Source organism: Polypterus senegalus, chromosome 10 (genome assembly GCF_016835505.1).
Source record: "Polypterus senegalus isolate Bchr_013 chromosome 10, ASM1683550v1, whole genome shotgun sequence".
Classification (NCBI taxonomy): Eukaryota; Metazoa; Chordata; class Cladistia; order Polypteriformes; family Polypteridae; genus Polypterus; species Polypterus senegalus.
The window spans coordinates 140,262,557-140,406,735 of NC_053163.1; the positions used below are offsets into that span (position 1 = coordinate 140,262,557).

Below are 144,179 nucleotides of genomic sequence, written 5' to 3' on the forward strand. Positions count from 1 at the left end.
ATTGGCCACAAGGCTCAGTACAATTCATGTGTAAGCAGCAGTGTTCGGAAAAATATCACCCATTAATGACAAAAGTACAATTTTTATGCTTCAAAAATACCTTTCAGACTGTCCTTCTGTGACAGCATCAGACACAGCAGTTGAAATTTATTAGGCAATAACAAAAATAAACATAAACATTCCACCGATGATAATTTCTAGGAAGATAAACAACTAATTTACAATTTATTATTTCGTTTTGTTTTCAATTCGAATGCGTTGCTCCGCGCAGAAAACATTCCCACCTATCACTTGTACGCTGCACTGGTTCTGGTTTTCGCAGCGTATGTTAAACTAATAATTAGAAGACGGCTTATCAGTGCGTCTATGCTATATTCTTGCCTAGTTGATGCTTATAAATAATTATATGTGAAAATTATTACTGTTCCTCTATAAATGAATAAATCTATGCAAATTTTATCTTAATTTTTCACTATACGTCATTTTCATTTTCTATTTGAATATTCAGATATGTTAGAGGGCGGCAAATTGAAGCTCCGCCCTGCACCCAGTGGCATGAACTCGAGCTACGTCACTCTACGTCACTCTACGTTTCACCTTCGTTTGCGATTCGGTTTTCCCAGCGCCATGCCAACTTTTTAATGCCCAATTACTTCTCCTCCTGCCTTCGCCGTTTCCAACCGAAATATAAAAATGCGGTAAAGTTTTGAACTTCCCTCATACTTTTGATTATGACCCACTTTAACAAACCTATTTCAAAAAACATCAATGTACTAACTAACTGATGAAGAAAATACAATTGTGAAATGCTCCAACTTTCATAACAGTTAACTTAGTCGCTGAACGCACCTGAATGTTACGCCAAGCCAACACTGTCTAAATTGTTTCAGTTTTATTAATTTATAAATCACGATACAGTAATAAATACAATTCAGTCAAAAATACAAGCAATACAATACTTAAAATATGAATATTACTTTCTTAATAGCATACAGCACCCGTGTCTTAGCCAGTTCAAAGAGTTACGTCAACAGACAGTCCGGCCTGTCTTCAGCTGTGTTTAAAATGTCAAATCCAAGAGTGTTAAGCACATCAACTTCAAAACAGCAATAATGAATTCACATTCTGAAGAAGCATTGGACTGTATCTTGGAACGAAAGTTTAATTGTTTTGTAGCTTTAGATAATATATCACTATCACATTGACTGGTGGAGGGCGAAATAGGACAATGGCACCCAGTCCCAGTCCTGAGAATGCAGGTTTCTGTCCTCATCAGTCATCTTCTTTTCCTTTCCAGTGTTGGGTTTACATTCACAAGAAATTTACAAACATTTATATTTTTTCCATAGTTTTGTGTTGTTTTCTCATTCATCTTTTGTCTGTGGGCAGCACAGTGGCGCAGTAGGTAGCACTGCTGCATCGCAGTTAGGAGCCCCGGGTTCTCTTCCTCGGTCCTCCCTGCGTGGAGTTTGCATGTTCTCCCCGTGTCTGCCTGGGTTTCCTCCCACAGTCCAAAGACATGCAGGTTAGGTGGATTGGCGATCCTAAATTGTGTTTGGTGTGTGTGCCCTGTGGTGGGCTGGTGCCCTGCCCGAGATTTGTTTTCTGCCTTGCGCCCTGGGATTGGCTCCATCAGATCCCCGTGACCCTGTGGTTAGGATATAGCGGGTTGGATAATGGATGGATTGAGATATCTAAAATACATTTTAAGATATGTAAAACTCATTTCATCATATCTTAAAATGGGTCTCTGCTCCTTTTCAGATATCATAAAATATATTTCAAGATATCTAAAATACAGTTTAAGATATCTTTAGAAAGACATTTACTTATTTCAGAATATCTCAAAAGCATTTTCAGGTATCTACAATACAATTTAAGATATCCGAAATACATTTCCAGATACTGTCTCTCAAAACAGCTTCCTGTCCATTTTCAGATATCTGAAAATGACTTCCTGTGTATTTAAAGATATCTGAAATACATTTTAATAGTTCCATTGAAAGAATAGGCATTTTTACAGGAAATGATTTTGAGATATCTTGAAATGCCTGATAGGTCAATTTAAGATATCTGAAAATTTGAAGCTATCTTGAAATGCAGGCACGGTTATTTTGAGATATTTAAAAATGTATATGAGATGCCTTGAAATCCATGTGAGATATCTCAAAATGTATTTCAGATATCTTAAAATGTAAAGGACATTTTATCTGAAATTCATTTTTAGATATCTCTAAATTCCATATGGTATATATTACAGTATGAACATATGAAACTCCTTTCTAAAGTGAAATTTAAAATTTTTTAAATTAAAAAAAAAAATCACTACCCCACTCTTGATTTCTAAAGAAGCGTATAGTAATAATAATTCCCAACATATCCTTTAACTCCACTCTGATTTCATGCTGTGTGACACTCCAAGAGAGTGAATACGTTTGGTGGCACTTTAAGTTAATTGACAAGCATTGCCTTGTAAAATATCACTATAGACCTTTGTGTTACACCAGTAAAGCATTTGGAGTGATTGTAAATCTGATAGTATCTGAAAGATGAGCTCATTTTTTTCTCCCAAAGATGGTCTGAGTGTGGATATTCCCAGAACATAAGACCTCAGGAAGCTGGGCCTTGATGACATTATCCCTTATGGACTCAGCATACAGTTAGGTCCATAAGTATTTGGACAGTAACATAATTTTCATAATTTTGGCTCTCTATGCCACCACAATGGATTTAAAATGAAGAAATAATGACATGATTTCCGCATTAACTTAAAGGGTTCAACAGAAATCTAGTATGAGCCCTTCAGGAATGACAGCCATTTTTATACAAGGCCCCCCATTTTCAGGTGCTCTGGTTTTTGGACAATTGACTGACAAGCTGTTCCATAGACAGGTGAGAGCAGGGCCTTCATTATTTCATTAACTATTAAGCAGGTGAAAGGTCTGGAGTTGATTCCAAGTGCGGAATTTACATTTGGGAGCCATCACTGTAAACTCTTAATATGAAGTCCAAAGAGCTAAAAACAGACCATCATTAGGCAGAGAAAACAAGACGAACCCTTTAGAGAGAAACATCAGAAACACCAGGAGAGGTCAAATCAACCAATATGGTGCATTCTTAAAGACGAGGAACACACTGATGAACTCAGCAATACTAGAAGGCCTGGACAACCATGGAATTTTGGATGATCACAGAATTCCACCCTTGGTGAAGAAAAAAACAATTCATGATATTCAGACAAACGAAAAACACTCCCTGGGAGATCAACCTATCATTGCCAAAGTCTACTATCAAGTAAAGACAGAGCGTTTACCACAACCTGCAAACCACTGGTAAACTTCTAGCATAGGAAGGACAGATTAAACTTTGCCAGAAAATATTTTTAAAAAGCCTGTGAAGGGTATGACGTTAATCTCCATCAAGCTCTACAAGCAGGTCCTCCAACTTGCAGGGAAAACGTGGGGTTTGGTGGCAGGATTGGCAACTCGGCAACTCTAACTGTTCCAGTGTGGTGCTGAGGTGTCACCCACTGCACTCGGGTCCCAATCCAGGTGGTTCAGTGTGTGGTGGGTGTGAATGCTCCCAATCTATCGAGTTTTGGAACAGTTTTCTTTGGGCAAATGAAATTAAGATCAATATATACCTGAATGATGGAAAGAGAGAAGAGTATGGAGAAGAGAAGGAGCGGCTCATCAGCTGTGAAACGTGGTGGTGGCTGTATTATGGCATGGGCATGCATGACTGCAAACAGAAGTCAATCACTAATAATAATAATACATAATTTATAATTTAAAACAATATAATTTATAATAATAATTTACTGGTGCCCTGGCCAGGGTTTGTTTCCTGCCTTGTGGCCTGTGTTGGCTGGGATTGGCTCCAGCAGACCCCTGTGACCCTGTAGTTGGGATATAGCGGGTTGGATAATGGATGGATGGACGGATAATAATTTATATAGCACCTTTCCCATGTGTTTATTGATGATATGACTGCTGGCAGAAGTAGCAGGATGAATTCTGAAGTGTCCAGGGCTCTACTGTCTGCTCAGACTCAGACAAACGCTGCACACCAGATAGGACGACACTTCACAGTGCAGATGGACAATGAGCCAAAACACACAGTGACAGCAAACCAAGTGCAGTGGAATATTCTTCAATGGCCAAGTCCATCAACTGACCTCAACCCAACTGGCCATGAATTTCACTTACTGAAGTTAAAACTGAAGGCAGGAAGTCCAGCAAACATGCAGCGCCTGAAGACAACTGCAGTAAAGGCCTGGCAAAGCATCACTAGAGTGGAAACCCAGCCTCTGGAGACGACCATACTTCCAGACCTCAGGCACTCATTGACTGGAAAGTATTTCAACGAAATATTGAAAACGATCATTATATTAATGACGATGTTAGTTTGTCCAAATACTTCTGAGCCCCTGAAAATGGGAGGACCATGTATAAAAATGGCTGTTTTTTTCTAAATGGCTTATACACCTTAAATTAAAACTGCAAGTCTACACTTCAATCTCCTCTTGATTGCTTCATTTCGAATCCACTGTGGTGGCACGCAGAGCCAAAATTATGAAAATTGTATCACTGACCAAATACTTGTGGGCCTAACTGTAGATGTATGTGATGCACACGTTTAAGCTGAATTGCAATGTGCTTTGCAGTGTGTGTCTTGTGAATAGTTCAGTTCACAAGCTGAGCAATTACAGCTGGATTGATTGGGTTAAAAAATGCATGCAAATGGATGCGACACTCTTCAAGCCTCAAATGTAACGCCATTACCTCAAGACATTTCAAATCAACACATTAAATTCATGCGGTTGCAGTACACCGTAAAGCCATGCAGAATGTTATGTGATTCATTGTATAACAGTGTATATTCTCCATATAGTGCCTGTCACTTAATGATATCGCTTGCAATCAGAGGATAGCGTCATGGTGGTAAGAGTGGACTTGCTGTACGTAATTTAAAGGGCTGCGCTTTGAATATTCACCACACTACACAACATCCAATGACTAAATCAAGTGATGTTCAAGTCTGCCATCCCAATGCTCTCCCCTGTGTTTGAAGTCAAAGATCTTTAGACATGTGACTGGCGCTATCTAGAGGTCAGTACATAATTAGTCTGCCTGGAGCAGTTGGCAAAGCTGGAAAGTCAGTGAGCTTCATCGGGAATTCATAGGTTTTAGGTACTCAATTGTTTTTTCCAAATTTAGTTAAGATATCTTACATCTGAAGAGTGACGTTTTCCTTGGGGATTCTCTTTATTTTTCTTCAAATACTTAATTGTGAAGGACAGTGCTGTAGGTAGCGTGGTGCTATCCCAGGACTCCGGCATTTTCTGTTCCCAAGCTGGGAAGCAGCGGGACGTGGACTGCTGGATTTGGGCTGCCTGCTAATCCCATGTAGCCATTAGCTATAATGGCAGAGTACTCGACTTGTTCTGTGATAGCTGGCCTTTTGCCCTCGTCACAGTGGTCTCCAAAGATGATGGAGGTGGGACACAAGCCTTGCTCAGAGATGCAGTTGATAGCAGTTGGGTAGACATCACTTTGCATTCTGGAGCCTTCACCACTGAGGCCAGCTTTGAAATGACCTCCCAGAAGGTCCACATTAAATTTGTCACCTGCCAGCAGTTGAATGGTGCCACTGATGTCCTTGTGGTTCACAGAAACATCTGTCTCCGCTTTAAGGCTATACTGCTCTTGAGGCCCACCTAAATCCTGAAATATAGAAACCACAGAATCATAAAGTTGACATGTACCTCTTAGGTCCCAACTTGAGGCAGATAAGGAGGCTAAAGGTGATGTATGCCAAGTGGCTCACTCATGGGGATATAAGCCTCTTACCAAAAAGATCTTGGGCATCCAATGGGCCAAGCTGCTGTGGCCTGGATCTGGCACTGGTGGCCAGAGGAGCTTCTGTAGGCTGGACATGGCAAAAAAAGCAAGAAAAAGTCATACATTTAGACAATGCATCAGGACAATTGAAACACAGCAAAGCTGTGAGAGATGTGGCTGGGCTTTGTGGAAAATGTCTTTAATTTTTACCCTCACATACATGGATTTTGGACAATATCCCCTCTTAGTTTCATTTTTTGATCTGTTATTACATACCCGTAATACACTTTAGATCTTGTATTGTTGTGTTAATTTCTAATGAGGCTCACTGTGAAATGTGCTACATGAAAGAAATAGACTGCAGATGTACAGATGTCCACATTGTCCTCAGTATGTCTTAAGCATTGATAGCTGCAGGTTAACTAATTAACTTTAGAGAACAAACTAGAGCCGAGCAGTGTGCCAGAAGAACGCAAGTGAGGACCTGTAATGCCTTTCGGTTGAACCATCGTCATCTCACCTTCCTCAGGTTCACTTGTGTTTCTGCAGTCTCCAAGCATCTTGGCCTGGTGTGCTGATGTGAGTTAACCTCCAGGACTGCACACTGGTACATGTCTCACATTTTTGTGGCATCAGCCAGCCAGTGTTTACCAAGGTTCAATTGTATGTTTAGTACAGTGCATTATTTTTACGTACGTGAAGTGTAAGTTCAAATGCCTCCAAAGCAGAGTTGCCCAAAGGACTACCACCCTTCTGGCATCTCCAGAGTCCTCACTAGCTGAACAGAGTCCAACAGACTGGGTTATGTAGTCAGCCTCAGTGTAGATGGGAGAGTGACCCACTGATCAACATGGCAGAGAGATCGTCCTACATCGGGCTCAGACTTAAACAGGAAAGGCCCTTTTGAAGTCAGTGTGGAAACAGATTTACTGATGTTGACTTTGCTGACGATCCTGTGATCTTTGCAGAGTCAATGGAGGCTCTGATCAGGGGGTCTCAAAAGACTGAAAAAGTAGTCTGAGTGTCTGGGCTTGCAAGTGTCCTGATAAAAACCAAGATCAGGCCCTTAATTACCCCTTGGGCACAGCCATCAGCAGTGTGCCTGTCTGCAGAGAGAGTGTCAACCTTGTTGAGAGGTTTACTTACCTCAGCAGTGACATTCATGTGTCTGGTGACTTTTCTTATGAAGTCAGTAGACAGATTGGGAGAGAATGGGGGGTCATGAGGTCACTGGAAAGGGGTGTGTGACACTCACAATATCTCTGCAAAAGGACGAAGGTCCAAGTCTTTAGAGTCCTGGTGCTTCATGTCTGGCTATATGGTTGAGACACATGGACACTATCCAGTGACCTGAGATGAAGACTGGACTCCTTTGGTACTGTGTCTCTTCAGAGTACGTCTGATTTGACTTTGTTTCAAATGAACAGTTGCTCACAGAGTCCCAAATGAGGCACATTACCTGCATTGTGAGGATGTGTTAGTTACGGCACTATGGCCATGTGGCATAATTCCCCCAAGGGTGATCCAGCTCACAGGTCCTCATTGTTGAGGATCTGAGCGGCTGGACCAGGCCAATGGGACGCCCACAGAACACCTGGCTGCAGCAGATAGATGATCATTTTTGGATGGTGGAACTGGTTTGCCTTAGGGGGTTGGCAACCAGCATCCCAAGCTGTTGCATTGTGTGTTGGGTGCGGCAATGTGCTGTAGCAGTGCAGGCTCCTCACCCTGACTTGACCTTTGGGAACAAAATGGTCACTAGGTGTCCTGCCAAGAGACAAAAATTAGCAATTCTATGGAATAAGGGATCAAGAGACGAAAAGTAGTAAGAACAACAGACCAGTATTCATTACCAGGATTTGTTCCAAATGAAAATGAATAGCCAAGAATAGCCAAGGGCACAAAATCCCAAAGATCCCACCTGATGTTTTGTATGAACCTGCATTCAAGGCCTAGCATAAGTTTATTTTTGTTTATGTAGTCAAGATTCTATAAAATTGTGTTATTATATTAATTCTGTTTTTAGATTGGCTTTATTATTGATGTGGTGTCTAATTTTATTATACCTTTGTGTTGGTTTCCTCTCACAGTTCAAAGACATGCACGTTAGGTGGACTGATGATTCTAAATTGGCTAATCCTAACTCTAACCCTAACCTCGTGTGTTTGTGTGTGTGTTTGTATGTGTGTTCACCTTGCAATGGGTTGTTCCTGTTCCTGGTTTGTTCTTGTCTTGCCTATGACCCTGCTTGGGTTGAAGCATGTTTGGAAGATGGATGGATGTTTTATGTTAAGGTTACTGTATATTTAATGCTTTGGTTATCTGCCCTGCCTCCTGTACGTGGAGCCTAAAGAGGCAAGGCCTTGTAATTAGGTGCTTTTCAGTACTGGCCCCAGCAGTACTTAAGCCAGAGGTCATTAACTCCTCTTCTGGTGGTCACCTCTTCCATTCAAAACTTACATCTCCATCTTCTGCACACAGGTCAATATTCCAATCATGAGCAGCAGTAGAGTCACAGTCAGCAGAATGGGAAATAGCACTGTCCATTGTTCATCTGCAAGACAAAGCAAGATGTGGTGTAGAAAGGTCACAGGTCTCTTTGGTCATTTGTTGTATCCTTCCTTACCATTAACATCAATCTTAACCAAAAGACTTGGCCCTGAAGTGCTCCCTCCATCTGTAATCGCCTCAGCAAAGAAAGTGTACACCTTATTCGGAAACAGTCCTTTAAGCAGAAGGCTATGAACAGAGCTGTTCACCATAATTGCTACAAATGAAAAAGGAGGAGAAGCTGGTCAGGTGGCCTTTATGCAGTGTGTACTGTCGATGAAACTAATGTCTGTCCCCCAAATTAATAACCACATTTTCTGCTATCCGACATGGGCTCTGGACAGAGTAGAACACAGAGCAGAAGAGATACGTTCAAAGAACCTCTAAGCTCCCACAGACCCACCATGGGAACATTTCCAAAACACTCCACTAACAGAGGGTTATTAGAAGTACTTGCATGAGAGATTGCTGTCCTTGCTGCTGTAGACAATTTTGTAGTTGCGGATAAAACCTCGACGCTCGTCCAGTGGGAGAGGCTTCCATGTCAAGTAAACACCCGATGTCTTAGCAGCTAGTGGTGTTAATGTTGGACCACAAGATGGTGCTGGGCAGAAGGGGAAAAAGAGAAATGCAGAGAGAGAGAGAGAGAAAGATTTTAATTTACAAAAAGTGATGGCAATTAAGTATGAAGACCTAGAAAGTCACTAGCCACCTCATAATGCTCCCCAGTTTGAAACCCTAAAAAAGAAACATGTGGAGGAGAAATGGAGTCAGGGCCCTGACCAGCCTGTAGCATTAGTCGTCTATTGAAATAAAACTCTTTGAATGGTGAAATACTGAGTGGATCTCTCAAGAATGTCACAGTAGGTCAGCGTTTCTCAACCTTTAAGTATTTGTGACCCGAGTTTTCATAACAGTTTTAATCGCGTCCCCCAACGTTCTTTTGAAAGGAGCCCTCTAGATAGATAGATAGATAAATAATACCAATTTGTTCTTTTTTAATTAATGATATATCATAGATGCATATTTTATTGTACCTACTTAACTTTTATCAACGTTTATCTAACTGTATATTTATTTTTCTAGAATCAAAATGTAGCTAAAGTTAATTTGTTTTGGTTTCAGTAGATGTATTTTTCATATTTTTGATGCTGGTTTCCTTTTTTTCACATCATCATGCCCCCCTTTTCGTTACTTCACGCACCCCTAGGGGTCCACCCCACAGGTTGAGAACCACTGCAGTAGGTGATGCCTTGAGCAAATGGTGATGGCGCTATAAAAGAATTGCATGAATCTCATGGCTCTGGAGTCCTGCTTGTGTGCTCATCCAAGAAGCGATCATCGAAGTAGATTGATTATCAGTTTGTGTGTAATGGCAAGAAGAACAGGTAGGGTGGACTTTATTATCCCAGCAGGAAATTTCTTTGCAGCAGAAAAATCTAGCAGTATAAGGCATTATTTTACAGATCCAAAAAAAATAGACAAAGACACAGCAGCTGACATCCGGTGTTGTTGTATACACACACCCTCGAGATTAGTACAAGGAAAAATAATTACCTTCAACAGTTCAGAAAGTAATAAATGAGAATTTAGCATTTAGCAGCAGTCCTACACATAACACGATACAAACTGCTTAAAGCTCTCAAAATAAAGGAGTTCTTGAATCTGTTGCTGTTTACCCTATGAAACTTAAATCTGCAGCCTGCTGGCAACAACTGAAATTTAGGAAAAAGTCGACAGAACAGAGTCAGCCTTCTTTCTGACCTGCTTGTAATGAAGTTCATTGTCATAGGCAAACCCATCATTTCACTGCTGATTTTTACAATGTTGTTAAGATGGTTTACATTCTTAAAGCTGAAGTTGCCAAACCAAAATATTGTAAGTGCCCAGGAGGACGGACGGGCAGCCTGGCTGAGATTGAGGAGGAATTCTTGACCATCCAGGAAGCCTTAATGGAAGGATGGCGAGATTGTAGGCACTAACTCTTATAATTGCTGTCCTTGCTGGGATACCAAGAGGAAGTATGAACTGCTGAGAGCTGGAAACCAGGAGCAGTTCATCGCCCAAATGAATACGTGGCAGTGTTCCTCGCAAGTAGTCCCAGTTTGGACACCCGCAGGGTAGCAAGGGAATTGGACTCGAGAAGAGCAGCTTTATGGGCGTCCTTGGGTGACAATAGAGGGCGCTGCCAAGGTAGGACTTCCCTGGTTTTCGTATGACCTGGAAGTGCTTATAACAAGCCATGATGTGCCACCTGTAATACTTCCTGGCACTGGCATAGCTGGTTGTCCCATGTAGTACTTTTTTAGGGGAGACACTTTTTAATAAACTTTAGTACTATACTTTTTAGGCTTTTTTGACAGTTTTGTTTGATAGGGCTTTGGCAAGCTAATATGTGTTATCTATGTCAAAACGGCACCATTTGTAATGCTGAAAAACTATTCGAAATGCATATGTTGCAAATTTATATTTTACAAATACGAATCTTGTCCAGTTTGCCGATTTACTCCGACCGAAGACTCTCTCCGACGATTTATTCCAATGGAAAGGGATGATCCCTTCAATCTCATTATAAATATTTAACCAAATTAAAATCATTCTGGAAAAAAATCTTTAAATGCCCATCAGACAGCCTCGGTGTCACAGTCTCTCCTAATTGTTTGGTGGGCTTGCAGAGGGGCTTAAAGTAGAGAAGGACAAACAAACTGTAATTGCCTTTACTGAACTATTGGCATGTAGACTTATCTAACTCAACTGGAAGAATCCTAACTCTCCTCTGTTAAGTCAGTGGGTGACTGATGTTATATACTTACTATACTATGTGAATTATGTGAATTTCCCCTTGGGATTAATAAAGTATCTATCTATCTATCTATCTATCTATCTATCTATCTATCTATCTATCTATCTATCTATCTATCTATCTATCTATCTACTATAATTCTCACTTAGAGGATCTGTGCAGAACTCTTTAAAAACACTGGGAGGACCTAATCAATAACATTTTAGAATACGCATTCAAATTGGGGGCAAAAGACTTCTCTCTCTTGACTACTCTCAATTGTTTTACTCGGGCTGTTGGCCTTCCTCTCTTTCTCATGGGTGGGGGTTGATTTGGATTTAGTTTTGGTAAGTTGTGACTGGATTGGATGGAATTTTGTTTGTTTTTAATAAATTCAATAAAAGATCAAAATATATATTTAAATATATTATTCTCTTGTTCTTGGATTTGTTCCTGCCTTGCGCCCTGCGTTGGCTGGGATTGGCTCTAGCAGATCTCCATGGTCCTGTGTTAGGATGTAGCGGATGCCACGTGTGCTATTATTCTGTGGGCAGTTTGCTGCCCCTTTGGGTGCATTGCAGGGAAGAAGGATACTGTAAATACACCTTTAAGGGGGAGGTCATAACTCGGTCAGGGCGGTTGGTGTTGAAAACGTAAAAACCAGAAAAGAAGGGGAGAAAGGGAGACATCTTGTGCTGAAGCAAACAGAAGAGACAAGGTAGCGCCAAGTAAAGTATCTACTGGAACAAGTTCTTTTTTTTTGAAGACTCAGCGACACAAGGGAGACGCGTCTCTGCAGACTTTTTCTTTGATTTTGCTGACGAATATCTTGGACCGGTAGGATCAAACTTTGTTGTTATCGGCTCGACGGCCGGCGTATTCCGGTAGGGTTTCTCTTTGCCCTGAACAATAAGGACAGTAAACCCATTTGGACAAACTGGTTTCTCTTATTTATGAACATCACGCGTTTAAACCAGAAAGGGGGGTTCGATTGCTATGTATTTATTTGTTTGTTTGTTTTTCTTTATATATGTAAAATAATATATGTGTTATTCTTTTGCTTCTTCTTTATTTGGTGACTAGCCATGTGCGCCCTACTACGTTGCGCGTGTTAAAGTTGTCTGTGAAGGGCTACCTGTTTAAACGTGGCTGCCAGTCATGAACTGGGCCCTTCGTCGCACAGCATTATGATTTTTTATAAGGGAAACAAAATTACAAAAAGAAAACCCTTGGACATTGATTCAATAGGAACGGCCCACTCGGAATCACTGTCCGAATAGTAATTATGTGGTGGTGTAGGAGCATTTCTGCTTCTGTCCGTTCACAGTCCGTCTCGTTTTCACGATGCTGTTGTTTCCTCTCACGATCTCTTCTCAACTTTTCTCCAATCTCGCAGGTTGCTTTGTGGCAATCCAAAGAGTAAGGCAATATACACGGAGCAATGGTTATAAAAGGGGGACACATAGGTATCCAGGCTCTTTAAAGCATAAATAGGGATCACTTCACTGACATGTGAGCAAGCCACGGTACAACTGTGAGGCGCGCAGCACTCGCCGGCTACAACGTAACAATAATAATTTCCAGAACATGCTGTTACGTTGCCATTCATTTTACCCACTGTCTTTCTTTCATATGTTACGTAGACACATACCTTTTATCTTCGGCAATCTCATTCTCTAACCAGGCCTCAGGAGCTAACTAGCGTAACACTGTCCACCACCCCTTTCGTTATTCCGACACATTGTTGACATCCATCAGTAATAACGTACTAAACTGGAAGGTGGTCTACGCATTCATGGAATTCACGGACAAACAAAGATCAAGATCTAAATGAAGATCTCTTTAGTTAATTTAAAGCACAACAATTTGTTTAGTTTGAATGTCTGTGTTTTGAGGTGTGACTGGCGTACTACAGTCTTCAGTAGTGTAAGCCTGGAGGAGATTCTTAATGCAACGCCTATGTTTTAGCTGTCTCTCTACTGCCATCTAGTGCTTCTTCTTCAAATTCATTTGCGGACAAACAAAGATCAAGATCTAAATTAAGATCTCTTTAGTTAATTTAAAGCACAACAATTTGTTTAGTTTGAATGTCTGTGTTTTGAGGTGTGACTGGCATACTACAGTCTTCAGTAGTATAAGCCTGGAGGAGATTCTTAATGCAACGCCTATGTTTTAGCTGTCTCTCTACTGCCATCTAGTGCTTCTTCTAATTCATTTGCGGACAAACAAAGATCAAGACCCAAATGAAGATTATATATAGAGATATGGCTTGTTGTTAATGCTAAGCTGGGACTGGTGCTGGGGGCCAATAAAAGGACAAGCGTTGGTCACGTTGCCCGATAGATTTTAGATATTGAACTGCTTTATACTAGCAGTGCTCTAATCGTTCTGTAACTTGGGGTTTAGTGTTCGCCCGGGGTTTGTGGTACAAGGATATAGAGGGTTGGATAATGGATGGATGGATATTATTCTCTCAATCTCAAGATGAAGTGAACAAAAGAGAGCGATGCTGCTTTTAGAAAAAAGAAAAAGGCGAGGGAAGAAGTAATTAGAAAGAATGAAGGGGCATTATTGAAATACCTCAATCGTAATTAATAATTTAAAATGTAGTTAAAATTTTCGTCCTTCTCATTTTTTCTATGATATGTGTTCCATTTTATTTTGTAAGAGGAGTGCGGGTGGCAAATTCAAAGAACGTCCCAGGTGGCATAAACTCTAGCTATGCCACTGTTGCCGGGTCCCGCTTAAAAGGAGCCCACCACCATGCCTCATGGAGTCAGAGTCGGTAGGGCAGCGGGTGACACTTACTGGGGGACAGAAGGAGTGAGAAGAGAGACAGAGAGAGAGATTATTGAAATCTTGGGGCAGACAGCTGGGACCATTGCCCTGCCAGGACGCCTGGCGAACGGAAAGACTGGGAGTGAGGCAATATCTCCCCTGGGACGCAAGAAGGCAGCCCCCCTGAATTACATCAGGGTCACGGGTTTTGATGTTGGAGGCTCAACCCAGAGCACATGCAGGTGCAATATAAAAGAGGTCGCCTCACTCCATTCAGGGAGCCGGAGTCGGGAGGCAGAGGACAGAGCTGGTGAGGACAAGAGTGGGGGCAGAAGAATAAGAAAAAGGAGAAGAAAAGAAAAGGAAAAGTAAAAAAGGACGAACTTATTGGTTGTTGGGGATTGTGCACTGTGTGCTGTATATGAATAAGGAAGAGCAATTAAAGTGTATGCTTTTGGACATTGTGAGTCTGCGTCTCTGTCTGTGGTACAGGCTGGCATCTTTCACAATCTATATATTGGCTGTATTCATTGTTATATTTCAACTGTGTGCATTAAAAAATTGTTATTTACACCCGGAGTGGTGTTGCGTCTCGTGTGTCTTGTGTGTGGCTCCCCCTGCTGCTCACAGAGATTCAATAAAGAACTTAAAAAATGGTGTCATTATGGTTTTCTAAGAAAGAAAAGCCCCTTCCTACAAATGTGTCCTGTGCTAAGATCTAAGCTTTGTCTGTTGTCAGCGGTTGGCCCCTGATATTTGCACTGCTGCACAGTAAAGACAGGAGCACCAGAGATCCCCCACCATATCTTTTGTCTTAGAAATGATCACACCGTTAAACAAACTCATCCGCAGGCCTGTGGCTGTCTTTGTTATCTTGTAAAAGAGGAGCGTAATGCAGAGTTTGTAAAGGAGTCGTTGGACAGGCGAGGGCAGTAACACTGTAATAATACATCAGCCAAAGCCCAAGGGCACAAGAAAAAAAATCTAAAGTCCTAAGCAGGCACAAGATCAGTTAGCAACACGAATGAAAGAAGTTGCCTTCATCAGAGGAAGACACTAAGGTTTTGGAAAGGCAGCTGTGGTGACATCATGCATAAACATAAATCATGTCCCTGAACAGTAAACAGGCCAGGGCCGATCACCTCGGGCAGCACTTTGTCATCTAACTGTTAAGGGGATGGTGCCTTGAAAACATGACTTGTCTTAGGTGGTATTTTTTTAACATTGGTCCTGACATGTGGGATATGAGAGGAAATCTAAGGTACTTGTAAGCATGCAGTTCAAAACTACTCAGTGTTATTGTCCCAAGAGGGCGATTCAGTTTGCAGAGAGACTACAATGTAACATGTAATCCATATTGTGACCTGTAGGGGGAGACAATAAGCCTCCACCTAGCCCCAAATACAATGGCAACAAAACGCACGTTCCAGGTTCAACAAAAACTCTTCAACAAATACCTTCACACAGGGTATTCTCAAGCACAATCACTTCTTCTTTCACTTGCTTTCACTCCTTCCACTCCTCCAGCTAGGCCTCCTCCTGACTCAGACTCCCCGAGTGGAGGTGAGGTGACTCCTTTTCTACAAGACCCAGGAGTAATTGCTAGGGCATAACTTGGGGGATGCACTTCTGGGTCAGGTTGAAGCTCCCCAAATTAGGGAGAGCTTCTTTCACTTGCACCCAGGGACAATGACAGGGTTGTGTTTCGACACTACAAGTCCCCATAATACCCTGCAGGTGTCCATATTGGGAGCTGACTGGAGAAGCACTGCCGCATCCTGTGTTGGAGGATACACTGTCCCAGTCCACTACACTCCAACTGCCCCGACTGGGATAGGAAACATTAGGTAGCTTTTTTCATTACACTGTCTATCCATTATGGCCTCCCGGCCATATAATAATATATAATAATACAACCCAGTCAGGACACCAGTCCTTCGATGTCTCCAATCACAACATCAACAAAGAACACAACCATCAAACCTAAACTTTGTACAAATTAATAAAAAATGGCAGCAAACATAATGCTTGTGGTACAATATCAAATTCTGCATATTACACATAAAAAAATTAAACCTATATGAAGACTTGAGTAATGGTTGATGCAAAAGATGGGTGGTCATCCCATGATTTAAGAGTGTGAATGTTTATTACGATGAATCTTATTAAGAAGATTAACAGCAGCTGGGATGAAGGGGTATTTGAACTGATTGCTTTTCATGTTTGAATCCTATGAGCTGATTGCAACAAATGGAACTGGGAATGTAGGGGGTGACATTCATGTATGTAATTTATTGCTATTTTGGTTGTTTTTGAGTAATTATGTGTTGTATGTCTACATAATTTATATTATGTTTATTATTGTGTACTGTCCCTTATCTATACTAATAAAAGGCAAAGCCCTCACTGACTCATCACTAATTCTCCAACTTCCCGTGTAGGTAGAAGGCTGAAATATGGCAGGCTCATTCCTTACAGCTTACTTACAAAAGTTGGGCAGGTTTCATTTCAAAATTCTACACGTAACGGTCATAACGGTCGACAATGTCCGCCATGTTGAACTTTCTTATTTATGGCCCCATCTTCACGAAATTTGGTAGGCGGCTTCCCTGCGCTAACCAAAACCGATGTACGTACTTATTTTGGTTTTATGACGCCACTGTCGGCCGCCATATTGAACTTTCCAATGTGACTAATTTTTCAACTTCCCATGTAGGTAGAAGGCTGAAATATGGCAGGCTCATTCCTTACAGCTTACTTACAAAAGTTAGGCAGGTTTCATTTCGAAATTCTACACGTAACGGTCATAACGGTCGACAATGTCCGCCATGTTGAACTTTCTTATTTATGGCCCCATCTTCACGAAATTTGGTAGGCGGCTTCCCTGCGCTAACCAAAACCAATGTACGTACGTAATTCGGTGGTATGACGCCACTGTCAGCCGCCATATTGAACTTTCCAACGGTCTTTGTTACTTATGGGCCCATCTTCAAGAAATTTGGTACACGGGTTCCCAACGCTAACTGAATCCTACTTACGTACATATATATGTCCATAGCCTGCAGCTCGGTCACCATGTGAGGCGGCGTTGGGTCCCCCATCCCAATGCCTCCCACGTTGTTGGCTGCCTGCCTATATATGGCTGTCCGTCGCTCCAGTCTCTACATTCCCTTCCTTGCTTCACCACGGGATTCACATCTCCCTGCTGATAACTGCAGCCTTTTTATTTAATCCACGGCTTCTCCGCTGTTTTATTGTTCATTTATTGTGATTATAGTTATTGTGTAGGTATTTTACACTTACTTTACATTGTTCGGGTACCCATTTCCTTTATCGTTCCAACCGTACCCCCATTAACATGTCTATCGAGGTGATCACCATCGATCAAAAAACTGTCACTTACCGAGTGGTTTCCATGCCCGGAGATGGCACCTACCTTTTCCATTCTCTTTGTTACATATTGCACGGCCATATCAGGCTCACTCTTGATATCCGGAGGAACATTGTGTCTTATGTATTGAATGACTGGGACAGGTTCAAGGTGTGGACTGATGACGGTACAGGAGATGATTATACTACACAGGAGCACTAGAAGAGTGAAATGCTTAAGCCCTTCACCTGTGGTTCTACATGCGAGTTGATGGCTGCCGCTGAATTGTTTGGTTGTCGCTTTCAAGTGTACCGAAATGGCCAAATATTTTACACCTTTGGACAACCGCCAATGCCTCTTAAACATCTTAGATTCACAGGTGAAGATTTCAGTAGTGGACACTTTGATGTTTATGAATGTTTAAACTCTCAAAAGCTGGATGTGAAGTTATCGATGAAACCGGTTGTGTGCTTACAACGCTTGACAGATGCCGAATGTCACTTCAACACAAGTCCTACAAATACTGTCGTACTTGAAACAAACCATGAAACTCAAACAGATTATGACAGCAGCAATCCAAGCTGTGAGATTTGAAACAAGATTACTGTTCGCATGGCCAACTGTATGTTGCATGCTCAAGAGTAAGCTCAGCGTACAGCTTGGTCATATTACAACCGGAGGGCCGAACTCAAAATGTGGTATACAAAGAGATCCTTAACAAATAATTATTGGTATATTTTCCCTTAGTTTAAAAAGGCTGAATTTTCTTCTTAATAAAAATTTTAAGACAGTACTTGCCGCTGCGAAGCGCGGGTATTTTGCTAGTGTTCAATAATATTCAGGATTTTGGGATCTATAGAGGGATAAAGCTGACGTCACACACAATGAAAATTTGGGAAAGGGATATAGAGGAAAAGCTTAGGGAAGAGACCACCGTAGGGGAGGAACCGTCTGGTTTAATGCCAAGGAGAGGAACAATTGATGCAGTCTTTGCAATGAGACAACTCTGAGAGAAGCATCGAGAAAAACAGAATGGTTTGCACTGAATGGCCTCCTCTCGTTGGTCAATTTTCGTAAGTCTCTTAAATTTCTTGAGTTCCTCGATAAACTCCAAGTGGTCATGCGACAGATGAAGCAAATCGACAATGGTGTTATCTGTACTTCTATCAGCAAACTGAAATGGGTCTAATAAACCTTGGGTTTTTCTTTGTTAGTCTAATCCTTATAAGTTTATGAAAAGATTTCAAAATCGGTCGTGTGAGCGCTACTAGTCTGAAATCATTTAGGGTTTTTAGGGGTTTTCAGATAAGCAGGTTACAAAAATGAGTGGAAGGTGCTGGAATTTCTGTGGCCTGTTTCCATAGCTTTGGGACCTCAACTGTTCTAATCACAAATTAAAAATCTAATAGAAAAATGGAGCTAAGTTGCTCTGTGCAAGGTTTGCAAGAGCCTTCCACGAAGATGGTCTTGTCCAGGACTTTTATTTAATTTTAATCTTGTAAAAATGTTCTCCACATCCTTTTGAACAAAAAAGAAATCTCTCCCTTATCCTGGAACCATCTGCTTCAAGCTTTGCACTTGTTCAGGTTGCAAAGTTTCCAAAATCTTTTGGGACTCTCACCAAGGGGACGATATCCCAAAGTGGAATTGCCACATCTGTGGAAGACAGCATTTCAGTCACCGGGGCAACCACAGGCTCCCCGTGCTGTGGCAGTTCGCCGCGAAAACAAATCCGAAAAGATCACAGTCGTTCTATGAGCACCTGCCGTCGATGGCTGAAGGTACATTGTAACTGCTGGGAATTGGCCATAACTCACTACTTTAACATGGCTTTCTCATAGCTTCATCTTAGTTTAATCCTAATGCTCTGTATATTCAATTCATTATCATTATTATTCCTGGTGGCTCCACAATCCGTGCTAACCCCTACTCTCTCTTCTGTTCTTTTTCCGGTTTTCTGTGGTGGCGACCTGCGCCACCACCACCTGGTCAAAGCACCGTGATGTCCTTACATTGATGGATTAAAGGCCAGAAGTCCACATGACCGTCATCATCAAGTCCTTCCATGAGAGCCCTGAATACAATGAGGACTGATTGAGGTCATTGATGTCAGGTAGAATGCCTAGAGAGGGCTGGGTGGTCTCATGGCCTCAGAACCCCCTGCAGATTTGATTTTTTTCTCCAGCCGTCTGGAGTTTTTTATTTGTTTTTCTGTCCTTCCTGGCCATCAGACCTCACTTTTATTCTATGGTATTTAGTGTTCTCTAATTCTATTTTCTAATTTTTTCTCTTTCTTCATCATGTAAAGCACTTTGAGCTACATCATTGTATGAAAATGTGCTATAGAAATAAATGTTGTTGTTGTTGTTGGCCACAACCCTGCCTGATTGCTGTGTCTGTGAATAGGAGAGAGGTAGATCCGACTATAATAAATAACCCTGTTGTTCCTGTTTCAAGCAGAATAAAGTTGGCTTTGTTAAAGTACTGAAACTCAGCCTCATATTTTAGGGTTGTGAAAGAATATGTAACTGCTTGAAAGCTACTAAGGGTTAAAAGATGTTTAAAAGGCGCTATATATGCACCCAACACGACACAGACTGACATGGAGGCATGTGTGAAATCAATAAAAAGATTTATTTTTTTCTTCAGCTGAGGTCCACGTCTTCCCAGTGTCCCTCAGCCCTAACACAGTCCCAAGCACACCAAAATAACTAAAGCAAAGCACACACTATAACACTCTCTTCTTCCTCCACCACTCCTCCTAGGAAACCTCGTCCTCCTCCTCCCGACTCTGGCTCCCAAGTGGTGGCCGCTGGCACTTTTTATTAGGCACCCGGAAGTGCTCCAGGTGCTTGATTGCCAAGTCCCAGTTGCACTTCCGGGTGTGGCAAAAACACTGCCTACAAGGGCCCACCAGCTCCTGCTGCAGCACCCCCTGGCAGCACATGGCGGAACCCAACAGGGCTGCACCCAACTCCAATTCCCATGGAGTCCTGCGGGAAATCGAGGCACTGCTCTGACCCAGGGAGGCTGCCATCTAGCGTATTGGGTTTCCCATGCTTGCTCCCCCGGAACATATGCTGAAGGGGCGTCCCAGCCGTCCGCCACAGCTGTTTTGTTATAATGGCAGGTTATTCATACAGGGGTCTGTCATAAGACAGGATGCAGTAAGCTGACCAAGGACAACTTCTTTATTTAGAGTGTGTCCATTAGACACTGGAAAGATGACTTTTCCTTCTTTAGGGCCCCTGTTGCAATGTACACAAAATAGAAACGGTTAGCCGATGCACGCAATGAAAGATGAAATGCTTAGATAAACATATTGTGCTTATTGATAAGTAAGGGGATTGAGGAAAATTATCAAAAGTCGAGTGACACAGAGGAAATCTGCTCTTCTGCCTTGCAACGTGGAATCCACGTACTCATCTGTGATTGAATAAAGACTGATTGATTGAACTATTCCTGTCTTCCTCGGTGGGTTACTTCCACAGAGTGCAAGACGGGGACTCACACGTCACAAGGTAAAATCAAACTGCTCAGGTCTCAAGTATTCACGTATTCAAGAAACCTATTGGCTAAATCATACCTGGAGTTAAAACCAGAAACTCTTATACGGTTTATTATTTTTTGATTGATGCTGGCCAGCTGAAGATTTAATGCCTAACCACACCAAGCTCAAATTTTTCTTGGATAAGTTCTGTACAATTGGGCGAAGGGCCCAACACAGCAGTATTCATTAGGAATAAAAACGCAGGCCAATATATATATATATAACTAGAATCCCCCAAAACTACAATACCACACACCCCAAATTGTCCACCCTGTCACCCCAATATGGCACCAAATGTTCGGCTATGACCGCAAGTCTATATCTCATGGAAATGAGAATGCTGGTTTGATGACTTGGACTAAAGAGAGGGCACTGCATCATGAACATTGATGTGTGCAGCATTATGGGAACAGTACCCTTTGACGATAAAATGCAGGAAGCCTGTTGGCTATGGCATGGCCACGTTATCCAAAATGAGGACCACTCAGTGGCGATGACTGCCTGTTATCTCAGCCCACAAGGCAAACGACCATGCAAATGGCCCAGGTAGTGATGGCATGGTAGACTGAAGGAAAACATGCGCCGTGGTAAAGCCAGCCTGTAAGGGGTACTAGATCAGGAAAAATGAAGAGAGACATGCAAGTTGGCAGACCCTGTGCTAGCACGGGACAAACACGGAGGTAGAAGGATCCTGCCAGTTGGAACTTACCTCCTTGTCTGGAGTATCCTTGCTGAGAAAAGGGTTGTCCAGCCACAGCATTGTAGAGGATATACACAGAGACATTGTACATACGCTCCGGCTCGATATTTTCTGGAATAAAGAGAAACGTGGGATTAGGACTTTAGGGACACCAACTTTGTTCTGTCTTCTCTATCAACTGGCTTTTAAATATGCCACACAGATGGTGCCGATATGTAACCACTGCTACAACCAGCTAGCCTATAAAGAGAAAAAACTATATATAAATATTCCACTGTGTCACCTGGTTTTTGGTGGCAACAGTGAGACAAAAAAATATGAAGATGAAAACATGAGGTGGAAAGGCATGACAGTACTCGCCTGAAGAAACAGGACCCTAAGAGCAGAACTACCTCCTTCACTGACTTGATCTCAGTCAGCCAGAGCGCCTGCTTACTTAACTAGCTCCTTAATGAACACAGAAAAGACAGCACTCCTAAATACATTAAAAAGAGGAGAATGAAACAGCATAACTGAAAGAAAAATACTACGCAACTGGAACTGAAAAGGGATGGAAAAATGCTTCAAAATAATTAAGAAATGAAATGCTAAAATGGCTTCTCCAGACTGCATGAGAGCTGCAATCTCACCAATGCACTGTTAAGACCTTAGCTGGTTGTGATGGACAGTCGGGTCCCATGCCCGGGCCGGGACGCCCCTGCTGCATATGTTCCAGGGGAGCCACCATGGACAGCTCAATACCTCCCCCGGGACGCTTGGTGGCAGCCTCCCTGGCCGATGTTCATTTCCCAGAGGGACATGGAGTCCTCCACAGCCTGGTTGGGAGATGGGGTGGCTGCTAGGGGGTGCTGCCGAGACTCAACAACCTGGCTGGACGAATCATCAGCCCCACCCGGAGGTGCAATTGGGACCAGGTGGCCAAGCACCTGGAACACTTCCGGATGGGCTATAAAACGGGCCAGCCTCCACCTCTAAGGGGCCAGAATCGGGAGGACGAGGACGAGGTTGCCTGAGAGGAGTGGTGGGTGCAAGGTGGAGAGTTGTTGGTGTTGTTTTAGTGCTTTTGGGACTGTGTATTGCCTGTGGGTCACGGGGAAGACGTGCGCCCACGGGTGAAGAAAAATAAAAAGCCTGTGTGACTTTTACACGTGCCTCTGCGTAGTCTGTGCCGGGTCGGGTGCTATATAGCGTCTATCACACTGGTAAACAGCAAAGACCAGAGGAATTAGGTTTCATTTTCCAGCCCTCAAAGGCCAGGTGGTGAGAGTTTTCTTTTAGGACAGGGGTGTCAAACTCCGGTCCTGGTGGGCCACAGTGGCTGCAGGTTTTCATTCTAACCATCTTCTTAATTAGTGAGCCTTTTTTGCTGCTGATTAACTTGTTTTGTCTTTAACTGACGTGATTCAGACCCCTTAGTTGTTTCTTTTTCCATAGTGAGCAGCCAAACAATAAGGAGACACAAAACAAGCTGCCACATGACCAGCTCACCTGAAAATAAAGAAAGGTGAAGGTCTCGGTCGTGTTGGTCTGCTCAGGTCACCAAAACATCTTCACAGTGGTCTTAGAAGAAACAGAAAATCAACAGTCTGCTGTGGCAGAACGAGAGCAGCAACAAGTCCTGATATTCAATAACCGCTTTAATTAACAGCAAGAATCGGCTCCTCATTAAGAAACTGGTTGGAGTGAAATTGGCTGGAGTTTGACGTTCAGATTTAGATGGTCTTCTGTTGGCTCGTTCACATCTCATTTCTGTTTGGCTGCCATTTAATGAAGAAACGAATGAATTCAGAGGACTGACTCCTTAAAAACAGGGCAATTAAAATGAAAGGAAAAGAAGTTAATTAGCAGTGAAAACTGCTTGCTGATTTGGAAAAGGGTGAGAATGAAAACCTACAGCCACTGTGGCCCACCAGAACCGGAGCTGGACACTTCTGTTTTAGGAGGATTAAAAAGTTGAGCCTGCTGTCAGGCAGAGTTCTAAACATGGAGGTTCTTAAATGCCAAAATTTCAATCGGGAGCCAAAATTGTCATCAGCATAACAAAGGTCAATAACTAAAAAAATGTGTTTTGTTGTAAAATCTCAAAAGCTAAGGTGTGTGCCGCCATCAATGATGTCAAAAGCCATACCCCTGTGACCAGCAACAGGTGGCCCTGTCATGAACAATATGGCCAGACTTCATGACTCAAATGCACAAAATGGTGGAGAAAAACATCATTGTCATAACAATAAAATGTCATACAATAAAAAATTGCACATACAACGTTAATTGAAATACCCATATAAATAATTATAAAATTACTAGCTGTGTAAGCCCGTGCTGTAAAAAGCCTGGGGTCCTAGAAACCTTTGTGTTAGAGAGGTATCAATTATAAAGAGCCACGGATCACATTTAAAGGTGCACCTCCCAGCATGCACAAGAGTGTATATTATGGGATGTCAAAAAAAAGCAAAGGAGGTGCACGTGTGCCGCAATAGTCAATTCAGCATAGAGAAGCATTTGTTTGTTATAAGTAAGAATCAGCAGTGTACCGAATTAAGATAAGTGTGCGTTGATGATCAGAGGTGGGTTCGTTTGCATTTTACTTGTATTGTATGTTTTTATATGTTAAGATGTAAAGTCGTTTAAATATACTGATTACGTTATTGATTTGGATTCTATACTGCCGGTAAGCTAGTGCTTAATTACAGTAATACTGCCATCTAGTGGCCTTTGGGTACTTTATGTATTCTTTTTTATTGTAGACCACACATACACAAATACACCTATACCTATTCGAATACAGATGTATATCTTCAAATAAATGAGTTCAATTTCAATCTAAGCTGCTATGTGGAATTCTCTGCATCGTTTACGAGTGTCCTGATCGACACTCCGGAGTGAACACTATAAGTCCTGAACACACTACAGGTAAAGTGGTCCTTTGCTACACTTTGAAATTGTCAGGAAAAAAAATTGAAACGTCGAGATGTCTGGTAATTGAAAGGAACTACTCTGGGCATCTCTCTCCTAGGAGGTTTCGTTTTCCCGATGTACTCACATCGCTTGTGCATTAGCGCCGGAAGGAAAAGTAGAAGGGATACCATTTTGCTGATGTGCTCGTCTCGCTTGGCGTTAAGAGTTTCTCTCTTTTCTCAGTGGTTTACTTTGGCAACAGAGTCACTTTCTTCTTCCAACTCGTTAACTTGGGGCCGCCTTCCAGGCCGGACAGACAGACACACACACTTCCACACGTAGACGTTTATATCGATACTAGCTGTGTAAGCCCATGCTATAAAAAGCCTGGGCTCCTAGAAACTATTGAAATCATCAGAAATAAAATTGAAACGTAGAAATGTCAGGTAATTGAAAGGAACTACTCTGTGCATCTCTCTCACAGGAGGATTCATTTTGCCGATGTGCTCATCTCGCTTAGCATAAGAGGTGAGGTTTCTCTCTTCTCTCAGCGGTTTTACTTTGGCAACAGAGTCACTTTCTTCTTCCGACTTGTTAACTTGGGGCTGCTTTGCCGGCTTTCTGAGCTTCATGCAGTAGTAGCCTCGCACTTCCAGACCGGACAGACAGACGCACACACTTCCACGCATGGACGTTTAGTTTTCAGTTTCCTCAGAGGCAGAGTCCTTACCCCGACTCCACCTCCCATTTCCGGACCAGACAGACGCGTAGACGTTTATATATAAGACAACTGATGATCATAATACATTTCAGGTCAGACTATATAACATCCTGAAATGGCCACACATGTACGACATCACATGTGAACCACATGATCACATCAGTCATAACATGATAACATGTGCCCACATTGCCATGGCTTCCATGTTGGATCCCTGGAAATGATGATAGATCAGCAGCAAACAAAAAGGAAACAAATAAATAACAAAAAAGAACTAAACAGTACATAAAACATCATCAGATGGCTGATGAACTTGACAAGTGATAATGAACACTTGTGTTGATGCAGTTTTTACAGCAAATGTATTGTGTTTGCTGCTGACCTTGTTTGCTGAATATTTTCCTGGAAATTCACTTTTAAGTTGGCTTGGAGGAACATTTTTTCTCCACCATGAAGCTTTGCAAGGCCAGATGACAACATAGAGCTGTAGCAGCCATGTGCACAACTTTAATGTATGCATAGTGTTAAGATCGCTACCTGATCTGCTTTGGGCATGACCTAATCCAGCTGATTTGAACCCCACATGCTTTAAAAAACAAAAAACAAACAAAAAAGCTAGCAGTATTTTCATTTGAGGAGTACATTAGATGACCATAATAAGAATACTATGAGTACTGCCACCAGATATACTGTATAATGCTGATCCCTGGCCTTAGTTTCTCAGCACCACATGCATAATTAGTCATTGTCTAACCTGCTTTGTCCTGAACAGGGTTGCCTGGGGATGCTGGATCCTATCCCAGCTAGCATAGGAAGCAAGGCAGGAACAAACATTGGACGGGGCACCAGTGCATTGCAGGACAAACACACGCACACATACATATCCCACACATATCCCAGGGCAAATTTAGGACCACCAGTTTACCTAACTTGTGTGTTTTGGACTGTGTGAGGAAACTGGAGCACCTGGAGGAAACCCATGCACACATGAAGAGAACATGCATATATTGTGAGGTTTCTAAACTCTTTGGACCCCAACAGGACGACACGCCGAAGCACGTCCCAAAGTGCGATTGCCGCATCTGTGAAAGACTACTTGTCTGTTGCTGGGGCAACTGCAGGCTCATATCGCTGCAGCGGAGCACTTCAGAAGCAACTACAAGCCGATCGCAGTCACGCTATAAGTACCTGTTGTTGATGGGTGATGCAAGGAACATTATAAATGCAGGAAACATGATTACATGGCCACAACCCTGCCTGACTGCTGTGTGTGTATAAGAGAGTGGTAGATCCCGCTACAATAAATAACCGCGCTGTTCCTGTTTCAAGCTGAATAAAGTTTTGCTAAAGTACTTAGACTCACATGTCACTATATATATATATATATATATATATATATATATATAAACTGCTCAAAAAAATTAATGTAACACTTTGAAAACACATCAGATCTCAATGGGAAAAAACAATCCTGCTGGATATCTTTACTGATATGGACTGGTTAACGTGTTAGGAACGAAAAGATGCCACATCTTTTGATGGAAATGAAAATTATCAACTACAGAGGGCTGAATTCAAAGACACCCCAAAAATCAAACTGAAAAAATGATATTGCAGGTGAGTCCATTTTGCCAAAATTTCATTGCGGCAACTCCAAATTATACTCAGTAGTCTGTATTACCCCCGTGTGCTTGTATGCATGCCTGACAACGTTCCCTGGGGGGCGGTTCATGCACCTAATGAGACATGGGATGGTTTTCCGGTGGGATCTCTCCCAGATCTGGATCAGAGCATCACTGAGCTCCTGGACAGTCTGAGGTGCAACCTGGCGGCGTCGGATGGACTGAAACATAATGTCCCAGTGGTGTTCAATTGGATTGAGGTCAGGTGAGTGAGCGTGGGGGCCAGTCAATGGTATCAATGCCTGCATACTGTTGCCACATGAGGCCGGGCATTGTAGTGCACCAGGAGGAACCCAGGACCCACTGCACCAGCACAGGGTCTGACAATGGGCCCAAGGATTTCATCTCGATGCCTAATGGCAGTCAAAGTGCCGTTGTCTAGCCTGTAGAGGTCTGTGCATCCCTCCATGGATATGCCTCCCCAGACCATCACTGACCCACTACCAAACTGGTCATGCTGAACAATTTTACAGGCAGCATAATGTTCTCCATGGCTTCTCTAGACCCTTTAACGTCTGTCACTTGTGCTCAGGGTGAACCTGCTCTCATCTGTGAAAAGCAGAGGGCGCCAGTGGTGGACCTGCCAATTCTGGTATTCTATGGCAAATGCCAATCAAGCTCCATGGTGCCGGGTGGGCAGTGAGCACAGGGCCTACTAGAGGACGTCTGGACCTTAGGCCACCCTCATGAAATCTGTTTCTGATTGTCTGGTCAGAGATATTCACACCAGTGGCCTGCTGGAGGTCATTTTGTAGGCTCTGGCAGTGCTCATCCTGTTCCTCCTTGCCCAAAAAGGCAGATGGTGGGCAGTCGTGCTGATGGGTTAAGGACCTTCTACAGCCCTGTCCAGCTCTCCTAGAGTAACTGCCTCTCTCCTGGAATCTCCTCCATGTCCCTGAGACTGTGCTGGGAGAAACAGCAAACCCTCTGGCAATGGCACATATTGATGTGCCATCCTGGAGAAGTTGGACTACCTGTGCCAGCTCTGTAGGGTCCAGGTATGGCCTCATGCTACCAGAAGTGACACTGACTGCAGCCAAATGCAAAACTAATGAAAAAACAGATGAGGAGGGGAAAATGTCAGTGGCCACCATGTGGTAGACCATTAATTCCTGTTTTATGGGACCCCTCTAATACACCGATTTACAACCCCTCTGCTACTTAACTGACCAGAGCAATAGCCCAGAAGTTTCATTGACCTAATGCTATACTCTCATTAAAAAGTGTTCCTTTAAGTTTTTGAGCAGTAAATATACACTGTATATACTATCACTACTTTGTGGCCATTTATTTAAGTTGGTCTGTGGTCTTCATTTCTTCTGTGTCTTTTGTCATTTACGGCACAGTGGTAATCACATTTTATTGCTCAAAATAATCAGTCCAACATAGTTGACAGACGGTTCCCTAGCCCTCTGGACCACTTAAAAGACCAATGCACCATTATTATCTACTCAAAACCAGTTTATTTCCTCCTTCATCCATTGACTTCAATGCATTTCGCAGAGTTTAGCAAAGTTCCCAAACATTTCCGTGATTTCAATGAACTGACGGCTTAGCAAACTCATCACAAGTCTCAAAAAGCGTAAAGCATGTCCCTTCCTAAAATCTTCATATTTCTGTTAACACCGTACCTGTAATGACTGTTTCTGTTGTCTGCCAACTTAGTCGCTGCCAGCTGGCGCGGCAAGTAATGTTCTGTGACACAACACACCATTCAAGTACATAGCCAGTCACAGAGGGGTCTTTCGAAGGTGCCCACCAGATGAGAAGGCTGTGATCACTTGCAGAGGACACCGTAACAGCCAGGGGTGCAGGGAGATCTGTGGAAAAAGAGAAGAGCTGCTTGGGACTGAAGTTAGATTAGGACACGGCACATAAGGCCGTATGAAATGAAATGGGGAGCAGTTTACAGGAAGGCCACTGCCGCCAAAGTCCTGCTAGGAAAAGTCATTATGTCATTTAACCAGCAGGTGGCAGAAAACAGCAACTGTTACTTCAAGGTTTGAATCTCTGTTAATTGTTAATTTTTCTCCACCAAATTGGCAGAGAATGCTTCCATGAGGGCGATGTAATAATATTATGATAAAAATATGTACTTAGAAGAAAAATAATAAAATAAGAAATATTAATCTGTATTGAAAACTCAGATAACATCTCTACAATATATAAAAACATTTTAAAGTCCATTCCTTTCAAAGATCCTAGGGTACAGTGGCGAAAAGACCTTTCACTTAACATTTCAGGAAAGGAGAGGAAGGCAACCATGTACAGAATACACTCTAGCACCATATGTGCAAAGCACTCAGTCATTCAACTGAAAATCTTTTATTGAGCGTATTTATCTTGTTTAAAATTGTTCAAAATGTATCCACAGCAAGATTTAACCTGTGAACATTGCAATCGAGCTCCAGCCTCACTGGACCACATGTTGTGGGTGTGCACCAAATTAACAACATGATGGACCAAAATCTTTGAAAGTCTCTCAGACAACCTCGACGTCACAATCGCCCCTAATTCATTAACAGCTGTGTTTGGTGGGCTCACAGATGGGCTTAAGTCAGAAAAGGACAAACAAGCTGTAATTGCCTTTATTTCACTATTAGCACGTAGACTTGTCCTGCTCAACTGGAAGAATCCCACCCTTCCACTTTTATGTCACAGAGTAACTGATGTTCTACACTATTTGAAATATGAAAAAATCAAATTCCCACTTAAAGGATCAAAATGTTTTTAAAATATGGCAGAATCTAATCAATAACATTTTAGAATAACCTTCTGTGTATATCAGGGAAAAGGATACTCTTCCTTCCTTGCTGCTTTGAAAGATTTGCTCTGGTTGTTGGCTCTCCTCTCTTTCTCTTGAGTGGGTTTGAATTTTGGTTTGTTAGGTTTTACTTGATTGTATGGAATGTTATTTGCTTCAAATTAAAATCAATTAAAAAAAATAGAATAAAAATAATACATTAGAAGAAGGATCACAAACTCCAATCCTGGGGGGGCTGTAGTGGGCTACAGTTTTTCTTTCTAACCCTTTTCTTAATTAGTGACCCGGTTTTGCTGCCAATTAATTTCTTTTGAGTTAATTTGAATTGTCTTGTTTCCTGTTTTTGTTTTTATTTGTTCCCCTGAATTGCTTCATTTCTTTCTTTAAACAGAAATGAAATGTGAAGCGAGTGAGCCAACAGAAGACCAACTAAGTCAGGGCCTCAAACTCCAACCAATTTCACTCCAACCAGTTGCTTAATTAGGCACCAAGTCTTGTTGCTAATTAAACCCGTTCTTTAATTTCAATACATTTCTGAAATTGTTGATTTTCTGTTTTATAAGATCACCATTAAATTTTTTTTGGGGACCTGAGCAATTCAACGTTACTGAGACCTTCTGTCTTTAGATATGTCAGGACTGGGACTTTGTGAAGTGTGGTCCAGCCTCATGTGGGGAGGCAAAATAGGGAGGCGGGAGGACTAGGGGGGGAAAAAGAGAGTAAGCTATTTCTAATCTATCCTTTTAATACTTATAATTATAAGTGCCAATGTTCATGACAATAACTCCTGGGAAAACTGGAAATTAAAGTCAAAGCTGTCTTACTTTAAGTTAAGACTACAAAATGACAGCAAAAGTTCAGAAGTAATATCTTCATGACCAAACAGTTAACTCTGTGAGCTGGAATGTTAAAGGGCTGAATCATGAATTAAAGAGAAAGAAAGTATTTTCTCACCTAACAGGTCTAAACGCTAAAATAGTATTGTTATGGTGTATAAAATCTACAGATTATTCTCTATATTTTTATTATTATATTTTGCTTAGTCCCAACAAGATGAATTTAGATGTAGGAGACATTATAATAAAAAGGCATATCGTCTTCCCTTACACCTCACTTTTATAACAGTTGTTCACAGCATAGTGCTAAATTGGCATTACAGCCTGGGAAAGGAAGATTTGCCGATACCTCAGGCTATTAATTACTTTATGGATGGACATCTGGGACAACAATTTGGTCTATAGCCTGGGAAAAGAGGACATGAACTAATATCAAAAAACTTTATTATCTGGGAAAAGGGAGATTAAAGAGTTTGAGCAAAATTCATCCATCAAATTGACAGCCAGCCAATCAGGTGCATGCAACTATCACGTGTTGTGAAACCACAGCATGAAACTTTATAATAAATATGCCTCATTGTGAAAGTAACGTGAGAAGAAGAAGAAGAGAAACAGAAGAACGGACAAAGACGTCACCGATCGTCAGAAAAGCATCATGAACATTGATTGTTAAATCAAATGCCTCCCTGCGACATTCATCCTTGTCATCTCTACTTTTTTTTGTAAGCTTTTTCTAAAGACTATATATATTCAGACTTTCCTATCAGTACCTATTTTCTATTATTCTTTGTCCAGTGGTATTATTATTATTCTTGTAATAAATACCATGCTGCTTTTAACTTTCTATCCTTTGTCTTAATGTCTAGAGTGACTAAAGTAATAAGTTGGATTTCTTTGAGCTCCTAGTGCAGCCAGAGATTTGTCATTACCTCTGTGCTGCGAGGTTTATTTTGGCTGCGAGTGAGAACTCCACTCAATTGTAAGAACAGTACGTAAATAAGGTATTCTTGGCCGATAAATGGCCTGTTGCCAAGAGTGCTAAGTCTTTGTATGTTTAAATGTATTGTTGTAGACCAAGAGTAATATTTAGGTCTGAGATATCATTAAAACATTGTATGTTGTTTGTGCCGATCATAAGTCTCTTGAAGTGCTGAGTGACAGGCTATGTTTTTCCTAAAGCACTTGTGTGGTTTAAAATGCTAAAGGTTAATCAGCGTGTGTGTGTCATTCTTGGGGCACTGTTGTGGTTAGAGTCTGTGTGCATGTGTATAGTTATGCATGGGTGTGTTCATCTTAAAATGCAACAGTGGACCAAACCAATAACGAACTTGATGAGTATGCTTACCCTTGAGGGAAAGTAGGTAAAGGGTAGGTAGAGGGAAATGCTACGATAATACAAGTATTTTTACAGGAGACCCACTTATCAAGCAAGGATGTGGTTCAGCTGCACAGAGACTGGACTGGCCAAATATTCCATTCCAGCTTTAGATAGATAGATAGATATATAGATAGATAGATAGATAGATATATTACAAAGAAAACTAGAGGTGTGGGAATTCTTATACATAGAACAACAACATTTGTAATATCAGATGTAGTATCTGATCCTGAAGGGAGATATGTGATTGTCAGGGGTAATTTATTTAACTGTAAAGTGACTTTGATACATATTTATGCACCCAATGTAGAGACCTCCACCCTTTTTATTTTCAGATATTGTATGATGGACACAGTTTGCTGATCATGTTTTGTATCTCATTGTTGTTTGGCTGCTAATTAAGAAAAATAAACAATTATTGGGTCTGAGTCTTCATGAGCAGGTCAATTAAAATCAATTCAAAAGAAGTTAATTAGCAACAAAAACAGGTCACTTATTAAGAAAAGGGTTAGAATGGAAACCTGCAGCCACTGCGGCCCTCCAGGACTGGAGGTTGAGATCCCTGCTTTAGAATGTACTACAAGTTAAAACTGGTAATGGTAAAATCTCAAAAACTGACGGCACAGCTGGACTGGGGGCATACAGGTGGGCCGAGATGAAAGTCCATTAATAGGCCTGGAGTGGAAGGGTCAGATAGGTAAAACTGATGAGGCCCCTTCACATGCCCAAGCCCGGGGAAAGTTAGCTAAATTGGGGGTAGGATTGGACAGAAGCTGTGGCTGAATAGAACTGGCATGAAGAGTGGACTTATCATGTTGGCTTGGGAGGTACATCAAGGGAGATGAAGACATATAAGAAAGAAACTCAGTCACTCTGCCATTTTTCCCATCCATTGAAGAGAATACAAAGTAACTTTCTTCTGCCTGTTCTGCTACCTCTGTCCTGTTGCTTGAGGTCATAGATATAAAATATAATGTGACAAGGGGGTTACAGCAGGGGTTTGGGGGCATTTTGTTAAGGACTACATAATGAGGAGTATAAAAGGGGAATAATATCACCCAAGGACCCTGACCCAACACAACAAATGACATGCCTTGTCCAGGACAGCCATGTTTTATATGGTGTCTACAAGTGAGCAAACCAGTGAAATTTATATCTGTGCTTCCATTACAGGAACATCTACTCTCCACAGCACTTCTCCTTCAGTCTCTGCTCCCCTTTGGAAAATTAAAGTGATTTGTACCTGTTTGGTTGAAGGCAGGAATAGTGATAGTGGCCTCTGGAGACTCCCCCTTATGGTTGTATGCTTTAAGAAAGATTGTGTAGGCCTCAGCAGGCAAATCAACGGTACATGAGGTAGACAGAGAGTCACTGGAGCTGCAACCTGGAAAGAAGGCTCTCTCTGTCCCTCCTTCACGTAAGTAGGAAAGGCGAAAACCCAAGATCCTGCCATTCTCGTGCTGTCTCTGCAGAGGCTGAATGGAGAAGGAGAGAAAGCAGACAGGAAATGTCAGTGACAAGCAGAGGGGGCCACAGTTGACCCCCCAAAAAATCTGAATGTCCTTTCAATACAGGGAGTTCTACCTTCCACAGAAGAAGGACTCTCCTGTTTCCAGATGGATCATGATGAGTTATATGTCTCCATAGCTGAGGGGCTAAAGAAGGTGCTGGAAGGACCAGAAGAGAAAGTCATTAGGATTTATGACTAAAGACTAAATAAAATTCAGGTCAGGCTCGGGCTGTTTAGGGTGAGGCCTATTCAAGGTAGGCTAGGGAGGTTCCTGGCCCGGTCTATGGATCTTTATTGAGGTCATTTCACTGCTTCAAATATGCTCATAACTAATAGCGATACGCTGGAATCCTGACTCATGTTGCTTCCTGCTTTGTACCTAACTTACCTAAGATAAACTGTTTTTGAACTGAATGGGTAGTTGGGTGGATAGTAATTTCACTTTCACTGAGCTCTATCAAATATGTCTGTTTACTGTCTCCATTTTGCCCCCTTAAATTCATGTGAAAAGCCAATCAGGCTGGATTTTACCTGACTCAGGGGTCTCAGCCATCCTCTCTTCACTCCAGTCACTCCAGTGGCTCATGTTGCTCCTGTAGCGGCTTCGCAGCCGGATTGCATACTTTGTGTTAGCGGAGAAGTTGCACTGCTTTACAGGTTTCAGAGTTGTATACCCCACGGCAAAAGGGACCACCGTTTTCTGACAAATAACAACAAAATGTAATTAAGTCTATTTCATTTCTGGACTCTTGTCCAAATAGAGACGGCTTGGAAGCGTGCAGGCTCTCTGTTTGAAACTCTTCAGATTACGCACAGCCCACAGCTCCTTTTTGATGTTAGAAGGTGTTCTTCATTTTCAGATGCCTACCTGCACCCGGCTGTTCTCCTGGTCTACAGCCTGATATTCCATCTCGTAGGTGGCATGAGCCAAATTTGATATTTGAGAGTAGGTCAGTGGATCCCAGTCCACAAGTAGGCAGTTGCTTTGTCCAGAGGCAGAGGAGATGTTCTTTATTCTGGGGGGAGATAACTTCACTGTAAAGGGACAAAGTAAAAAAAAATTAACAAAAGCTTGTTGATAGTGGAGACAGTGAAGAGGGTGTAGACATCAGGGTGCAAGGAATGAGGAGTCCCTTCTCTTAGGTGTTGTAAACTGTATCACAGACTTGGCGGAAGTGTGTTGAGGCCTCCTATAAGACCTATTAAAGCAGGTCAGGACCTTGATTGGCCAGAAGTTCACCACAGATATTAGTCCCTTAATGTCACTAAGACAAAAGAGTTGATTGTGGACTTGAGAACAAAGGCTGAACACCCCCACTGCATATTAGTGGCTTTCCTATGAAGAGGGTCAGCAGTACAAAATTATTGAGCATCTACATCACTGAGAAGATCCACCTGGACTCTCAATGCCACACACCAGATCAATAAAGCTCCGCAGAGGTTGTACTTTCTTAGGAGACTGAAGCGAGTAAGAATCCCTCCTGCTATCCTCACCACCTTCTACTGGGGCGCTACTGAGAGGGTCCTGTCGAGCTGCATCACATCCTGCATTGTGTCTGTCAAGAAGACTCTGCAACGTGTGGTGAGGTTGGCTTAGCGGGTTATCAGGGTCTCTCTCCCATCCATTGAGGACATTTTTAAGGATAGAAAGCCCTCTGCATTGTGAGAGACTCCTCACACCCCTGTCATGGACTGTTCGATCTCTTGCCATCTGGTAAGAGACATCACTCCATGAAATCAAGAACAGCCAAAATGTGCAAGAGCTTCTCTCCACAGACAATAAAACTGGTAAACGCTCTGTAACATTCACATAACAAGCCGGTTTTTAGACACATAATCATTTATTTTTAGCCATTGTATTTAACAGACTATTTTACATAAGTTCTTTGTCCAAGGTATGATGTTAATCTACATCCAGCCCTGCAAGCAGGTCCTCCATCTTATAGGGAAAACTCTGGGGTTGGCACTCCAGCCACCATTAAAACATCCCACTGTTCAATGTGGTGCTGAGGTGTCACGTGTTGCACGGCTGCACTCGGATCTCAATCTGAGTGGTTCACTGTGTGGTGGGTGCGGCAACGCACTGTAATCAGCACTTTACATAAGTATTGGATGGCATTGCCAATTTACCACTGTCTTGGTCTGCCCTTTTGTGGGGTTTTTTTTTCCCTTTTTGCACATTTTCTGGATTTGAGTAATGTAATTGGGCGGCACGGTGGCACAGTGGTAGTGCTGCTGCCTCTCAGTAAGGAGACCTGGGTTCTCTTCCCAGGTCCTCCCTGCGTGGAGCTTGCATGTTCTCCCCGGTTTCCTCCCACAGTCCAAAGACATGCAGGTTAGGTGCACTGGTGATCCTCAATTGTGCTTGGTGTGTGTGTGTGTGTGCCCTGAGGTGAGCTGGTGCCCTGCCCAGGATTTGTCCCTGACTTGCGCCCTGTGCTGGCTGAGATTGGCTCCAGCAGACCCCCGTGACTCTGTAGTTAGGGTATAGCGGGTTGGATGATGGATGCCACTGTATTTTAGATATGGCTGGAATGACAAATAAAACTTGAGCTTGAAATTGAACTTGAAATAGCGAATCGCCATCACCTATCTGCAGGATTCCAGCCTCGATGTTATGATTGGGAATCCTTCGATATTTTTTATGTGTTTTTCTAAATCATTTTAAATGATCTAGCACTTGTTTGTTCTTTTTTTTTATTGAGACCCCGTTTATTTTTCATTTTCAGCATATTTTTCTTTTTCTTTTTTCTTTTATTTTTTCATTTTTCTGAGTACTTTAATAGTTGTTAAATATTTTGTGCCATTTCGGTCACCATTTAACTCCCCGCCATGTTGTACACCCATTGCAATTCTTAGTGTGTCTCCTCAGGGGTCACAGCCTCAAGGTAATCGATACGATGGGTTAAAAGGTCAGTTGAAAACTGTGGACAGAACAGCCCTTTTGTTGAATTCTTATTCTGTTTTCTCACCTTGGTTCTGATCTTTTGCTAACAGATTTTCGACTATGAGTTCTGTGTCTCGTTTTGGTTTGTTGATTTTGTCTTTTTAATATCACAATTTTGCCCCTACTCCTGTCTTTATGCTCTTATACTGGTCTGCTCTCAAAATCTCTTCATCTCAGTGTTGTGCATTGGTTTCTCAAAGCACATAAATCCCAATCACTTTCAAAAATGCCCACCAGAGTCGAAAACTGTAAAACGTGAGCTTATAAAAATGAAAAAGCTTCCTACAAACATGCTCTGTCAAACAGTGAAGCTCTGTACAGCACAAAAGCCATAAAGGTTTACCCAGCCAGTAAGGCAAACCCAAGCAAACTCTGTCTAAATGTCAGGTCAAAAAACAGAGCAAAAAAGTCCAAAAAATCAGAGATCAAAAAAATCACAATAAGCACAACTACACTCACCAGTCGCTGACACGATCAAAATGAACCATCGAGAAGTGCGGGAGGCGGAGGGCAGTACCTGGCAGTGATTGACAGGTGGCCCCGCCTCTTTGGGAACCACCCACAAAACACACCGGACATAACAGACATAACACAGGCAGCTTAAAGGCAAGATCTGAAATAAAGAGCAATGCACCCAATCAGCAAAAGCAACATTAATATAAAGAAATAACACAGAAATTAACAAAAAGGACAAGAAACAAGACTTTAAACCCCTGCTATGGGAGGAACCCTGACTGAAGCATGACAACTAGCAGACCCAAAAAATATCAAAAGAGAAGAAAGAGTCCCAAACATTACTAGAAATACCCAACAAGTTAGAGGAATCGTCAAAACTCCGGCTTGTAACTAAAAAGTTAACAAGAATTTTTATAAATGGAGATTTACTTTTGTAAAGGGGAAAAAATCTAACAACATTATTCAAACAAACTGAGAAGAACTGCGTAAAAAGACATTCCAAGTGTGACAGATGTCCGGGGACATTGCTCCACCGGGACGCCGGGAGAAGGGAAGGACCGGGAGAGGGGCAGTATTTTCCCCGGAACATAAGAAGGCAGCCTTCCTGGGTTGCATGGGGGCCACGGAGCCGGGACGTTCAACCCTATTGGGGGGACGTGGCCACCGCCAGGGGGTGCCTTGACAGCAACAGGAAGTGCTGCCAGAAGAGGAGCTGAATCAGCCTGCAGCACTTCCACCACACCCCGAAGTGCTGCCAGATGCTAATCAAGAAGCACCTGGAGCACATCTGGGTGCAGTATAAAGGAGGCCGTCGCACTCCACTCGAGAGCGGAGTCAGGAGGGAGAAGACGGAGCCATGAGTGAGGAGTAGAGGCGGCCGAAGAGGAAAAGAGAAAGAGAAAGGGGACTGAGAGCTTTAGCACTGCTTCTTTCTTTCTTTCTTTCTTTCTTTCTTTCTTTGTGACTGATAATATATTACCTAAATACTTTTATCTTTCTTGTAATTTAAAGTGAAATAATCAGACAGTTTGCAACCTAATGGTAAAAGAAGATGATTGTAAAGATAAAGTACAAGGACCAAAGCTTTAGGGCAGAGCCATCCATCACCAGTCATGTGTGTGTAACATCATGAGGTCTGCAATTCCACGTGGATTTCTGACATAAATAAAGCCTGTCTGAGAGAACTGCGAGTGATGTCAGAGTGATAGTGATATGTTGGTTAAAGGGATACCACTTTATCTGGCCATCGGAGAACACAACTCAGGCATCAGTGTGCTTACTGAATCTAGAAGATGCTCAGCATACCATTCTCTTTTGGTATGGCAGATAACCTTTCATAAGCTTTCTAAGACCATATATTGTAAGTGCCAGAGTGGATGGACAGGCATCCTGGCTGGGTTGGTTGTTGGTACATTTTATGGTCAGAAAGCCATAACAGAAGGACATAGGAAGGCTGCTTCCCAGTGCCATGTTCACAGGGTGCCAGTATCTCTCTAGTGGAACTCCTATTTGAAATCCAGCAGGGCATATTGGGAGCTCTAGTCCTGAGACCTGTTAGGGTATTTGGGTGCTGCCAGGAGGACCTGCAGGAGAATGCTGGCCCTATTTTGGGGAACTTTTATCTGGCCCGGAAGTGCTTCCAATAATGTGTAGTGCTTTCACCCCAATAGTACTTCCAGGTCAAGCCGAGGTTGGTTCTCTCTCTCTCTCTCTCTCTCATGCTGCAGGATTGTGGGTAATCGTCTCCCATACTCAGTCTCAGCTGGCATGCCTCACTCATATAGTCAACATCCGTACGAGCGTATACTGTGTACTATAGCATTGTGACCACGTGTGTGTTGTAACGTGTGAGTCCCTGTCTTGCACCCCAAAAGAGGAAGCTGTGTCTCAGTACTTTAGCAACACCAGCTTTATTCAGCTTGAAGCAGGAACAGCGCGGTTATTTATTGTAGCGGGGATCTGCCACTCTCCTATACACAGACACAGCAGTCAGGCAGGGTCATGGCCAGGTTAGTGGCCAAGTAATACTGTGCCCCGCATTTATAATGTTCCTTGTATAACCCATCAATGGCAGGCGCTAATAGCATGTCCGCAATCTTTTCGGATTTGCTTTTACGGTGAACTGCTACAGCGCTGGGAGCCTGCAGTTGCTTCGAGACACTCTTCCGCATGTCATCCCGTTGGTTGGAATCCCAAAAGAGTTTAGAAACCTTATAGTGCCTAAAGCATTTTTTTATTTTGTGTCCAAGTGTAGTGACTCTTCATGCAAAAGCAACGGTCATTGAATAGGTTCCTTGTTAAAGTCGCAAAAAAAGAAGATTCCAATGAGCCAACAGATAACAGGGATTCTGTTAGTTAGAGTGAAAGTCGTCCTACACAACAACCCTCCTCTCTTTTGTCTCCCTCACACCAGCCATGATTCTTTTCAAAGGCAAAGTGCAGGTTGATTTGTTTTATGTATTTTTACTTTAGATTTTGTATTAATCATTTTTCTATGAATAGTTTTGGGTTGTGGAATTAATCATCTGAGTTTCCATTATTTCTTATGGGGAACTTCGCTTTGATAAATGAGGGCTTTGGATTTCAAGCACGTATATATATATATATATATATATATATATATATATATATATATATATATATATATATATATACTAGGGGGCTCACGCTACGCACCAGCCACTTTGCGTCTCTGCCACTTGCGTTGTGAAGTGGGGGTCTGAATGCACCCCAAGGAGATGTGGTCACTCCTCTGAGACCCCTGATAGATAGATAGATAGATAGATAGATAGATAGATAGATAGATAGATAGATAGAAAGGCACTATATAATAAATAGATAGATAGATAGATAGATAGATAGATAGATAGAAAGGCACTATGTAATAGATAGATAGATAGATAGATAGATAGATAGATAGATAGATAGATAGATAGATAGAAAGGCACTATATAATAGATAGATAGATAGATAGATAGATAGATAGATAGATAGATAGATAGATAGATAGATAGATAGATAGATAGATTGAAAGGCACTATATAATAGATTAGTACTGTTAAATTCCCATGCATTATCCTCATATTTAGGGTGACTAAAGTTATAAAGTAACTCCTCCTTGTGTATGTAGATTGTCACCATCTTTCTCATAGGGTTTAGCAAGTTTAGAGAAGGTGCTCCCAAAAGAAGTGGACCTCACAGTAGAGTAAAAACAATGTGTCTTAGTAAGAGGCTTTAACCAAAATGTGTCTGCTTCGAAGAGTCCAAAAATAATCACAAAAAAGAGATGGAAAATAAAAACAGCAAGAAAACACAAAATACCCATAAACATTAATTTCTGTCTCAGAAAGGCCACCAGGTTACCAGCTCCTTTACATTACACGTAATAAGACAGAGTAGCTGGCTTCTTATATGTCCATGGAACTACACTTTATTATAACACAATAATTATAAAAGTGTTCAATTCCTTGGAAGTTTTAACATTTTATTATTATACAACATCAAATCACGTGGATTGCTTTTGAATGTTGAATGTTTATTAACACTGATCAACAGAAAAAGACCCTTTAATGTTAAAGTGGTCCAGGTTTATATACTGTATGCAAATATATATAATTATCATCACACATGGGCATCTGAGGATCACCCATCTTATTCTGTTCATGCTTAGCAGTACCACCCCAGGCTGAGAGGGGGTGCTGTCTCTAACTATATCATCTCTTTTTCCCTCTGCAGTGTCGAGAAAACACCCAGTGAGGGCATTTGAGGCCAGCCTACAACACTCCTGGAAACTCCGCCCTTCCAGTCAAGCCCTATAAATACCGACATCCCTGGAAGGAACAGCATCAGTTGAAAAGCAGTCCATCTGCAAGATGGAAGTCCCTGAGACTGATCAGTACAGCAGACCCTTGAAAACAGAGATGCCGAGTAGGCTATTAAGGCGGTGTGGGTGCAGTGTTCTGTTATTGTGCCGCCAAGGGCCTATTTAAGTTGTATTTTTGGACTCTTGCATTAAATGGGATGGTCTCCTATGGACTCCTCTGCTCATTTCCTCCTTGACAATATATATATACTGTATATATATGTGTGTGTGTGTGTGTGTGTGTGTGTGTGTGTGTTGCTCATGCTAAAGTTTGTGAAGCCCTATGTGGAGTAATGAGGAGTGACAGTCTATGCAGGCATCAGTCATAACCGGTGCTTACATAGATAAGGTCTGTGTGGGTGTTCAGCGCAGGGTCTGAGAGTAGACCAACCCATAATGAATTTGGGGAGTTCCACTGAATTCATGATAATACAGAGACCAAGGACAGATCCAGAATTTAATACCTGCTTCGATTCCCAGAAGACAGATGAATGGAGACTCAGTGTGGCCCATCTTGCTCTCGGCGCTCACTGATATCCTGTAATAGGAATGCAGACTGTACACTAATACTGAGCAGGACATGTGAGGAGATGAGGTCCGACAGGTGAGGGCTTCCATATACTTCTCGCCACAGCTCCCTAAAACCCTAGAAAATCAAATGAAGATGTCAAATGAGATGTCTTAAATATCTCCAGCAGATTTACTTTAATATCAGTACAGTAGAAGCTGTCAGTGAAATTATAACGACTTCCTATTTCTAGGATGAATAGATTCCAATACTTGAAGGGTTTCAGGACATAACTGCTGTGAATTAAAATACTAAGTCTGACTTCTGAAGTCTGTATAGATCAGGGTTCAATCCCTTTATTATTAAGCATTATCCTTCCCCAATGTGTGGTATCTTCCCTACTGATTTCAAGAAGTCTCATGTGATTCCTCTTCCCAAGAAACCTTCTCTTAATTCATCTTCCAATCAGAAATACCATCCTGCCCACCTTCTGCCATTTCTGTCTCTGGAACACCTAGTCCACAAAAACACTCTCCTCTTTTCTCACTGACAAGAAACTACTAGACCTTCTTCAATCTTGATTCCATAATGATCACTCTATGGAGACTGCACTGAGTTCAGTCAACCTGCTCGAGCTGCTTCTCTTTCCTCTGTTGTCATGTTTCTTCACCTTTTATTAGCTTACAACATTGTTAATCACTCCTTGCTTATCTCCATCCATCCATCCATCCATCCATTATCCAACCCGCCATATCCAAACCACAGGGTCACGGGGGTTTGCTGGAGCCAATCCCAGCCAACACAGGGCGCAAGGCAGGAAACAAACCTTGGGCAGGGCGCCAGCCCACCGCAGCCTTGCTTATCTCTTCCTTCAATAAACTTATCATCCATGGTTCTGCTTTGGACTGGTTCAAGTCCTACCTTCTTGACAGATCCTTTTGTGTCTCCTGGCCGAACTCCTTGTCTTGTCCACAGAACCTCTCCACCGGTGTGTCTCAAGGTTCGGTGATGAGTCCACATCTCTTTCCTCTCTGCATTCGCTCCTTAGGTAATGCTGTTTCTTCTCATGGTTTTTCCTGCCACCACCACCATCCTGATAATACACAGAACTTCCTCTCATTTTCCAAGCCCAGATCTCCAGCTGTCTCTCTGACATCTCATCATGGATGACTGCTCATCACCTTAAACTTAACCTTTGAAAGTCATTTATCTGCTTCTCCTTCTTCAGATTTGTCTTTAAGAATTACTCCTGAAGATGTCACCCTCTCACCATCACTCAAAGTTGGGGGATCCTGGCGTGAGTCTGGAATCCTCACTTTCATTTATCTTATATATAAATGTCTACACGTGGAAGTGTGGAGTCTGTCTGGACAGGAAGTGGGAAGCTACAGCTTGAAGTTCAAAGAGCCAGCAAGGTGGCCCCAAGTTAACAAGTCAGAAGAAGAAAGAAGTACGAAGGCTACAACATCAAGCTGAAAGAAAGCGACTCCATCGCCAAAGTGAAACATCCGAGGAAAGACAAACGTGAGAGAAACTTGCTTAGCCACTGACAGACAAGGGGGGTCCAGCACGTCTTCAAAACAAAACCGCCGACTAAGCATTTCAATTTTTATTTCTGACGATTTCAATATTTTCTAGGAGATCGGGCTTTTTACAGCACAGGCTTACACAGCTAGTTGAATACATTTCTTCAATGGCTCAATCTTGTTGTTTCATTCTTCATGATATTCAGAGGCTTTGAGCCTTCCTCACTAATTATGGCGCTTCCTTCAACTGCTACCTGACCTCGCCAGCTCCTTTAAAATGTAGGTTCTCGACTGTGTTCTCTGCTCCCCATTTCACTCCTACTTCTCCTCTGCTTCGGTCTCTTCAATGGCGTCCTGTTGCTGCTGTAGACTACAACTCATGTCTTGACCTGTGGTTCTCTGAATGGTTCTACCCCTCAATATCTCTAGTCATCTCTAGTCTCTAGCGCGTGCAGAAGGAAGTCAGAGTCCAGCTCAGGGCGGCGAAGGAGCAGTACAGGAGAAAGCAATAGCAGAAGTTGCAGAATAACAGCATGAAGGAAGTGTGGGATGGGATGAAGTTCATCACTGGCTGCAGCTCGAAGCGGGGTGCCACCATTAAGAGAGACGTGGAGACAGCAAACCAGATGAACAACTTCTTTAACAGGTTTGACCACCCTAATCCACTCTCACCTTGGAGTACTGCATCCTCCAGTCATCCTTCTGCTGATACCAGCATAGGAGAGACATCCCCACCCACAATTAGAGCAGCGCAGGTGAGCAGAGAGCTGAGGAGACTTCGTGTCAGCAAAGCAGCGGGTCCAGATGGAGTATCGCCACGACTGCTGAAGGCCTGTGCGCTGGAGCTGGGGAGTCCTCTACAGCGCATCTTCAACCTGAGCCTGGAACAGGGGAGAGTCCCGAAGCTTTGGAAAACATCTTGTATCACCCCAGTCCTAAAGGTATCACATCCTAGTGAGCTGAATGACTTCCGGCCTGTTGCTCTGATGTCACATGTGATGAAGACCATGGAGCGGCTGCTGCTTCACCACTTGAGGCCACAGATCCGCCATGCCCTCGGCCCTCTGCAGTTCGCATACCAGGAGAAGGTGGGAGCGGAGGATGCCATCATCTATATGCTACACCGACCCCTCTTCCACTTGGACAGAGGCAGTGGTGCTGTAAGAATTATGTTTCTGGACTTCTCTACTGCCTTCAACACCATCCAACCTCTGCTCCTTAAGGACAAGCTGACAGAGATGGGAGTAGATTCACATCTGGTGGCATGAATTGTAGACTATCTTACAGATAGACCTCAGTATGTGCGTCTCAGGAACTGCAGGTCTGACATTGTGGTCAGCAGCACAGGAGCACCGCAGGGGACTGTACTTTCTCTGGTCCTGTTCAGCCAACATACATCAGACTTCCAATACGATTCAGAGTCCTGCCATGTGCAAAAGTTCGCTGCTATTGTGGGCTGCATCAGAAGTGGGCAGGAGGATGAGTATAGGAACCTAACTTTGTTAAATGGTGCGACTCAAACAACTTACACCTGAAGACCAGCAAGACCAAGGAACTGGTGATGGATTTTAGGAGGCCCAGGCCCCTCATGGACCCCGTGATCATCAGAGGTGACTGTGTGCAGAGAGTACAGATCTATAAATACCTGGGAGTGCAGCTGTATGACAAATTGGACTGGACTGCCAATACTGATGCTCTGAGAGTCAGAGCCGACTATACTTCCTTAGAAGGTTGGCTTCCTTCAACATCTGCAATAAGATGCTGCAGATGTTCTACCAGACGGTTGTGGTGAGTGCCCTCTTCTACGTGGTGGTGTGCTGGGGAGGCAGCATAAAGAAGAAGGACGCCTCACGCCTGGACAAACTGGTGAGGAAGGCAGGCTCTATTGTAGGAATGAAGCTGGACAGTTTGACATCTGTGGCAGAGCGACGGGTGCTGAGCTGACACCTGTCAATCATGGAGACCGAACAGAATCATCTCCAGACAGAGGAGCAGGTTCAGCGACAGACTGCTGTCATCGTCCTACTCCACTGACAGACTGAGGAGACCCCACACTATGTGACTCTTCAATTCCACCCGGTGGGGTAAACATTAACATTATTCAAAGTTATTGTCTGTTTTTACCTGCATTTTTATTACTCTTTAATTTAATATTGTTTTTTGTATCAGTATGCTGCTGCTGGATTATGTGAATTTACCCTTGGAATTAATAAAGTATCTATCTATCTATCTATCTATCTATCTATCTATCTATCTATCTATCTATCTATCTATCTATCTATCTATCTATCTATCATGGGTCTCTCCATATGTCCCTTCAAGAAGTCTCCATTCCATCTCTGGCTGACAGCTGACCATCCATCCCTTTTCTTGCCAGACGTACTAAAACTGGACGATGCTTCTCTGTTCTTGATCCAAAGCCATGGAATGATCTCCCTTTGGCTGTTCGCACTGCATCCAGTTTCCTAATGTACTGCAATGACCTAATGGCATCTTTTGAAAACACACTTTTTCATTAACTATATTGGAACTTCTCAGTTTCTCTTATACAGAACAGCCGATGTTATTCTGGCACAGAGTTTAGGACACTGGTGTCCATCTTAGTCAGTCAGTCAGTCATTTCCCAACCCACTATATCCTAACTACAGGGTCACGGGGTCTGCTGGAGCCAATCCCAGCCAGGGCACCAGCCCACCACAGGGCACACACCAGGGACAATTTAGGATCACCAATTCACCTAACCTGCATGTCTTTGGACTGTGGGAGGAAACCCACACAGACACGGGGAGAACATGCAAACTCCACACAAGGACCCCACTGCGCCACCGTGCCACCCTCTAAGTCGAGTGGCATAAGTAATTATACAGCAGTGGGCTGACTATTCCATCATGCTCATTTTCATCTTGTTCAGAGTTTATTTTGATGCTTGCACCTTCTTATCATTATTTTATGTATTTTAACTTGAACGTTGCCTTGGATAAAGATGTCTGCTAAATAAATGAATAATAACAATAATAATGTGCATGTGAGGTTTCTCCTGGTCTTCCAATTTCCCCCAACACCACAAGGATGTGGCTCTTTGGTTAACTGGGACCTCTAAATAGGCCTGGCGTGATTCAGATGTCTGTGTGTGTGTGTGTGTGTGTGGGTGTGTGTAGGGTCGTCTTAACACATGGGCACACTGGGCAGTTGCCTGGGGGCCCCATGAGCATAGGGGCCCATGTTTTTTTCTGATGCCTATGTATGTTTCTGTTGTGGTATCTAAACAGGGGCCCCAGTGCTCTACTTTGCTTGGGAGCATATGATGCTGTTAAGACGGCCCTGGGTGTGTGTACGTGTGTGTGTGTACGCAGTGGTGTCATTCAACAAGCTATTATCCCATCCAAGGTTGGTTCCATCTTTTTTGGTTGATGCAGCAAGAAAGGGCTGTGGCTCCCCGAGGCCCTATCACTAAAAGTATATTTCTAATAACAGAAGGAGACATTCATTTAACAAAACTAATTTTCCAGGTTTTTGATGTCAATCCTCTTGCCACCTTCTCTTTATCACAAGGCATTCTGTGAAACATCATTTTAAAAGTCATCATATGAGGTCGAGAGGAGGGTACTGGGCCAGCCCACCCTGTCCTCAGATCAGCCTCCATGTCCCATTTCCACAAAAAAATGTTCACACCCTTTTCTGAGACCTACATTTCTTCACAAGTCTCAGCCCTTGGGCTTATCTCCAAAACAAATCAGAGTCTGAGCAGGAAACATGTCACGGAAAAAAGTGGCTTTGAAATATATAAACAGGAACCTGGGCACACGTCAGGGTGCCATCACTGCAAAAACAGAAGTGCAAAGTGGGGCACAACTGAATTTCTTAAAAAAGACACTGGCAGAAACGCTGTCTTGTAAAAGGTGCTGTTCAATACCAACAGACAGACAGAAAGACGGATAATTATAAAGGAACTATATAATAGATAGATAGATAGATAGATAGATAGATAGATAGATAGATAGATAGATAGATAGATAGATAGATAGATAGATAGATAGATAGATAGATAGATAGATAGATAGATAGATAATAATAGATAGATAGATAGATAGATAGATAGATAGATAGATAGATAGATAGATAAAGTGACTCACTGTGTAACATTAAGTGTGAAGTTGCTGTCCAAGTGCACTCCTTCTTCTGCATCCCAGGTGCAACTGAAGTTGGTCAAAGGAAAGAAAATACAAGATATGATCCGCAGACCCTGTAGTAAATCTAGAACAAGACAAGAAAAGTGAGAGTGTCATCTTTACATGCTTCCACTGGGATCTGTCATTAGAAAACATTATGTTCATTTTCACTCGTACACAGATGACACCCATCTATAACTTTCTTTTAGAACAAATAAAGTTTCTCCGATGTTAAATAGTCATGTTAGTGAATTAAAGGAGTCAATGGATGAGAACTACTTGTCTTTAAACACAGATAAAACAGTGATGTTAATTATTGGAGGGAATGTTGCTGAATAGAACAATATTTTGTCACCATTTAACTCAGTGTGAATCACCATTAATTTTACTGAATCAGCCCACAGTCTAGAAGTTATCTTTGACTCTAGCATGTCATTTAAAGCACACATTACAAAGTTGTCTAAATTATGTTTCTTCCATCTTAAAAATGTTGGGAGATGAAGTTGCTTTCTAAATAAGCAGGATTCTGAGAAATTAATTCAGGCATTTATTTCTAGTAGGATTGACTACTGTAATGCGGTGTTCACTGGATGTTCAAAATGTTTTTTATTCAGCTTCTAGTTAATTCAAAATGCTGCTACAAGAATTATTACAAGAACAAGAAAATACGAACACAGAACTCCAGTTCCTAAATCCTTACACTGGCTCCCGGTTAAGTTTAGGGCAAATTTCAAAATCCTCATTTTAACATATAAAGCTTTAAATGGCTAAGGTCCGGTTTACTTGTCTGAACTTATCATGACTTACAAACCAAAACACACATTAAGATCTCAAGATGCCGGTCTGCTTATGATTCCAAGGATTAATAAAATAACAATGGGAGGTCAAGCCTTTAGTTACAGGGCCCCTAAACTGTGGAATGGTCTGCCTGCTACTATAAGAGATGCCCCTTCAGTCTCAGGTTTCAAATCCATAGCAAACTGTTTTGCACGCTACATACAGCAATTTGCATCCGCGACAAACATGTGTCTTCTTAGATGCTCCTGCAGGAACACGGAAGACATTTTCCTGCCCACCAACACTCCTTTTTCACCGGCCGGCGTCTACCCTCGCTCTCTAGGCATTCACACTGCCTGCCCATTCGCCCAGATGCAAAAACTCACCGACCACCCAGTTAGTCCCTTTCGTCTGTGGTGTGAGTCCACATGCATTTGTTATGCCACGGGTTCACTATTGTGTTGTATTTTGCTCTCTCCAGAGTTCCATCTTTTCATTCACTTACTGTTGTATTCTCACACCAACCCGTTTTAGACATCCGTGTCTTTCCAGAACTGTTTAGCATTCAATAAATAATTATGGATGACATTGAGCGTGTCTCTACCCGGTGTGGGTAAGCCGTTGAACCCCATTCGGGCAGCAAACCATGGAATTCCCACTAAGTGCGACTCATATGCTCCCACTGGTTGCGTCCCAACCCTTTGTACACACCTCCCTCCCATCTCGCTACTTCCATGGTTGGGTGTCTTGGTGGAATATATATAGAAAAGCAGCCAAAACCACACAGAGCAATGAAAAGTCTGCATCAGTCACAGGTACATGGGCCAAGGGGGTGGGGAGCTGGGCGGGGCCGTCCTCACTCATGTGCCAGCCTCCGTTCGAGTTGCTCTGCCTCTCACCACGTGTTAGAGCGTACTTCAATACCTGTTTTTTCAGCAGACATTATCATCTAGAGATTGTTAAAGAGTAACGTTTAACAATTTTGAGTGAGAGATCAGAGCTACATGTGTTTTAGAGGGTATCTGCTCATTGGCAGAGATATCACAGCCATGTGCTCTTCTTTCCCATTAGAGCTAAATATGATCATTGGCCAGAGGTACCTTGCCAACTTTTCACATTTTTGACAAAGAGTTTATAGCTTCATTCTCACTCCTGATAGTAAAACCAAAAATACTGTATATGAAGAGACCCCTGGGCACACAAGCTAACAATATAAATTTTTCTGAATACAAGTTATTACATTTTTTTATTTAATTATTGATTTTTAAAGTTTGTCCTGTTTCACTACTACGCGGGGGACAGCTAGTATAGTATATATTTATATATACACATATATAGTCACTCATGGGAGACAGCTTAAGGGCTTGAGTGATGGCAATTACCCTCCAAACCAGGGGTTGGCGCTGTTCTGTAATGTCTTTTCTCTTCCTCCCTCTGCAGGATGGAAGATTAACGACAATGTAGATGGATTTTCCAGAACAACAAATGAATAGTTTTGTATCCAGCCAGTGTAAGTTAATGGAAGAACCAGCAGAAGCCGAGAGTTTTGAGTGGTTCCATCTCATATGGGAACCCAGTCGGGACACTCATACTGGTACTTGGGAGATGGAATTTGGAAGGACAGCCCTGTCAGGGTGCCTGGAGATCGGGCGCTGTAAGACGAGGACCTCCATATTTTCCTTATGGCCTGGAAGACATGGCATATAACCAGAAGAGTTCTTGAGTGCAACATAAAAGGGAACCCACTGCCTAGTGTAGCTGAGTCACAGTCAGGAAGGAGCGGGCAACACTCAGCCAAGGAGAGAAGGAGGAAGAATTGTCAAAGTATTGCTCATTTATTGTTTAATTGTGGCACATTAATGGAGTTATATAAAGGTGCTTTGTGAAATAAATATCCTTTATTTTAGTCTATTAATGTGTGGTGTCCTGCTGGATCTGTGGTGTGGGGCTCTCCGATATCCCCTTGTGGTTACAGCAGTGTAACGTGGCATTTAGTCTGATGGCTCAATTTAGGTTACTTTAACATGGCTTTCTCAGACTGTAGCTTCATTTTAGTTTAATCCTGATATTTTGTATATGCATTTAATTATCATTAGTATTCCTGGTGGCTCTGTAATCCATAGTAACCCCTACTTTATCTTCTGTTCTTTTTCCTATTTTCTGTGGTGGCGATCTGCGTCACCACCACCTAATCAAAGCACTGTGATGTCCCTACATTGATGGATTAAAGGCCAGAGTCCACATAACCGTCATCATCAAGTTCTTGGATGAGAACCCTGAATACCATCAGGACTGATTGAGATCATTGGTGTCAGGTAGAATGCCTAGAGGGGGCTGGGTGGTCTCGTGGCCTCTGCAGATTTTTTTTTTCCAGTTGTCTGGAATTTTTCTGTCCTCCCTGGCCATTGGACCATACTTTTATTAAATGTTAATTTAATGTTCTCTAATTCTATTTTCTTATTTATTGTGTCTTTTTTCTCTTTCTTCATCATGTAAAGCACTTTCAGCTACATCATTTGTATGAAAATATGCTATATAAATAAATGTTGTTGGTGTTGTAGGTCTCATCAGAACATACAACCTTCTTCCAGCTAACTCAGACTCTCCAATGTGTCTCCTAGCAAACTAAAGCTGCGATGTCCTGTGCATTTTATATTAATGATTTCTCAATAAAGCTGGAACTGGTGAGGCACCCAAGCAAAACTGCACGGTCTCTCCAGTCTCAGCTACTGTAGATTGTGACTCCTTCAGAGTTCTCAGAGGTCTCTTGGTGGCCACCCACACTTGTCTTCTTCTTACACGATCACTCAGTTTAGGGCAGATTTCCAGCTTGCCATACTCTTTCCATTTCTTCATGATTGGTTCAACTGAACTCTGAGGGATATTCAGTGAATTTGAGGCTTTCTTGTCTCCACCGTCTGCTTTGTGCTTTTCATGGAGTTGCTTGGCTTGCTATGTTCTTTTGTCTCCATTGTGTAGGTTAGGCCACCATAGCTGACCTTGACACATTCAACTGAAACCCCAGACAGGTGACCTCGACTGAACTCCTAAAACTAGTTGGCTACACCAGTGATCATTTGCGGGTGTCATGCTAAAGGGGTTGACTACTTATGTCAGAGGGGGACATTTTTTTGATTTCCTTGGTTATCCCGTCACTGATTTTTGCCATGGCTGTCTGCAGGATGGAGGTATTTGCTGTCTTGCAAAGGAGTCACCACTTTGAAGTTTTGGCAGGTTGAGTATACAAACAATACAAAGTTGTGATAACAGACCTGCTCCTTCCTTGGAGGACGTTTGTATTTACCTGACTTGGAGATTACATGTCTGACAATATTGGTGTCTTATCAGCAGATCTGTACTCATTCATGGTTGGTAGCTGTTGTGATGTAGGATTTTGCATATAACTTGATGAATGTTTTGTATGTCTTTATTTATAATTTAGGCAAACCAAGTGGTGAGAGGTATTCATGTTTGCCTTCCCCCATCCCCCTTTTTACGACTGTCACTTTGTAATTTTATGACAGGATTTGGGGGGATGTGTCTTAAACCAGTTTGATCTCCCACACAAAGCCAGGTTAGCTTAACATATGGTCTTGGGGGGGTTGAGGTGTTAAATGTACTATTTCTCTCATTGGTCTGAGATATGGCTGTTTGGAATTGGCTTGTCTCAGAGGCCTTCAAGTACCATGATGTCCTATTGGTTCTAGGAATTGGAGAGAACATCTATAAATGTACTTGCTCAACCACATTCTCTCTCTCTCTGACTGACCCACATATGATGATGAAGACAACACAATGAAGAGCACAGCTCAGCAGCCATATTGAACAGACATGTGGCTGAAAGCTGAGCACCAACGATGCCTTAACTAGAGACATTTTAAGTAACTGCAAGTCTGTGTGCCACCTGAATTACACATCACCATTTTATCAGGTTGTATGGTTGCCAATATTCAAATGTACTTTGCATTTTGTTATTATTTATGAATATTATCAGTAATACATTATTTTATGTGTAACTTAACTCCTGCTTGTCTTTTTACTACATCTAATTGTCTGAGGTTATAGATATAGAAGCGAAGGTGGGGATAAGTTATATACAGTGGTAAGTCTGTGAGATTAGGCATTCTAAGGCTACATATTTAATAATACAATAGGGGACAGTAGAGCAATATATATATTACTCTACCAAGATAAAACAGTAGCAATACATTGTGTTAACTTGTGCTTTCATGAATTGTTAAACCCAGGACATTTAGACGTGCCATTGTTTAAACCGATTGTCCAGGACTGACAACAGCAGAGACTGAAGGAGATTTAAAACTTCTGGGCAGGAGAAGGCAGAGAGGGACAGTCCACTGAAAACGCTGCCAAGACACTCGGACAGAGCACAGGGGCCCGCAGGCAGACAAGGGTACGTGGCTGGCACGACGTGAGGCACAAAGACAGCAACACTTACTTCCAGGGAGAAAGAGACAGCTCCACAAGGAGACGCCGGTTGTGGGTCCAGCGAGAGAGGGAAGCCGCATGAAAGGACCAAGCAAAGCTGGCAGATGAGAAATGAGGCGCGCCTAGATCACAGCAACACAAGGAGCCCAGAGTGGAAAAAAAACGAACGACGAAGAGACGCGGACAGGGATTCAACGATTTGACAAAACTTCTGTTGGGAAACGAGTGTCCGGTGAACAGAGTGCATCTGTGGTCAGATTAATTGTTGGGGTAACACAGTGCGCAAACTGGACTCTGCACCACTAAAGGTTGTATCCTCCACTTCATGTTTTTACCGGACTTTTAGAGTATGGACTGCGTACTTTCCTTTAAAAAAATAGGAATTTCATTCCTGATATTGTTAGATTTTTTTTTTATGTTCATTTATCTTTTTAATGTACTTTATATTGTCTTGTGTAATAGAAGTTACTGTTGTTTTTCCTGACATTATTGTTGTGTCTTTCATTGTGTGTTTACTTAAAGAACCCTGTGTGGTATTATTGGTAAATTTCAAGAGTTCCCAGTCCCGTAATAAAACAGGGTGGCGTAGTCGGACATTTTAACGGCGTCTAGGTTAGATTACCTGTAAGTGTGATCAGACGCCTCTCACACTTATGTGATTAGTTATTTTGTGTTCAACTTTTGTAAGTAATCTAGACTACCTGGCAGAGATTTGTTTTCACTTTGACATTGGAGCGGTCTGGTGCCGCTAAGATTCACGCTGTCGATTGGACGGTGATTTATTTATTTTTTCGGTGGGGATTCCAATAATACACCCAGCCTTGGGCCCGACCCACACACACTCACAGGCAGAGACACGAAACAAGCAAATGAATAACTAATATGCTAAATGGAAAATCCAATATAAACAACAAAAATCAGACAACTCTCCCCTTCCCCTACGGCGATCCAATTTTAACACAACAATGAACAATGACAATAAACACTCACAACAATCTCCTTATACAGTCCAATGTGGGAAAAGTGGATGAAATGATTTGGTGTGAAGATGACAATCCCAGGAACAGATTCCATAATAAATGAATGAAAGAGTCGTACGGTAGTCCTGAGCGGCGACAAAACACATGACAGGCAGGCACGAGACAGTCCATCCATCCTATCAGAAGACGATCCAGGGCACAACTGACTTTTCAGTAGACACGTCGGACAGGTTACACAAAAACACAAATCTCTCGTTGCTCCGCCAGGCCCCCTTTTTCAACTTTCCTCCTGGCCTTTTACGTACTGTAAGAAAGGCGCTATATTGCGCCCGACCTGACACAGATTGGACACGGGAGGCACGAGTAAAACAAACATTTTTATTTTTCTTCACCTGTGGGGTACGTCTTCCCCATGAACCCCACAGGCAATACGCAGTCCCACAAGCACTTAACTCCACAAATACACCCTTCTGGCAGCACCACTCCTCTCAGGCAACCTCGTCCTCGTCCTCCTGATTCTGGCACCTGAGTAGTGGCTGCAGGCTCTTTTTGTAGCCCTCCCGGAAGTGTTCCAGGTGGCAATTGGCCTAATTAGGCTGCACTTCCGGGTGTGGCTCCATTCCAGCCCACAGAGGCTCATTAAGCCGTGCAGCTCCTCCGGGTGGTGGCCATGGAGCCCAACAGGTCTGAGTCCTGAAATCCCACACCTGTAACCCAGGAGGGCTGCCACCAAGCGTTCCGGGGGACTTACAGTGCATCCTATAGCTGATCCCTCGGATCCAGTGTTGAAGGGGCGTCCTGGCTGGGCATGGGACCCAGCGGCCAGTCACAGTACCCAGAAGCCCCTGCTCCTGCATCAGTGATTCAGTGAGGGGAATCCCTCTTGGGACTGCGGGGAAATGGAATTCTTCCTGCGGTAGCACAGCTACAACATTAAAGAGTCTTTTTCTGTTCATCAGAGTCAAAAAATGTCACCACTTCCAAGAAGTTGAAAAGTTTTTATATGCACTGTTACAAATTTTTTTTACTTTGGTAATTGAGAAAATAACCAAAACTGGTAACCAAATTATCAGCCAACAGGTAGGCTTATGAACACCCAAGGAAACCAAAGTCAGAAGGTCCACTCCTTCAGTTCTCAGACTTTGCTGTGCTTATCCTGCCACACACCTCCAACATGAGGCCTAGCCTTTTAAAATTTAGCTCAAGACCTGCTGAGACCTGAGATGTTCATAATGGGTTTTCCCACAAACTTTAAGTAGGCTGCGGCCCAAAAAGACACAAAAAAGGGAAAGCCCAGCAATCAGACAATCCGTATATTTGGTACACTGTATTAATCCCCAAGGGGAAATTGTCTTTTTGTATGACCTTTGAAGTTCAGACCGTTATAATCTTTAATATCAAAAGTTATTAAAGAGAGAAGGAGAAACCCATGAAAATCTCTGACTCTTTACCTATAACAAAGGATTATTATAACGTATTATAATGGCTTCCTTTTATGTCGGACACAGGAGTACTTCTGGTTCCAGGCCATAGCCGAATGGAAGCACTTCTGGGTCAAGCGGCATTCCTGAAAAACAGTGTGGCACGCGGCTGGGGGTGGCACCCAGCTGGGACGCCCAGGCAGAAAGGAGGAGGCCTCCAGACCACGAGGGGGGCGACCGCCCTGGTTCCTTTGGGGGCCACGGGTACAGAGCTGGGAAGCGCAACCCTGTAGTGGCCCATGGTCACCACTAGGGGGTGCCCCCATGCCTGGAGAACTCTGGACCCTGGTGTAGCGGAAGTGCTGGGGGGAAGACGAGTGGGGACACCTGCAGTGCTTCCGGGTACGCAGCCGGCACTTCCGCCACACTGGGGCGTGTTTCATGGGAGATTGCCGGAACACACATGGAGCACATCCGGGTACAGATAAAAGGGGTCGCCTCCTTTCATTCGGGGCTGGAGTCGGGTGGAAGACGGACGAGGTCGGTGAAGAGAGAGAAGGAGGCGGTCTGTAGAAGAGGCAGTGTGGTTTGGCCTGGACTTTGGGGAAGATTGGCGTTTGTGGTGCACTGAACTTGTAAATATTAGTGTTAATAAATGTGTGGTGGTGACTTTAAACATGTCTGCCTGTCTGTGTCCGGGGCTCGTTCCACAACAGGGATGGTGAATCTCTCCAGCACCCCCTGGTGGGTGACACCCATGGGACCCAGCAGGGCTGACACATGGCATGACAACTCCCATTAGTCCCTGCAGGTGTTCACATGGTTACTAAGGTCCTGGGATGCTGCCATCTAGTGGATGGGGGATTAAAATGTGCCAAAATAAGAGCCATCCCGCACTGCTGCATTGTTTTGTCCTCCTGTCCAGGTAAGGGTCCCATACTCATTACATACAGGATGACAGATAATCCTGCTTGGAAGTTACACCATATTATAGTGAAACCAATAAAAACAGGCAATAATCAGTGCAATTGATCATGCTAATATGTTCATTCATTTGGGCTGAAGGTTAAGATACTTATATTTATTATTCATACTGTAAATGAGACATTCTAAGACAATGTGCAACTTAAAACATCATGCTGTCTGTATGAGCCATAACCATGGTGCCTATTTAAAAGTTTTTCTTTCAGTCTGTCCTACTTTATGTTATCATCTTTCTTGATCTGGAATGTACTAGCAATAGATGTTGCAATATTCTTTTTTCTCTTTGTTCAAGGAAATAGATTTATTTTGATGACAGTACCTAGTATTTCTACCAGAAGAACAAAAATACAAAGGAAAAGCACAGTTTGTAACGCATTATATTAACCACATAACATATTTATTTAGTTTTTTGTAAGTAACTGAGTAATGTTACTTAAAGTCATTTTTAAAGTAACGTTTCCCAACACTGGTGCCACGTGAACATTCATTTTCTCTTGCTGGATATCACCCCTTGAACAACAGCTAGTACAAGAAAACTGGAATGCTTAAGTAACTGGCTGAATACATAGTCAGCAATGTCTTATTTTTCATCTTGATGTCATTTTAAAAGTAGAATTATTGACAGAACCAATCAAAGTGCTCGACTAATTTGCATTGAAATGTCACTTGCATTTAAAAAAAATAAAATAAACGTACTTTGCTCTGTTGACCGATTAGCATTGCACTGTGTATTCAATTGATTCTGTTACGCAAAACAGTTCAACAAATGAACTGAAATAATTTAATATGCATAAGCAAGTGATCATTGAAACTGTTTTGTGTTAAAAATGTATTACTGTATTATTTTCACTTTATAGAAACATATTAGGGCGGCACAGTGGGTAAGGCTGCTGCCTCACAGGCCATTTATCTGTTCTCATCCTCTTAGATCCGAGTGCCGCATTCGACACCATTGATCACAATATTCTTAGAAATCGCCTTAGTCAATGGGTGGGCCTCTCTGGCAGTGTTTTAAATTGGTTTGAATCCTACCTGACAGGGAGAAAATTCTTTGTAAGTTGTGGTAATTACAACTCAAAGACATGATATTCTATATGGTGTTCCACAAGGCTCTATCCTGGGTCCGCTGCTCTTCTCAATCTACATGCTTCCGTTAGGTCAGATTATCTCAGGGCAGAATGTGAGTTACCACAGCTATGCTGATGACACACAGCTGTACTTATCAATAGCACCTGATGACCCCGACTCTCTCGATTCACTAACACAATGTCTTACTGGTATTTCTGAATGGATGAATAGTAATTTTCTCAAACTAAATAAAGAGAAAACTGAAATTTTAGTAATTGGCAATAATGGATTCAATGAGGTTATCAGAAATAAACTTGATGCATTAGGGTTACAAGTTAAGACGGAAGTAAAAAACTTAGGGGTAACCGTTGACTGTAATCTGAATTTTAAATCGCATATTCATCAGACCACTAGGACAGCATTTTTTCACGTAAGAAACATAGCAAAAGTTAGACCTCTTATATCACTGAAAGATGCTGATAAATTAATTCACGTGTTTGTTTTCAGTCGACTAGATTACTGTAACGCACTCCTCTCAGGACTACCCAAAAGAGACATAAATCACTTGCAAGGAGTGCAGAATGCAGCTGCTAGAATCCTAACTAGGAAAAGAAAATCTGAACACATTTCTCCAGTTTTGATGTCACTACACTGGTTACCTGTGTCATTCAGGATTGACTTTAAAATACTGCTTATGGTTTATAAAGCCTTAAATAATCTCGCCCCATCTTATATATCGGAATGCCTGACACGTTATATTCCAAATCGTAACCTCAGATCTTCAAATGAGTGTCTCCTTAGAATTCCAAGAGCAAAACTTAAAAGAAGTGGTGAGGCGGGTGGCCTTCTGCTGCTATGCACCTAAAATCTGGAATAGCCTGCCAGTAGGAATTCACCAGGCTGATACAGTAGAGCACTTTAAAACACTGCTGAAAACACATTACTTTAACATGGCCTTTTTATAACTTCAATCTAACTTAATCCTGATACTCTGTATGTTCAATTCATCATAATAACTATTCACAGTGGCTCCAAAATCCGTACTGATCCCAACTCTCTCTTCTGTTTCTTTTTCCGGTTTCTTTGTGGTGGCGGCCTGCAGCACCTCCACCTACTCAAAGCATCATGATGCTCCAACATTGATGGAATGAAAGCCAGAAGTCTACGTGACCATCATCATCGAGACCTTCCATGAGAACCCTAAACACAAAGAGGACTGTTTGATTTATGTTAGGTAGATTGTCCAGAGGGGACTGGGAAGTCTCTTGGTCTGGAATCCCTACAGATTTTATTTTTTTTTCTCCCGCCGTCTGGAGTGTTTTTTTGTTTTTTCTGTCTACCTTGGCCATCGGACCTTACTTATTCTATGTTAATTAATGTTGACTTATGTTTATTTTTTATTGTGTCTTCTATTTTTCTATTCTTCATTTTGTAAAGCACTTTGAGCTACATTTTTTGTATGAAAATTTGCTATATAAATAAATGTTGTGGTAGTTAGGAGACCCAGGATCGCTTCCCGGGTCCTCCCTGCCTGGAGTTTGCATGTTCTCCTCATGTCTGCGTGAGTTTCCTCCCACAGTCCAAAGACATGCAGGTTAGGTGCATTGCCGATTCTAAAATGTCCCTAGTATGTGCTTGATGTGTGTGTGTGTGCATGCCCTGTTGGTGGGCTGGCGCCCTGCCCGGGGTTTGTTTCCTGCCTTGCACCCTGTGTTGGCTGGGATTGGCTCCAGCAGACTCCCGTGACCTTGTGTTAGATTATAGCGGGTTGGATAATGGATGGATGCCACTGTATTTTAGACATGGATGGATGGATGGATGGAGAAACATATTACTATGCTTGAAGGAAATACAATAATGTGCAATTAATACAAAGTTAATTTCCATTAAAAGTTTTATTCATGCAATTAATCACAATTTTTAATCGAACAGCAGTGCTAAATTAAAATAGTACCAAGAAGAATGTAAAAGAAATAAGCTGGAAAATATATTAAAGGAACAAATTTTGTCCTCAATTAGGACCTCTTTGAGGCAAAAAAACAGACTTTTTCACGCGTCTTTAATTTCTCTTCACAGCAGCCTGTGAAGGAATGGACTCTGAGCAAAGTTACAGGCTCATATTTATTGGCAGTGTTGGATTTGCCATTAACTCTGATTGGTTCATCATCTTACACATCTATCTGATGTTTATTCCGATTGGTTAAAAGACGGGATGTTTTCAACAGAGAGCAAAGCCAGCTTACAGACCCAAAATAAAACTCTCCTTCCACTGGATTCTTGCCCTTCTTCTCAAACAATTCTTACGTTCTGCTTTTACCCTTCTTACATTACACTTTCTGTGTACGTGACAACTATCAAGTTTTCTTGGGTACATGAAAGAACATCAAATTGACTCAATTTCTTGAACCATTCCCTGGAACATTCTGTTTGTGTATGTAGCCATTTCAGTAGTCTCTTCATGCTATTTCTAATGCACAATGCACAACAAGACACTTCATGCACAAACTATGTTACCTCTATAACTAAAATTATTCTATCACAAGAATATGGGACTTCATTTATGAGACCACGGTTAAAACATGACATCGTGTATCAACAGTAACTCCCCATTTTCTGCCTCAGCAAGGCCTTGGGTTCAACTCGCATCACTAACTAGGATGTGTGACACGTATATTTCAGTGGCTAATCAAAAATCATAACGCTGGAGTGCAGTCAGTAATGGTGCTGAGTGTGGGTGCCGCATTGAGTGCAGCCCCACTAAAGGCCAGTAAGATGCACAAAGAGGAAAGTTTGTATTTATAAGCAACGGAATCGACTCATTAAAGAAAAGATTTCACTAGCCAACTCTCAGCAGACGTATTTTACACTAGCAATAAAGGACCACTGCGTGAGACCTCAAAGGCTGTAACAGCACAAGGGGCGGCCAAAGCCAAGATAGAGAAGAGCAATCGGACACAGAAACACAAAGCATGATCACACTTACCCTTTCACGTGCACCAGTGAGAACCTCTCTGTGTAGACTTCAGAAGAAAACACTGCCTCCGTCTCAGAAGCACAGTGGCTCGGCAGGAAACAGAGAACTCATTTTTTGAGTCAAACTGGGAGCAGGCCCACCGCCACGGGGGGGACAAACGGGACTCTGGTCCTGGGCCCTAATGGAAGGGGGCCCCTTCACGCTTGATTTTTTTTTTTATGCTGATGTTGTGCGCATAGATATATATTCGGACAATTATACAAGTTACATGTAATAGAAAAGTTAAATCATTTAGCTGACAACAATACAAGTGAGTGTTTTAATAGCCGCACACTCCACACAAGTAGACATCGTGCTCATGTCGTGTGAAGCACGCTTGTCAAAGGGGGCCGGCAGCGGCTCGCTTCTCAAAGACAAAGGAGAGCCGACGTCCTTGAGCTTGACGTTGAGTAGTCTGTTTGTTGTACAGATGACGTGGATAACGGATTGACTTCGCCGCTGTAATTCAATACTTCCGTTTCACACACACAGGCGCTGTTCTGTCTCAGACAACAGCGATATTGCTGTGCTCTATCGTGGATGTTGACGTGTCTGGTGTAGCAGAAGTCCGTCTCCGTAGTTTGATCATTCATTCGCTTGGGTGTTTGTTGTTGCTTTTAAAGCAGTGATGAGTGTGCGTTGGTTTTGTGTGTATCACTAAAGAGTCTGGATCACCCGGATTTTATGAAAACTTTGATACAGCAAGTTACCATACAGATTGTACACCATGTAGATAACCCTAACTGTTAGTATATATTAAAATGTTCAGATGGTACTCCTGTTCATTGCATTGGTATAATTGTACCGTTACACGTTAGATAATACTTAGGCCTATCTCATTAATGTATTGTTTCAATTCCGCTACGAGCTTCCCTTAGCACGGGCTTTCCTTCTCGCAGTCAGACTTTGATGAGCGAGAAGGCTTAACTCGTCAAGTATGGTATTCATAAATGCAGCATTGTCGCTGTCGGATAAACTACATTTCGATCATTTTGTATACGTATTTGAAGGTTTTGGCATGTGGGGACCCGGGGGAAGGCAGAGGGACCCACACGTACCCAGTTGTCTGGGGCCCAAATATTTCTGCCAACGGGCCTGCTGGGAGATGCATGCAAATGGCAAAATGAAACAAATACAATATAAACGAAGCAACCGAAGCCCAGACGAGAGGGAAGAATCACAGTCAAAATTAAGGCAAGAAGCACCAGGCAAGACACGAAAATGAACAACAAAGAAGGAATTTCTATTACAGTTTAACTGGTGTCACAGGTGGCTGGGGGTGGTTCCCAGCCAGGACGCCCCAGAGGACCGGAGAAGGTTTTACGCCTCCCCCAGACCACGTGGGGGCAACCACCCTGGTGGCTTTGGGGACCACGGGAACTGAGCTTGGAAGCTCAACTCTACAGGGGCCCGTGGTCACCACCAGGGGGCACCCCAATGCCTTTGGACCCCTGGCCCTCAGCCCTTCCGCCACACCCAGAAGGGCTGGGGGGAAGAAGACCAGGGACGCCCGGAATGCTTCCGGGTATGCAGCCAGTACTTCCGCCTCACTGGGGAGTGCCGACGGAAGATAGTCAGGAGACACCTGGAGCACATCCGGGTGTGTATAAAAGGGTCCGCCTTCCTCCATTTCGAGGGCTGGAGTCGGGTGGAAGAGGACAGAGCTCGGAGAACAGGAGTGGAGGTGGACCAGAAGAGAAAGGCATTATATTGCGGGCCTGGACTTTGGGGTGATTGGTGGTGCAGCACTAGGTTGTGTCTGTGTAAACAGTGTAAATAAATGTGTGGTGGTGCAAACAATGATGTCTACCTGTCTGTGTCTGGGCCGCTTACCATACTGGATACAGCTTGGTGCAACCATTGACTTTTTATCCTGTCATGCTAATGAACTTGAGGTCATGACCCTGGAGACCACACCCCTAGAAACACGGGATGCAATCTTAACGATGATTACAACAAACGACGTCCGCAATAGAAAAAGGCTATAAGACCCTAAAATTCATCCCTGATCATGAAAGGAACCATGCAAATGAAGGCACTATTACTTTGCTTCTGGAATAACACTGTTTAAACCTTAAAGTTGTAGGAAGCCAGTAAATGTGCTATCATTTGGATTTCGTTTTGTTTGTGTTAGTTGAATTCCTACTACTAACTTTTGTGACAAGCAAATCTTTATTATCTTATATAAGCATCTCCTCCTAAATATAAAAGAAAAACTAAACTCAAAGGAAAACACTCAATTCATTCTAAGTAGCTTCAAACAGTGTGTGACACAGACATAGATACACAGAGGAGCCGTGAAGACAAACAATGGCGCTGTATCAAAGTATGCAGGAGTTAAAGAAATGTTAAACTAGAAACGGTTTATCCAGCTAAAATGACAGCCATCTTACAGAATCATTTCAAAGCTTGTCCAAAATGGAGGATGCTTCCACTTTAGGTGAAAATAAAGAAGGAGAAATGTAATTCATAGAGTGGAATCAAAAAGTATTGGGACGCCTTCACCTTTCTGCACACTGTTTTTAGTTGGAGGTTCAACTTTAAATTGATAAAGTTACCCTCAATACACTCAATAACCGATAATGACAAAGTGAGAACATGTTTTCACAAATTTTTTTAAATATATTAAAAATCAAGAACTAAAACCTCTCTTTCCTGTAAGTTTTCAGAACCTTTCCTGTGGAACTCCAAGTTCTGCTCAGGTGCATCCTGTTTGCTTTAATACCCCTGTCACACACATGCGTATGGGAGGCAGCTAAATGGACCAAAAGAAGGTAATTCCATGCCAGGCCAGGGGGTGGCAGGGGTGCACTAAACCTACCTCTTTTATCTCCGCAGACCGGACATGGGAAATTCTGCCTGATTCTTGCCTGAAAACACTACTTCCTGTTTTCCGACCCCAAGGATGCCACTTCTGGTTCTGGGCCCAAAGATATCACTTCTGGTTCCAACCCAATGACATCACTTCCACCTACCTGCCTTAAACTCAAGATATCTTCCTCTTTAACTTCAGTTCTGTTTTGGACTCAACTCTGTACACATCTGTGCAACCTATTTTGCCTTTTGCAGCCAGGCTTCAAGTATATGGGTGGCTGCCCCAAACCTGTCTTTGTGTGTCAAGACCGTTCTTTTTCACACCCCTTAAGATGTGCCAAAAACTTGACTGAAGTCCACCAGTGGCAAATTGAACTGATTGGACATCAGTTGAGAAGGTACACACCTGTCTCTATTAAGGTCCACAATTCACAGTGCATGTCAGGATAAAACCAAGTCATGGAATCCAAGAAACTCTCTGTGATCAAACTGTGGTGTGGCAAACATCAGGGTAAGGGAATAAAACCAGTTCTAAAGCTTTGAGCATTCCCAGGAGAGCAGTGGCCTTGATAATTATGAAACAGAGGAAGTCTGGAATTTTCTTTGAGTTGGCCATCTGGGCAAACTGGGTAATGAGTCCAGAATGAGTTTGGTGAGGGGATTAACCAAGAACCCAATGGTCACTCTAACCAAGCTTATGAGAGATGGGACAACCTATCAGAAGAGTAATCATATCAGGGGCACTCCAGCAATCATACATATATGACAGCCCACTTTGAGTTGGCCAAGCAACATTTAGGGAATTCGGAGAGTACAAGGAAAATGAAGCAAAAATGCAATTATTTTGGGCAAAACACAAAGCAACATGGTGAAGACCACAAACTGCTCACCGCCTGCCTAATACCATACCTATGGTGAACAATGGTGGTGGTGGGGGCAGTATTTTGCTACAGGGGTGCTTCTCAGTGGCAGGAACAGGGAGACTGGTCAGAACTGAGGGAAGGATGAATGCAGCCAAAAACAGAGAAGTGCTTGAGGAAAACAACAACAACAACATTTACTTATGTAGCACATTTTCATACAAATGATGTAGCTCAAAGTGTTTTACAAGATGAAGAAAGAAAAAAGAAAAATATAAAAATTAGATTAGGTAATACTAAGTAACAATAGTTAAAGTAAGGTGAGATGGCCAGGAGGACAGAAAAAAACAAACAAACAAAAAAAAAACTCCAGAGGGCTGGAGAAAAAAACAAAATCTGCAGGGGTTCCAAGGCCACGAGACCCCCCAGCCCCCAATGGGCATTCTACCTAACATAAATGATCGAAATCAGTCCTCATGTAGAAGAATTAGATGATGCTCCACAGTGCACACCATCTCAGATTGGGGTGTTGATTTGCCTTCCTGCATTAAGTATATAGCCAATACAATGAATGAGTGGCTTTATGACATCTCTGAGCATCCTTGAGTGACCCAACCAAAGTCCTGACTTAAACCTCATAGAATAAGAGTGAAGAGACCTGAAGATGGCATTTGTGACGGATGGCGGGGGCTCTTACTAGGCCGGGATGCCTCCGAACTGGGATGAATGGGGGGGAGAACATGCAAAGGGCACTACCTCCCCCAGAGAGCTAGATGGACAGGCCCCCTGGGTTGCAGTGGTGCATTGGATTCCCACAGGGCTTCACAGGAACTGGAGTTCGGTGCAGTCCTGTTGGGTTCCATGGGTGCTGCCAGGGGATGCTGATGGGGCTGCAAAGCCCTACCTCATTGGGATTCTCCCTCACCCAGAAGTGCTTCTAGATCAGAATAGAATTAGTACAGTGGATCGAGACTTGTATTTTAAAATGAGTTCATCAAGAACATGGGGACACAGTTGGAAACTTGTTATGGGTAAATTTCGCACAAACATTAGGAAGTTTTTCTTTGCACAAAGAACGATAGACACTTGGAATAAGTTACCAAGTAGTGTGGTAGACAGTAAGACGTTAGGGACTTTCAAAACTCGACTTGATGTTTTCTTGGAGGAAACAAGTGGATAGGACTAGTGAGCTTTGTTGGGCTGAGTAGTTCGTTCTCATCTAGAGTGTTCTAATTTAATTTCTAATTCTAATTCTAATCACGCTAACGGGCCACTGGAAATGCTCCAGAGTGGGGCATAAAACGAGCCAGCTGCCACTGCTTCAGGAGACCACATTTGAGAGGGAGCAGACAAAGCTTGCTGGGAAGAGTAGAGGTGTAGGAGGCAGAGAGAGGAAGAGTAAGAGAAAAGAAGAAGACAAGTGCTGTGCACTTATTGTGCTTTCGTGCTGTGCTGTGCAGGAGGGAAATGGTTGGGAAGCGTTTCCCACTGAATAAAGCTGTGTTGTACTTGGCACCTTGTGTCTGTGCCTGTCTATGTCGGGTGCTGGGAGCTGCACGCCCCCTGCAGGTCACACATTTTACAAACACTTCCCACCCAATCTAGCAGATCTTGAGAGGATCTACCAGAAGGATGGGATCAACTGCCCAAATCCAACAGTACAGAGACTTACTGTACCATAGAAGAACTCAAGTTAGAACTGCTGCCAAAGGGGCTTCTACAAAGTACCGAATTAAGGGCTTGAATACCTTTAGGAATGAGAGATTTCAGCTTTTAGTTTTTACAAAATTTGCAAACTTTTCTGAAAATATGTTTTCACTTTGTTTTATGGCTTATTCAGTGTAGATGGATGGGGAAAGTAGCAAAAGCATCCTTTCAAAATTAAATCCACAGCACGATAAAGTGTGCAGAAAGTAAAGGGGTCCGAATACTTTCTGATTCCACTGTACATCTTTGTAGGAAAAAAAGGGAAAGAAAAACAAGTTAATGTTGATTTACTGTATGTTTTGTGCTCTTCGGCTTATGCAGTGCCAAGAGGGAAGCAGGCAGACGTATTTAACCAGGAAGACAGAGAAATGAAGAAAATCATCAACTACGTTATGAGGTTTATCCACAAACTCAGATGGGCAGGAAATTCTTAACGCTGATCTGCAATGTTGGACCAGCAGGGATGACGGTGTGCGCCATGCATTTTCTGTCAAGGAAAAGATGAGGTTGTCTAAATAAGACATAAATTATTCTTTAACAACTTAAACCCATGCAGGTTCTCAAGATTAAACATCAAAATTGGATTCCTTTTATTCAAAACCCAAAAGAGAAAGTAAAACTCTTACAACTAACAAGAAATAAAGTGAATAAAAATGAATAAACAGACTGAATCACAGCAGTCATGTCTTTTGTCTGCATGTATCTGCAGATATCCATCTTCTATCTCCTTATGTTATTAATAAACCACATTATTTTGTTTATTGCAGCAAGTAAGTTTGAGTTACTAATTGGAAAATCGTCTATCATCACATCCAAACCACAAACAGAGAAAGTAAAGGTTGATGCACGTGCATCTTTGTCAATTTATACCTTTTTATCTCTTCATAGCTCTGGTGTCCCACATGAACAGTAAACAGAGACATCCCACATCGGTAAACACAGGCCATTATGCCCCTGGCCATTCACACCGCATAAAACTCTACTGATTGACATGTAGACACATTGGTGTTTGCCATTCTCACATCTCCAAGCCGCATAATCCTGTAACTTGGACCGATAAATTTGAGTGGCAGGGCTATTATGATAAAACAGAGGCGAATAACCAGGTCTCCAGTAAATGGGGCCTTTTTCCATTAAATGTAATTCCAAGGTAGTGTAACTAATGGTGCAGGTGAGGTGCAGTCGAAGCTGGCCATGGTCATGGTGATGATGGTTGGGTTGAAAAGGATATAGAAAAACAAGTCAGTCAACACCTCCACAAAGCTGTGGTTGATGAAAGCCTTGTTCTGGCCAGTAGTGACATTTGGATGCGAGGCATGGACGCTGTAAAGAGAAGAAGAGATGTGCATCCTGGCTTTCAAGGACAAGCTGAACGAAGCTGATGACCATTGAGCAAGTCTTAAGATGGCTGCTGCAGAGTCACATTAAAACTAACAACGTAAAGTACTCTGGGCATGTGATGAGACAACCACATTATAAAACTAAAGGCAGTGTGATGGCAGGTCTTATAGTAGTAGGGGTCAGACCAAGAATATACTACTGTTATACTGTTATGACTACAGGTGTGGAGTGGCTGGTCTGCTAGGTGCTACAGATGGCATTGGTGGGCATTGACTCATCTGTGCAGCCAAACATTGTGAAGCAACAATGGCACAGCAACATGACATATCATGTCTCCAGGGCCCATTACAACACACACATTCAGTATTTTTACAGTGTGGATTAAGAGACTTAATTGCTTGCTCACAACATGAGTTAATGGTGGAGATTGAACCAACCACATTGGCCTCCGAGGACTTCTCTCACAAAGACAAACTTGGCATTGTTATAAATGTAATAATTTTGTACAAGTAGAAGTGTACGATTATAATCATCCATCCCTCCATTTTTAAACCTCCTTGTACCAGCTCAGTAGGGCAGGGCAGATAGATCTCAGCACCATCTGGTGCAACCAGCCCTGAACAGATGCCAGTCCATGACAGAAACCCACACTCGCTCATACAGGGCTGGCTGACTGAGTGACGTTAAAGTCCCTTGTGATGAAATACACATTAAATGGTGCAATTCGAGTGAAGTCGGATGGAGTGATTGATTGCTGAATGTCCTTGCTGTTAAACACTCTGCACAGAAGATGGACTTTTGATGGCTCTGAATGTTAAAGATGGTTTGATTGACATGTAAAGCACTTACAGTAGCATTGGCGCACTGTAGTATTAAAGGTTCTAGAGTCTCCAGATAGACATGGTAAACTGTGGCTGATTGATTTGCTAAAAATCCCTTTGATGGGTCAAGCTGCTATTGATGCAATATGAAATAAAACAGTTATTGATTTCAATGTGCAAATGAAGAAAGTTATACAGTGGGGGAAATAAGTATTGAACACATCAACATTTTTCTCATTAAACATATTTCCAAAGCAGCTATGCTAATGAAACTTAGACCAGATATTGGAATTAACTCAAAAATATCGACCCAGTTAAAGAAATAATAACAAAGTTATGTGCAATAAAGTGGAATAACATGGAAAAAAGTACCGAACACATCAAGAAGAAGCAGCCCTTAAAGCAGCTGATTCTACTAATGAGCTCCCCTGCCTGTGCCGGGTAGGTCCATTCTTTGCTAAAAGGCTACCCACCTCTGAACGCAAGTTCTCAAATCATTTGTTACCATGCAAGAAACATTTCAGGATGGGTAGAGCCAAAGAGTTCCCTCAAGACCTTTGAGACAATATTGTCAAGCAATATATCCATGGCACTGGTTACCAATGGATTTCTAAACTCCTAGATGTTACTATAAACACCATTGGGTCCAACTGGAAGGAACATCATTTTACCATCAACCAACCACACACAAGAGCTCCTCACAACATTTCCAGAAAGGGATATATGAGCCAAGGGCCACTTGAAAAGAACTCCAGAAAGACCTGAAAGTAGCAGGTACATTCATCAAAGAGAAAACAATAGGCAATGCTCTCCACCACCCTGATCTCTATGCACGATCTCCCTGGAAGACTATGATGAACTTCATTTGAAGAATGCTACACAACATTTGGAGAAGCCTGCAGATTACTGGGAGAACATAGTGTGGTCAGAAGAGACAAAAATCACACTTTTTGGCAACAGTCCAATGCACCATGTCTGGAGGAGAAATGACCCTGTATATAACCATAAAACTACCTAGAGTAAAGCTCAGAAGTGGCAATATCATGGAATGAGGCTGTTTCTCTTCTCATGGTACTGGTGGATTCCTGTTTGTTGAGGGAAGGAGGTATGGAGTCACATACTGTGAAATTCTTGAGAAGAATCTGTTATCATCCAAGAGTATGATGAGAATTAGACACAGGTCGACTTTACAGCAGAACTACGATCCTAAACATTTTACCAAGGAGATTCTCAAGTGATTCCAGAAAATAACGAAAATAAGGGTGTCAATGAAACGAAATAGAATATTTGTGAAAGAAACTGAAGATCAGGATTTATCAGCAGAAATCCATCCATTATCCAACCTGCTATATCCTAACTACAGGGTCACGGGGATCTGCTGGAGCCAATCCCAGCCAACACAGGGCGCAAGGCAGGAAATAAACCCCGGGCAGGGCACCAGCCCACTGCAGACCAGCTGAAATCTTCAATATATTTAAAGATTGTCTGTGTGGAAGAATGGACCCAAATCCCCTGAGCACCCTAAGAAACTTGTTGTTTCAGACAGGAAGATGTCAAAGCAAACAAAGGCCTCTCCACCAAATACTAGATAAATCTCACTTATTGAGGTAATACTGATGTCTTATGAAAACTGTGACTTATGAGAAAACAAATGGAATCCAGTGGATGTTATGAAGCCAGCTCAATGATCTGGATTTTGCAGATGATCTCTCTCTCCTTTCCCACAGCCATCAACAGATACAAGCAAAAGCCTTTGATCTGCAAAAAGTCTCAGCACAACTGGAGCTTAATATCAACAAGGGGAAGACCAAGCTATTGAAGGTCAATACTGTGATGTGAATTTCCCCTTGGGATTAATAAAGTATCTATCTATCTATCTATCTATCTATCTATCTATCTATCTATCTATCTATCTATCTATCTATCTATCTATCTATCTATCTATCTACATACTAAATGTGAAAAGCTTGGATGGTGAACTATTGGAAGAAATAAAATCCTTCAACTGCCTAGATAGTGTTGTGGATAAGACGGATGTAACAGAAGATGACATTAAGGCACAGACCAATAAGGCAAGAACAGGGTTCATCCAACCAGCCCAGCCACAGGTGATGCACAAACCAGTGGGTTTCTTCATGCCGGTCCCAAGCCCAGATAAATGGGGAGGGTTACGTCAGGAATGGCATCCGGTGTAAAATTTTGCCAAATCAATATGCGGAAATTTCCATACCGGATTGGTCGAGCCCCGTGTTAACAACGACCGCCACCAGTACTGTTACCCACCAGGATGCTGGGGGAAATTGGGCTACTGTTGGCCGAAGAAGAAGAAAGGGTGAGACATGTCCAGAGGCAGAAGGAGAGGAGAAAGGTAAAGAGAGTGGAACTAAGAGTAGGAACTTTGAATACTGGCAGTATGACTGGTAAAAGGAGAGAGTTAGCAGATATGATGGAGAGAAGGAAGGTTAATATATTGTGCGTGCAAGAGACTAAATGGAAAGGGAGTAAGGCCAGGTGGATTGGAGGTGGATTCAAATTGTTCTATCATGGTGTGGATGGGAGGAGAAATGGAGTAGGGTTATTCTGAAGGAACAGTATGTCAAGAGTGTTTTGGAGGTGAAAAGAGTGTCAGACAGAGTAATGATTATGAAGCTGGAAATTGGAGGTGTGATTATGAATGTTGTTAGTGCATATGCACCGCAAGCTGGGTGTGCAATGGATGAGAAAGATTTCTGGAGTGAGTTGGATGAAGTGATGAACAGTGTACCCGAGTGACAGAAAGTGGTAATTAGAGCAGATTTCAATGGACATGTTGGTGAAAGGAAAAGAGGAGATGAGGAGGTGATGGGTAGGTATGGTGTCATGGAGGGGAATGAAGAAGGTCAGAGGATAATGGATTTTGCCAAAAGGATGGACATGGCTGTGGTGAATATGTATTTTAAAAAGAGGGAGGAACACAAGGTGATGTACAAGAGTGGAGGAAGATGCACACAGGTAGATTACGTCCAATGCAGAAGAGTCAATCTGAACGAGATTGAAGACTACAAAGTAGTGGCAGGGGAAAGTGCAGTTAAGCAGCATAGGATGGTGGTCTGTAGGATGACGTTGGAGATCAAGAAGAGGAAGATAGTGAGTGCAGAGCCAAGGTTCAAACGGTGGAATTTAAAAAAGGAAGACTGCAAGGTTGAGTTTAGGGAGAAGATGAGACAGGCACTGAGTGGTAGTGAAGAGTTACTAGACAGCTGGACAACTACAGCAGAAGTAGTAAGGGTGAGAGCAAGAAGGGTGCTTGGCGTGACATCTGGACAGAGGAAGGAGGAAAAGGAAACCTGGTGGTGGAATGAGGAAATACAGGAGAGTATACAGAGGAAGAGGATGGCAAAGAAGAAGTGGGATAGTCAGAGAGATGCAGAAGGTAGACAAGAGTACAAGGAGATAAGGCGCAAGGTGAAGAGAGAGGTGGCGAAGGATAAACATGGAAACATATGCATAAGCGAGGAGAGAGTGTTGAGCAGATGGAAAGAATACTTTGAAAGGCTTATGAATGAAGAGAACGAGAGAGAGAAGAGGTTGGGTGATGTGGAGATAGTGGATCAGGAAGTGCAATGGATTACCAAGGAGGAAGTAAGGAAAGCTATGGAGAGGATAAAGAATGGAAAAGCTGTTGGTCCAGATGACATACCTGTGGAAGCATGAAGGTGTTTAGGAGAGATGGCAGTGGAGTTTTTAACCAGATTGTTTAATGGAATCTTAGAAAGTGAAAGGATTCCTGAGGAGTGGAGAAGAAGTGTATTGGTGCCAATATTTAAGAATAAGGGGGATGTGCAGGACTGCAGTAACTACAGGGGAATAAAATTGATGAGCCACAAAATGAAGTTATGGGAAAGAGTAGTGGAAGCTCGGTTAAGAAGTGAGGAGATGATTAGTGAGCAGCAGTATGGTTTCATGCCAAGAAAGAGCACCACAGATGTGATGTTTGCTCTGAGGGTGTTGATGGAGAAATACAGAGAAGGCCAGAAGGAGTTGCATTGCGTCTTTGTGGACCTGGAGAAAGCATAAGACAGGGTGCCTCAAGAGAGAAGCTGTGGTATTGTATGAAGTCGGGAGTGGCAGAGAAGTGCATAAGAGTTGTACAGGATATGTACGAGGGAAGTGTGACCGTGGTGAGGTTTGCGGTAGGAGCAACGGATGCATTCAAGGTGGAGGTGGGATTACATCAGGGATCGGCTCTGAGCCCTTTCTTATTTGCAATGGTGATGGACAGGTTGAAAGACAAGATTAGACAGGAGTCCCTATGGAGTATGATGTTTGCTGATGACATTATGATCTGTAGTGATAGTAGGGAGCAGGTTGAGGAGACCCTGGAGAGGTGGAGATATGCTCTAGAGAGAAGAGGAATAAAGGTCAGTAGGAACAAGACAGAATACAAGTGTGTAAATGAGGGGGAGGTCAGTGGAATGGTGAGGATGCAGGCAGTAGAGCTGGTGAAGGTGGATGAGTTTAAATACTTGGGATCAACAGTACAGAACAATGGGGATTGTGGAAGAGAGGTGAACAAGAGAGTACAGGCAGGGTAGAATGGATGGAGAAGAGTGTCAGGAGTGATTTGTGACAGACGGGTATCAGCAAGCGTGAAAGGGAAGGTCTACAGGATGGTCATGAGACCAGCTATGTTATATGGGCTGGACACGGTGGCACTGACCAGAAAGCAGGAGACAGAGCTGGAGGTGGCAGAGTTAAAGATGCTAAGATTTGCACTGGGTGTGACGAGGATGGACAGGATTAGAAATGAGGACATCAGAGGGTCAGCTCAGGTTGGATGGTTGGGAGACAAAGTCAGAGAGGCAAGATTGCGTTGGTTTGGACATGTGCAGAGGAGAGATGCTGGGTATATTGGGAGAAGGATGTTAAGGATAGAGCTGCCAGGCAAGAGGAAAAGAGGAAGGTCTAAGAGAAGGTTTATGGATGTGGCGAGAGAGGACATGCAGGTGATGGGTGTAACAGAACAAGATACAAAAAGATATAGAAGAAGATGATCCGCTGTGGCAACCCTTAACGGAAGCAGCCAAAAGAAGAAGATGAAGAAGAAGAAGAAGAAGGAGGGTTCATCCAACCGAGAAATATCTGGAACTCAAAAACAATTGGCCAAGCCACCAAGCTGCAACTGTTCAAGGCAAACATCAAATCAGTATTGCTATATGGAGCTGAGATATGGAAGACAACAAAGGCCACTCTAAAGAGGATTCAGGCCTTCATCGATGACTGCCTGCACCACATCCTAAGAATCCACCGACCAGAGACAATCAGCAGTAAAGAGCCATGGCAGAACAAACGTTGAAAAGGAGGTGGAGATGGCAAGGTCACATTCTGAGAAAAAAAGAGGCAGACATCACAAAGCAGGATGAGACCTGACACACTCTGGATAAACACAAGAGGAGGAGACCAAGAAAAATGTGGCGCAGAGACCTGGAAAACATCATAGAGAGAGTTGAAATTAGGGTGGAGAGAGCTGGTGGCAACAGCACAGGACAGGAACCGTTGGTGGGCAGTTGTTGATGGCCTATAGCTCCAGGAAGGGCGAAGGGATACGATGATGGTGACTGGACTAAATCTCGAGATCACAGCTACATTGGAAATATTTTTAATGAGAAAAATGTTGACGTGTTTAATACTTAATTTCCCCCTTTGTCCAAGATGGATGGATGGATGGATAAATTTTAAAGCACTTAGTAATGGTAGATGCTACCAAAGATTCTGAATAAATAAGGCTGCCATGTGCTTTTGATTGCCTGACTGATTAATTGATGGATAAAGAGCTATATGATTATTCGTGTATTAAATGTTATAAGATTAAATAAAGATTGATTGATTGATTGATTGATTGACTGATTGATTGATTGATTGATTGATTGATTGGTTTATAAAACTCACTGTGATGGTGCATGTTGTTAAAGACACTATAAGATAGAGATTCATTTTTAAAACATTTAAAATGTGGGCAGAGTGGTGGCTCTGAGGCTAGGGATCCGCCCTGGCAATTGGAAGGTTGGCGTTTCGAATCCCATAAATGCCAAAAGGGACTCTGCTCTGTTGGGCCCTTGAGCAAGGCCCTTAACCTGCAATTGCTGAGTGCTTTGAGTAGTGAGAAAAGCACTATATAAATGCAAAGAATTATTATTATTAATAATCGAGGATGTTACTAAAGGTTCTGTATAAAAAAAGGCTATCTTGTTGGTCAGATTTAGGCCTAAGTTTTGAGGAGCTTAGGACTGAAGACACCTTGTGATGGCACATGTGACCCCTGGTACAATATAAAATAAAAAAATAATAATTTCACATGTAAATCATCTAAATATAGATTGAGTAATTAGATTATAAACCTTCTTGTAGGAATAAAAGATGTTAAAGGATCAATGTGCTGTGAAGATTGACTGATTTGTAAAGCACCTTGTGATGATCCCTGTGCCTGATGGCGCTCTCATACAAGACAGTGCGGTGAGTGGGCTGTGGTTGTGGGCAGCATGGGTGGAGCAAGAAAAAGGGACAAAACAGGAAACTTAATCGGAACGTCCTAATCTGTGAAGAGTGGGCACACAGATGGAAGAGATTAGCATGTCTAAGTAAAATGTGAGCACAAACAGATTAAGCAGATCCTTCTATAACAGTTCCGGGTAAGCAGTTGAGTCAAATAACAAGAAAACAGTGCTTACCTTCATCACACAGGCAAATATCTTTATCAACACTTTCTTGTTTTGCCAGCAATGGAGCTTTAAGCCATTATAATGAGGCTTCATTTATGTTGTTTTTTTTAGTATAGAATAAGGCAGCTCTTCACTAAAGTACTTTACAACCCCTCCCCATTTTCATGTAGCACCAAAGCGCTAGAAGCTCTTGAAACATTTGTAGTGCCATTCTCCCTTTTTCTAATGGCCCCTCAATAAACTGTGTCCACTAAAAACAAGATGTCCATTTAATAATGTCATACAGTCCTTACCAGTCTCCATAGAGATCCAAAGCAATAAGTAGAGGAAGGCAGAACTTGGGCACCATGATGAAACAGCCATCACCCACACTGCAGCGTCCACCAGATCCTGTCTGCAATGAGTTGTTAACAATCAGCTCTCACTGTCATAATGCAGGGAAACGGGCACTCCAGGCTGTTTGGGGTGACTGAAAGAGAAAAAACATAACAGTTTTCAATTTTATATATATATATATATATATATATATATATATATATATATATATATATATATATATATATACTGTACACTGATATGGACTGGGTAATGTGTTAGGAATGAAAGGATGCCACATCGTTTGATGGAAATGAAAATGACCAACCTACAGAGGGCTCAATTCAAAGAAGCCCCGAAAATCAAACTGAAAAAATGATGTGGCAGGTGAGTCCATTTTGCTGAAATTTCATTGCAGCAACTCCAAATCGTACTCAGTAGTTTGTATGGCCCCCACGTGGCTTGTATGCATGTCTGATAACATCGGTGGGGGGGCATGCTACTAATGAGGTGACGGATGGAGTCCTGGGGGATCTCCTATCAGATCTGGACCAGGGCATCACTGAGCTCCTGGACAGTCTGAGGTAACCTGCCGACGTCGGATGGACCAGATCATAATGTCCCACCCAGAGGTGTTCTATTGGATTGAGGTCAGGAGAGTGAGTGTTGGGGCCAGTCAATGGTATCAATTCCTTCATCCTCCAGGAACTGCCTGTATACTCTCGCCACATGAGACTGGGCATTGACATGCACCAGGAGGAACCCAGGACCCACTGCACCAGCTAAGGGTCTGACAATGGGTCCAAGGATTTCATCTCGATACCTAATGGCAGTCAAAGTGCCGTTGTCTAGCCTGTAGAGGTCTGTGCGTTCCTCCATGGATATGCCTCCCCAGACCATCACTGAACCACCACCAAACTGGTCATGCTGAACGATGTTACAGGCAGCATAATATTCTCCACGGCTTCTCCGGACCCTTTCACGTCTGTCACATGTGCTCAGGGTGAACCTGCTCTCATCTGTGAAAAGCACAGGGTGCCAGTGGTGGACCTGCCAATTCTGGTATTCCATGGCAAATGCCAATCGAGCTCCACTGTGCTGGGCAGTGAGGACAGGGCCCACTACAGGACATCGGGCCCTCAGGCCACCTTCATGAAGTCTGTTTCTGATTGTTTGATCAGAGACATTCACACCAGTGGCCTGCCTTCTGGAAATCATTTTATATGGCTCTGGCAGTGCTCATCCTGTTCCTCCTTGCCCAAAGGAACAGATACCAGTCAGTCCTGCTGATGGGTTAAGGACCTTCTAGGGGCCTGTCCAGCTCTCCTAGAGTAACTGCCTGTCTCCTGGAATGTCCTCCATGCCCTTGAGAGACACAGTAAACCTTCTGGCAATGGCACATATTGATGTGCCGTCCAGAAGAAGTTGGACTACCTGTGCAACCAAACTCTGTAGGGTCCAGGTATCGTCTCATGCTACCAGTAGTGACAATGACTGTAGCCAAATGCTAAATGAGTGAAAAAACAGTCAAAAAAGATGAGGAGGGAAAAAATGTCAGTGGCCTCCACCTGTTAAACCATTCTTGTTTTGGGGGTCGTCTCATTGTTGCCCCTTTGTTGTTAATTTCATTAACACCAAAGCAGCTGAAACTGAATAACAACCCCATTTGCTACTTAACTGACCAGATCAATAGCCCAGAAGTTTTATTGACTTCATGCTATACTCGGATTAAAAAGTGTTCCATTAATTTATATATATTGTGAAACACGCATGCCTGGAGACAACTTCCTTTCCTTTCCTTTTCTTTGCAGATCCAGAAACCAACATCTTGTGCAGGGCCATCTTAACGCATGGGCATCCTGGGTAGTTTTCCGGGGGTCCCACGAGCATAGGGGTCCATGTTTTTTTTGATGCCTATGTATGTTTCTGTTTTGCTATCAAAACAGGGGTCCCAGTGGTCTACTTTGCCCGAGAGCCTATGATGCTGTTAAGACAGCCCTGATCTTGAGGGCACATGACATCAATTCTGGTTCTGGGGCTCCCAGGCCTGTCACTTCCATCTCATTGATGCCATCACAGACACCACCGTCATCTTTCTCCAGTATTGTTTTTAGACTCGTGTTAAATTTGAATTCACTTTTGTTATTTTGTCACCAGTTATACAGGCATCACCACTGGTGTCCCAAGTCTTTTTATTATAGTATATTTGCAATATATACACAATAAATATGTACATATACTGTACATGGCATCTATACAGTGCAATCATAAAGTATTCAGACTGCCTCGCTTTTTAGACATTTTGTTATGTTGCAGCCTTGCACTAAAATCATTTAAATTATTCTTTTCCTCTCATCAAGCAACACTCAGTATTACAGAATGACATGATTATAATCATTTTTGCAGATTTTTAAGAAAAACTGAAATATCACACTGACACAAGTGTTAAGGCTCTTTACTAGGACATTTGGCCTTAGGCTCAGGTGCCTCCCCTTCTTGATGTAACTGACATTTTTTTCTCCATTTTTCCTGGGTCTTTCTTTAGCACAAAAAATCATTTAGACTTCTTTTCCGGAAGACTAATTTTTTGAAGATCTTTTTTTGTTTGGAGGCTCTGTTTAAAAGTTGATTTTTTTTTTACATTTTAACTCCATTTTGCTCTAATAGTTTGGAATTACCTTTTTGAGGGTTTTGTGTCCCCCGTCACCATGGTAATGCATCCCATGATGCACTAGGAATGTTTGATGGTGATGTCATCAGCACAACCATATAAACATCACCTTGCACAGTTCTGACTCATGGGAGATTAGATAAATTTAAAGAAATCACAGTTAAACTATTTTTACTTTCTCATATACGAACTATAATTGTCCAAAGATTTGATGTTGATATTTTGATGAATTTCGACGTTTTAGATCTCCCTGAGTCCGAAAATACCAATTTTGAACTTATGTCTGTGTGTGTGTCTGTTTGTGTGTGTAAACACGATAACTTGAGTACGCTTTCACTTGGGTCAACCAAATTTTGCATACAAGTATTAGGTACAAAACGTAGATTTCTATTAACCTCTGGGCTATTTCCTGTAACTGGAAGTCAAACTTTACCTTTTATTCATGCAGCTGATTCATTAAACTTTAATTTTATAGTAATATTAATTTGATTTCATTTGTTGTTGATGGTTCTTTAATGTATGTCTCTCTATTATAAAAAAAATATCTTGTAAGGAGACAAGACGTGACTTTTTCAGAGAGATACTTTCATGTCCCGCAAGACGAGACTTTGTGCCAAGAGATTTAACCACACCCAGGGCTGGAAATAAAAGACAAAGAGTAGATGACAAAGTAGAACGTCGTAAAGAATTTGAAAGCGTTGGTGTGGTACACATGCAGAGCAGGTCAGAAATAATGGAAGTTTGAAAACTCGAAAGTCTCAAAAAAAAAAAAAGAATAGTAAAGATCACATTAGCGCAAACAAACGAAAATTACTCGGTGAAATAACGGAACAGCGAAAAGAGATCGAATAAATTGTTCAGATTTAAACTTTAAGTCGGAGATTTGTAGATCATCTAATTCGTGTTGCCATCAGGGGAAAAAAAAAGTAGTGTTGTCTTCCCAATGAAGAGGCGTATCCGTGAGAATGAAAAGATTTGTTGTTTGGTGAAAGTGAAATCCCATGAGAGAAAATTTCAAGTCCTGTTTTCCGGTCCTGTTCAGCTCATATACATTGGACTTCCAATATTACTTGGAGTCCTGCCACATGCAAAAGTTTGCTGACAACACTGCTATTGTAGTCTGCATCAGGAGTGGGCAGGAGGAGGAGTATAGGAACCTAATCAAGGACTTTGTTAAATGGTGCGACTCAAACCACCTACAACTCAACACCAGCAAGACCAAGGAGCTGGTGGTGGATTTTAGGAGGCCCAGGCCCCTCATGGATCCCGTGATCATCAGAGGTGACTGTGTAGAGGGTACAGACCTATAAATATCTGGGAGTGCAGCTGGATGATAAATTGGACTGGACTGCCAATACTGATGCTCTATGCAAGAGAGGACAGAGCCGACTATACTTCCTTAGAAGACTGGCGTCCTTTAACATCTGTAATAAGATGCTGCAGATGTTCTACCAGACAGCTGTGGTGAGTGCCCTCTTCTACACGGTGGTGTGCTGGGGAGGCAGCATAAAGAAGAAGGACGCCTCACGCCTGGACAAACTGGTGAGGAAGGAAGGCTCTATTGTAGGCACGGAGCTGGACGGTTTGACATCCGTGGCAGAGCGACGGGCGCTGAGCAGGGGGGTAAACATTAACATTATACAAAGTTATTGTCTGTTATTCCTGCATTTTTATCACTCTTTAATTTAATATTGTTCTTTATCAGTATGCTGCTGCTAGAGTATGTGAATTTCCCCTTGGGATTAATAAAGTATCACCCTAAACAAGACTGTTAAATATCATACCCTTGGTTTATTGTTATTGCTATTACTGCATTAAGACATGTTATGCTTATTCTGGACACATTTTTAACACCATCCCCCGGGTTTATTATCTGGGTGTATTATCTTAATGCACTAAAATTGCTGAAGACTATATATATATTTTAAGTACAAAATTCTTTTTTTTTTTTCTCTTTTAAAGACTATATTGGTAACAGATATCTCTATCTTTTAACCCTAAAGCGCCGCTGCATTGGGGCTTGTTTTGCTTTGGACGTACTCTGTCTCTGGGTATGTCAGAGGACTGGGACTGCGTGAAGTGGGTTTTAGCCTCACTTGGGGAGGCAAAGAGGGAGGGTGGGGGGTTAAGGGGGGGAAGAAAGAGAGCAGGCCTGATCTATACCTAATCTATCCTCAACATTCTTTATAATTATTACTACCAACATAATAATAAGCTATATGGCAACAACTCTAGGGGAAATAGGAAATTAAGACCAAAAGATGTCTCACTCCCAGTTAAGACTATAAAATGACATCAAAAACTCAGAATCAGTGTCTCTATGATGGGACAGTTAACTTCGTAAGCTGGAATGTTAAAGGCCTGAATCACGAATTAAAGGGATTAATAAAGTATCTATCTATCTATCTATCTATCTATCTATCTATCTATCTATCTATCTATCTATCTATCATTTCTCAGTTGTGTGAATGCTCTTGTCAGACACATTTCTTGTAGAGAGACAGAAACGATATTCACTCACGGGCAGTTATATGTTGCGTTGTCATGATGCAATTCCAAACACGGAATCAAAATTCAATGCGATGTTGATGAAAAGGTACAAGCAAAAAGAGATCGAGTATATGGATATAGACTAGGTGATATGACAGAAGTATGTATTGTTCGGATTTAAACTTTAAGTCAGAGTGTTGCAGATGGTCTTATTTGTGTTGCCATCAGGAAAAAGTAGTGTTTCTTCGCAATGAAGATGCGTATCCACGAGAATTCAAAGTTTTGTTGTTCAGTGAAAGTGAAATCCACATACATGAGCAACAGAGACGTGAAGTTGCTGGCACATAGCGCAGGAGAGGGGATTGACAAGCAAAGCCCCCTAGTGATATAAAAATATAATCCTTGTCTTGTGGTTTACTCCTCAAATATCCATCCCCATATCTGATTATACAATTAAGTCTAGGGGAGACCACTCTCGATTTTTTAAGTCACAAAACAAATAAGCTTTATGAATGAAGAATTATTTAAATAATCAGAGAAAGTAAAACAAGAAGAAGAAGACAAATCATCAATCACGAAAACAGAAGCAATAAATCAAAAACCAGAAAATTCAAATATTCACAAAAATATACACAGTCTAAACGTCAATGAATCACTGAAGGACCAACTACCCCACCCCACATATTAAGGCTGAGGGCCATTTAATATCTGGAAAAAATTTGGGATTAACTTGCTTAGAGATCTTTATATAGACAACGTCTTTGCACTCAATGAACAATTACATTCCAAATGTAACATTCCAGCTACACATTTCTTTCACTATCTTCAAATTAGGAACTTTGTTAAACAGAACCTGCCCGATTTTCCTCATCTTGCACCCTCATCCATGCTGGAAAAAATCTTGCTCAATTTCAAGAACTCAGACACCATCTCTGCAATATATAAAATCATTTTACAGTCCCTCCCTTTCAAGGATCCAAGAGGACACTGGGAAAAAGATCTCTCAATTAATATATCAGAAAAGAAGTGGAAAGTAGCAACGCAGAGAATTCACTCGAGCTCCATAAGCGCAAAGCATACAATTTTACAACTTAAAATTATATATCGAGAACATCTGTCTCGACTAAAACTCTCCAAAATGTTTCCAGGGCGGGATCCAACCTGCGAACGCTGCAATCAAGTCCCAGCCTCACTGGGTCACATGTTCTGGGCATGCACCAATTTAACATTATTCTGGACCAAATTTTTTAATTACCTTTCAGACAGCCTTGGACTCACAATCCCTCCTAACCCATTAACAGCTGTGTTTGAGGTTCTTCCAGAGGGTCTTAAAGTGGAGAAAGACAAACAAATTGTGATTACATTCACTACACTTTTGGCACACAAACTTATTCTGATACACTGGAAGAACCCAAACTCTCCTCTTTTAAGTGTGAAGGATGGCCGGCCATTTATCCCGGCCAATACCCCCAAGCCGCCAGGTGGAGCCCTCCTTGCAGCATGGAGGTCCCCAGAAGACCAGCAGGGCATCATGGACAATGGAGTTTTTTATGCAAAGCCCTGCTGGATGCCGTGGGGGCCACAGGAGGGAGCTGCAAGGAAGACCGAGGGCTTCTTCGTGCCCTGTGACCTGGAGGTTCGTCATAGGAAGAGCGACGGACTTTCGGGTTGAAGAAAAGAACTTTTACCTGACTCGGAAGTGATTGAGGATCACATGGACTGGGGATTGAGAACACTTCCGGGTCAGGGATTATAAAAGGACTGTGGGAGCTCCCAGACGGCGAGCTGAGCTGGGTGGAAGGGTGGCAACACGTCTGGGTGCTGGAGGATTGGTTTATTGATAATTATTGTGATTTATATGAGTATTGTGGTGGAGAGTGTGTTTTGTACACTGTGGCGACAAAATAAAGTCAACTTGAGGACTTTTACCTGGTGTCTGGAGTCGTGGACAGGGGTTCAAGGGAGCGAGAGCGCCCCCTATCGTTCACATAAGTCAGAGGGAAACAGATGTGTTATACTATTTCAAATTAGAAAAAATCAAATACTCAGAGGGTCTGTACAGATTTTTTTCAAAACATGGCAGGATCTAATCAGTAATATTTCAGAATAACTTCTTAAAGCACAGAGGAAGCAATTCTTTCTGTATTTCTTTTTCTTCTCCATTCATCTCTATTGGCTTATCAAACTTATTAATTCAGGTATGTTTACAAGCCTTAAATTTTACTCCGTTGGCCAGGCTCTCTCTCTCGGGGTGGGGGTCGACTTGTTCTCAATTCTACTTTTTGTAAAAATTGATTGATTTGTATGGAATGATTGCAATAAAATTAATAAAATTTTTAAAATGTAAAAAAAAAGGCTGAGGGTGGACCCTCAGCAGTGACATCAAGGTGGCCCCACACTAAACCACCTGGATTGGGTCCCGAGTGCAGCGGGTGACACCTCAGCACCACGCCGGAATAGTGTGAGGTGTTTTTTTTTTTCGGTGGGTGGAGTGCCAATCCTGCCATCAACCCCCAAGATTTCCTGAATGGAGATTAACGTCTAACCCTGCATGAAGCGATTGCAGGGTTCCACCCATAAAACACAACAAATATATACACATTGAAATCCATCATACAGGACTATTCAGTAAGAAATAGTGACATAAGTACATGGGTGCATAAGGATCCCCTACTGGACTTTATTGAAGCTGGCAATACCACTCCATGACAAGAGGGGGCGCCGACGCTAACTGTATTATCTCCTTCTTCCTCTGCAGCACTGAGGAGTCATCCAGTGAGGCAACTAAGCCATTGCAGTCCCCAGAAGGAATGGCACCCGACCAGGAGCAGTGTCCCTGCATGTCAGACATCGCCGAATCTGATCTGTTCAATCAAGCAGGGTCATTAGAAAAGCTGAATAGGCTAGTAAGGCAATGAGTGCGTTTATTTTCTGTTGTCACACCAATGAGTGCTATTTTATTTTTTGGACCCTAACATTAAACGGGGTGGTCCAGTTGGTCCACCAACTTTTCCTGAGGACTCCTCTGCTCTTTTGTCTCTTCACAATGGGTATAACAATACCAGCGTAAACTCCATAGAAACATGAAAAAAAATGTTCAAAAACAATAACAAGGAGATGCTTCTCAAAGCTGGCTGTAATATAATAGCTAAACGTCCCTGATTGAGTCACTGACTGACAATAAATAGAGAAAGAAATTCTTGGCAGTTTGCAGATAACAAATAGAAAAAATACTTCTCATGACTCTGAGACCCACAAAATTCAACATCACCAAAAGTTAACTAAACCAAAGAAAAACAATCACAGAAAACCGTGAAGATGCTTCTCATTTAATAGTTGGAAAGGGTGACCATGCAGAAGAAAGCAGATTGCAGCAGATGGCAGCAGATGGCAGCAGCCAACAGCATCCACATTCAACTCCCACCTTTAGTGTTTTTTTGGTATAATTGTATTTTAATTTATTTATATTTTACATGTAATACATAAGCTGCGGTAGGTTGGCACCCTGCCCGGGATTGGTTCCTGCCTTGTGTCCTGTGTTGGCTGGGATTGGCTCCAGCAGAACCCCGTGACCCTGTGTTCAGATTCAGCGGGTTGGAAAATGGATGGATGGATGGATGTAATACATAAGTGATTTCAAAAATTATAAAATGAATTCTTTCTTATTGTTACAGTCAAGCCAAGGTTTTACCCCTGGCTCATGTTTAAAGTGCATCTTTTTATCTTCTTTTAACTTGTTGTCCATTGTCATTCATAAGATTGTTCTGTTTATGTATTATCAGTCTAATTACGTAGTATCTGTTCATTTTATTCTGTTTGGTTATTATGTAGTATCTATGTGTGCTTTGAGGTTCTCTCATATTCCTTGGATTTTGTGGGTTAATTCCCCAAGAGGCGGGGCCACCTTTCCATCACAGGTAAGGGACCGCCCTCTGCCCTTGATAGGCTACTGGGAATTGAAGTCCAATGCCGTTCATTCAAACGCCTCTGCAGGATTTTAGTGCTTCTTGTGAGTATTGTGGTTTTCTTTGATTTTCGTTGCGATTCTTGATTCTTTGCTGCAGTTTCTTGGGTTTTTCTTGTGGGTACCAATATGATATTTGTCTGCTTTGGATTACCTTTTAGGCAAGTCTTTTTTTTTTTATCTATTGTTTTTCCCTTCCCTTCAATAAATCCTTCGCAGAACCATTTCTTGCTCCTGATTTCTTCTGGCCTCTCCCTTGTGGGATATTTTGAGTATGTTTTAGGAGATTATGGAGTATACTTTTTGAATTTACAAAGTGAAGAGTATTTTTGCCCAGTGTAGGGTGGCTTTTAATTAACATCCACTGGGGATTCTGGCCTGCTTTTTCTGGGTATTTGTGAAGGCCTCACAGCACTTCTGAATAATTTGTGTAAGTAATCACAACAATTACTACAAAAGTATATATTATCATAGAAAAATATGACTGCCCATTGTTTTAAACAATATAAGATATTCACACAGTTCATCCTTTACTTTGATTAATTTCTAATGTGTATTTATTTTGCATTATTCACATTACAGCCTATGGCCTTCTCCTGTAAAAATGTCAAATCTGTGAAAAACCCATCAAGTTTAACTATGTGTGGATCTGTTTACATGACAAACATACATCTTCTTTAAATAATGAATACATAACAACATCTTTAAATTTCTTGTGGATTTTTAAATGCCATCTTCTTTATTCTGTAATTTAAACTGATTGCGCTGCCAATGTCCTTTAAGAAATCAGAACTGCCAGCGTCTCTGTCGCCTCTGTATTGTTCTTTATTAGTTCACATGTCTGACTTGCTCCTGCATGATCACTTAGCTGATTGCTTCAAATAAAATAAATGAAATTATCTCTCCAGTTCATTTGTATGTCTATCCATTCCACATGACAAAGAGAACGGGTCGCAGAATGCAAACCTTACTTACTCTTAGTACATACACACTGGTGAGCTAAAACATTCTGAGCACTCCTATATGAAGCGAGTGACGATGACTGTCTCGTTGCAACTGCAAGTGTTAGGGTCCGGGATATATTAGAGGGAAAGCTCATATTAGGTACTCATAGTTGACGTGTTCAATGCAGAAGATACGGACAGGTGGAAAGGCCCGAGTGACTTTGATAAGGGCCAAATTGTTACGACCAGACGACTGGATAAAGATACTTAACCTGTAAGATTCTTTTATATTGGTGGACAAGTTAATACTAGAAAAGCCAAAACCCTTAGCCTTGATTCACACGTATGGCCTGCAATACTTGCCTATTTAAAACATTCACTCAGCACAGAATACCTCAACACTGGCTAGCTCAGCTTTGACTCCTTACCGGGGCAGGAACCCATTCACCAATGAACCATCTCTGCTGGGATTTGTAGACATTTTGATTGGTCTTTTTTTGTTTTTGAGTTAAAATTGTCTTCTCACATGACCTTTTCCTAGTCAGAGCACAGAGTCAGCCATTGTACAGTACAGTACAGTACCCCAGAGCAATTTTCAGGTTAAGGTCCTTGCTCAGGGGCCCAACAGTGTAGGATACCTTCTAGCAGTAATGAAATTTGAACCAGCAGCCTTCCAAATATCTTTAGCCACAGAGCCACCACTTAACCAATCTTTGGATTGCTTCCTCTGAAAGGGCTACACAATGCCTTACCAAAAACCAGGAGTCTCTACAGCTACTTTCATATCCTGATGGCCGACTTTGAAAGGGCTTCTCAATCTCACCAAAGCCAAATGTTACCCCTGAAAGAATGTAACTTAAATGAGTGCAGTTTGTTTTATTAACAATCATTAGTCATTACTAAATGCCAATAAACAACAGGGCAACTTCCGCAAAGCAACAATTCAACTCTACTTCAGTCATTACTTATAATAATAATAATCATAAGTTTTATCTATGTAGTGCCTTTCATATACTCAAGGACACTTTACAATTCAATAAACAGATTAACAATCTGTTACAAGAAAATGAGTAATACTAATTGAAAAGATGTGTTTTTAACAGGAGTACAATAGATTTTTTCCTCGCGAAGGCTGTGAAGAAGAGCATTCCAAATTTTGGGGGCCACCACACTGAAAACTCTGCCCCCCCATCCCCTCCATAGTCTCTGTGTAAGTAAATGAGCAGCAGAATTCTGAACATATTGTAATTTATTGATATACTTAGTCAGTTTGGCCATAAAACAATGCATAAAACATGACTTACGTTTATTTGCAGGAAACAAAGGCATACATGTTAAATATGAAGACATACAACCTGAATGATTCAAATCAGGATCACACAGCAAGCTTCATATCAGATGCCTGTGGCTTTGGTTGTTGCAGTCTTGATGCTTGCAAGTTGGGAGGCAGTCTGTAGACAGCACAATCTGACCAAGTCATCTTCTCCCTGGCAGTTTTTTTTTTTTTTTATCTCTAAACATGCTTTTTTAAATTTGAATTTACAGTGACTTGCTGGCTGCCTTATGTAGGATATTGCATCAGTCAAAAAACTGAGCAATCCACCATCTGGTTGACTGTCAGTTAAGCTACCTTTAGATAAACGTGAAATGTACTAATCTTAACATCCCCAGCCTCCACTTCACATATTCTTACAAGCATATACACACTGGTTAGTTTACCTGAAGCTCAAACATATCTCTCTATTATAAAAAAAAAAATCTTAGGAGGGAGACTAGGGAGACGAGACGTGATCTTCTCGGAAGACAATTTGACATCCTGCAAGAGACACTTTAACGTCACGTGAAACAAGGCAGTGAGACAACATTTAAAACAAGTTCACGGACATCTAACCTAGCAGTGGTTGAAATGCTTTTGGAACACACACTTCATGTGCTCTCAGCTTTTAAAACAACGACAAGCGAGAAGTAGAACACGCAGATCGCCAGCAGCAGCAGCAGCACACCAGCAGGTGATCCGAACGCTTCTCCTTACCGTGCATTCAATCCCCCCCACAATCCCACGCCTTCACAATGTGAGCGGCAGAGACGCGAAGTGGCTAAAGGACAGCTGCTGTACAGGCTTTGAAAAGATCAACACGCAGCTTGCCAGCAGCAGCAAGCCAGCAGATGATCGGAATGCTTCTCCTTACAGTGTTTTAAGCCCCATTCCCCCTTCACAGCGGCACAGACACGAAGTGGCATAAGGACAGCTGCTATACAAGCTTTTACATGATCAACGCGAACACACAGCTCGCCAGCAGCAGCAGCAGAAAGACAGCAGATGATCCAACGGCATCTCTTTGCCGTGCATTCAGCCACACCCCCTTCACAACGCGAGCAGCGTTATACGTCATGCGAGAAAGAGATTTAACCACACCCGGGGCCAGAAATAAAGGACAAGTATTGTTTTTACAAAAGTTTTAAAGTAAAAGTGAAAATAATGCATATGTAACAATTCCCATGAAAATAACAATCTCTTTAAATTGGATATCCAGTAAACCAAAACCCGAGAGGCGGGCAAACGAAGCGAGCAGTGGGCGGAGCCCTCTAGTACATTCTAATAAACAACAACACTCTTTAACATTTTTATATTTATTTTCCCAAAATTCTTATCTATATCTGTTTTGCATATGCCCCAGAATTCAACACTCTTGGAATCCCTAATGAATATTAATGATCTAATGAGCTCATTTGTACCTACCTGCTGTTTAGGTTGCAGAATTGATTACACAATATACAATGTCAGCTTCCCCATATGTGCTGTAGGTACACAATTTAAATCATTTCAGAATAAAAATGCACTAAAATAAAATACACGCTATATATTATGGGTCGTAATTTTTTAACAGCATTACACTGGGTCAGAGCATTTCCAAAATGGCAAGGCCTGTGGAGTGTTAGCGAACAATCATGGTGAGGACCACCGCCACCATACCCAGACATACTGCCAGAAGGAGACTACAGAACACCTGGATCACTTCCTGCTGCTCTATAAAAGGAGCTGCCTCACTCCATTCAGGTTCCAGATTCGGGAGGAAGGGAGACAAAGCTTGCCCGGAGGAGTGGAGGTGGAGGAGAGACAGAGGAATAGAGAAAGAAAGTGCTGTGGACAGTATTACTTGTGCTTTGCAAACTGTGCTTTCCTTGGAAATGCTACTTGGGAAACGTTTCTCCTGTAAAGTGTGTGTTGTGCTGAACTTGTGTCCATGTCTGTCTGTGACAGGTTTGGGGAGTGGAGCACCCCCTGGTGGCCACAATACATATACAGTACATATACATATTCTCATGCAGGATATATTCACATACATACCCACTCATGCCCATGGTGAACAAATCTAGAATCAGCAGGCAATCTAATACGTTTTTGAGATGTGTAAAGGAAATCAGAGCACACAAGCAGTCATGGAATAAATATTCAACATCTCAATGACAGTGTCCAGAACAAGACTGGAATCCAGTGATTATCACTGTCTCTTTACAGCTCCAGGAGAGTGGGCCTAAACACCAGAATGGTCACCTTCTTTTCAGGTTTGCATATTCTATGCCTACGTGGGTTTTTTGCTGGGTCAGCTCTAAATTGCCAAGGTTCATGTTTGTGCACATGTGTGTCCTGCTAGGTTCTTGCACTTCATCCATTGATGTATCCTGCCATGCACTTGTTTTTCTGGATGCCTATGCCATTGTAAACAGATGGATGGATGGATTGGAACTGAAACAACAAACTGAGGAGCTCAAGTTATCGTGAAGATGATTAATATTGAGGAGGATCATAATGGTCCTCACTTGTCCATCTAAGCCCATTGTATTCTCTCTGTTGTACCAAATGATTATTGAATAGGCTGTGTCACACACGTGCGCATAGGAGGCAGCTGAAGGACTCAAAAGAGTGTAGTTCCATGCCAGACCAGGAGGGGGCAGAGTGCACTGATCCTTTCTCTTTTTCCTCTATGGGACATTCTGCCTGTGTCTAATCACGTCACATCACTTCCTGTCCGGCTTTAAAACTGCCATTTTTGTCCGTTACAAATCAGTGCTGTTTTGGACTCAAGTCTGTAAAGACCTATTTCTTTTATTTTGCCTTTTTCCCATGACCAATTTTCAAGTATACAGGGTGGCTACCCCAAACATGTTTGTGGTGTCTTTTGAATCATTTCAAAGCTGGTATGCCACTATTTAAGAAACAGAGCAAGGGACCACCATTGTCCCATTATGCAGGTATCACTATTTGAAGCCCATGTCTTCTAAGTCTAAATAAGAAAACCATCATTTAATTATTTATTTAAAGGGTATGAACCAAACACAGAGCTCCGTATTGATTCACAAAGATCATGGAGGACTTAAAACTTAATCTTGGTCTGTCATCTTAATCAATTAACATTCATAAGTCTTGGATTTTTTCCAAAACGATTTTTGATTCAGTTCAACAAAAAACAATGGTGCCAACCCAGGAAACCCAACGAGAGAAGGTGGTTACAAAAAAAAGAAAAGAGTGGAGGCACTGGGATATCTGCAAGGAAGAGTGGCAGATGTACTTCTCTGTATAAAAAAAATAAAAATGCCAAGGAAGTCTAGGTGAAAGGATTAAAGGGCCCACCATTACTAACCACCACCCATGCGGTCTCTAACCAGATGAGCACCAGATAGCCACTTATTGATACTTGAACTGGATGGCCCATTGATCCACAACATCTTCTTCTTTCAGCTGCTCCCGTTAGTGGTTGCCACAACGGATCATCTTCTTCCATATCTTTCTGTCCTCTTCATCTTGTTCTGTTATCCTCATCACCTGTATGTCCTCTCTCACCACATCCATAAACCTCCTCTAAGGACTTTTTCTTTTCCTCTTACCTGGCAGCTCTATCCTTAACATCCTTCTCCCAATATACCCAGTATCTCTCCTCTGCACATGTCCAAACCAATGCAATCTCACCTCTTTGGCTTTGTCTTTCAACCGTCCAACTTGAGCTGACCCTCTAATGTCCTCATTTCTAATTCTCTCCATCCTCGTCACACCCAATGCAAATCTTCATATCTTTAACTCTACCACCTCCAGCTCTGTCTCCTGCTTTCTGGTCAGTGCCACCGTCTCCAGCCCATATAACATAGCTGGTCTCACTATCGTCCTGTAGACCTTCCCTTTCACTCTAGCTGATACCCGTCTGTCACAAATCACTCCTGACACTCTTCTTCACCCATTCCACCCTGCCTGCACTCTCTTGTTCACCTCTCTTCCACAATCTCCTTTACTCTGTACTGTTGATCCCAAGTATTTAAACTCATCCACCTTCACCAACTCTTCTCCTTTCATCCTCACCATTCCACTGACCTCCCTCTCATTCACACACATGTATTCTGTCTTGTTTCTACTGACCTTCATTCCTCTCCTCTCTAGAGAATATCTCCACCTCTCCAGGGTCTCCTCAACCTGCTCCCTACAGATCACAATGTCATCAGCAAACATCATAGTCCACGGGGACTCCTGTCTAATCTCGTCTGTCAATCTGTCCTTTACCATTGCAAATAAGACAGGGCTCAGAGCCGATCCCTGATGTAATCCCACCTCCACCTTGAATACATCCATCACTCCTACTGCAGACCTCACCACGGTCACACTTCCCTCGTGCATATCCTGTACAACTCTTACCTGCCACTCCCGACTTCCTCATACAATACCACAACTCCACTTGATCTTGTTGATCCACAACATAAGGGACAATAAAAAGAGGACTTCCAGAGACCACACAGAGAAACCACTGACCACTTGCCCAAAATGGTGCCCAGAGTGAAAAGTCTCACCTGCACAGAAGTGAGAGAGAGAGCAGAGACATCCAAGAAGTGACAGAGAGAAAGAATCGATGAAAAGAGAATTAGAGTTGAAGAACCACAAAGAATGGACACAGAGGATATGCCAGACGATGTGTAGAGAGGTACTAAGGGCATTCAAAGAGCAGAAATGGCAGCAATGGTCAACACAGCACCCTTCATGAAGTGCAAACTGAAATCTAGTTGGTGTTCTACAGAAAAAGGGGAGATTTTTTAAAAATGGCCGGATAAATGAGGAGAAGGAAGGATGGAAGGTCACACTTTCAGACTGAGTATCATGACAAAGGGCTGTATACAGCTACATGGAAACATACAGTATGGGGGCAAGTTTCAGATGAGGGAAAGGGGAGGAAAAGGGAGTGAAGAGAAGAAGTTAATGGAACACACTCTGTCATAAAGACTGACATCAGCTGGAGAAGAGAGAAAGCAGAAAGAGAAATCCTGGACTACATCCTCTGGAATGCCGCAAGGCCAAAGTCATCAATATGTTTCCAAGTACATTGATGTCCTGATGGGCCCAGGATAAAATTGAGAAGGAGTTTCCTCTGAATTAAAGAGCTTCATTGTGACAGGCTGGCGTGTAGGTGTGCCAACCCTGATAGCTGCCACAAAGTCTCTCAACCCAAAACCCACATCCTCATTGCATAGGAAATAAGGGGACCAGCATTACGGAGATGTTTTGTATGATAAATAAGATTAGCAATCAGGAAATGATGGGCTTTCAGAGGAGCAAAAAAAAAAAAGAGCAGATAGTCATGCAAAGTATCAGAGCCTGAGCAGTCTGAATACGAAATATCACATTGACACCAAGCAACTTCAGCAGGAATCCAAAGTCAAAAGCTCCCAGTGCTAATGGCCTATCCTTTCTTTCATTAGCTCTAATAATATGCTTGTCATAAGGTTTTAGATCTAAAGATTGGACAATCTGTTGAGTTTATCATCATATTTTAGACCTTGAACTGAACTAGTTTTGAGTGATTATAATGGTCTTGCAATGGTCTTTAAAGTGTCCCTTTGGGCTCGGGTAAATTCTGCCAATAATGCTCGACCGATTATGGTGGGCAAAAATGTGATCTGAGCTGTGATGCAGTGGTGCTAACCACTGTGCCACCATGCCTCAAACAATAGAGACAAACAAAATACAATAAATGGCCACAAACTAGCAATACGTACAGTAAATAACTATAAGACAGATCATTGTGCTCACAGGGTTCCACTCTTGGCTGTGCCACCAAGCGGCTGCTTCAGACTGGCTCGTCCCATTGTTTCAGGTGCAGTTAGAAGTTTTGTTTTGTTTTTCCAATTTATAAGTGCAGACCAAAAAGAAATGGCTTATAAATAGTAATAAATCTATTTTTATTATTTCATTGTTTTCTGATGAGAGGAAGGAGAAGGTTCCTTTAAAGCTTGTTTTGGGATCTAGCTGAGCACATGGCTAATTTGCATGCATAATATAATGTTATATTTCAGGTGGCAGTACTCATAGTATTCTCATTATGGTCCATTAATGTACCCCTCAAATGAAAATACTGCAAGTTTTTTTGTTTATTATTTTTGATTTTTAAGGCACCCAGGATGGAAATCAGGCAGTGTTTCTTAACCTGTGTTACCAGTTTTTACCTTTTTAAGTTCACGCAGCACATATAGAAATGACAGAGTTTAGGTTTGAGTTGAAACACTTGGATTGGAAGAGTGAGGTTTCTCCTTGGTGACATTAATGTGACTAGAAAAGGGAGGGAAAATATTATGTAGCACTGTCAAGCGCAACATGTTTCCTTTTTCTCACATGCTTGTGATCCACCAACGCTCAGGTCGGCAACAATCTTACAGCAAGCATGCGTGAAAGTTCTGTGCATGGCTGCTACAGCTCTGGTATGGGGCACACGGAAAACAAATGTTCTTCCTAAGCTGGCCATACGGCAAACAAGGTCACCGGGAAACAGAACATAAGTGTGAAAAACACTTTGGAGAATTTCACCATCAGCATATCCCCTGTATATCCCTGAGCCACACATAAAGGCTGATTATGTATTCCATGCTTGGTGAGAGGGAGTCGCGGCAAAAATAACATCAGAATTGGAGACGTGCACGGGCAAATATTTCTAAGATTACCAAGATTGGAATCAGAGGGACCAGAAGATACAAAGAAGTCAAAAGAGAGATTAGGAAGGACGTCTTTATAGAGAAAAGGTGCCAGTGGCCTGGAAATAGCCAATTGCCTCAAGAGTTTGACTTAAGTCACCATAAATCATGTTCCCAAGGACTGAGCTAGTGTGAGATGCACAGGCGCAGAAGAAACAGCTGTAACCCCACAAGAGTCATAGCATTCTTAGCTTGAGGCAGTACTGGGCTGTTATTCAAAAGACAGACTGGGGACTCTTCAGGCCTCCAGAATAACTGAAAGAATGTCAACATAATTGAGAAATATCCTTATGAAGGGGCCTTGGACATGAAGAGTTTTGGGTACAAGTCATAACTCTATGGTATCTTTCAACCACTGGGGTGAAATCATGCAGGCTCTAAACTGAAGCTGGCCTCAGAATTTTGAAAAATGTAGCGGTTTCCTGCTCACTGTGCTTTCTTTGATTCCTGTTATGCTTTTCAATTTCTGGCCAGTAAACTTAATCATTTGAAAGTTAATCGATGTACAGTGATGCTCCAATGCATGAATTTTATTGTCATGAGATGTCAATGCCTCTAACTGCTTTGTGATGTTTTTCTCTCTTCTGTTTTGACCTCAGTTACATTCTGATGAAGCATGCCTTGCTTCTCTTCCCATATGGGGGTCTCTTTTGGCAACAATCTGGTCCACCACAAACATTTTCATAACCTTGCTAAAGCTGCCCATATTAGTCTTTCTAGGGTCCCCATTTAACCCCTGCCAAAATGAAGAGGGAGTTATTCACTAGAAACCCTAGAATGAGATTGTTTGTCAGGAATCACTTGAACCTCTGATGACAATTGAGTCAAATAAAGTTTTAATTTTAAGCTTTGGAAAGAAATGCATGGACAAAAAGTGAAATAAGTGAATGGCCTTTGAAAGCAACCCTAACTCATCCACCTCTGAGTTATATCATCGCCTAAATCATGGATTTATAATTCTTGGCCACTATGTTCCGTTTATCAGAAAATATGTTAAAATGTAAAATCCTTTTTCCCCTATTGTGTCCTTCCAGAGTCATGGAACAAGGAGCAGGTGTGAAGGATCTGTCCATGGTGCTGAAAGACTGGGACTAAAACAACTGCAGGGCGCTCTACCCTTGTGAACTTCATGAGATTTCTGATTTCTTATTCTTTGATGGCATCACTTGATTATTTTTTGGGCTTTTAAATATGAATGAAATCTTAATAGCAATTTTGATTATTTAAGAAATTATTATTTATCTCAGCATTCATATTATCTTCAGTAGAACTTACAGGGACTTAATGCAGCCTTTGAGGTTTTTGTCTTTGGAAAGGTGCTGTCTTCTTGACTTTCAATGAACAAATAAGAAGTTGGTCCAAGTCCAAAGCTTAACTAGGTGGGGCAAATTGATTATGATTATGTAATTAACTGTTGAGTAGCATTGTAGTAGTAGGAGTTGTAGTACTAGTAGTCAGATCTGTTGGAGAAGAAGGAGGAGGAGTCATAGTAGTAATAGCCAGAGTCTGAGTCGTAGTATTTGGAGTAGGAGTTATAATAGTAGGAGTCTGAGTCAGAGTTGTCAGAGTAGTAGTATTAGTAGTAGTTGAAGTAGGAAGTCGGAGTCAGAGTCTGAGTCAGAGTAATAGTAGTAGTAGTAGTAGTAGGAGTCACAGTAGTAGTAGAAGTCAGAGTCACAGTTGTCATAGTAGTAGTAGAAGTCAGATTTAGGGTGAGCCCGAAGGCTTTATTGGAATTGCATTGGCACACATCACCCCAATTCTAAATCTTTTATTTTACAATCCGGACCCATCCTACCAATTGTAAAATCATAATTTAAATAAAAAGTCTATAAATCTGTTCTAAAATATCCATATAATAAATTTCAAATCTGTCCAATAAATTACTAAAATCAATAATTTGAAATTTTGTTTTTTAATAGAGGGTTAATAAATAATTCCCCCCATTAATCAAAATTGAGATATTTAAAACCAGTAATAAATATAAAAATTTCAATAATATTTTTCAAAATAGATATAAAAAGAACAAAACAACAGACGAAGAAATTACCTAAAATCGTAATACTATATTTCTTAAAACCCTAAACACTAAAAATAATAGTAGTAGTAAGAAGTCAGAGTTGCCGTAGTAGTAGTCATCAAAGTAGGAGCTGTAGTAGTAGCAGTCGGAGTCAGAGTTGTCGTAGTAGTAGAAGTAGTCGAAGTACAGTAGGAGTTGTATTAGTAGGAGTTGGAGTCAGAGTCTGAGTCAGAGTAATAGTAGTAATAGGAGTCATAAGAGCAGTAGAAGTCAGAATAAGAGTTGTTGTAGTAGTAATAGGTGGAGGAGGAGGAGTTGTAGTAGCAGTAGTCGGAGCCATAGCAGTAGTAGGAGTAGGAGTCATAGTAATAGTAGCCAGAATCTGAGTTGTAGTTGACAGAGTAGAAGTTGCAGTAGGAGGAGTCAGAGTCTGAGTCAGAGTAGTAGTAAGAATTTGAATTGTTATATGAGTAGGAGTTGGTGTAGTAGTAGGAGTCAGAGTAGTAGTTGGTATTGGAGTTGTAGTAGGAGTTGTAGTAGTAGTAGGAGTCTGAGTCAGTTTAGTATGGTGTATAGAGAGTGCATTGAAATTCCTACTTGCATTTCTGGACCACACAAAAAAGTCACCACCTCCATCACCAAAACAAACAAGCGTGTATTAAAATACATTTTCATTTTTTGACTTTGTTTGAATGGCAAGCGAGCCGATGAACATTTTAGAGAGCAACCCATCAAAGAACAATAAGGCTGCTGTAAAGGTTGGAGGAAATGGAACCAAAGCCCTTCAGTGGGTATTTAATTTGTGTGGACAAAACTAAACATTATTTTTATAATTCCTATACTGTGCTTATTTTAGGAAGGATGGAGGACTGTTTACTTTCACTGAGCCACAGTTGTTTCACTTCCCATAAAAAGTAATGGCAATCTGTCTTAATGGGAGGAAACAAACAATAACTTTCTCGGAAAGCACCTGAACGTTTGGCATATTTCAAACTTGTTTACAGTTGCCATTTGTAGTTTTTCATAGACATGTTAGTGCAGACATTGGCCTGAAACACCTTAAAGATGTAAGATTAAGTGAGTTTTTTTTTAATTTAACAAAACCTCACCTATTGCTTATTATCAATCACAGGACATTAGGTGAGAACATCAAAACAACTGTGATGAGAGCCGGCCATTCAGACCAACAAGCTCGTCCATCCTATTCACCTCGATTGTCCAAAAAAACCTCAGGTCCCTAAAGTCCTACTCTCTACCACACTACTTGGTCACGTATTCTGTGCGTCTGTGGTTCTTTGCATGAAGAAAAACCTTCTAACATTTTTGTGAATTCTGCCTTTAAAATGTTTCCGTCTGTGTCTAACGTTCTTGTTGAAGAATTTATTTTAAAGTAACATCCTGGATACTCTGGACTAATTCCTTTCCTAATTTTAAACAATTTGATCATGTCACCTCTTAATGTCTGTTTGTTTAAACTTGTTACGTATCAACATTTGTTTAAGTGTTTTATTGTTGTTTTTGTTGTCTTTGCTTTATTCTTTTTCAAGCTTATAAGTTGTTTCCATCATGTCCGAATTTTTTGCTTAGCGGATGCTTTTATCCAACACAACTTACAAAAGAGATCACCATAATCGAGTAATCATCAGTCTGGGGGATTGTTTGAAGACCAGTGTTACAGGACCAAGGTACAAATTTGACCATCACAAGTGAAGAACTCCAAGTTACAAGCGAGTTACAATTCCATGGTTACCAACTAATGGCTAATATCAGTCAGACAGAAATTCACCAGATGAGAGAATCTTCAAACGCTTCCCAAACACATTGAGGGAGTCAGAATTTGGAATAGAGTTGGGCAGTTTGTTCCACCAGCCTGGAGCTACACTTGAAAAGAGTCTGGATTGAGATCTGATGCCACACAGAGGTGTCATCACCAGGCGCCATTCATCAGCAGACCTGAGTGGTCGAGAAGAAGTATGGGGTCTCCATATAAATAGGCACAGACACATTGACAATTCTGAAGACAAGCATCAAGGATTTGAACTTAATGGGTGTCGCTACAGGGAGATGAGTGACATGTGCCCATCTCTGCTGATTAAACTGCATTTTGGATCTTCTGCAACAGCTTAGTGACACATGCCAGCCATCTTTGCAGCAGAGAGTTACAGTAGTTGATAAGGATAAATAAAGTCTTCATCTTGGTTGTACTTCAGCATTCTCTTAATAAAGTTGCTTCAGACTTCGGCAATATGCAAGTATAAGAAATGTTATTTAACAAAGTGTTCTTTGGAGCACACATCACACTTATTCAGTGATCAAATCCTTTGTTAGACCAAGCCTTTCAAATGTAGGAATATACGGAGACATACTTAGCATACAGCTGCTAATATCTTCATTTAGAGCAAGTAGGTCCATATATGGTGTGACACACATGCGCATGGGAGGCAGCTAAAGGGCACAAATGAGGGCATTTCCACACCAGACCAGGGGGAGGCGGAGTGCACTAAACCTTTCGCTCTTTTCTCTGCAGATCCATTACAGGAAATCCCGCCTGCCCTGATGATGTCACTTTTGGTCCCGGGCCCGATGATGCCAGTTCTGATTCTGGCCCTAAAGACCTCCGGTTATGACTCTGCTGTCCTAACTTCTTCTGCCTAACCATAAAACCACCATTTTGTTTTATCCAGTCAGTTCTGTTTTGGACTCGAATCAGTATACAACTCGCATTTAATTGCCTACTTTTGCAGCCTGATTTCAAGTATACGGGTGGCTGCACCAAACCTTTTTTTTGTGGTATTTGTCTGTTTATTTGACAATGGCTAATTAAATTACCTAGTATTAGGTTACATAGAAAGACACCTGATGCCTCCATCCGAAGGTCAGGGGCTACCTAAAGTTCCATATGCTAGAGTGATTTAATCCTACTAGAGCAGTTAAACAAAAGGCAATACAGCCGAAAAGATCACCAGACCAAAAAATATTACATGAAGCTTTACCCCTACATAGTCCAGACCAGTGCTTGAAGTGGAACCAAATGATTGCCAGTACTCACTGTTAGTATGGGCTTCCTTGTCCTCCTCACGAAGCAGAGTTTTCAGCACATTATTATACATACATTACACTGAAGAACATTAGAACACGCTAGACGAGAACAGGCCATTCAGCCCAACAAAGCTCACCAATCCTATCCACTTATTTCTTCCAAAAAAAATGAGTCGAGTTTTGAAAGTCCCTAAAGTCTTACTGTCTACCACACTACTTGGTCACCAATTTCAAGTGTCTATTGTTCTTTGTGTAAAGAAAAACTTCCTAATGTTTGTGCGAAATTTACCCTTAACAAGTTTCCAACTGTGCCCCCGTGTTCTTGATGAACTCATTTTAAAATCACAGTCTCGATCCACTGTACTAATTCCCTTCATAATTTTAAACACTTCAATCATGTCACCTCTTAATCTTCTTTTGCTTAAACTGTAAAGGCTCAGCTCTTTTAATCTTTCCTCCTAACTCATCCCCTGTAGCCCTGAATTCAGCCCTGCTGCTCTTCTCTGGACCTTTTCTAGTGCTGTTATGTCCTTTTTGTAGCCTGGAGACCAAAACTGCACACAGAACTGAAGATGAGGCCTCACCAGTGAGTTATAAAGCTTTAGCAGAACCTCCTTGGACTTGTATTCCACACATCAAGGCGCTATATAACCTAACTCTGTTAGCCTTCTTAATGGCTTCTGAACACTGTCAGGAAGTCGATAGCTTACAGTCCACTATGACTCCTAAATCCTTCTCATAAGGTGTGCTCTCGATTTTCCAACCGCCCATTGTGTATTCAAACCTAATATTTTTACTTCCTATGTGTAATACTTTACATTTACTGACATTAAATTTCATCTGCCACAAATCTGCCCAATTCTGTATGCTATCCAAGTCCTTCTGTAATGATATAACGGATTCCAAATTATCTGCTAATCCACCTATCTTGGTATCATCTGCAAACTTAACCAGCTTGTTATTTATATTCCTATCTAAATCATTTATATATTTATTAAAAATAGCAGCGGCCCCAGCACTGACCCCTGGTGGTCACCACTCTTAACATCGGCCAGTTCTGATGAGGTTCCTCACACCATCACCCTCTGCTTCATGTGTCTGAGCCAATTCTGCACCCATCTAAAAACATCACCCTGAACTCCCACTTCTTTTAGTTTGATGCCCAACCTCTCATGTGGCACCTTATCAAATGCTTTCTGAAAGTCCAGATCAATAATATCATAAGCTCCACTTTGATCGTATCCTTTTGTTGCCTCCTCATAGAATTCCAGCGTGTTAGTAAAACACGACCTCCCTCTTCTGAACCCATGCTGACTGCTCAGAATAACTCCTGTCCTTGCCATGTGTTGCTCAATCTTATCCTTAATAATTCCTTCCATTGATTTTCCTGTGATGCTAAGCTTACTGGCCTTTAGTTGCTTGGATCTTTACTATTCCTGATGCACTTGACCTCCTCCTTGACTGTTCTTTTACTACTAAAATACTGAAAGAATCTCTTGGGGGTCTTCTTTCACCTTATCTATATATATATAATTCACTAAAGGCAAGACAACCATGGAAAGCACGCCGGAAGAGGCGTGGATTCACTAAGCTGCCGACAAGTGAGAGACCTATGGCACATGCAGGAAAGAGCCACGCCCACCAACTCCAAGACCATTGGATACGATGACAACTCGCAGGGCCACGCCCACCAACTCGGACGCGACGACACAGAAAAAATGGCGTCATTTATATTCGTCTGTCGTAGAGGCCACATGCAGTGCAGGTCAGGTTAATGTCATGTGCATGTCATGCACCGCCAAGCTATGTTGACTGTTCATAGAGTCATGTTGACTCTATGTTGAGGTGAATCGCCATATGCAGCATGTGAAACGGTTTGCGAGGGGTATCCCATGGGATCCTTAAAACAATCCTTTACAACTGAGGTTGAAGCACAAGGAAGTAAGCAGTCTTTAAAAAACAACTTTTCGGTTATGATGCATGACCGCGTGCACCATAGCAATCTGTTTTACACGCTACATACAGCAATTCGCTTCCACGACAAACATGCGTCTTCTTAGATGCTCCTGCAGGAACACGGAAGACGTTTTCCTGCCCACCAACACTCCTTTTTCACCGGCCGGCGTCTACCCTCGCTCTCTAGGCATTCACACTGCCTGCCCATTCGCCCGGATGCAAAAACTCACCGACCACCCAGTTACTCCCTTTGTCTGTGGTAAGAGTCCACATGCATGTCTCAGCCACACGGCGTTTGTTATGCCACGGGTTCACTATTGTGTTGTATTTTGCTCTCTCCAGAGTTCCATCTTTTCATTTACTTACTGTTGTATTCTCACACCAACCCGTTTTAGACATCTGTATCTTTCCAGAAGTGTTTAGCATTCAATAAATAATTATGCATGACATTGACCGTGTCTCTACCTGGCGCAGAGAGGCGTGGGTAAGCCGTTGAACCCCATTTGGGCTGCAAGACGTCGAATTCCCACTAAGTGTGACTCATACGCTCCCACTCATTACGTCCCTACACTTTGTGCACACCCCCCTCTTACCGTGGTCGGGTATCTTGGTGGATTATATATAGAAAAGCAGACAAAACCGATGGGTATCCCATGGGGTCCTTAAAACATTTTTTTACAACTGAGGTTAAAACGCAATGAAGTAAGCAGTCTTTTAAAAAAAGAGTTTTCGGTTACGACGCACGACCGCGTGCACCATAGCAAACTGTTTTACACGCTACATACAGCAATTCGCTTCAGCGACAAACATGCGTCTTCTTAGATGCTCCTGCACTTTGTTCACACCCACCTCCCACCTCGCTACTACCGTGGTTGGGTGTCTTGGTTGGATTATATATAGAAAGGCAGCCAAAACCGCACAGAGCAATGAAGAGTCTAGAGTTCCATCTTTTCATTCTCATTCTCAACCCTCCCTTTTTAGACAACTGTGTCTTTCCAGAAGTGTTCAACCATCATTAAATAATTATGCGGCGTTTGTTATGCCGCGGGTTCACTATTGTGTTGTATTTTGCTCTCTCCAGAGTTCCATCTTTTCATTCGCTTACTGTTGTATTCTCACACCAACCTGTTTTAGACAAGTGTTTAGCATTCAATAAATAATTATGCATGACATTGAGCGTGTGTCTACCCGGCGTGGGTAAGCCGTTGAACCCCATTCGGGCTGCAAACCATGGAATTCCCACTAAGTGCGACTCCTACGCTCCCACTGGTTGCGTCCCAACCCTTTGTACACACCTCCCTCCCACCTCGCTACTACTGTGGTCGGGTGTCTTGGTGGATTATATATAGAAAGGCAGCCAAAACCGTACAGAGCAATGAAAAGTCAGTCACAGGTACATCTGGACTGTGTAAAGACGGCGACTCAAGTGACGAGTTGGAGGTGGGCACATGAGCGGGCAGTGCATACTGAACGAGAAATCAGCAGACTAGCATGACGGACGGAGCTGAATCAACGTCATTCTCCTTTCCTCCTGTTCCACACTCCGCGCCGTGCACCCCCATCCCTCCGTCTGGCAGGAGAAGGCGCGAGGACAGTGCGCCAGTTTTCAGTCACTTCAGACGATCGTGTGTTGGTTCGTTCCGTGCATTGTTACAATGTTGCTTTTCTTGCTGATTTATTACATTACCGATTCTTCAAATGTTAATTTTCTCCCTCTGCTTAAAATTCATTAAAAAAACGGCCTGATTATGGGGCGTATGGTACACCGCGGGTTGGCTAGTCTGCTATATTCCTCTCCAACTGTCTTTTAGCCTCTTCTTAATGGTTGCCCTCATGTTCTCATACGCTCCACGATTCACTTTACAGTCATTAGTCTTATATGCCTTATAAAGCAGTTTTTTCCTTTGCAACTTCTTTTTTAAATCTTTATTAATCCACCGTGGAGTTTTTCTTAGTTTCCTATTAGTTTCAAATTTAGGTCTGTATCTGTCCTGCATTACATGTAGAACATTTTTAGATCTGTTCCACTGCTCCTCAACTGTCTCCATGCTTAAAATCTTATCCCAGTGTATCCTATTTAGACTTTGTTGCATCTGCTCAAAATTTGCCCTACCAAAGTTCAACTTAACAATTTTAGTCTTTTCATCTGCACTCTTACAAAATACTGAGAATTGTATTACATTATGGTCACGTGACCCTAGTGGTTCAATCACCTCTACACCCTCAATTCTATCCTGATTATTACAAAATACTAAATCCAGACAGGCTTCACTCCGTGTTGGTGCTTTAACATGCTGTGTTAAAAAACAGTCGCTGATTACTTAAGAGTGATGTGTGAGGGGGTCCCTGTTGGAGTTTCAAGCGCACAGTGTCACAGACGCAATTAGGAGACAGTTTACAAGTCCGAATCAGTGAGATTATATGGCGGAACAGAGGTTGGTGCTATCAGATAACACTTTCTCTCTTTGCTCCTCTGCAGACCATCAGAAGGAAGTCCCACCTGATGACCTCACTTCAGGTCCTGACACTCCTAACCTCACTTCCTCTCCCGGCTCTACTGACCTCTGACCCTATATAAACGCCACTGTGTATAGTACAATTCAGTTCGGTATGGAGCTCGGCTTGAATTGACATTATTTCGCTTCATCTTTTAATACTTTTTCAAAGGGGTGGCGACCCCGAACCTCTTTTGTTGTGTTTGTGATTTCTTCATAACAGATAAATCCATATTGTATGAAATGCATTAGTCCTTAGAGGTTTGAGTGTGCAGATAGACCTTGTCCGATTGTGAGGTGTCAGTATGCACTGTTACACAACCATTTACTGCAGGCACATAGCCGCTTAAACTGAACATGGTGTACCAGCTCACTCCGAGCAATTCTATGGTTACAAAGACCTAACGGCTAATATCAGTCAGACAGAAATTCACCAGATGACAGACTCTTCAAAACGCTTCCCAAACACATTGAGGGAGTCAGAATTTGAAATGGAGGTGAGCAGTTTGGTACGCTTGAAAAGAGTCTGGTTTGAGATTTAATGCCACACAGAGGTGTCATCGGCGGACCTGAGTGGTCGAGAAGGAGTATGGGGTCTCCATATAAATAGGCGCAGACACATTGACTACTCTGAAGACAAGCATCAAGGATTTGAACTTAATGTGTGTCGCTACAGGGAGCCAATGTAGGACCCTGAAGTGCCCATCTCAGCTGACTAAACTGCATTTTGGATTAGTCCTTAGAGCAGTGGTTCTCAAACTGTGGAGTGGGTCCCTCTAAAGGGGCGCGAAGTAACAAAAAGGGGGGCGCGAAGATGTGAAAACAAGAAAACAAGAATCAAAAATATGAAAAATACATCTATTAAAACCAAAACAAATTAACTTAAAGTACATTCTGATACTAGAAAAATAAAAATAGATAATAGAAATAGATAAATGTGGATAAAAGTTAAGTAGGTATAATAAAATATGCATCTATGATATATCATTAATTAAAAAAGAACAAATTACGTTAGGGGGGCACGATTAAAACTGTTATGAAAACTCGGGCCGCAAATACTTAATGGTTGAGAAATGCTGCCTTAGAGGTTTGAGTGTGCAGATAGACCTTGTCCGATTGTGAGGTGTCGGTATGCACTGTTACACAACCATTTACTGCAGGCACATAGCAACTTCAACTGAACATGGCATCAGGCCTGGCCTTTAGGCATAGGCGAAGTAGATGACCGCCTAGGGCCCCTGGCGTCTGGGGGGCCCCGGATCAACGGCGGCCAGGCCCCCGGCCCGCCCCTCCCCTCGCATGTTTAAATAATGTGGGCCAGCGGGGGTGTGTCCGCGTGGGCGGCTGTCTATAAAAGCGGAGCAGTTTGAGTCAAGATCTCTATGGGTCAAACGTTCACATCAGTGAATCAGCCCTCATCATCATTCGTCGAAGAAGAAAGAAGAGGTTAAGATCTCATAAATCCTTCCACCTCATCAGTGGCAGCAGGTGGCACAGGAGCGGGAAGGCAGAACCGCAATCTGAGTTGCGAGAACGAACGAAACCCCTGTCTGTCAGTATGTCCTTGAAGCGTAAATACGAATCTGGAGCAGCTAAGCGAAAGAAAAAAGCCGATACTGATGCTTTCATTGCGTCTCAGAGAGGAGCTTTGCTCAACTTTGTGAGAGTTGGTGCTGGTAACAGCGGTAGTCGCAGTATGGAGAGCAATGAAGGCCCAGGCCGAGGCCCCCACAGAGAGAGTGTAATTTTCACGCATTTCGCAGAGCTTCCAGGGGGGCTCCGCCCCTAGACCCCCCTTTCGCCTAGGGCCCCATAATACCTAAGACCGGGCCTGATGGCATACCAGCTCACTCCAAGCCTGGACCAAATGTTGTGCTGCATGCTCTGTCAGATACGATCTGAACTTGTGGATGTTGTACAGAGTGAATCTGCAAGATGTATGTGACATGGTCAGTGAAGGACAACTGGTCATTAGTGATGAGCGAGCACCAAAGTGTTCGGGTGTTTGGGTGTTCAGTCCGAACACATCGCGATGTTTGTGTGGTCTACCGAGCACCCAAGTATAATGTAAGTCAATGGGAGACAACCAGGCACCCCTGCTCTGAAGAGGGGAGGGTGCCTGGTCCATTGGAAAAGGTCAGAAAGTGACAGAAACACCACCCAAATGGACCGGGAACAGCATGGGGACGATGTCTGGATGCATCTTGGACTCCCAAGTCACTGCTGAGAACCAGTTTGTCTGAGCTGTACGCCAATTTTACAGACTGACAAAAACACACCCAAAACCCCCCAAAAAAATCAATTTTACAGGAAAAATGACGCTCTAAAACATTATACGCCAGTGCTTGCAGGAGAGCTGACGCTCTAAAACATTATATGACAGTGCCTGCATATATAGCACCCGTTGACGTGTTCCGGCCAGCCAATCACTGTAATGCCAGCACCTGACATGGCTACTGGCATTACAGTGAGGGCAGTACTTACCTGCCCCTTGATTGGCTGTCTCCAACCCACGAAACGTGCGGGGTAGGGACTCGAGCATGGCACACGAGCACATGTGGTGCTCGTTCGAGTAGCGCCATGCTCCGACAATAGCGATGCTCGAGCCGAACACATGTTCGGCCGAGCATGCTCGCTCATCACTACTGGTCATCAATCACCGACAGAGATTTTTTTTGTGATTTTTAATCCTTTACTTGCCATATACAATTTCTTATACTAGGAACTTGTCATTTTTCACATACCCCAACTTACTCTCCAGAGAGTTTTGGGGTCAGCTATTTGTACAGTGTCCCTGGAGCAATTGCAAATTAAGGGCCTTGCTCAAGGGCCCAACGGAGTCACTGCCAGGATTCAAACTGGCAGCCATTGAGATACCAGCCCAGATCCTTTAGCCAGACAGCGAGCACTCCGCCAAGCTTAAATAACAAGAAGGTGGAAGAGTACAGGGGGTTAGGTTTATGAGGAAAGATTAAAACAACTGAGTCTTTTCAGTTTAAGCAAAAGGATATAAAGAGAAGACTTGATTGAAGTACTCAAAATCATTAAGTGAATCGAGACGATTAGTTTAAATTGAGCTTAACAAGAACACTCGGTCACACTTGGAAAATTTCACACAAACATTACAAAGTTTTTCTTCACACAGAGAACCATAGACACATGGAATAAGTGACCAGGGCTTATCTTAACACATGGGCACACTGAGATGTTGCCCGGGGGCCCCACAAACATAGGGGCCCCGTATGTTGTGACTTACTGAGTGGTTGTGTAGGTAGGGGCCCAAGTGCACTGCTTTGCCCGGGGTCCTATAATGCTGTTAAGACAGCTCTGTAAGTGACCAAGTATTGTGGTAGACAGTAAGACTTCAGGGACCTTCAAAACTCAACTTGATGTTATTTTGGATAAATTAAGTGGACATGACTGGCGGGCTTTGTTGGTCTGAATGGCCTGTTCTCGTCTAAAGTTTTTTCTAATGTTCTAAAGGTCCATCTTAGTCAGGCTGAGCAAGAGATGGTGTTCCTTCATCTAGGTTCAAGTATCAATGTGTGATGGGGAGTGAATCTGAACATTAACCTTTCATGTGGTCCGTTATCAAAAGCCTTTTGCAAATCCAGATACATCATATCAAATGTACTTCTCTGATCGCATTTTGTTGCTCCCTAATTGAATTCTAGCATATGAGGGGCGCCCAATCTCTCTGTCTGAACCCATGCCGACTGTTCACTATAGTAAACTCCAGCATGCCCCTGATGAGCAGCTTGAGGTTTTCCTTAATAACCGCTTCCGTCTTAACTGTTGAACGTTAAGCTAAAATGATGCGATTTTTTCCAGAGGAAAGCTGGCGTGTTCTTTATTGTACAGTAAGCCTGTGTGTTTTACCTGACCGCCGATGCCCCGCTCGTTCACATCTCCGAGGTTTCTGTTAAGCTTTGCATTGCAGCCTGCTGTCTGCGCAAACAGGACGGGGGCGCTGCGTTGGTCCAGCAGGTCGTTGACGCCCTTTTGAATAAATGAACAGATTGCAGTGCGAAAGGTCAGGGCAGGTGTCATTCAAAAGTGGATATATCGCCACTAACTACAGTTTTCAAGGTATATTGTATTCGTCGTTTTCTCAGCTCCCTGCAGTGGCCACGCTGGTGGGCAATTTGAACGCATGTCTGTTTACTTCTCCGCAGTCATCAATTCGTCATCTTCTGTCCCTGCAACTTTCAGCATGGCAGTTGTTATAGAAATGCATTGTTAACGTGTTGTCTGTTGTCTTATTGTGTTCTCGTCGTCTTTTTTAAAATACTGTTTATGGAAAGAGTGCACTCTGCTTATGGGCTATGAGAGCTGCAGGCTAATCCTATCATTTCGCTTTTTCACGCTATTAAGAATTGCATTCATAAATTATTAATAGTTAAACAGCAAAAGTTTTTTTTTTCAAATTCCACCTGCTGGCGTAATTCAGTGTCCAGTGATCTTACTCTTTACAGTTGGCCATTGTTCTTATCACGTCATGCAAACGGAGGCTGTTTCGCGATGTTCATAGAGAAAGAAAAGATTTTTTAATCCAACCAGTCAGCATAGGCGGAGTTTATGGAGTGGCCCAATAATTGTTTTTTCCTCAACTTTTTTGCCAAAGCCACAACTAATGTAAATATGTTAACAATAAACGAATTGTGGTAATTTGACGTCACCCACCCTTAAAACAGAGAAACATTCTGTATGACATACATTAAGGATTTCTTTACTGTTTCACACTCTGCTCGAGATGGATTACTTGAGTTTATATATTTTGTATTCAGTGTTTTCCAGATGTACACGTCAGAGCGCCGCTCCTAAAGTCTCTATTAAAATAGCTGTAAAGTCGCACGCACGTGCCAGTGTGCCCGCATCGAGAACGCGCCGCATGTCTAATCTGCGGTGTGGCGGTCTCAGCTAACCTTCAGGAAACTTCACACACACCACCGCAGCACAAATGTCACTTTGAAAAAGAGACTTCCAGTTCCATTTTCGATCGGAACTTCAAGGTTAAACATCAACTCGCCTTTGCTATGTATTCATACGCCGAGATCCTTAAGGATCTCAAAACTACAATTGCTTTAACTCTCCAGCAGTTCAACCGTTTTCTAGACTCAGATATACAAAACAAGAAATCAAAGAAGCTGGGGCCAAACCCGGCAAGCATCACATTCAAGTTTTCTGTCATTTCAATGTCATTAATAGAACTTTTTCATAATTTTAAAGTTTTAAACAGGTTTTTAAGTATGTATTGTAACTATTTGTGACTTATGATAAGATAGCAGTTCTCTTCAGTCTAAAAAAATCGATCTTGTATGGTTCGCCTGGATACCCAATACCACCCTCGCCCCATTCCATACCCGCTAACCCTGAGCTCCTGTCTCAATGTTAGACGTCACCCATGCCAGTTAGTTATACATTATGCCAAAAAATATAAAAGCAAATAAGCGCATATCTTGCTTCAGGAAAATTTAGCTTAACAGAGATGACGTTGACATAAGTGACGTATTTAGGGGGGATTCTGGGGCTTTAGCCAGCCCATGATCAATGACAGCCCACCTCCAAACACACCTGTCCAATGCACTTAAGTTTGTTCGCAAGCCCAGCCCTTGCCCATCCCGCTCTGACAATGCTCGTCGACAGGGAAAACACTCAAAGGGGGGACCCCCAATTTTCCATCCACTATATTGTAAGTCCTTCATAGTGCAGCTATCGACGCCCTTGAATGACATTAGCAACTCGTGATGCTATGGACTGGTAACTTTGCAGCGCACGTGTAACCTAACATGCAGACCCGGGTCATTTAGGTATCGCAAGTCAACCCGGGTAGCACTTGTTTGTGAATGTGGGAGGAAAGAGCACGCAGGCACAGGGAGGCCGTGCGGACTCCACGGACATCGATCGGGTGCGCTATTCGAATCCAAGGGACAAGTGAGCTGACAGCGTTACACTAAATATTGGGATTAAGTTGACAAGGATGATCGCTTCCTTTAGTCTTCTTTAAGTGATACTTTAGTCGTGAATTTCTTTCCGGTAAATAGTAATATGTAGCGGGTGGAATGGTGGCGCTGCTAACTCGCAACATGGAGTTCGGGTGATCCCAATCGGTTGCATTTCCTTCCCTGTCTGGTACTCCGATTTCATCCAGCTGTCCATAGACGTGTAGTTCAGGTGGGTCGTCGATGCTAAATTGGCCCCTGGTATGAGTGTGTTTCTGTGTTTTTAACATACGATGGACTGGTGTCCCATTCAGGGATTGTTCCAGCCTTGCGTCTGATTTTATTTGCTGGGATGGCTCCGGCAACCCTGCTCTAGATAAACGGATTTGAGCGACGAATTAATAGTTGGCAAAGTGTATGCGCGCAGATCAACTGGGAGACGGTTACACAGATGCAGCTTGGTCATCCAACTGGAATTAACTCTGATAAAAACTCTCTTGAGTTCATAATGATTAACACGAGGGCTACAATGACGGCATCAATGATTCAACGCAATATTAAAATGAGTTTATCAGCATTTTGTAATATTAATGATGAATGTAAACGCACATGCACTCTTAACGAAAAGCATATGCCTATGAGAAGATAACTTAGTATTAACATACTGTTGAATATAACCTAATGAAATCTAAAATGTGTTTTTAAGTCTAATGGTGCGTGTGCAATGTTCGCCGCAACGGAGAAGAGAAAGAAACAAAACTGCTGTGCAGGATGGATCATGACGAATCACGCACGCGCTATGCAAAACCTAGAAAAACGCGAGAGCTACCTGTCACTCGCTTCCACTCGTTCATTTCCGAATTCGCTTTTCTGAGTGGGTGCTGACAGCGTAGGCATAAATCGTTTCTGAACTGTCACACGTGCAGCTCTACACATCACCTGATTGGCTAATTTCGATTTGCGACTCCGTCTGCAAGTCTTTGGAATGTAGGCGGAGATTACTGAGAAAACCCGCCCAGTTACGGAGAGAGAACGTGCAGAGCTATGGAGCCGTAAGGTAGCAGCGCTATCAATGCCGGTTTTTATATATTTTATTACTTTTCCAGAAGTGGATTAGGCTGTTCATTTAAGATTAGGTATGCATGCTTAAAAATAAGAGAACGTTGTTTGGCTCTGAAATAAGCATAGACATGAAAAGTCCAGAAGGAACCTTTTATTTATTTAGATCCATTTACAGATACCATAAATAATCATGAACACATGGTGACGGATTTGTGAACGGGTTTCTGATTTTAAAAGGACTTACAGCATACAATGACACATAGGCCATTTCCAGGTTTTCTTGATCTGTTGTATCCTTCTAGTTAGCCTACTAAACATTAAAGACTTCTGTTTAGTGACCTAATAGGACACTATGGGACACAACCCAGTAAAGTGTCTTTACAAAACTGTTATTTTTAAGAGTGGGGATGAATTATCTGCAGTCCGCTACCGTGTGTAGTGGTGGCGCACTAGTTAGCTCCGGCCGTGATGTCTGCACGTGTGTCTTTGACCTCATAGTCTGCTTAACCCTCCCACATCCAAATCTATAAATGTGTCCGATATTGTGCTGACAAAGGTTGTCCCCTTTCATAACTTTTGTTTGGCAACGTGTATTCAGTTAATTTGATTATAGCGCTCTTCCCTGAGCTCTGCAACAAGTTCACTGGTAAATGCAATTACAGACTTTACAAATCAGTCATTACACATGCATAACGACACAGATGTATTTAAACACACAAGAAGACAAAGCAGAGCTAAACTGATTAACATAAAGCAAACCTAACAATATCTGTCCATGAACGTATATTGTTGAACTATAAGTTTGCATGTTCTCCCAGTGTCCCTGTGGGTGCTTTGATTTCCTCCTGTGCACTCCAAACATATGCAGGTTAGATGGCTAAGTCTTTGGGAGTAATCTGGAATAACAGGGGAGGCATGGTGTGATAAACCCCCAAAAATCCATCAAGCTACAGTAAACCAAATAGCATAGCTTTCTTGTAGTCTCAGCACAGTATCTGAGGGGGCTTAAGCCCAGCTAAATGACTGGATGAAGCCAGACCTACACTGTGTGTTGTTCCTTGCACCCAATGATTGATGGAATAGGATCCAACTGCCCCCTCAACCATGCCCTGGATAAATGGGCTAAGGAAAAATGGATGGATAGATGGAATGGTTAAACAATGGTTAGCTGACAACGAAGTGGCATTGTCCTTGTCAGAAAGCGTCCAGAGGTGACCCTTGAGCCTTTAAAACGTTCCTATGGTGCCACTATAGGATAACACTTTTGTAGAACACGTGGATTGATTGATTTATACATTTATATTGTTCCATATGCGATATTGATAGAGAATTAAACTAAAACATTAACGACTGGATGGCTGCTGTTGTTTCATGGTCAATTATAACCGCTGATTAGCGCATTTGGTTAACGCCATTCGTTCGAGACTTTGCTATGCCTGCTCAACCGTATTGTCTTGTTATTGTCGGTTATTTTGTTATCCTGTGCGTAAGCATACAGTCCCTTTTCTTGCGCCGCATTGCTAATAACAACAATATTCAAAAATAAGTTTAGAACAGTTTTACAGCGAAGTCATTTCTAGATCGAATTGCATCGCTGATGACGTCATTTTAGCCAACGGATTAATCATTATATTCATAAAAATGTTTTACTGGGAGCAATTTACACTTAATCAGATTTAATCCCAAAAGGCTGACTAATTTGCGACGGTGAAAATATCTCCCGTTCTCTCTGTGGATCTGCAATTACACGTTATCACTGGCAGCAAAATCGTCGGACTAAATTAACACATTGAATGAATGTATGAGAATGACCATTAGAGGGTGGCGCAGCGGGCAGCGCTCAAGCCTCATAGATCTTGAGGTGGAGTATAGGCTGTCTGTCATTGTCGCGCGCTGGCCCTTTAAATTGTGCGCGTTCGATTAGGCAGGTAGAGGGACACAGTGGTTAAGCATTTGGACTTCAGACCCTGAGGTTTTGGGTTCAAACCGCGTTACTGACACTGTTTGACCATGAGCAGTTCACTTCACCTGCCTGTGGTCCAAATGGAGAATCAAAGAAGAAATGTAATATCAGTTGCTGTACGTCGGCAAGGTGTCAGCTAAATACGTAACTTATGATACATTAATTAGCGATTTTAAAACTGTCGTCGGGTGGCACGGTGGCGCAATGGGTAGAGCTGCCGCCTAGCCGTTAGGAGACCCGGGTTTTACTTCCCGGGTCCATGCGTGGAGTATGCATGTTCTCCCCGTGTCTACATGGGTTTCCTCCCACAGTCCAAAGATATGCAAGTTAGGTGCATTGGTGATCCTAAATTGTCCCTAGTGTTTGTGCTTGATGTGTGTATGTCCTGCGGTGGGATGGGGCCCGACCCAGGGTTTGTTTCCTGCCTTGCGTCCTGTGTTGGCTGGAATTGGCTCCAGCAGACCCCCGTGACCCTGTAGTTAGGATATAGATGGTTGGATAATGGATGGATGGATGAAACTGTCGTCGTCCTATCTAAGGCTGTTCCTTAAACCGGAATAGCCACCGTCTTCTGGAGACCCCAATTGTATTAGACCGCTCAGAGAATGTCATGTTAGGATTTTGCTGATATTATGAGACTCTTAAGAACCAGCAAGTGCTTCAATCTGATGGGATTTGTTGCTCCAGCAGTTGGGTGTAGTTGCAGGGTTTCTTTTTTTCTCGCGACCCAATCTTGCCCTTCTTTTGTGTCGTCGAGACCGTCAGATCGGGACCCCCCACATGCCCACACCCCTACGTCAACGTCAGAGCGGAACAATATCTTATATTTAAACAACAACAATATTTATAGCATTTTTTACACGTAAACATTGTAGCTCAAAGTGCTTTACAATATGTCAAAAAGAAAGTTACAAGAAAAGATAAAAAAAATAAGATTAGGCGAGAATAACGAATAAATAACAATGAAAAAACAAATCAATTTGTACGATCTTACAAATCTGCTATATAACTGGTGGAAGAGTCACTCAGTCATTAGTCCTGACCAGGGTCGCGGGGGTCTACTGGAGCCTGACCACTCACTATAGGGACAATTTAGGATTGCCAATTCACCTAACCTGCATGTCTTTGACCTGTGTGAGGATAGCGGAGCACATGAAGGAAATGAGTAACGTCCAGAGTCCTTATATACAACATCATGACGCCAGTCTCCAATGATGAGTACGGTGATAGGGTTAGATGGCCTGAGAAGGGGTTACAGTGAAAATAAAAATAAAAAAAAAAAAATAAGAGAAAGAGAGAGAAAAAACACCGCAACAAACTTTGCAAACCATAAGCGAAACCAACTGCGACAACCCGCGACCTATAAATTAACAAACTCTGGTGCAGTGAAGAGCGCAAGCTTTCCGGTTTGATGCTCACCATCATAAGAAAAATAACACACAACTCGATGAAAGTAGCAAACTGGATTGAATGTGAGATACCCTCGCAGTCAGGAGACTGGCTGTCTTAAAAGTTTTAAAGTGGCTCCCAGCCGAAGCATCCGAAGGTTCCAGGAAGAACTGTTATTTGTTTCCGTAACATTTTAGCCATGAATAAAAGGTAACCGATTTGGGAAAAACCAACCGGCTCATTATTTTAAAATGACTCGCATTCCATGTACAATATTAGGTTCAATTCAGGTTTGCTTGATCTGCCCCGCGGGCACTTGCAGTCTCTATGTTGACTTTTTATGTCGGAGCCTCAATGCCCCGATGTACTTGTGCATTTTCTGAGTACTGCGGTCCCGTTCGTGGTCGAGACCTATGAGTCATCTGCTGCTAGGATGGCTAGTATGAATGGACGGACATATGTGCCAGCAAATCTGACCTGTGAGCTGCAGCAGACCATACGGGGCTAAGCTGCACGGAAATAAACGAAATGGCAGACTGGGAGAGATGGGGCCATCAGTCTTGAAGCCGTGAATAAAGAATGACTCCAAGGATAACGTCTTACCATTTTCTGAGTTTGACTCCTCTTACATGAGTGGTCTTCTTTCCTTGTTTCGCGTAGTTATACCTCCAAAGGAACTCTGTACTCTTAAAAACAAAAGGTGCCAGAGAGTTGCCATAGGGGTTTCTAAAAGAACCATCCACGACAAGAACCTTAGCTCCAAAAAATGCATAATAAACAATCATATATAGATGATAATTGATTTGTAAAATTCATATGAGCTCATTAATTTAAAAGGAGAGTAGCACAGGCTAAGTTAAGATTGTCTTGATCTGCTAGTATCCTGCATTATATAGTCACGATTTCATAATATTCTCATTACTTATTATTGGGCGGACGGCGACTTAAAACATCTGACAGATACAAGAGGTGACAGTTCTTTTGTCCATTTGGAGCACAGGCGTGTGAAGTGAACGAATCATGGTCACACGGTATCAGTAGCCGGGTTTGAACTCTAAAGCGTTAACACGCCTGCCTAACATATTAGGAACCTTTCAACAGAATGAAATGATTCTTTTGTGAAGCGACGGTCCAATGAGGAACCACACAACCCAATAAAATGCCATTAAACAACCGTTGTTTTTTTTAAGAGTGCAGGTTAACGAGGTATCAGTATGCCCTGAACTGTTTTAAGGTGGCGCCATAACCACAGTTATAGTTATTGTCATTAAAATAACAAAATGTGACTAACGACACAGTATGGAAAGCGAAATAAAGTACAAGTACATGAAAGGATCACGCTATCCCATTTCGCCAGGTCCAAAGACCTGAGATGTGAGCGGCCAGGCGCAGTGACGGATTTAGGCGACGTGGGTAGGCAATCACAAAAAAAATCGGAAGGGTGATTACAGCCTGAACCGCTCACTCCATTATTGACGCCGTTTATGAAAGTTGAGGGTTGCGCGCTCCGTGAAGCCCGCGTTAACAGGGGGCGCGCGCTCCGTGTACGGAGGGAAGTCTAATACTGAGTACCCCACTATGGACCCCGGGGGACGCCATCCCCCGCCCCACTGTTTAAAGCTCCAAATGGGCTTCAAGCGGCCCTGTATGTACTGTCCTGTGGTCCAATATATACGTAACCCTTTCAACGCGAATGAATGAAACGCGGTGATAATTCGTGGATGCCTTCAGTTTATTTTATGACATGAGATGAAAACGAAACCCCTTTCTCTCAGTACTGCAAAGACACAATGGGAAGGCTGGTTTATAAAAAGTTGTATCCGTGTGGTTTGTTTTTTGTTTTGAGCGTCCGATGGGCTGTCTCCCCGTCCTTTTCGGGCTCCAGTCGGAACGGCCACGCTGTGATCCTGTGCAGGAAAAAAAAGACAGAATCCAACGAGACTCAAATGGGTCATTGTGAATACCCGAAGGGGATCTAAACGCATGCTAGCCGTGTTTCTTCACCTACATGAATTCTCCAGTCAGACTTTACACACCTGAAAGTTTCAGTTTTAAACTTCTTACCTCCTGCTGCCACGTTGCTGCTCGGGAGCTGAGCTCTAGTCTCTATTCTCGTCTCTCATTCTTCTGCGCGAAGTTCGGGTGCCACCTGATGCCAGGCTGCTGGTTGGATGAGTGGAGGGCAGTCCAAACACGAGCCTAGATCTGGTCAGCCGCACTCGTCGTCTTTCTCGTGGCCAAAAGTAACTCCGGCGAGCTGAGCTCTGTGCTCACGTTTAGCGCCGCCTGTGCAGTGACAGTTACCCCTCAGGTTGAGGAGCTTAATAACGCCGCGGATTCATTTCCACTGTCGAGCTGAAGACGCTAACCTGCGGGTGCGTGGCTTTGATTGGCCCCTCTCTTAAGGGGGAAGGGGGGGGGGGCGCACTTTGATCCATCATCAAATCATGTTAAAACACGGGAAAAGCGCTTCTAACCGAACTACTGTATTTGGAAATCGTTTGAAGAACATAGCAGGAGGGCACACAGTCTGAATTTCGTAGTTTGGAAGTAGAGATGAGTGTTACAGGTTTGAAACAAGATCCGGTGTGTGAGGGGAAACCTCTCAAAGGTCGGCGTTACGAACTTGAAATGTGCAAATCTCAAGAAGAGACCAGAGAGTGCAGCCCAGGAAGTGAACTTGGGAGGAAAAAATATACCAACACGCAACCGGATCGGCAGTGTGGTGTAGTGGTTCAGGCCTTGCACTTTAACCCCTGGAGCATTGGGTTCAAATCCCGCCACTAATCACGTGGTCATAAACAAGTCCCAACACCTGTCTGAGCTCCAGCTGGAACAATAACAAGTAATCAACTGTAAGTCAGAAGGTGAGAGTGGCCTTGGATAAAGACATTAATTAAATATGAGTGTAGTTAGAACTCTGTTCAGGTAAGCTCTTAACAATAAAGGTGCTGGGAGGAGAACCATTTTGATTCCAAAAACACTCATCCCCATGAAGATTCCAGAAAGAACCTTTATTAATTTAGATCTGTAACAGGCACCATACAGTAATTATTCATGAACAGATGGGATCAGATTTGTGGAATACCAATGGCTATAATTTTAAAACCATCAGTTTTTTTTTAATCTGTTAGTGTCCTCCTAAGTAGCCAGCCATATACACATTAAAGATTTCAAGTTTCTTTTAGGAAAATTTTCAAAGCACAAAGAACCATCTTTATATGCAAAGAATCCTTCCCAGAATGAAATGATGCTTTGTCAAGCAGTAGTTCTACAACCCAGTAAAGAAGCATAAAGTTCCATTAAAGAACCAGCATTTATAAGAGTGTATTGCTTCAGGCTGCAGCTGCCCAATGGATCAGTGGGTTAGGAATATGTAGGATGTGGAACAAGAATTTACAAATAATCAGAATTAAGTGATGTTCAGTGGATTTCGAATGTAACTGTTTAACCTCCTGACTACCAGGAAAAAAAATATTGTCCAATCACATTTTTTTTAAATTCTCTAATCTTTGTAGGGTAATTAGAATACTGAAAACATTTTTTTTCAAAAAAAAGTTTTTATTTTCCAGATATCATGTGTCCACAACAGTGGACATCGGAACGCCATACATGTGAAACTGAATCTTGATGGCAATCAGTTAGTGCCAAAGAAAATACAAAAAAGTCAACATAAGAATGAGTTTAACATCCATAACTGTCAATCATAACTTTTGTTTGTCTGTTTTATTTTGCTTTGTTGTGCTTATTTGGTATGATACTTCAAAAAGCAATTCCCCTTCTTGGAAACACAAAGGAATACTTTGCACTTTGTGCACATCACATATGTTTTGCTCTTGCAGCCAGATCTGCGACACCTTGATGCATGTGTTTCGTCCACCATCTCTGGAAGATGGATGGCGCCATAGTGTCTCAGAGCTGCATTTGGCTGCCGTTTCCACTTTTGACGTGGGGGAGTGTAGTCATCTTCGCTGTCACTTGCGATTCCTGCTTGAGCCCGGGTAATCAACTCCTCACCAAGGAGCAGTTTGAAGTCAAGGAACTTCAGTGGTTTCTTCCCAGAAACTGGCAGTCACTCTTATACTGAAGCCACGAGTTGGTGATTGCCAAGTCAAAAAAGTGGAATACTGCACGCACTGTCCATTTCCGAGTGCGAGAGGCCATCCTGTAGAAACTCAACATTCGGTCAACCAAGTCCACATCACCCATGTTGGTGTTGTACTCAGCAATTGCCAGTGGCCTTGACACCTGGACAAACCTTTTGTCTTTCTTGGACCATCTTCTGCGTGTGTCCTGAGGTTCAATGCCATAGGCAGAGGATGCCATGACAACTGGCTTGTTGTCCAACCACTTTATGACAGCAAGTTCAGGAGGGTTTCGTCTAACTACCATCTCTGATGTCCCTCTTCCTTTCTTTTGAAGGGCTTATCCCCTATGATCTTGCACTCCTTTGGAACCCTGTTATTCATGAGGGTTCCAGTTCCTGTCAGCCCTTTTGTCATCAGGGTGTCGAGGAGGTTGACCGTTGTAAAGAACCTGTCAAAGAACAGGTGGGTTCCTTGGGGAACAGACTCTGCCAAATGAAGAACAGCTTGTAGAGAAAAACACAATTAAAATGAGTCTCAACTGTAAGAGAAAATAAGTTATTTTTTTATAAAACCAACTCAAGGTGTACTTTGGATTCTTGCTCCACAGTGGACGCCGACTGGACTCAGATGTGGACTGTTCTGCTTTGTCTGACTCCTCTGCATCTGCTTGCCCTGCCTGAATTTCATCCTCAGAACTCTCTGAATCATTTTCCTCTGCTTCTGCCTCAAACACTGCATCTTGATCTTCTTCATCAGACAACTCAATATGTGAGTCTCCATCAACAATTCGCAGTAAAATTCTCTCTGCTTCTGAGAATGAATCCCTTTCTTGTCATTTAAAAAAACAGAACAAAGTGGAGGAAATAACTACAAATGTCCACTACAGAGGACATTTTTTTAACACTTAAATACTACACTAAAATACAGTTAAAATTATTCAGACAATGTTTAAATGTGTTGTTAAAAGACTTACATTAAACATGCCACCAACATTTCAAGCCAGAATTTGCTCAATAAAAAGTACAATGCACTTACTTTTCCTCTTCCCATAAAATGTGCCTGCAGTGATGGACGCCATTTTCCTTAATGAAAAAGAGAAAGGTACCAAAGCCCCACCCCTTCACATTTGGCATCATTGAAAAGCCCTAAATGTCCTCAGTAGATGGCAAAAGGAGTTAATTCAGTAGTATGCAGTGGGTTGGAGATATTCAGGTTTACATATGTCCTCCAGAGAGGACAAATTTGAACTACTGGTAGTCAGGATTAATATTCTGCACACTTCATTGTGGTGTAGATTTAATTTAAAATGGATAAATTTGTAATTTTTGCCCATCAATCCACACTCAATAACCCAATAATCACAAAGTGAAAACGTGTCTTGAGAAAAGTTTACAATTTTATTTAAAATCAAAATCTGAAATGTCTCTTTCATGAAAGTGTTCTGACCGTATGCTGTGGCACTCCAAATTGTGCTTAGGTGTGTGTTGTTTGCTTTGCTTCTCTTTGAGATGTGTGTAGAACTTGATTGGAGCCCACCTGATGATAGGACATCATTTCGAAAGGCACATAATTGTGTTTAGAAGGTCCCATAACATTTACAGAAGCTGGAGACAATAAAATTCTACCTTAAATTTTTTGCCAAGCATTAATAACCATCTTTCCTAAGCAAAATAAGGACTTATTACAATGTGCATCATACAGACCAGTTTCACTTCTGAATAATGATGTTAAGATACACTCCAAAGTCCTAGCTAGAAGGATTGAGAAAGTGTTTCCTTTGGTAGTATCACAAGACCAAACTGGATTTATTAATGGCAGACACTTAGTTTCTAACCTCCAATGCCTGTTTAATGTAATATACCCACAAAGTCTAACACCCCAGAGATATTATTATCATTGGATTCAGAAAAAGCATTTGATATGAATGAATGGAACTACCTCTTTAGTACATTAGAGAACTTTGGGTTTGGCCTGAACATATGTGTATGGATCAAACAACTGTATACCAGTCCAGAAGCTTCAGTTTGTATTAACAACTACTTCAAACTAGTCTGTGGTACTAGAGCAGGATGCCCCCTGTCACCACTGCTGTTTGCAATTGCCATTGAGCCACTGGAAGTTCACTGTGGTTACACCTTCAATGGCAACACAATAGTTGATTCTGCATTTTCAGCATCCATGTTAACCTCTACATACTGAAATCTATAAACCCCACATGTTACAAACCTGTAATTCTCATATTTTAGGACACCCGGGCTAATTTTTGGACAATTGTGGAACACTCCTTTTGGGTTAAGGCTCAGAGCCTTTTTATCACCCCACATACATTAAACAGTCAAAAGTGCATGGACACCCCCTCCAAATTATTGTGTTTCATTGGTAACAAGTACATCAAATCAAGCACATCACCACACAATCTCCATGGACAAGCATTGCCAGTAGAATGGGGCACACTGAAGAGCTCAGTGACTAAACATGGCACTGTCATAGGATGGCATGTTTGCCACAAGTCATTATGTGATGTTTCTGCTCTGCTAGATCTGCCCTGGCCAACTTTCAGGGCTATTTTTGTGAAGTGGGAGTACTGAGGAGCAACAACAGCTCATCCATGAAGTAGTAGACCACGCAAACTCACAGGGATGGGTCAGCAAGTGCTGAAGTGCACAGTGCATAAAAATTGCCCATCCTTGGTGACATCACTCAAAGCAGAGTTCCAAGCTGCCTTTGGAAGCAACACCAGCACAAGGACAGTGTGTCAGGAGCTTCATGGAATGGGTTTCCATAGCCATGCAGCTGCCCACAAGCTTAAGATCACTATGTGCAATACTAGGTGTCAGCTGAAGTGGTGCAAAACACACCACCATTGGACTCTGGAGTCCCCTGGAGTGATGAGTCACATTTTAATATCTGGCAGTCTGGTGGAAGAAACTGGGCTTGGCAGACACCAGGAGAATGCTACCTTGTGGACTGCACAGTGCTACTCTAAAGTGTGGTGAAAGAGTGATGATGGTCTGTGGCTGATTTTCAGGGTTTGGGTAAGGCACCTTGGTTCTAGTGAAGGGTCAAGTTAATGCTACAACATACAAAGACAGTTGAGACAATTGTGAAATTACAACTTTGTGGCAACAGTTTATGGAGGCCATTTTCTGTTAAAGCACGACTGTACCCCTGTTCACAAAGTCAGGCCCATAAAGACATGGAGGAACTTGAAGGCCACTACAGAGCCTAATTTCTCCAGAACACAACAAAATCTTGTGGAGAGAAGAGTGGAGGCTGTCATAGCTGCAAAGTGTGGGTGTCGACTCCATATTACCTCCCATGATTTTTGTAATGGGATGTCAAGCAAGCTTACATAGGTGTCAGGTTTCCACAAAGTCATAAAGTCTTCTTCTTCTTCTTCTTCTTCTTCATAAAGCCTTCTTCTTCATAAAGCCTTCTTCTTCTTCTTCTTCATAAAGTCTTCTTCTTCTTCCTCTTCTTCCTCTCCTCCTCCCTTTAGGGGGTCACCAACAGCAGATCATCTTTTTCCATTTCTTGCTGTCCTCTCCATCTTGCTCTGTCAACGCCATATTCTGCATGTCTTCTCTCACCACATCCATAAACCTCTTCTTGGGCCTTCCTCTTTTCCTCTTGTCTGGCAGGTCTATCCTTAGCATCCATTTCCCGATATACCCAGCATCTCTCCTCTGCACATGTCCACATCAACACAATCTCGTCTCTCTGATACACATTCTAAATTTAAGCATAGCAAGTCACTTGTTAGACATTTTCCAACATGGGACCCAGAAACTCTTAAAAGAGAAGCATCCCTGTAATGCAGCAGCAGGGATACAAATGGCCCTGCTTTCAGTTACCAGGGCTGTCTACAACCTGTGCATTTCAGAGTGCAGGACTGCAAGAACATCTGAGGTTTCAGGGGGATCTCCGGAAGAGCAACTTTAGACTTTTTTTTTTACTCCGAAAGGGACTGAGACCCAGAAAAGTTTCTGAAAGAAGATTTCAAAAACCTTGTGTCCTTCAGGCAAGTGAGCTCAGATTTGGGTAAAGGAGATCTGGCAAGAGCATCCCAGCATGAAGGAAGAGAGGCCAGTGTGGAATGAAAGAGTAAGGTGAAGAAGAAAGCAGCAATTTGCTATTTACCTGGCCGGGGATCAAATGTCACATTGTTGCTTATTCAATTCTTTTATGTTAACAATGTTGATGATTTAGTTTGTGTTTAAGCTTCTTTTACTATGTTGCATGTTTTGTTGGTGGTCCCCCAAAAGGAAGGGCCACCTGCTCATCACTGTCAAAGGACTCTGTTAAGAGAACTTGGGTTCATTAAGAGTCCCTTGCGGTTCATTGAGAATGTGTGCTGTTGTTGGTGAGTTCTTCTGTGTTTGCGCTCTTTTGATATTTTGGTGAATTACTTTTTGACTTTTATGGCTTTTTGCTCTGTCTTGTGAACACGTTTTGGATTTTGCATTGAGACTGTGTTTGCTTATAACCATGCTTATTTTAACTTCACCTGTTCGTTGTCTGGTACAAATCTTGTAATCAATATTTAACCCACTTCCTGTTGTCCAAATGATCTGAAATTTTGCACACTTACTTATTTCCGATGACAATACAGGAATCAATACTCACTAATTCACCAATTGTTCAATTAATCCATGTTAATTAAGAAATGAAATTTTCATATGAAGAATAGTTCAAGATTTCACCAATAGGTGGCACTAGATAGAAATATTAAAGGAAGTGGTAAAACATTGATTACAAAATTATACTAAAACAAACACATGACTAAAATGTTAAAAATAATATATATTTAAAAAAAATACTTTTTAAAAACCATGCTTATATTAAGTTAAGTCTCTCATACATCACTCGTAAAATAAAAGATTGGCGCTTTTCGTCAATCAACATTCAAAAAACACTTCTTAAAACCTTAGCAAAAGCTCCCACCTTTTATTTTACGAGTGATGTATGAGAGACTTATTTTTTACTTTTTGTACACTTTTTAACTTAATGTAAGCGAGGTTTTTAAAAAGTACTAGCCAACCCACGGCCTACCATACGCAGCATAATCAGGCCGGTTTTTTAATGATTTTTAAGCACAGAGAGAAAATTAACATTTGAAAAATCGATAATGTAATAAATCAGCAAGAAAAGCAACATTGTAACCATGCACCGAACGAACCAACACACAATCGTCCATGACTGAAAACTGGCGGACCGCTATCGCTCATGTGCCCACCTCTAACTCATCACTTGAGTCGTTGTCGTCTTTGCACAGTCCAGATGCACCTGTGACTCACGTAGACTTTCTGTGTTCCTGCAGGAGCATCTAAGAAGACAAATGTTTGTCGCGGATGTGAATGTGCTGTATGTAGCGTGTAAAACAGATTGCTATGGTGCATGCGGTCGTGCGTTGTAACCGAAAACTTGGTTTTTAAAGACTGCTTACTTCATTGTGTTTTAACCTCAGTTGTAAAGGATTGTTTTAAGGATCCCATGGGATTCACCTCGCAAACCGTTTCACACGCTGCATATGGCGATTCACCTCCGCGAGAAACATGCCTCTGTGAACAGTCAACGTGGCTCAGAGGTGCATGTGACCTCTACGACAGACGAATATAAATGACGCTGTTTTTTCTGTGTCGTCGCGTCCGAGTTGGTGGGCGTGGCTCGGCGAGTTGTTGTCGTATCCAATAGTCTTGGAGTTGGTGGGCGTGGCTCCTTCCTGTGTGCGCCATAGGTGTCTTACTTGTCGGCGGCTTAGTGAATCCACACCCCTTCCGGCGTGCTTTCCATGGGTGTCTTGCCTTAGTAAATTATACATATAGATTTTTAATATCCTTATATATAATTTGATACTATCCGTATGTATGGTGTTCGTGGCAATACCTCGACTCAATACAAGTTAGAACCATGCAATTTAGCATCTGTCCTTCTGACATCTATTGGCAATATGAGTAATGACGGCTGGGTATTAACAACGGTCACTGTTTAAATTTTAGCCGATCTCAGATCTAAAATGAGTGACGATCGCAACGCAGCCAGAAGACCAGCGGCCGCGGAAGGATGCGTAGGAAACAGTCACATGACTGACAAGGAACGTAGACTTGCTAATGCGACCAGACGTACACAACGTGCACAACAAATGGATGAGCACCGTATATGGCTACAAATGCTACTAACACTGAAACAAATCGTGCAAATCGGACACAAAGGGCAGATGAAGAACATGCGCTACAGAATGCTACTAACGCTGAAAGAAAAGGGAAAGTGCAGCTGTGCACAAGCGACTGAAGAAGCTCGAGCAGCCGCAAATGTAGCACAGGTTGAAAGTGTGACTTGCGGTGTGAAAACGCTCAGCAGCAGGGCACTGCCATGTGCAATCACACAGGTATTATTGAGGACAAATTGTGGTTGACGTTAATCAACCATTCACCAGTCGGGGACTGGCAGAACATGATCCGCCACGCCAACATAATTATTACTCTGACTCTGATTAGAGTTGTAAAATACAGTTTGTTTTAAAAATTTGTTTGCTGGAAAAAATCAAATGAGGTGCGCCGAAGACCAGAGTTCACGTCTCGCAGCCCCGTTTACACAGGAAGCTCTTCATTACATTGGCTGAAAAGGTCTATTTTAAGCACAAATCAGTGCCATGATAACAAAATCATTTCAAGGATTTAAAAAAACAAATAATTCTTTGCAGAGAAAGTATGGATTTCACAAACGTACAATTTGTAGCCCGATTCGATCGGGCTCCCAGTCGCTAGCATATATGTATGTGATTGGTTGTTTTGAAGACATTACATTCTATGTCTTTTGCCTCTTGCTCTTTGGACCTTTTTTTGTGCCATTGAGCATTTTTTAATTAATTATTTTATTTATAAACATTCATTGTTGCCCTGTTTTCTTACTAGCCAAAGACTGGCGGTGTTTCTTTCTTGTAGGGGGCATTTTTGGGGATTTTCAGAGCTTTTATGCTTGAGAACTCTCTAGGTCATAGCAGGGGCAAGGAAGACTGTACTGGAAGGTTGTCACACAGTCACTTAATGTGACATTCATTCATTCATTTCACACCACTTATCCAAAGCTGGGTCGTGGGGGCAACAGTCTTAGCAGTGAGGCCCATAAATCCTTTTCACCAACCACACTTACCAGCTCACACTGTGGGAGCCCAAGGCGTTCCTTGGCCATCTGGGTGATATAATCCTTCCAGTGACCCCTTAGTCTTCCACGGGGTCTCCTCCCAGCTGATTGTGCCCATTAAACGTCCACAGGGAGACATTGGGGGTCATCCGTATCAGACGCTTAGCCTAATGTGACATGTCCAGTGATTTCCATTCAAGTGAATTGATGTGATTTGGGGACAAGATCAGCAATTGCGGTCCACACGTCTGCCATACCCTACGACTAGAAGTTGCATAATGCAACTTATTCATTTATTTCAAGGTCAACTAAGACCTATTCCGGCAGTAGTGGTGACAGAAGGAGACAACTCTGGACAAGGCTCCAATACATCACAGACATAGGAGCCCAAAATTCCAAGCAGTATTTCAACACCACTGGCGAATGGTGCCAAGAGGATTTTATTTCTTTAAATGTTTCAAACTTCTGCACCCAATGAGCTCAGTTGCGAGAATCTTAGGATGCTCACCATAATAACTAGCATTTCACTGTTGCTGTGGCTGTATCTCATTTGCATTTTTTGCAAGGTTTTAGCTTTCCAGAACATTTTTTTTAAGGTGTACTCAGTTTCAAATGAAAGATTTCTTCCCTGTGCTCTAAGGAGCCATATACACAAAAGAAATAAGAAATGTCATAATCAACTGAAAAGCAATCTTCAGAACAGCCTCCTATTTTTTATAGCAAGAAAATGTAAGGAACGCTTAGGCGGGACAGGTAATTTGTCTTTTGGGATGTTCATATGTGCGGGCTGAGACAGATTTTTGAGGCGTGCAGCGAAATGAGAACTCCCATCTTAATAAAAAAAAATAATCTGGCGTCCACCATTAGGAAGTCTAAGAGGAGTCACTCACTCAGTCTCATTCTCACGCTGACTCTGACTCTCTTTTTATTGCACACAAGCAGACTGCCATCCGATTCAGTGTGAGGCGGACGTCAATTAGCGTCACGCACAACATGGTGGACATCTCCCTGACCCAAACCAGGGGTTTATTGGACCGGCCAGACATGAGGGGGCCAGTTTTGAACTGCCAGCTCCGGCTGGAGGAGATCATTTGCATTCATTTGTATTCTGCTAATAACTCCTGTGTGATCCACTGGGAGATTTGCCTTAGATTTAGGCTCTCCACAAGTAATGAAGGCCTTGTGTTGTAATTATGGGTGCATCTAATTGAATAATATTGAATTAAACTACATCATTCTTGATAAATCACACAGAAGGTATATTTGTTTTTGTTTTTTTTTTTAATAAATTATATTGCGAGGAGCACAGCTTTAGATACTTGAGAGAAGAAAATCTCTATCAAAATGCATTTATGAACACCAGACCAGAAAGGTGACGATGACAGGCTCTCTGTTATTCTACTAAAGGGCAGACCAAATAAGAATTAAAGATGGTATCATTAACGCATTCATTCATCAACCGATCTATGTTCTGCAAACCCAATCTTATTTTAAATGTTCAGAAGATGGCAACATAAAAAGCATCTTGAGAACTTATGCAGTAGGTCAGGTCAGGTCAGGTGGGGGAGCATGCACTAGTACAGTACGATCCTGCACCCACCACATGACGAAACAGCTCGGGATTCTGGTTGGCAACCGCCCAGGCAGACATGCGGTCCAGTCCCACATTCTGGAAATGACCCTCTATCTGCTGCAGCCAGGTGTAACGTGAACAACCCCTTGGCCTCGTCCAGCCACCACAATGAGGACCCTGCAAGCCAGATCACCCATAGGTAATCACACCACATGGCCATAATGTTGCAACGGACACTCCCTCACAATGCAGGTAATGTGCCTCATTCGGGACTCCATGAGCAACACAAAGTCAAACCAGCAGTGCCCAAGGATTCTCCAAAGAGACACAGTACAAAAGGAGTCCAGTCATCGTCTCAGGTCACTGGATAGAGTCCATGTCTCGCAACCATATAGCAAGACAGGTAGCACCAGGACTCTAAAGACTTGCACCTTCGTCCTTTTGCAGAGATATCAGGAGCTCCACACACCCCTTTCTAGTGACCTCATGACCCCCATGCTCTCCCAGTCCATCTACTGACTTCATAGGAATGAATGTCACTGTCAAAGTAAATAAACTTCTCGACAAGGTCGACACCCTCTCCGCAGACAGACACACTGCTGATGGTCATGCCCAAGAGCTCATTAAAGGCCTAAATCTTGGTTTTTATCAGGACACTCGCAAGCTCAGACACTCAGACTCCTCACTCAGTCTCTCAAGAGGCTCAATCAAAGCCTCCATTGACTCTGTGAAGATCACAGCATCGTCAGCAAAGTCTACATCAGTGAATCTTTCTTCACCAGCAGATTCCCCACAGATGCTGGACCACATGACCTTGCCCAACACCCAGTCCATGCAAGCACTGAACAGAATAGGAGCAAAAACACCCCACTGATGAACCCCAGAATCAACTGGGAAAAACGCAGAGGTCCTGCCTCCACTCTGCACAGCATTCACAGTACCAGTGTATAGGCTGGCCATGATATCTATTAACCTCGAGGAGATCCCATGAAGTCTCAGGATGTCCCACAGGGCAGCTCGATCAACTGAGTTGAACGCTTTATGAAAATTGACAAAAGCTGCAAAGAAACTCTGCCGATATTCGCGTTTGTGCTCCATGAGAACCCTCAGTGCCAGAATGCGGCTGATGGTAGACTTCTTAGGCATAAAACCAGACTGCTCCAGTTGATGGTAGGTGAGCAAGTGATCACAGATTCTACTGAGGATGACCCTAGCAAGGACCTCACATTGCACAGAGAGCAGTGTAGTTGCCACAATCCAGTAGGGCACAGTGGTTAAACATGAATGACACACACATGCACTAATAACAGGCCACACTGGAGTCTTGGGATGAAGTAGCCAGCAGAAACACGGCAACAAGATATGAACTCTGTGCAGACTTTGCCAGGCTGTCGATGGAACCCCAATCATTGCAACCTCTGAGTCGCTTTAGTTCACTACACTGGTTCAGTCATCCATCCTTTTATTCTGCCCAATTAACCAGAGTATGCTATTGTGGAGTGAGTGAGGCTCACTAGATTTGATATGGGTTGGCCCACCATCCTGCACCTGTAGCTTAGCACTCATGCAGACATAGGGAGAGATTAGGAACGGTGCCTGCACAGCCTACCACTCCTTTAATGTCTGAGACAGACACTCACTAACATTGGCTAGAGCAGACCAAACGGCAATGGAGGCGAGTCCAGTGTTTACTACGTTACTCAGCATGTTACTCCTTCATGTACTGTTTAATCCAAAATCAGAACAATACATAGATAGATAGATAGATAGATAGATAGATAGATAGATAGATAGATAGATAGATAGATAGATAGATAGATAGATAAAATAAACTCACCGACTCCCTAATATATTTGAATGAACCACCGGGAACTGTGGGATACCATCGCTTTTATAGAGCTGAGGGCGGTCCCTGGCGGTGATGGACAGGTGACTCTGCCTTTTGGGGGACCACACACAAAACACATGGCACTGATTCATAGACAGAATCAAATACAAAGAAAAATAAACATGAATAAAATTAATACAAGCAAGCAAGGGCTTCTGCATGCAGGAGTTTAATAGCAGACTGTCTCTCCAGGCAGTGTCAAAAGCCTTTGATAGATAAAAGAAGATTGCCAGGACTTTCTTTGTCTCTTTTATATATTGCGTCAGGTAGGCGGTCCGGCTCTTGATGTTGCCAGTAACCAGACTGGGCTGGAGTCAATAATGACTTAGACTCGATGTGCCACAAAGGCCTTTTGAGGATGATCCTCTTGAGATGTTTTCCAAAATTGATAAGAAGACTCATAGGAGGATCCCGTAGGAAAATTTTACCTCTCAAAGGTTGATCTTTAATGGCTCATGAAACTTAAAAGAGTTTCTCATTTATGTTTCATTTAAGAATCAGCGTTGTCAGTGATTTTTCTCCTAAAATTCCTCAGGAGAAATAACTTTAGACAACAAGGAGATGTGAGATACAACTGAGGTGAAAGGAGTCAAAATTGAGAATTTGGTTTGAAAAAAGCATGGGAGATCTCTTTCTTGTCTTACTTTAATCTCTTTCAAGACTTCATCATTATTGGACTGATGCAAGGTGACTTACACCATCTAAGATATGATCACTTACATATCTTTTGTTTTTCCTGTTGGAGCACAGGCAGATGAAGTGACTTTCTTGCAGTCACATAGGTGTCAGCAGTGGGATTTGAATCTACATTTTCAGGGTTTCAAGTCCAAAGTCTTAACCACTACACCACACTGCCTGCCTTTTATTCCAGAATGAGTATGATTTAATTGGAGGACAGCAAAATAAATTAAAGCAGCTAATAGTTGTTATTAGAAGCAAGGACTACAGTTTTGCAGTTGTACTAAAGTGTTTTTATTGCCACAAACAACTGTCCATACAATTCACCTTATATTACTGAACACACAATGCAAATATTTTCAAAATCTTCTTCTTCGTCTTCTTTGCTCCTGTTAGGGGTTGTAAGCATAAGTTTAATATGTCACTGTGCTCTGTGCAAATCTATCTTATAAAAACCTGATTTTGTTACTCACGTGTGGCACACTAGAATTGCCATGCAGGCAATATGACAAAAAGAAAGACTAGAACAAATGGAAATTGTGTGCAGTCAGACAGTGGGAGCAGTAACCGTGTGCTATTTATATCTGTTAGGTCAGCACAGAATTGTGTCCTTGTTGTTGCCTTGTTTGGAAATGCATGCTTGTCTGAGGGGGCCCTGGACATAGAGAAAGAGTATAAAGCCTTGGCATATTACCTGGCAAGCCTTTGAAGCCAATGAATGGATGGAAGACGTCACCATCTGTTCCTGAGAACGCTTTCAGCATCTGCACTGACGACACCAACAGACTCCACGCCTCGGGCCCGCACTCCCTACCGGGTCTTGTCACTGGCTTCATTCGTCTTTGTACTAACTGCAGTGTAAGCGAACATTAAACAAAGTTAAGTTACTTCTCCTACATGATTTCTTACTGCCATATCACTAAGTGAATTGTAGCGTATGAGAACATGAGGGCAACCATTAAGAAGGATATCAGCGAGGCTAAAAGACAGTTGGAGAGGAATACAGCAGATAAGGCGAAAGAAGACCCTAAGAGATTCTTTCAGTATTTTAGTAGTAAAAGAACAGTCAAGGAGGAGGTCAAGTGCATCAGGAATAGTAAAGAGGAATTAAAAGATACAGACAATGAAATAGCGGATGCCCTAAACCAGGGGTGCCCACACTTTTTAGGCTTGCAAGCTACTTTTAAAATGACCAGGTCGAAATGATCTACCTACATTAAAAATGATGTGTATATATATAATATATATATATATATATATATATATATATATATATATATATATATATATATATTGTCGCAGTAGGGGGCAGTAGTGCTCCCTTGAACCCTCAGGTACCACGCCAAACACCTGGTAAAAGTGCTACAATAATTCTTTTTATTATAATAATTACGTGCACTAAGCACCCTCCACTCCACACTATTCATAAACCATTACACAATACCAAATCAATAATCACAATCCTCCACTCCCAGACGCGTTGCCCTCCTACCACCCAGCTCAGCTCACTGTCTGGGAGTTCCCTCAGTCCTTTTATATTCCCTGACCCGGAAGTATTCCCAGTCCCCAGTCCATGTGATCTTGTATCACTTCCGGGTCAGGTAAAAAGTACTTTTCTTCATCCCGGTAGTCCGTCGCTCTTCCTATGACGAACTTCCGGGTCATAGTGTCCAAATAAGTCTCTGGTCCTCCCTGCAGCTCCCTCTTGCGGCCCCTGTGGTATCCAGCAGGGCTGAGAATAAAAACTACATAGTCCATGACTCCCTGCTGGTCTTAGGGGCACCTCCATACTGCAGGGAGGGCTCCATCTGGCGGCTTGGGGGACTTGGCCGGAATAAACTGCCGGGCACAGTCCACAATATATATATATATATATATATATATATATATATATATATATATATATATATACACACACACACATATACATACATAGCAAAATACCCGCGCTTCGCAGTGGAGAAGTCGTGTGTTAAAGAAGTTATGAAAAAGAAAAGGAAACATTTTAAAAATAATGTAACATGATTGTCAATGTAATTGTTTTGTGACTGTTATGAGTGTTGCTGTCATCAAGGATTTGATTATCATTATTTCTTTCAGTCAGGTTCATATTTGGAGGACGCGTTGTGTTCAAGTTACATTCCATGTTTGTCAACCGTTGTAAAGATAACAGGTTTCATTCATCGAACTGTTCACTACCCAAATCGCTATGCGAGTATTTAGCGGCAGCGTCTCTATTAAGTTGTGGATTTGCCTGCGAGTATTTAGTGACAGTGTGTTTATTAGCTTGTGGATTTTTTCTGTGAGTATTTGGCAGCAGTGTCATGAAGTTGTTTTCGTCTAGCTGCATCAGAAAATGTATTGCGATGTCTGACACGCCTCCTTTTTACTGTTTTCTCACAGCTTGGATTGCTTCTGTCATAATCGGTTTAAGTCTACATATATACACATATACATATATATATATACATATACATATACATATCTATATATATATATACACATATATACACACATATACATATATACATATATATACACACATACATATATATATAGTATATACACACCTATCTATATTATATGTATATACACTCACCTATCTACATTATATATACACACACATGCATACACACACACAAATATATATATATATATGTGTGTGTGTGTGTGTCTGTATGTATGTGTGTATATATAATGTAGATAGGTGAGTGTATATACATATAATATAGATAGGTGTGTATATACTGTATATATATATGTATGTGTGTATATATATATGTGCCTATATGTGTGTGTATATATATATATATATATATATATATATATATATATATATATATATATATAGCTGATTACTCATTGGCTTTGGTCACTGAGTGCAAGGGAAAAAAAATAAAATGTAGCCTATAAGTTATTAAACAGTAAAACATTAACGTTTTAAGAAGTACAGGTACATTGAGCACTACTGGAGTGGTTTCGGGTAAACTACATTTTAAAGACTGTGTAACACAACAGGTAAGTAACTAACAGCAGCTAAAATGTATATGGATCATCTCTCGGTAGTAGATCCCTTTTGAAAGGCGCTACACGACGGCTGTGGTATAGAAATTACATTTTGTATGTGAACGTCCAAATTTCTGCCTCTGGTAATGTGCCTTACTCGTGTGCATGTCTTCATAATCCGACCTGACGACCTCATAATCGTATACGTGGAAAAGAAAGTGCGAAGAGCCTTAATATTAGTTTGTCGCAGTCTAGAAATGGGATCCTGTGTTTGCAGTTGTCTAGGCTATAGCTCAGGGAAAGGAGTAAAAAATTAAGTGTTTACTTTACCTTATATGGGCAGGCACTCAATTACGTGGGAGGCGTGATGACGTGAGATGCAACTCCGCCTCCCACAGCCATCGAGCTGCAGTCTATTACAGTATATGGAGAAAAAATAGGTTCCAGTTATGACCATTACGCGTAGAATTTCGAAATGAAACCTGCCCAACTTTTGTAAGTAAGCTGTAAGGAATGAGCCTGCCAAATTTCAGCCTTCTACCTGCATGGGAAGTTGGAGAATTAGTGATGAGTCAGTGAGTCAGTGAGGGCTTTGCCTTTTATTAGTATATATATATATATATATATATATATACTATATATACTATATATCAATCAATCAATCAATCAATCAACATTTATTTATATAGCACATTTTCATACAAAAAATGTAGCTCAAAGTGCTTAATACTGTATATACTATATATATATATATATATAGCATTCGAAGTCTGAATCACAATCTGATTGTATGGGTGGTTACCTACCAGGTAACGCGTGTGATTGGTCTGCAAATCGGCACACATGCGCCACGGGCGCCCTCTCAGTTGCGAAAATATATATATATATATACTGTATATATATTAATATTTATATATAATATCCTGGCTGCAAAAGTTTAAATAATTGAACAGAGATGTTCACAAGACTGAGTCCAAAACTGAACTGTCAGACTGGAGGTAATATGACAGCTTTAAAGGCCTGTAGAGGAAGTGACATCATTGGGGTCAGAACCGGAAGTGACGCCATCCAAGGCACCAGAAGTGACGCCATCCAAGGCACCAGAAGTGACGTCATCCCAGACACCGGAAGTGACATTATCCTAGACGCCGGAACCTGGTGGGATTTCTGTTGGTGGTCTGAAAAGAACTGAGAATGACAGTCAGTACATCCTGCCGCCCCCTGGTCTGATGTGGTATTACAATTACTCAAGCCCTTTAGCTGCCTCCTACTCACATGTGTGTGACACTTTCTATATAGATTTGGGTTAAGTAACATGCCACAATCACAAAAGAACTTATTCCCAAGGAGGAAGTGCCCCCTGCAGGACACAGGGGTCATCACGGCAGATCATCTTTTTCCATATCCCCCTGTCCTCCACATCTTGCTCTGTCACACCCACCATCTTCATGTCTTCTCTCAATACACCCATAAACCTCCGCTTAGGCCTTCCTCTTTTCCTCTTAACTGGCAACTCCATCTTTAACATCCTTCTCCTACTTTCAAATTACCCAAAAAAATGTCAAGAAACTACAGTGATCCCTCGCTATATCGTGCTTTGACGTTCGCGGCTTCACTCTATCGCGGATTTTAAATGTAAGCATATCTAAATATATACCACGGATTTTTTGCTGGTTCATGGATTTCTGCGGACAATGGGTCTTTCAATTTATGGTACATGCTTCCTCAGTTTGTTTGTCCAGTTGATTTCATACAAGGGACGCTATTGGCGGATGGCTGAGAAGCTACCCAATCAGAGCACGTATTGCGTATTAAATAAAACTCCTCAATGATATACGATATGCTTCGCACACTTCAAAGCTCTAACAGCCCATATTGATTTTTGATTGTTTGCTTTTCTCCATCTCTCTCACTCTCTCTGACATTCTCTGCTCCTGACGGAGGAGATGTGAGCAGAGGGGCTGTTTGCACAGAGGGGCTGTTTGCTTAGAAGATACGGACGCTCCTCTAAAAAATGCTGAAAGACTACCTTCACATTGATCCCTTCATTGTGGCCGCTTTATCGCGGTACTTCCACTTAAAAGCCCAACAGCCCTATTGATTTTTGCTTGTTTACTTTTCTGTCTCTCTGACATTCTCTGCTGCTGACGTGCACTTCTTTGAAGAGGATGATATGTTTGCATTCATTTAATCGTGAGAAAGAACTGTCATCTCTGTCTTGTCATGGAGCACAGTTTAAAATTTTGACTAAAGGGTGTTATTTCATGTCTAGAGGGCTCTAATAATGTTAAAAAACGTATTTAGAAGGTCGTAAACAGGTTTTCTATGCGCTAACTGCGAAAATATTAGATTTATAAATAAAGAATCCTACTTCACGGAAATTCATTTATCGCGGTAGAGTCTGGAACGGATTAACCGCGATAAACGAGGGTTTACTGTACTTGGAAAATCTGAGTCCACTCTGGGACTTTGCTGAGATCTCTCCTGTAGCTTAAGATGAGACACATGTGATGATCCCAGGATATTTTGTCTGTGATCTCATTATTGTCTTAGAGAAACCTAAAAGATGTTAAGAAGATGTCTCTCTTTTTTGAGGTTTCATTCCTGTAGGTTGGCCTTGAGGTTTGATTTTGTTTGTCACTTCTTTTCTACCTTTTCCTACATTTAGAGTCCCCTTCATCTCCTGGCTGTTTATTGTCACCAACACATCCTTGACTTTTTCGAGTCACAATGGTGGACCATTGTGAAAGCCTCCCTCAGCCACAAGGAGAACTTCGTATGAGTCAAATGGTTCAGCTGTCAGGCTCAAATGAGACATCCACCTGTGGAGGAAAAGGTGTGAAACAACAGAGAAATTAAGAAAAAGAACAATTACGTATAAACAAACACGCACGACAGAAAGCCACAAAAGGCTTTAATGTCTCTGTCAAAGGTAAAAGAACAAAAATGCAGGATAATTCTTTTAACAATTGACTGTTGCTTCCAGAATAACAAAAGGGGCCTTTGTAATGAATTTTGTTTTTGATAAGAGGCAAATATTTAAAGGGGTCGGAAGTGTTGCCAAAGAATAAGAAATAAATAACATCTGTGGAGGAGTTCCAGTGACATAATACACATGAATAAAAAGAAGTGGATTGAAATATTCTCATAAGTAGAAGAAACAACAAAGTTTGCATAACAAAAGAGAAAGAAAGAAAGAAAGAAAGAAAGAAAGAAAGAAAGAAAGAAAACTCTCTTTGGTCAGCGGCATTCAGAACCCCATCATCCAAAGTCTTCCTTGTGTTTTTAGTAAAGGTCAAAGGACATTGCATTTATATTGCACTTTTCAAGACCCTCAAAGTGCTTTATATAGATAGATAGATAGATAGATAGATAGATAGATAGATAGATAGATAGATAGATAGATAGATAGATGAAAGGAACTATAAGATAGATAGATAGATAGATAGAGATAGATGAAAGGAACTATAAGATAGATAGATAGATAGATAGATAGATAGATAGATAGATAGATAGATAGATAGATAGATAGATAGATAGATAGATACTTTATTAATCCCAAGGGGAAATTCACATAATCCAGCAGCAGCATACTGATACACAAAAAACAAAAAAAAATTAAATTAAAGAGTAATAAAAACAACTTTGCATAATGTTAATGTTTACACCCCCGGGTGGAATTGAAGAGTCGCATAGTGTGTAGAGTAAGGTCCGATGGCCAGGGAGGACAGAAAAAACAAAAAAAACTCCAGATGGCTGGAGAAAAAAATAAAATCTGCAGGGATTCCAGACCATGAGACCACCCAGTCCCCTCTGGGCATTCTACCTAACATAAATGATCAGTCCTCTTTGTATTTAGGGTTCTCACGGAAGGACTTGATGATGATGGTCATGCAGACTTCTGGCTTTTAGTCCATCAATGTTGGAGCATCATGATGCTTTGAGTAGGTGGTCGTGGCGCAGGCCGCCACCACAAAGAAACCGGAAAAAGAAACAGAAGAGAGAGTTGGGGTCAGTACGGATTTTAGAGCCACTGTGAATAGTTATTATAATGAATTGAATACACAGAGTATCAGGATTAAATTAAAGTGAAGTTTTGAGAAGGCCATGTTAAAGTAATGTGTTTTCAGCAGTTTTTTAAAGTGCTCCACTGTATTAACATCTTTCTGGGGTATGTGATGACAGCCATTTTTTTGCCAGGTACACTCACCACACATTAGCTATTTGGTGGTGAGGTGGGGATAGAGGGAAAGTTAGCCAAAAAGAGACAGGGGATGATTAGGGGGCTAGGGTGACCTGGCCAGGACATCGGGATACACCCTACTCCTTACGAAAGATACCCAGGAATCTTTAATGACTACAGAGAGTCAGGTTTTACATTTCATCTGAAGGATGTCACCATTTTTGCAGCACAGGGTCCCCATCACTGCACTGGGGCATTGGGATCCCCATTCAGACCTCAGGGCAAGCGCCCCCTGCTGGCCCCGCCAACACCTCTTCCAGTGGCAACTCAAGCATCTACTGTTGAATTCTGCTCTGTACTTGTAATATTCCTATTCTACTAAGATTTCTTGTGTTCTGTTCTGTGTATTGTATTGTATTTACTCCCACTGCACACTCAACCTACCTGGAAAGGGGTCTTTCTTTGAATTGCCTTTCCCAAGGTTTCTTCCATTTTCGGAGTTTTTTCTTGTCTTCTTAGACAGTCGAGGCTGGGGGGCTGTGAAAAGACAGGGACTGTTAAAGCCAATTGCGGCACTCCTTGTGTGATTTTGGGCTACACAAAAATAAATTGTATTTTGTTGTAAATTAGAAAAACAGTGGTCCAAGGTCTCCACTGATGACCCCTCTTATTCTCCTCTTATCTGTCCCCTGCAGATTAACCCACAAGTGCTGATTAATGCACAAGTGAAAAATAACTGCCTGGAATGTGCTTAAAATAACAGCCATAACATCAGCCCCCATCAAAAGCTAGGGGATTATTATGAATGAGTTGTGAAAAGGAAGACTAAAGAGCATTCCAGAGAAGTTAGAGATAAGACATTATACATATACACAAACAAGGGAAAGGGTTCAAAATACAGGCAGAGACTTGGTGAGGTCCTTACAGGAATTGCTAAATCGATGGATCAGCAGAGGGTCAAAGCCAATAAGCAGCAGGCATCGCCTCTTGAATCCATTAAGTTTCGATGGCATAGTTTCTTAAGGAATGGGTCGGTCGCGGGTTGCTGGTTTTGTGGTTGCACAGAGTCGTGACTCACCATTGCACTCAATGACAAAGGGTTGTGTAGATCTGCAAAGGGTTTTAAGATGAGACACCTCAGGCAGTTTAAGCATATTGACTTTCGGCAGCAAATCTCCAAGAGTGACACCCCTTCGCTGGATTACTGTTGCTGGCAATTCTAGGTCTCAAAGACACCTCAAAAAAAAGTTTAACACTCTTCAATGGGATGGAGATAAGGCTCCTACAGAAAGAACTGACAACAAGTTTCAGATGGGAAATGCGAGTGGACTTTGTCTTAACAAAAGAGGTTGCACAACTGTATTTATTAATAGTGCCTGAAGACCCCGACCCTCTTGATTCACTGACACAATGTCTTACTTGTGTTTCTGAATGGACGAGTAGTAATTATCTCAAACTAAATGAGGAGAAAACAGAAATCTTAGTGATTGGCAAAAATAGATATATTGAGGGTATTACAAATAAACTTGATCCGTTAGGATTAAAAGTCAAGATGGAGGTAAAGAATTTAGGGATAATTATTGATGGGCCTGAATTTTAAATCACATATTAATCAGATTACTAGGACAGCATTTTTTCGCTTAAGAAATATAGCGAAAGTTATCTTTACTATATTTCTTAAGTGAAAAAAAAGTTATCTACCTCTTATAACATTGCAAAATGCTGAGAAATTAGTTCACGCTTTTGTTTTTAGTCAACTACATTACTGTAATGCACTCCTCTCAGGACAACTCAAAAAAAGAAATCAATCAATCAATTACAGTTAGTGCAGAACGCAACTCAATAAAATCCAAGCACATCTCTCCAGTTTTGAGGTCACTACATTGGTTACCTGTGCCATTTAGAATTGACTTTAAAATCCTGCTTATGGTTTACAAAGCCTTAAATAATCTCGCCCCATCTTATATTTCAGAATGTCTTTCACCTCACACTCCACATCTTCAAATGAGGGTCTGCTTAGAATTCCAAGAGCTCAACTTAAAAGAAGCGGTGAGATGGCCTTCTGCTGTTATGTACCTAAAATCAGGAAGAGCGTACTGATAGAAATTCGCCAGGCTGATACGGTGGAGCACTTCAAAAAACTGCTAAAAACACATTATTTTAATATGGCTTTCTCATAGCTTCATTTTTGTGTAACCTTGATATTTTGCATATGCATTGAATTATCATTGTTATCATGGCTCCGCTATCCATACTAGCCCCCACTTTTTTTTTATAAACTTTTCACTTTGAACTACATCATTTGTATGAAAATCCATCCATCCATCCATTATCCAACCCGCTATATCCTAACTACAGGGTTACGGGGGTCTGCTTGAGCCAATCCCAGCCAACACAGGGCACAAGGCCAAACCCCGGGCAGGATGCCAGCCCACCGCAGTGTATGAAAATGTGCTATAGAAATAAATGTTGTTGTTAATTTCATTACAACCACATTTGATTCTGCTGTCCCAGAGCACCAAAACTACCTTTGTGGCTGAACTCCCAGTACCCTGGGAAGACAATTTGGCAGTGCCCCATCAGTTAAAAAAAAGCCAAGTATGAAGTGTTGATTGATGAAGCTCTTATCAAGGATGGTGTGCAAGGTTACTCCCCATCAAACTTGGCTCTCATGGATTACCAGCAACATCAGTGTGCGTTCTCTAACAGAAGGTCAGGGTTGAGCCTAAACAGCTGAAGGTAGCCACTAGGGAGATTTTCATGGCACCTGGGACAACTCATGATGGCTAACGTTGACAAGAGCCTGTAGTTTGAACTCTTCTGCAAGTGAAGGCTAACTTTGTTTTCACTGACCAACACCGTCAAGGCATTCAGGTCAAGGAACAAAATGCTTGGGATCCTGAGATACCTGCTGTGAATACACAAGGGTTTCTAAAGTATCATCTGCAGTTTTCTGTGTTTAGCATAGCATATTTGATGTTTATTTATTATTAGTCCACTTTGTGCAGAAAGGTGCATTAGGTTTCAACAATTTGCCTCCATCTGGCCCTGTCTTGAGCTACATGTTCTGCTCCATCTCCATTATCACAGTACACCGACAGGTTGTTTTAGGCCGGCTTTCCATCCACGACCAACCTTAGATTTACAGTTCTGGTTCATGCTAAGGACATGGCCAAGCCATCTTAAGTGTTGGCACTTGATCTCCAGTACCACACTCTGGCTCTTACTTTTCTTGTAAATTTCTTCATTTGAGATCTTCTTGGTCCAGAAGCTACAACACATCTGCCTGAGATATCCATCGTGGAAGGCATCGATCTTATTCATGTCCCACTTTACAACACGCTAGCATTCAGAGCCTTACTGAAGAACAGGTTTGAAATCGCTGACCTTCATTCTCAGGCTGTGCTGTTTGGACTTCCAGATGGGCAGAAAGTCTTGCACTTGCCTTTGATTTTTCTTAATGTAATTGTCCTTATGGTTAAGATATCTAGTAGTGGAAACTACGTCCAACAAACCAGATGCTGCCCTGCCTAGAGAAGGTCGTCCCTCAAATCTGCAGTATGTACAGTTCAGGTTTTCCGGCCGACAGTGTAGATAGCTTCACCTGCCAAAAGTGTTTAGTTAATTTAGAGTTGGTCGGGAAAATACGCGAATTGAAGGGCCGCGTTAGGAATCTGATAGCGATTAGGCAAACCGAAAATTGGATCAACTCGGTTTGTTTAGACAATTCGGCTACTTCTGATTCGGCTTCAGTCTCTCCAGGTCCCACTGTAGTCAGTGCGGCTGAAATCAGCAGCACCAATTCAGCCACAAGGCGAGTGGGTAACAGTAAGACGGGGGTCTAAGAATCCAAAATGTAGTCCCCCAGCACCCAGGTCACCAATTCGGACCAAGAACAGATTCTCAGCTCTCTGCAGGGCGCCTGTGGAAACTGAGAATAATAAAGTGCTCATAATTGGCGATTCCATAGTGCGGAATGTTAGAATTCCAAACTATGTTAAACCAGCAGTTAATGTTAAGTGCCTTGCAGGGGCCAAGATTTCTGGCATAAAGGCCGCATTGGACCGTGTTGCCGACGATGAAGTATCTACCTTATTGCTGCATGTCGGCACTAATGATATTTATTTACAGCAATCTGAGGTATTAAAGCGGAACTTCATCTCTCTATGCACCAAAGCTAAAACAAAATGTCGGAATTTAATTGTATCTGGTCCCTTACCAAGATTATATAGAGGGGACGTGATTTATAGCAGATTGCATTCCTTTCACTGCTGGCTAGAAACCTGGTGTGCAAATAAAAGCATAGCATTTGTGAACAATTGGGATGATTTTTGGGAAAGGCCTGGATTTTTCAGAAGAGATGGTCTTCATCCTAACTGGAGGGATCTTATGTATTATCCCAAAATATGGCAGCAAAACTGCCTGGTTGACTGATTAGAGCACCATCCAGGCCGCAGTCATGTGATCTTAAATCACAGGCTGTTGTTTATCCCACCTGTTATTTTCCTGAAGCTGTTACCCATAATCCCTGTTGTGGGGCATCCAGTAAATTTAGTCTTGATACAAACCATAAATTAATTGATAACCAAAAATAAGGTGTATAATTAGACCAAGGGATAAAACCAGACACTCCACCAGGGGCATCTGTAATAGAAATTTAATTCAAATTAAAACAAAAATATATCAGCAGTTCAGAAAGAACCATGCAGTTTTAAATGCTGTTTATTGAACATTCGCTCTCTTGGCACTAAAGCTGTTTTGGTAAATGATATATATTAAGTACAAAATCTGATCTGTGTCTTCTTACTGAAACCTGGCTTAGTAAATGTGACACTGTTCCCTAGCTGAGGCGTCACCAGATGGATACTCGTTCCTTCATAAGTCTAGAGATTCTGGTCGAGGAGGAGGCCTTGGAATAATTCATTGTAACAAAATGCAAATCACTCCTAAAAATTTAGGCAACTTTACATCCTTTGAGGCATTCATTTTAAATATTAAAACAGATTCCAACACAATTATAGTGCTAGTCTACAGACCACCAGGGCCATATTCATTGTTCATGACTGAATTTAGCAACCTTCTGTCTGATTTGGCTATAAATTATGATCACGTAGTTCTGATGGGGATTTTAATGTACACATTGATGTGGAAACTGACACTTTTAGCAAATGTTTTACTTATTTGTTAAATTCAGTAGGATTTTGTCAGATTGTCAAAGGTCCAACTCATAATCATAACCATACATTAGATTTAATTATAACTTACAAAGTTGAAATTCAAAATTAAGTTATTTCCGATCACTTCTTAATTACATTTGATTTAGTTCTGCCCATGCCAGCACTCACAGATTAAAACAAAGACAGTGCACATCTAGATTGTAATTCTGCTTCAAAATGTATAGATACCTTGAGTAAGTCGAGTGTAATTGTGGAAAACCATTTAGATCAGTTAACATCAAATGTAAACGTGGAAAACAAGTTAGATCAGCTAACATCACATTATAATGTGACCTTGAGAGATGCTCTGGACACAGTGGCTCCCCTAAAACAAAAGTGATCAAAGCACATAGAAACTCTCCCTGGTTTAATGAAAATACTGAGCTCTTAAATTAGAGTGTCGAAAACTGGAGCGCAGATGGAGAACAACAAAGCTACATGTCTTTCAAATTGCATGGACAGAGAGTGTTAATAAATATAAAAAGCCCTCTTTAAAGCTCGCTCAGAATACTATTCTACATTAATAGATAGCAATAATAAAAATCCTAGGGTTTAGAGCAGTGGCTAAATTAACAAATGGGAATTCAGATCAACAGTGCAAAATACCAACAGATATTAGCAGTACAGACTTTATGAACTTCTTCAATGAGAAAATTAAAAATATAAGATCCCAGATCTCAGCATCACAGTACAAACCAAATACTAGCTTAGCAGACCCTGCTCACATTGCATTCAGCACTTTAATAATTTTAATCCTGTAACTCACAGGAAGTCTTAACTTTAATTACTAAAATGAAGCCCACTACTTGTTCCCTAGATCCAGTGCCAACAAAACTAGTAAAAGTGCAATGGATGTTCTTGCAGCACCTATTCTAACCATTATCAATAGTTCATTACTGCATGGCACGTACCTGATGCACTAAAAGTGTCAGTCATTAAACCTTTACTTAAAAAGTCAGACCTAGACCCACACATACTAAATAACTATAGGCCTATTTCAAATTTACCATTTCTCTCTAAAATACTAGGAAAAGTAGTCGCCAGTCAGCTTCAGTCACACCTTACGCATTACAATTTATTTGAGAAATTCCAGTCTGGCTTTCGCACTGGTCATAGTACAGAAACGGCACTAACACGGGTTGTAAATGACATTCTGATATCCTCTGATGAAGGAAATTCCACTGTAATTATGTTGTTGGACTTAAGTGCAGCATTTGACACCATTGACCATTCTATTTTACTGCACAGGCTAGAAAACGATGTTGGGCTTACAGGCCCGTGCTCGCTTGGTTCAGTTCTTATTTATCAAATCGATTCCAATATGTACAGAAATGTGCTGACAGTACTCCATCATTATACACAGAAGTTCAATATGGTGTCCGCAGGGCTCAGTACTGGGACCTTTACTGTTTTCACTTTACATGCTTCCACTGGGATCTCTCATTAGGAAACATAATGTTAATTTTCACTCGTATGCAGATGACACCCAGTTATACCTTTCATTTAAATCAAATGAAGTTTCTCCGATGTTGTCTTTAATTAGTTGTGTTAGTGAATTAAAGGAATGGATGAATGAGAACTACTTGTCTTTAAATACAGATAAAACAGAGATGTTAATTGTTGGAGGGAATGACGCTGATCACAGCAATATTTTGTCGTCATTTAACTCAGTTGGAATCCCAATTAATTTTACTGAATCAGCCCGCAATCTAGGAGTTATCTTTGACTCTAGCATGTCATTTAAAGCGCATATTACAAAGTCGTCCAAAACATGTTTTTCCATCTTAAAAATGTTAGGAAATGAAGGCACTTTCTAAATAAACAGGATTCTGAGAAATTAATTCATGCATTTATCTCTAGTAGGATTGACAACTGCAATGCGGTGTTCACTGGATGTTCAAACTGTTCTCTATACAGCCTCCAGTTAATCCAAAATGCAAGAATTATTACAAGAACAAGAAAATATGAACACATAACCCCAGTTCTTAAATCTTTACACTGGCTCCCAGTTAAGTTTAGGGCAGATTTCAAAATCCTCCTTTTAACATATAAAGCATTAAATGGCCAAGGTCCGATTACTTGTCTGAACTTATCATGACTTACAAACCTGAGCACATTAAGATCTCAAGATGCCGGTCTGCTTAGGATTCCAAGGATTAATAAAATAACAGTGGGAGGTCGAGCTTTTAGTTACAGGGCCCCTAAACTGTGGAATGGTCTTCCTGCTTCCATAAGAGATGCCCCTCGGTCTCAGCCTTTAAATCCCGGCTGAAGACTCACTACTTCAGTTTAGCACATCCTGACTAGAGCTGCTGATTAACTGTACAGACTGCATCTCTGTTGTTAGTCATTAGCACTGAAACATAAGTAACATGATAATTATATTTGAATACTAACCCTCACCTATTCTGTTTCTTTCTCGGTACCCAAATGTGGCATTGGTGCCACGCCCACCTGCCAAGTTGTTTGCCTGCCTATGGTAAAGTCATCCCTGATGGAGGATCACAGGAATCATGAGAAAGAGGGGTCCTTTCATCGGAGCAACGTTTCAGCCGTGGCATGGCCAAATGGGGAGGCAGCTCGATGGATGAGGTCTCCAGGACTCTAAAAATATCCAAACCTAATTATGTCATATCATCTACTGTTAAACCGTACTTCTAAAATTTTTATTATTATGCTGTCTTAAGGAATTGTTCTGTTCTGTATATTGTATTGTATTGACCCCCTACTTTTGACACCCACTGCACGCCCAACCTACCTGGAAAGGGGTCTCTCTTTGAACTGCCTTTCCCGAGGTTTCTTCCATTTTTCCCTACAAGGTTTTATTGGGAGTTTTTCCTTGTCTTCTCAGAGAGTCAAGGCTGGGGGGCTGTCAAGAGGCAGGGCCTGTTAAAGCCCATTGCGGCACTTCCTGTGTGATTTTGGGCTATACAAAAATAAACTGTATTGTATTGTATTGTACCGCCCAGCTCCGACTCGCCTGAATAAGGGAGTGTGGTCTGTTTTATTACAGACCCGGGATTACTTCCGGTGTCAGGGTGATTGCCCGATGGAAGTACTTCCGGGTCACACGGAAATCCATTATTTGAGTAGGGAGCTTGTTTCCCTGGAATGCCCTCTTGCGGCACCCCGTGACCCCAGCAGGGCTGCCCTGCCAGACTACATTTCCCGGCATTGCCCTGCTGGCTTCCCACTGGGTGAGGATATCCAGGACTGCTGCCATCTAGCGTGCTGGGGGAATAACAGTTCCCTAGTTATCTCTCTGTCTCTATAGGGGCTGTACATCCATCTCTTCCTTCCGGGTCTTCTGCCTTTCCTGGCCGGGATGTCCATCCAGCCCCATGTGGTATCTACATAAGCCAGAGGTCCACATGACCATCATCATCTAATTCTTCAACGTGAAGCCTGATGACCATGAGGACTGATTGAGATCACTGATGTTAGGTTGAATGCCCAGTGGGGGCTGGGTGGTCTCATGGCCTTGGCACCCCTGCAGATTTTGATTTTTCACCAGCCATCTGGAGATTTTTTTTCTTTTATTTGTCCTCCTGGCCATTGGACCATACTTTATTCTTTGTTACTTAGTATTGCCTAATTTTATTTTTGTATTTTTCTTTTTACTTTCTTCATCTTGTAAAGCACTTTGAGCTACATCATTTGTATGAAAAACGTGCTGCTGATTAACTGTACATACTGCATCTCTGTTGTCAGTCATTAGCACTGAAACATAAGTAACATGATAATTATAATTGGATACTAACCCTCACCTATTCTGTTTCTCTTCTCGGTACTCAAATGTGGCACTCGGTGCCACGGCCCACCTGCCAAGTTGTTTGCCTGCCTATGGTAAAGTCATCCCTGATGGTGGATCACAAGAATCATGGGAAAGAGGGGTCCTTTCATCGGATTGGCTGGCCCAGCACTGTTTCAGCCGAAACGGAATTGCCAAATGGGGGAGGCAGCTTGATGGATGAGGTCTCCAGGATATCCAAATCTTATTATGTGATATCATCTACTGTTAAATTCTACTCCCTAATTCTAAAATATTTATTTTTATATTGTATTGAGGATTTGTTCTGTTCTGTGTATTGTATTGTATTGTATTGACCCCCTACTTTTGACACCCACTGCACGCCCAATCTACCTGGAGAGGCGTCTCTCTTTGAACTGCCTTTCCCGAGGTTTCTTCCATTTTTCCCTACAAGGTTTTTTTTGGGAATTTTTCCTTGTCTTCTCAGAGAGTCAAGGCTGGGGGGCTGTCAAGAGGCAGGGCCTGTTAAAGCCCATTGCTGCACTTCCTGTGTGGTTTTGGGCTATACAAAAATAAACTGTATTGTATTGCATTGTATTGTATTTTAAGCACAAACAAGGAGAACAAGCCACAGAAAGGCCA

At 42.1% G+C, this 144,179-nt stretch overlaps 1 protein-coding gene across 1 annotated transcript; it reads right to left on the reverse strand.

The window, feature by feature from the left end:
• Positions 1–5,281: 5,281 nt before the first annotated feature.
• Positions 5,282–114,309, reverse strand: LOC120537720 (interleukin-6 receptor subunit beta-like). The gene is made up of 15 exons (XM_039766872.1): positions 114,076–114,309; positions 74,051–74,226; positions 46,792–46,912; positions 41,089–41,270; positions 34,228–34,394; positions 33,891–34,059; positions 33,434–33,516; positions 33,093–33,324; positions 28,503–28,691; positions 21,583–21,684; positions 8,851–8,997; positions 8,470–8,610; positions 8,304–8,397; positions 5,853–5,931; positions 5,282–5,726 (listed from the first exon to the last, which is right to left on the reverse strand). Exons 2-15 carry the CDS (start codon positions 74,118–74,120, stop codon positions 5,322–5,324), a joined length of 2,181 nt encoding a protein of 726 aa, XP_039622806.1. The 5' UTR covers positions 74,121–74,226; positions 114,076–114,309; the 3' UTR covers positions 5,282–5,321.
• Between the last annotated feature and the right edge of the window lie 29,870 nt (positions 114,310–144,179).

Coding starts and splice junctions, on each gene's coding strand:
- LOC120537720 (XM_039766872.1), bottom strand. CDS start 74,120: ATGGCTGTTTCATCATGGTGCCCAAGTTCTGCCTTCCTCTACTTATTG. Junction 33,517..33,890: donor GGCTGAGACCCCTGAGTCAG/GTAAAATCCAGC, acceptor TGGTCCTTCCAG/CACCTTCTTTAGCCCCTCAG. Junction 8,398..8,469: donor GGTTAAGATTGATGTTAATG/GTAAGGAAGGAT, acceptor TTTGTCTTGCAG/ATGAACAATGGACAGTGCTA.